Source organism: Coregonus lavaretus (assembly GCF_964263955.1).
Source record: "Coregonus lavaretus genome assembly, contig: HAP1_SCAFFOLD_1272, whole genome shotgun sequence".
Classification (NCBI taxonomy): Eukaryota; Metazoa; Chordata; class Actinopteri; order Salmoniformes; family Salmonidae; genus Coregonus; species Coregonus lavaretus.
This window is the reverse complement of record NW_028156610.1, coordinates 1-141,304: the sequence shown is the minus strand read 5'-3', so window position 1 is coordinate 141,304 and position 141,304 is coordinate 1. Positions and strand designations below refer to the sequence as shown.

Sequence of the window (141,304 nt, the reverse complement as noted above, 5' to 3'; positions counted from 1 at the left end):
ACACTGCTGGACTGCACACAAGACCCAAATGCAGTTTAGAGTTCTCATCAGAAACAAAAATTCGATCCCGGTCAGAAAAAAGCCCGGTGAGCTGAAGCCCGAGCCCAGGGCTGGTCCGACATTAAATGAGCCCGAACCTGAAAAAAAAAAGCCAGATTTCTAGAAAATACTAGCTGGCTATATTGATTTAAACTGGTGTCGAGGACAACTTGGCGGAGGCGGGCGGCAGCTGAGTGAGGAGACGAGGAAGCAGCCATTGGTCCCAGAAAAAGCACAGAGAAAGGAAAACTCACCTTAGTTATGTTCAACTGAATTATGGAAATATTGTAATAAAGTAGACTACTGCAATTGAAGGCATGTATCAAATTCTTACTTATACTGGAAGTCCCAAAGTCATATCCTACCGTTCTACTAATGTAAAGCAATAGTAGTCCGTTTTGATTGGGACAGCAGCATAGCGCTGCTTTGAGACAAGGGTCAGGGATTCGTCTAGATAAATCAATCCCACGTCAGATTTTTGTTTTCAGTGAATCTCCGTTTGGATATTTGGTAACAATTAGGCTGGGGAAATGTTACCTGCTGGAAAATCTGCTGATGTAAAAAGGGCTTTATAAATCAATTTGGTTGATTGATAGCTAAGTTGAGGTGAGGTGAGGTGAGTGCAAATTATATTTATTCTAGTTTGCTTTATACTGTTTATTTAAGTGGATGTTGCTCTTCAACCTGTCCTACTCCCGACCAAAAGCCTGTGACTTGTCTGATAATCAGTCGTGATTTAGTTTCACTGAATCTCTGTCAGTATATTTGGGTAATTGGTCTCTGGCTGGACAAGTGGAAGTGGTAACTCATCAATTAGTTTGCTCATCAATCACTGTTCAGAAACATTAAGCATGCAATCATGTAGCCTAAAGCAAGTGTATTATTTATTTATTGACTCGCGTAGTAGCCTTTATAGATCCTAGGCTATTTTCATATCGTCCCAACCCCACTGAAACCCTAAATCCTGACTCGCATGAACATTCCTGACTTTATTCTGTAATCCATAGGCTGCATTATCAAAGCACGTCTTGCCTATGCATTCTCAAAAGACCGCTATAACATTTCCCATGCTTCTCTGTGCTGTCTCCTATTGCTGGCCATATGAGCGCTTCGGTAGAGAACGTGTGATCAACAAACGGTATGAGAGTAGATATGGATTTTGTTGTTTTTAAACAGAGTTGGTCCCCGTTAAGATACCTTGATATTTAAACTATTTACTCTCTTCATCTCCCCGTTATTCATGAGCTGATCTGCTCTCTGTATAATCATCAACTCGTTTTGACCAAATAGGAGATATTCTGTTATTCGTAGGAGGTTATCTAGCAAGTTTAGCAACTTTAGTCATTTGACTTTTGTTTGACTGCCGTTACAAAGTGTGTATGATTCGACAACGCTATAGCCTACTCGGGGTGCACTCTGCTCTGTGTCGAGACAGCCAGGCCTACTGCTGAAACGCGCTGAATTAATTGAGGACCATGATAATGCTTGAAATTTATGAACGGCCTGTTTCGCAATTCACAACAATGGCATTGGCGATCAAAGTTACGCTATCATTACTAAATATCAGCTTCACTTGCTGTGAAATCTTTACATGGTGGCGCAGCAAAAATCTTATTTTGGGAGAACCCTGGCATAGTGACCACATCATGGTTTTCAACGCTTTAAATGGGCACGTCAGATTTTTGCGGTACTTGGTAGATTTTCAGAAAAATTTGAATCCCTAGTGGAGGCCAGTAGGAAGGAGGACTGGGCAGTGACTGGTTATAGTGGAGGCCAGTAGGAAGGAGGACTGGGCAGTGACTGGTTATAGTGGAGGCCAGTAGGAAGGAGGACTGGGCAGTGACTGGTTATAGTGGAGGCCAGTAGGAAGGAGGACTGGGCAGAGGAACAGCAGTAGACAGACAGACATGAGAGATGATTTCTCTCTAAATGAGATGAACACCAGGTCAGAACCAGGTCAGGACTCCTGAAAGACATACAGTAGCGCTAAGTCTTGTCCAGTCATTTACAAACTGAAAATCATGTGAAGTACTGTATATTTAGTTGGGCTAAATTGGGTCGCCTTTCATCTGTTTGAAGCGGGGTGCAGCAGCACTGTCGATCATATCCAGGGTATTGTAATACACTGCTCAAAAAAATAAAAGGGAACACTTAAACAACACAATGTAACTCCAAGTCAATCACACTTCTGTGAAATCAAACTGTCCACTTAGGAAGCAACACTGATTGACAATAAATGTAACATGCTGTTGTGCAAATGGAATAGACAACAGGTGGAAATTATAGGCAATTAGCAAGACACCCCCAATAAAGGACTGGCTCTGCAGGTGGTGACCACAGACCACTTCTCAGTTCCTATGCTTCCTGGCTGATGTTTTGGTCACTTTTGAATGCTGGCAGGGCTTTCACTCTAGTGGTAGCATGAAACGGAGTCTACAACCCACACAAGTGGCTCAGGTAGTGCAGCTCATCCAGGATGGCACATCAATGCGAGCTGTGGCAAGAAGGTTTGCTGTGTCTGTCAGCGTAGTGTCCAGAGCATGGAGGCGCTACCAGGAGACAGGCCAGTACATCAGGAGACGTGGAGGAGGCTGTAGGAGGGCAACAACCTAGCAGCAGGACTGCTACCTCCGCCTTTGTGCAAGGAGGAGCACTGCCAGAGCCCTGCAAAATGACCTCCAGCAGGCCAGAAATGTGCATGTGTCTGCTCAAACGGTCAGAAACAGACTCCATGAGGGTGGTATGAAGGCCCAACGTCCACAGTTGGGGGTTGTGCTTACAGCCCAACACCGTGCAGGACGTTTGGCATTTGCCAGAGAACACCAAGATTGGCAAATTCGCCACTGGCGCCCTGTGCTCTTCACAGATGAAAGCAGGTTCACACTCAGCACATGTGACAGACGTGACAGAGTCTGGAGACGCCGTGGAGAACGTTCTGCTGCCTGCAACATCCTCCAGCATGACCGGTTTGGCGGTGGGTCAGTCATGGTGTGGGGTGGCATTTCTTTGGGGGGCCGCACGTGTGCTCGCCAGAGGTAGCCTGACTGCCATTAGGTACCGAGATGAGATCCTCAGACCCCTTGTGAGACCATATGCTGGTGTGGTTGGCCCTGGGTTCCTCCTAATGCAAGACAATGCTAGACCTCATGTGGCTGGAGTGTGTCAGCAGTTCCTGCAAGAGGAAGGCATTGATGCTATGGACTGGCCCGCCCGTTCCCCAGACCTGAATCCAATTGAGCACATCTGGGACATCATGTCTCGCTCCATCCACCAACGCCACGTTGCACCACAGACTGTCCAGGAGTTGGCGGATGCTTTAGTCCAGGTCTGGGAGGAGATCCCTCAGGAGACCATCCGCCACCTCATCAGGAGCATGCCCAGGCGTTGTAGGGAGGTCATACAGGCACGTGGAGGCCACACACACTACTGAGCCTCATTTTGACTTGTTTTAAGGACATTACATCAAAGTTGGATCAGCCTGTAGTGTGGTTTTCCACTTTAATTTTGAGGGTGACTCCAAATCCAGACCTCCATGGGTTGATACATTTGATTTCCATTGATAATTTGTGTGTGATTTTGTTGTCAGCACATTCAACTATGTAAAGAAAAAAGTATTTAATAAGATTATTTCATTCATTCAGATCTAGGATGTGTTATTTTAGTGTTCCCTTTATTTTTTTGAGCAGTGTATTACTGCTCAAAAATAGACATCAGTGATCTGAAACTCATCAGAATAGGAAATAGGATAGCATTATTAACTATCAGATACACCATGACCAGTCACACCATACAGCACCAGCACCACCAGTCATACACCCACCGCAGTCAGACCATACACCACCAGTCAGACCATACACCACCAGTCAGACCATACACCACCAGTCAGACCATACACCACCAGTCAGACCATACAGCACCACCAGTCAGACCATACACCACCAGTCAGACCATACACCACCACCAGTCAGACCATACACCACCACCAGTCAGACCATACACCACCACCAGTCAGACCATACACCACCACCAGTCAGACCATACACCACCACCAGTCAGACCATACACCACCAGTCAGACCATACACCACCAGTCAGACCATACACCACCAGTCAGACCATACAGCACCACCAGTCAGACCATACACCACCACCAGTCAGACCATACACCACCAGTCAGACCATACACCACCACCAGTCAGACCATACACCACCACCAGTCAGACCATACACCACCACCAGTCAGACCATACACCACCACCAGTCAGACCATACACCACCACCAGTCAGACCATACACCACCAGTCAGACCATACACCACCAGTCAGACCATACACCACCACCAGTCAGACCATACACCACCACCAGTCAGACCATACACCACCACCAGTCAGACCATACACCACCACCAGTCAGACCATACACCACCAGTCAGACCATACACCACCACCAGTCAGACCATACACCACCACCAGTCAGACCATACACCACCAGTCAGACCATACACCACCACCAGTCAGACCATACACCACCACCAGTCAGACCATACACCACCAGTCAGACCATACACCACCACCAGTCAGACCATACACCACCACCAGTCAGACCATACACCACCAGTCAGACCATATACCACCACCAGTCAGACCATACACCACCACCAGTCAGACCATACACCACCACCAGTCAGACCATACACCACCAGTCAGACCATACACCACCACCAGTCAGACCATACACCACCACCAGTCAGACCATACACCACCACCAGTCAGACCATACACCACCACCAGTCAGACCATACACCACCACCAGTCAGACCATACACCACCACCAGTCAGACCATACACCACCACCAGTCAGACCATACACCACCACCAGTCAGACCATACACCACCACCAGTCAGACCATACACCACCACCAGTCAGACCATACACCACCACCAGTCAGACCATACACCACCACCAGTCAGACCATACACCACCACCAGTCAGACCATACACCACCACCAGTCAGACCATACACCACCACCAGTCAGACCATACACCACCACCAGTCAGACCATACACCACCACCAGTCAGACCATACACCACCACCAGTCAGACCATACACCACCACCAGTCAGACCATACACCACCACCAGTCAGACCATACACCACCAGTCAGACCATACACCACCACCAGTCAGACCATACACCACCACCAGTCAGACCATACACCACCACCAGTCAGACCATACACCACCACCAGTCAGACCATACACCACCACCAGTCAGACCATACACCACCACCAGTCAGACCATACACCACCACCAGTCAGACCATACACCACCAGTCAGACCATACACCACCACCAGTCAGACCATACACCACCAGTCAGACCATACACCACCACCAGTCAGACCATACACCACCAGTCAGACCATACACCACCACCAGTCAGACCATACACCACCACCAGTCAGACCATACACCACCACCAGTCAGACCATACACCACCACCAGTCAGACCATACACCACCACCAGTCAGACCATACACCACCACCAGTCAGACCATACACCACCACCAGTCAGACCATACACCACCACCAGTCAGACCATACACCACCACCAGTCAGACCATACACCACCACCAGTCAGACCATACACCACCACCAGTCAGACCATACACCACCACCAGTCAGACCATACACCACCACCAGTCAGACCATACACCACCACCAGTCAGACCATACACCACCACCAGTCAGACCATACACCACCACCAGTCAGACCATACACCACCACCAGTCAGACCATACACCACCACCAGTCAGACCATACACCACCACCAGTCAGACCATACACCACCACCAGTCAGACCATACACCACCACCAGTCAGACCATACACCACCACCAGTCAGACCATACACCACCACCAGTCAGACCATACACCACCACCAGTCAGACCATACACCACCACCAGTCAGACCATACACCACCACCAGTCAGACCATACACCACCACCAGTCAGACCATACACCACCACCAGTCAGACCATACACCACCACCAGTCAGACCATACACCACCACCAGTCAGACCATACACCACCACCAGTCAGACCATACACCACCACCAGTCAGACCATACACCACCACCAGTCAGACCATACACCACCACCAGTCAGACCATACACCACCACCAGTCAGACCATACACCACCACCAGTCAGACCATACACCACCACCAGTCAGACCATACACCACCACCAGTCAGACCATACACCACCACCAGTCAGACCATACACCACCACCAGTCAGACCATACACCACCACCAGTCAGACCATACACCACCACCAGTCAGACCATACACCACCACCAGTCAGACCATACACCACCACCAGTCAGACCATACACCACCACCAGTCAGACCATACACCACCACCAGTCAGACCATACACCACCACCAGTCAGACCATACCCACCACCAGTCAGACCATACACCACCACCAGTCAGACCATACACCACCACCAGTCAGACCATACACCACCACCAGTCAGACCATCACACCACCAGTCAGACCATACACCACCACCAGTCAGACCATACACCACCACCAGTCAGACCATACACCACCACCAGTCAGACCATACACACCACCAGTCAGACCATACACCACCAGTCAGACCATACACCACCACCAGTCAGACCATACACCACCACCAGTCAGACCATACACCACCAGTCAGACCATACACCACCACCAGTCAGACCATACACCACCAGTCAGACCATACACCACCACCAGTCAGACCATACACCACCAGTCAGACCATACACCACACCAGTCAGACCATACACCACCACCAGTCAGACCATACACCACCAGTCAGACCATACACCACCACCAGTCAGACCATACACCACCAGTCAGACCATACACCACCAGTCAGACCATACACCACCACCAGTCAGACCATACACCACCAGTCAGACCATACACCACCAGTCAGACCATACACCACCAGTCAGACCATACACCACCACCAGTCAGACCATACACCACCAGTCAGACCATACACCACCACCAGTCGGACCATACACCACCACCAGTCAGACCATACACCACCAACAGTCAGACCATACACCACCACCAGTCAGACCATACACCACCACCAGTCAGACCATACACCACCACCAGTCAGACCATACACCACCACCAGTCAGACCATACACCACCACCAGTCAGACCATACACCACCACCAGTCAGACCATACACCACCACCAGTCAGACCATACACCACCAGTCAGACCATACACCACCACCAGTCAGACCATACACCACCACCAGTCAGACCATACACCACCACCAGTCAGACCATACACCACCAGTCAGACCATACACCACCAGTCAGACCATACACCACCACCAGTCAGACCATACACCACCACCAGTCAGACCATACACCACCACCAGTCAGACCATACACCACCAGTCAGACCATACACCACCACCAGTCAGACCATACACCACCAGTCAGACCATACACCACCACCAGTCAGACCATACACCACCACCAGTCAGACCATACACCACCAGTCAGACCATACACCACCACCAGTCAGACCATACACCACCAGTCAGACCATACACCACCACCAGTCAGACCATACACCACCACCAGTCAGACCATACACCACCAGTCAGACCATACACCACCAGTCAGACCATACACCACCAGTCAGACCATACACCACCACCAGTCAGACCATACACCACCAGTCAGACCATACACCACCACCAGTCAGACCATACACCACCACCAGTCAGACCATACACCACCACCAGTCAGACCATACACCACCACCAGTCAGACCATACACCACCACCAGTCAGACCATACACCACCACCAGTCAGACCATACACCACCACCACTCAGACCATACACCACCACCAGTCAGACCATACACCACCAACAGTCGGACCATACACCACCACCAGTCAGACCATACACCACCAACAGTCAGACCATACACCACCAACAGTCAGACCATACACCACCAACAGTCAGACCATACACCACCAGTCAGACCATACACCACCACCAGTCAGACCATACACCACCACCAGTCAGACCATACACCACCACCAGTCAGACCATACACCACCAGTCAGACCATACACCACCACCAGTCAGACCATACACCACCACCAGTCAGACCATACACCACCAGTCAGACCATACACCACCAGTCAGACCATACACCACCACCAGTCAGACCATACACCACCACCAGTCAGACCATACACCACCAGTCAGACCATACACCACCAGCAGTCAGACCATACACCACCGTCAGACCATACACCACCACCAGTCAGACCATACACCACCACCAGTCAGACCATACACCACCACCAGTCAGACCATACACCACCACCAGTCAGACCATACACCACCACCAGTCAGACCATACACCACCACCAGTCAGACCATACACCACCACCAGTCAGACCATACACCACCAGTCAGACCATACACCACCAGTCAGACCATACACCACCAGTCAGACCATACACCACCACCAGTCAGACCATACACCACCACCAGTCAGACCATACACCACCAACAGTCAGACCATACACCACCAGTCAGACCATACACCACCACCAGTCAGACCATACACCACCACCAGTCAGACCATACACCACCACCAGTCAGACCATACACCACCACCAGTCAGACCATACACCACCACCAGTCAGACCATACACCACCACCAGTCAGACCATACACCACCACCAGTCAGACCATACACCACCACCAGTCAGACCATACACCACCACCAGTCAGACCATACACCACCACCAGTCAGACCATACACCACCACCAGTCAGACCATACACCACCAGTCAGACCATACACCACCACCAGTCAGACCATACACCACCACCAGTCAGACCATACACCACCACCAGTCAGACCATACACCACCACCAGTCAGACCATACACCACCAGTCAGACCATACACCACCACCAGTCAGACCATACACCACCAGTCAGACCATACACCACCACCAGTCAGACCATACACCACCAGTCAGACCATACACCACCAGTCAGACCATACACCACCAGTCAGACCATACACCACCAGTCAGACCATACACCACCACCAGTCAGACCATACACCACCAGTCAGACCATACACCACCACCAGTCAGACCATACACCACCAGTCAGACCATACACCACCACCAGTCAGACCATACACCACCAGTCAGACCATACACCACCACCAGTCAGACCATACACCACCAACAGTCAGACCATACACCACCAGTCAGACCATACACCAACAGTCAGACCATACACCACCAGTCAGACCATACACCACCAGTCAGACCATACACCACCAGTCAGACCATACACCACCACCAGTCAGACCATACACCACCAGTCAGACCATACACCACCAGTCAGACCATACACCACCAACAGTCAGACCATACACCACCAGTCAGACCATACACCACCAGTCAGACCATACACCACCAGTCAGACCATACACCACCACCAGTCAGACCATACACCACCAGTCAGACCATACACCACCAGTCAGACCATACACCACCAGTCAGACCATACACCACCAGTCAGACCATACACCACCACCAGTCAGACCATACACCACCACCAGTCAGACCATACACCACCAGTCAGACCAATACACCACCAGTCAGACCATACACCACCAGTCAGACCATACACCACCACCAGTCAGACTATACACCACCAGTCAGACCATACACCACCACCAGTCAGACCATACACCACCAACAGTCAGACCATACACCACCACCAGTCAGACCATACACCACCACCAGTCAGACCATACACCACCAGTCAGACCATACACCACCACCAGTCAGACCATACACCACCACCAGTCAGACCATACACCACCAGTCAGACCATACACCACCACCAGTCAGACCATACACCACCAACAGTCAGACCATACACCACCACCAGTCAGACCATACACCACCAGTCAGACCATACACCACCACCAGTCAGACCATACACCACCAGTCAGACCATACACCACCACCAGTCAGACCATACACCACCACCAGTCAGACCATACACCACCACCAGACCATACACCACCACCAGTCAGACCATACACCACCACCAGTCAGACCATACACCACCAACAGTCAGACCATACACCACCAACAGTCAGACCATACACCACCAAGTCAGACCATACACCACCACCAGTCAGACCATACACCACCACCAGTCAGACCATACACCACCACCAGTCAGACCATACACCACCAGTCAGACCATACACCACCACCAGTCAGACCATACACCACCACCAGTCAGACCATACACCACCAGTCAGACCATACACCACCAGTCAGACCATACACCACCACCAGTCAGACCATACACCACCACCAGTCAGACCATACACCACCAGTCAGACCATACACCACCAGCAGTCAGACCATACACCACCAGTCAGACCATACACCACCACCAGTCAGACCATACACCACCACCAGTCAGACCATACACCACCACCAGTCAGACCATACACCACCACCAGTCAGACCATACACCACCACCAGTCAGACCATACACCACCACCAGTCAGACCATACACCACCACCAGTCAGACCATACACCACCAGTCAGACCATACACCACCAGTCAGACCATACACCACCAGTCAGACCATACACCACCACCAGTCAGACCATACACCACCACCAGTCAGACCATACACCACCAACAGTCAGACCATACACCACCAGTCAGACCATACACCACCACCAGTCAGACCATACACCACCACCAGTCAGACCATACACCACCACCAGTCAGACCATACACCACCACCAGTCAGACCATACACCACCACCAGTCAGACCATACACCACCACCAGTCAGACCATACACCACCACCAGTCAGACCATACACCACCACCAGTCAGACCATACACCACCACCAGTCAGACCATACACCACCACCAGTCAGACCATACACCACCACCAGTCAGACCATACACCACCACCAGTCAGACCATACACCACCAGTCAGACCATACACCACCACCAGTCAGACCATACACCACCACCAGTCAGACCATACACCACCACCAGTCAGACCATACACCACCACCAGTCAGACCATACACCACCAGTCAGACCATACACCACCACCAGTCAGACCATACACCACCAGTCAGACCATACACCACCACCAGTCAGACCATACACCACCAGTCAGACCATACACCACCAGTCAGACCATACACCACCAGTCAGACCATACACCACCAGTCAGACCATACACCACCACCAGTCAGACCATACACCACCAGTCAGACCATACACCACCACCAGTCAGACCATACACCACCAGTCAGACCATACACCACCACCAGTCAGACCATACACCACCAGTCAGACCATACACCACCACCAGTCAGACCATACACCACCAACAGTCAGACCATACACCACCAGTCAGACCATACACCAACAGTCAGACCATACACCACCAGTCAGACCATACACCACCAGTCAGACCATACACCACCAGTCAGACCATACACCACCACCAGTCAGACCATACACCACCAGTCAGACCATACACCACCAGTCAGACCATACACCACCAACAGTCAGACCATACACCACCAGTCAGACCATACACCACCAGTCAGACCATACACCACCAGTCAGACCATACACCACCACCAGTCAGACCATACACCACCAGTCAGACCATACACCACCAGTCAGACCATACACCACCAGTCAGACCATACACCACCAGTCAGACCATACACCACCACCAGTCAGACCATACACCACCACCAGTCAGACCATACACCACCAGTCAGACCATACACCACCAGTCAGACCATACACCACCAGTCAGACCATACACCACCACCAGTCAGACTATACACCACCAGTCAGACCATACACCACCACCAGTCAGACCATACACCACCAACAGTCAGACCATACACCACCACCAGTCAGACCATACACCACCACCAGTCAGACCATACACCACCAGTCAGACCATACACCACCACCAGTCAGACCATACACCACCACCAGTCAGACCATACACCACCAGTCAGACCATACACCACCACCAGTCAGACCATACACCACCAACAGTCAGACCATACACCACCACCAGTCAGACCATACACCACCAGTCAGACCATACACCACCACCAGTCAGACCATACACCACCAGTCAGACCATACACCACCACCAGTCAGACCATACACCACCACCAGTCAGACCATACACCACCAGTCAGACCATACACCACCACCAGTCAGACCATACACCACCACCAGTCAGACCATACACCACCACCAGTCAGACCATACACCACCACCAGTCAGACCATACACCACCACCAGTCAGACCATACACCACCACCAGTCAGACCATACACCACCACCAGTCAGACCATACACCACCACCAGTCAGACCATACACCACCACCAGTCAGACCATACACCACCACCAGTCAGACCATACACCACCACCAGTCAGACCATACACCACCACCAGTCAGACCATACACCACCACCAGTCAGACCATACACCACCACCAGTCAGACCATACACCACCACCAGTCAGACCATACACCACCACCAGTCAGACCATACACCACCACCAGTCAGACCATACACCACCACCAGTCAGACCATACACCACCACCAGTCAGACCATACAGCACCACCAGTCAGACCATACACCACCACCAGTCAGACCATACACCACCACCAGTCAGACCATACACCACCACCAGTCAGACCATACACCACCAGTCAGACCATACACCACCACCAGTCAGACCATACACCACCACCAGTCAGACCATACACCACCAGTCAGACCATACACCACCACCAGTCAGACCATACACCACCAGTCAGACCATACACCACCACCAGTCAGACCATACACCACCACCAGTCAGACCATACACCACCACCAGTCAGACCATACACCACCACCAGTCAGACCATACACCACCAGTCAGACCATACACCACCACCAGTCAGACCATACACCACCAGTCAGACCATACACCACCACCAGTCAGACCATACACCACCACCAGTCAGACCATACACCACCAGTCAGACCATACACCACCACCAGTCAGACCATACACCACCACCAGTCAGACCATACACCACCACCAGTCAGACCATACACCACCACCAGTCAGACCATACACCACCACCAGTCAGACCATACACCACCAGTCAGACCATACACCACCACCAGTCAGACCATACACCACCAGTCAGACCATACACCACCACCAGTCAGACCATACACCACCAGTCAGACCATACACCACCAGTCAGACCATACACCACCACCAGTCAGACCATACACCACCACCAGTCAGACCATACACCACCACCAGTCAGACCATACACCACCACCAGTCAGACCATACACCACCACCAGTCAGACCATACACCACCACCAGTCAGACCATACACCACCACCAGTCAGACCATACACCACCACCAGTCAGACCATACACCACCACCAGTCAGACCATACACCACCACCAGTCAGACCATACACCACCAGTCAGACCATACACCACCACCAGTCAGACCATACACCACCACCAGTCAGACCATACACCACCAGTCAGACCATACACCACCAGTCAGACCATACACCACCAGTCAGACCATACACCACCAGTCAGACCATACACCACCACCAGTCAGACCATACACCACCAGTCAGACCATACACCACCACCAGTCAGACCATACACCACCAGTCAGACCATACACCACCAACAGTCAGACCATACACCACCAACAGTCATACACCATCGCATTTCAGGTTCCATAACCCTGCAGCTCTTCTGTTCCAGGGGTAAAGCATGTCACCAAATATCCATTTTGATTAAATATACTATTTATTACCTAGTAAAAAGGATACAAAATCCTAACAATACAGTCAGTGAATTTCATATTCCTACATATAAAAAACATTTGCGCTATTGAACACAATGATACTCTCAAAGAGATACTTGACAAACACTCCCTCTGTCCAACTCAGGAAATAGAGACTAATGGAAGAACTGGCTGTTCACCGACAGTTTCCTCATCTGAAATGATGTGAAAGCATAGGTAGCTAATGCTGGCAGTACAAGTGATGCTAATGCTGGCAGTACAAGAGATGCTAATGCTGGCAGTACAAGTGATGCTAATGCTGGCAGTACAAGTGATGCTAATGCTGGCAGTACAAGAGATGCTAATGCTGGCAGTACAAGTGATGCTAATGCTGGCAGTACAAGAGATGCTAATGCTGGCAGTACAAGTGATGCTAATGCTGGCAGTACAAGAGATGCTAATGCTGGCAGTACAAGTGATGCTAATGCTGGCAGTACAAGAGATGCTAATGCTGGCAGTACAAGAGATGCTAATGCTGGCAGTACAAGTGATGCTAATGCTGGCAGTACAAGTGATGCTAATGCTGACAGTACACGAGATGCTAATGCAGGCAGTACAAGAGATGCTAATGCTGGCAGTACAAGATATGCTAATGCTGGCAGTACAAGTGATGCTAATGCTGGCAGTACAAGTGATGCTAATGCTGACAGTACACGAGATGCTAATGCAGGCAGTACAAGAGATGCTAATGCTGGCAGTACAAGAGATGCTAATGCTGGCAGTACAAGAGATGCTAATGCTGGCAGTACAAGAGATGCTAATGCTGGCAGTACAAGAGATGCTAATTCTGTCAGTACAAGAGATGCTAATGCTGGCAGTACAAGAGATGCTAATGCTGGCAGTACAAGAGATGCTAATGCTGGCAGTACAAGAGATGCTAATGCTGGCAGTACAAGAGATGCTAATGCTGACAGTTCAAGAGATAGCAAAAGAGAGCGAGAGAAATGAGTGAAAGAGATCATGACAGAGAGAGCGAGAGAAGTGGGAAAGATATCAATGCTAGGTTTAATTGAGCCCTTTATAACTGTCACATTGTGGTTCTTCAGCCAAAAGAACGACATCTTCTGTGTGATGTCATCGATCAATATCAGTGTTTAACTCCACGTGTCATGACACTAATGACTATTTACAGCCAAATTAAAAAGTTTTTATTTTAATCAATATTTACAATACTTGTCTAAGGCCATGTTATCCTACATAGGGGGGTTGAGTAGATTCCCTTATTATGAAGACTACCACTTCGATGTGCAGAGAACAGAAAATAATTTATAGAGGCCGACCGATAGGATGAAAATCAACATTTGAAGCATATTTATTGGACAATTGCTATTTTGGATGGCAATTTGAGACTTCAGTGTGGAAAAATTACACTTTTTAATTTATCCGACGTAAAACACTAAATCGGCAAGTCTCGTCCCCCCAACAAAAAAAACATCAGTCAGGCTCTAATTATTTAATTATTTATAGCCTGAGCAGAGAAGACAGAAATAAACAGAGAAGTAATTTAATCAGAAGACAGTCCAAGGCCGTTCCGTTCATACCGAGCATGGAGAGGGAGAGAGAGCAAACATCCATTAGAGATGACGTGGCTTAGAGGATCTGGTCCAGGACTACTGTCATGAATTAGTCCTGTGCTCCTGTCCCAGTGTCCCTGTGTACAATACAGTGCCTTGCAAAAGTATTCATCCCCCTTGGCATTTTTCCTATTTTGTTGCATTACAACCTGTAATTTAAATGGATTTTTATTTGGATTTCATGTAATGGACATACACAAAATAGTCAAAATTGGTGAAGTGAAATGAAAAAAATAACTTGTTTCGAACAATTCTAAAAAATTAATAACGGAAAAGTGGTGCGTGCACATGTATTCACCCACTTTGCTATGAAGCCCCTAAATAAGATCTGGTGCAACCAATTACCTTCAGAAGTCACATAATTAGTTAGATTGCACACTGGTGGACTTTATTTAAGTGTCACATGATCTGTCACATGATCTCAGTATATATACACCTGTTCTGAAAGGCCCCAGAGTCTGCAACACCACTAAGCAAGGGGCACCACCAAGCAAGTGGCACCATGAAGACCAAGGAGCTCTCCAAACAGGTCAGGGACAAAGTTGTGGAGAAGTACAGATCAGGGTTGGGTTATTAAAAAAATATCAGAAACTTTGAACATCCCACGGAGCACCATTAAATCCATTATTAAAAAATTGAAAGAATATGGCACCACAACAAACCTGCCAAGAGAGAGCCGCCCACCAAAACTCACGGACCAGGCAAGGAGGGCATTAATCAGAGAGGCAACAAAGAGACCAAAGATAACCCTGAAGGAGCTGCAAAGCTCCACAACGGAGATTGGAGTATCTGTCCATAGGACCACTTTAAGCCGGACACTCCACAGAGCTGGGCTTTGCAGAAGAGTGGCCAGAAAAAAGCTGCTGCTTAAAGAAAAAAATAAGCAAACACGTTTGGTGATCGCCAAAAGGCATGTGGGAGACTCCCCAAACATATGGAAGAAGGTACTCTGGTCAGATTAGACTAAAATTGAGCTTTTTGGCCATCAAGGAAAACGCTATGTCTGGCACAAACCCAACACCTCTCATCACCCCGAGAACACCATCCCCACAGTGAAGCATGGTGGTGGCAGCATCATGCTGTGGGGATGTTTTTCATCAGCAGGGACTGGGAAACTGGTCAGAATTGACAGAATGATGGATGGCGCTAAATACAGGGAAATTCTTGAGGGAAACCTGTTTCAGTCTCCCAGAGATTTGAGACTGGGACGGAGGTTCACCTTCTAGCAGGACAATGACCCTAAGCATACTGCTAAAGCAACACTTGAGTGGTTCAAGGGGAAACATTTAAATGTCTTGGAATGGCCTAGTCAAAGCCCAGACCACAATCCAATTGAGAATCTGTGGTATGACTTAAAGATTGGTGTACACCAGCGGAACCCATCCAACTTGAAGGAGCTGGAGCAGTTTTGTCTTGAAGAATGGGCAAAAATCCCAGTGGCTAGATGTGCCAAGCTTATAGAGACATACCCCAAGAGACTTGCAGCTGTAATTGCTGCAAAAGGTGGCTCTACAAAGTATTGACTTTGGGGGGGGGTGAATAGTTATGCACGCTTAAGTTCTGTTTTTTTGTCTTATTTCCTGTTTAATTCACACACAAATATTTTGCATCTTCAAAGTGGTAGGCATGTTGTGTAAATCAAATGATACAAACCCCACAAAAATCCATTTTAATTCCAGGTTGTAAGGCAACAAAATTGGAAAAATGCTAAGGGAGGTTACTACTTTTGCAAGGCACTGTAGATAGATGGCCCAGCCAGTGCTCTGGCTCAGTGTAGGGGCTCTGGGTTCTGAAAGCTTGAATGTCCCACAGCCTGCCTGCCTGCTCTGACAGAGCTGGGGCGTGAGGTGAAGGGTCGTAGGTCATGTCAGGGCTGTCACCTCTGTACTGAGGTCCTACTGGACCCCCCCAGGTTCTGCTTCCCCTTGTGGTAGTCTCCCCCTGCCTGACCCCCCGGGGCCACCCTACCCTGCCTCGACCTCTGACCTTTAGCCTCTGGCTCTGAGTCACTGAGTTCCAGGTCCGGGCAGTATCCGTCCGTCTCCTGGTAGGGTGGTGATCTGGTACCACCGGGTCCCTGGGGGCCTCCAGGAGCTGGTTTGGCCCAGGGCCGGTCCTTGGCTGATCTGGAGCCTTTACCCCCCTGGGACAGCTTGTCCCCCCGCAGGTCCTCCGTGGTCCGCACCAAGCTGACCGTCGCCTCCTTGAACGACCGGCTGAAGTGCTCCATGGTGGAATCACTGAAGCTGACTGATTGGCTGGCCTTAACCCCTGAACCCTCGCTGGTTTCCTGTTCGCTGGGGGTCTGACAGGAGCTGTCCTTCTGGGTCACGCCCACCATCTTCTCCATCACGCCGTTGGATCTAGGGACGGGCCCCGCCCGCTCTTGGTCCAGTTTGCCATTTCCATTGGAAGAGTGGCCATGTAGGGCGGTGTGGAGCGCCAATGGTTTACCAGTCAGGGGCTTGCCAGTCAGGGGCTTGCCAGTCAGGGGCTTGCCAGTCAGGGGCTTGCCAGTCAGGGGCTTGCCAGTCGGTTTAATGGTCAGGGCTGAGCCTCTGGCCGTACTGTTGGTCAGTGCTGGTCCAGTGGCGGTACTGACCTCCCTACGTGACTGACCTGAGGTAGACAGTAGACTGCCATTGGAGCGCTCCTCTCTCCTGCCTCGCCCATGGAGCGGAGGCTTCCCCAGCCCCCCCCCTCCCTTCCCCAGCCCCCCTCCTCCCTTCCCCAGCCCCCCTCCTCCCCCACTGCGTTGGTGAACGTTCCCGCTGTTATCCGGACAGAGGGGGCCGTTGCCTGACTTGGAGCCAGTCTTCCCGTTACCCAGGGACACTTTGGGCATCTTCAGCTTCAGGGTGATTCTGGGAGGAGGCCGGAACAACATGCTCTCCACCGGGAACAAAACAGGCAGACCTGGAGAGAGACAAACACCAAGAAGGTCAATCAGAATTATGGGTTAGTCCACATCTCCTCCCATATAAACTATTAAAGGGGGCTAAAGTTCTGATTTGGCCTTGTTTTGCAGCTTGGTCATTAAGAAATGCAGTGGCGGCCATGACTGAAGCCAAACAAGAGTTGTCTTGGGGGGTGGGGTTAATGTCCGTTGAGTGTGTGTTCTCACATGATAAGCATTTGAACATAGACTCTGCCAAAACAGTGCACAGTCACTCACCCTTCTAGATAACATGAAACAGTCTAACCAGGTCTATGCTAGCTAGCCAACTTCTTTCGGCAATTAGCTTCAGCCGGCTGGTGTGCTACCGTGGCAAAGTTGGTTTGACATTGGATAGCCTATCTCTGGGGCTAGTTAGGGAAGGTCAATAAATTACACAATGTAAATGGGAAGATATTTTCATGTTGCACATCTTTTAGTTGTCTTATTAAATGCTTTCAATATTTGTAAACTAATTTCTACAATTAATAGTTGGTTTGAGGTTAAGTCATTGAAATTTGGAGCTACTGACAATTTATAATATTGTCCCATTTTGTACATTGTGTAATTTACTGATGGTCCCTAACTAGCCCCATAGGGATATCGAATGTCAAACCAACTTGACCATGGGCATTATGATCAGGTCGCATGCAGCTGTGCTTTGAAATGATGTTTACTTGGGAGCTGCCAGCTGTGGGCAGGATTTAAATAAACTCAACCCAAGGAAAACGGTTACGGTGCCCTTCATTCTGTGACCATTTTTTTCCTATCATCTTGCAAATCTCAGTTTTGGAATAAAAAGTATCCTATTTACACTTTTAACACTAGAATAAATGTTTGACTCATATCGATGCCACATAGGCCATTTTCAAAACGAGTTGTTGCTTTTTAGGGACAGTGTCTGAAATATGGCTTGTCTACTACCTACTTAAAGAGCTAACTAATCATCCTACTTAGAATGTACTGCTTTGTAAAACACAAATGCAGTAAACAACAAATATACTAGGCACCTCTATTCTCACAATTAGTCATCTAATGTGCGTTGAGTCCCACCACTCGTTAAGCGCGTCAATTTATCTGATTATCAGCTGTTGTCAAACACACGTCAGTCTGAAAATATGATTCTCTTCCTCAATAGTGTGCAGCGAATTCTAGTAGGTCAAATGCATAAATGAGTATGTCATCCTGGCATTTAAAGCATTGTAATTTCACATATAATTTATATTTTCACATATCCAAAATGCCTATTATTTAGAATGCAAGTACGGATATTCGGATATGGCCACACACACAGTCTCTTACCAGCGGAGACCTCCTGGTTGAGCAGTTTGACGTGGAGGTTGAAGATCTGCTCCTGGGCTTTGCTCTGAGACAGTTTCAGCTTTTCCCTCCGACTCACCATGTAACACAGGTTCCTCACCTGCAGGGGACACAACATGGCCGTCAGGTGAGCTAACAAATACTCACCCTAACCCTAACCCAGCCACCAGGTGAGCTAACAGATACTCACCAACTGATAGATTAATTATTCATGACTAATTATTACACCCTGAAACTGTGTATAATGTGTTAGAAATGTGTGAGTGTAGGACCAGTAAAGGCTATGGCATTGAGCCACTATTTAGCAATGTGAGTAAGAGTCAGGCCAGACAACAAAGACAACTGAGAAACTAAGATAAAGAGGCCTCCCAATTTAGGGAGGGGAGAAACTGTTATGAAAACATAATATTGTGAGAACGGCAATAACTGAGTAATGCAGGGAGTAGGATATGTGTGTGTGTGTGTGTGTGTGTGTGTATGTATGTGTGTGTGTGTGTGTGTGTGTGTGTGTGTGTGTGTGTGTGTGTGTGTATGCATGTGTGTGTGTGTGTGTGTGTGTGTGTGTATGCATGTGTGTATATGTGTATATGTGTGTGTGAACTGAAGGTCAGTAGAGCAGTTTTAGAGTGGAAAACTACAGCCCGCCTACAGAGGGGAGGGATTTCTTTTTGTATGACGTATGAGTATAAAAGATGGACTCTGAAATTGTGATGGCAGAATTCTCAATGAATAAATATCTCTGACTATGCAGACCGGGACTCTGGCCGTTACTTAAATCCCAAAAGACTTACAACCTTTTGGGAGACGCACAGAGACACTAAAATAGTTTGTTAAATAATTCACATAACACCAACACTCACCCTAACCTTAACCCAGCCATCAGGTGAGCTAACAAATACTCACTAACACTCACCCTAACACTAACAAATACTCACTAACACTCACCCTAACACTAACAAATACTCACTAAACACTCACCCTAACACTAACAAATACTCACTAAACACTCACCCTAACACTAACAAATACCTCACTAACACTCACCCTAACACTAACAAATACTCACTAACACCTAACATAACCCTAATACTCACCAAGCTCTAACAAATACTCACTAACTCTCACAAACACTCACCCTAACACTAACTCTCACCCTAACACCAACTCTCACCCTAACACTAACTCTCACCCTAGCACTATAACACTCACCCTAACACTATAACACTCACCCTAACACTAACTCTCACCCTAACACTAACCCTCACCCTAACACTAACTCTCACCCTAACACTAACCCTCACCCTAACACTAACTCTCACCCTAACACTAACTCTCACCCTAACACTAACTCTCACCCTAACACTAACCCTCACCCTAACACTAACTCTCACCCTAACACTAACTCTCACCCTAACACTAACACTATAACTCTCACCCTAACACTATAACACTCACCCTAACACTAACTCTCACCCTAACACTAACTCTCACCCTAGCACTATAACTCTCACCCTAACACCAACTCTCACCCTAACACCAACTCTCACCCTAACACCAACTCTCACACTAACACCAACTCTCACCCTAACACCAACTCTCACCCTAACACCAACTCTCACACTAACACCAACTCTCACCCTAACTCTCACTCTAACACTAACTCTCACCCTAACACTAACCCTCACCCTAACACCAACTCTCACCCTAACACCAACTCTCACCCTAACACCAACTCTCACCCCAAGACTCCCAGCAATTTGTCTCCATCTGGTGGCTGATTTAGATACTTTGCGTCTCCACGGGGATGTATGAATTGATTTAGAGGTCAAGCTACAGATTTATTCTATTGGATGGATCCTCTACATTTGACTACTTATGTGTGGATTTAGTAAAAATTGTGTGAAGGAAACAATTCTTTGCCTATTTTAGCTTAAATTTTAGTGAATATCTAAGATATATATATATATATATATATATATATATAAACTCAGCAAAAAAAGAAATGTCTTCTCACTGTCAACTGTGTTTATTTTCAGCAAATTTAACATGTGTAAATATTTGTATGAACATAACAAGATTCAACAACTGAGACATAAACTGAACAAGTTCCACAGACATGTGACTAACAGAAATGGAATAATGTGAACCTGAACAAAGGGGGGGTCAAAATCAAAAGTAACGGTCAGTATCTGGTGTGGCCATCAGCTGCATTACAGGGGCTTGCAAAAGTATTCACCCCCCTTGTTGCCCTACAACCTATATTAAAATGGATTTTTTGGGGTTTGTATCATTTGATTTACACAACATGCCTACCACTACGAAGATGCAAAATATTTGTGTGTGAATTAAACAAGAAATGAGACAAAAAAAACAGAACTTGAGCGTGCATAACTATTCACCCCCCCAAAGTCAATACTTTGTAGAGCCACCTTTTGCAATTACAGCTGCAAGTCTCTTGGGGTATGTCTCTATAAGCTTGGCACGTCTAGCCACTGGGATTTTTGCCCATTCTTCAAGGCAAAACTGCTCCAGTTCCTTCAAGTTGGATGGGTTCCGCTGGTGTACAGCAATCTTTAAGTCATACCACAGATTCTCAATTGGATTGAGGTCTGGGCTTTGACTAGGCCAGTCCAAGACATTTAAATGTTTCCTCTTGAACCACTCGAGTGTTGCTTTAGCAGTATGCTACGGGTCATTGTCCTGCTGGAAGGTGAACCTCCGTCCCAGTCTCAAATCTCTGGAAGACTGAAACAGGTTTCCCTCAAGAATTTCCCTGTATTTAGCGCCATCCATCATTCCTTCAATTCTGACCAGTTTCACAGTCCCTGCCGATGAAAAACATCCCCACAGCATGATGCTGCCACCACCATGCTTCACTGTGGGGATGTTTTTTTCGGGGTGATGAGAGGTGTTGGGTTTGTGCCAGACATAGCGTTTTCCTTGATGGCCAAAAAGCTCAATTTTAGTCTCATCTGACCAGATTACCTTCTTCCATATGTTTGCTTATTTTTTTCTTTAAGCAATTGCTTTTTTCTGGCCACTCTTCCGTAAAGCCCAGCTCTGTGGAGTGTACGGCTTAAAGTGGTCAAATGGACAGATACTACAATCTCCGCTGTGGAGCTTTGCAGCTCCTTCAGGGTTATCTTTGGTCTCTTTGTTGCCTCTCTGATTAATGCCCTCCTTGCCTGGTCTGTGAGTTTTGGAGAGCGGCCCTCTCTTTGCAGGTTTGTTGTGGTGCCATATTCTTTCCATTTTTTAAATAATGGATTTAATGGTGCTCCGTGGGATGTTCAAAGTTTCTGATATTTTTTTTTATAACCCAACCCGGATCTGTACTTCTCCACAACTTTGCCCCTGACCTGTTTGGAGAGCTCCTTGGTCTTCATGGTGCCGCTTGCTTGGTGGTGCCCCTTGCTTATTGGTGTTGCAGACTCTGGGGCCTTTCAGAACAGGTGTATATATACACTGAGATCATGTGAAAGATCATGTGACACTTAAATAAAGTCCACCAGTGTGCAATCTAACTAATTATGTGACTTCTTGAGGTAATTGGTTGCACCAGATCTTATTTAGGGGCTTCATAGCAAAGGGGGTGAATACATATGCATGCACCACTTTTCCGTTATTTATTGTCAAATATTTTGAAACAGGTTATTTTTTTCATTTCACTTCACCAATTTGGACTATTTTGTGTATGTCCATTACATGGAATCCAAATAAAAATCAATTTAAATTACAGGTTGTAATGCAACAAAATAGGAAAAATGCCAAGGGGGATGAATACTTTTGCAAGGCACTGTATCTATAGTAGTACTGTATAGGTCTAGTAGCCATCACCAGTGTATAGACTGTATAGGTCTAGTAGCCATCACCAGTGTATAGACTGTATAGGTCTAGTAGCCATCACCAGTGTATAGACTGTATAGGTCTAGTAGCCATCACCAGTGTATAGACTGTATAGGTCTAGTAGCCATCACCAGTGTATAGACTGTATAGGTCTAGTAGCCATCACCAGTGTATAGACTGTACGGTGACCTGTGAAGGATTGGATATGATATAATAATGATAATAATAATAATAATAATAATAATAATAATAATATGCCATTTAGCAGACTCTTTTATCCAAAGCAACTTAGTCATGTGCGCAAACATTTTTACGTATGGGGGTGGTCCCGGGGATCGAACCCACTACCCTGGCGTTACAAGCGCCGTGCTCTACCAATTGAGCTACAGAGGTGACCTGTGAAGGGTTGGATATGATCTGTACGGTGACCTGTGAAGGGTTGGATATGATCTGTACGGTGACCTGTGAAGGGTTGGATATGATATGTACGGTGACCTGTGAAGGGTTGGATATGATATGTACGGTGACCTGTGAAGGGTTGGATATGATCTGTACGGTGACCTGTGAAGGGTTGGATATGATCTGTACGGTGACCTGTGAAGGGATGGTTATGATATGTACGGTGACCTGTGAAGGGATGGATATGATATGTACGGTGACCTGTGAAGGGTTGGATATGATCTGTACGGTGACCTGTGAAGGGTTGGATATGATCTGTACGGTGACCTGTGAAGGGTTGGATATGATCTGTACGGTGACCTGTGAAGGGTTGGATATGATCTGTACGGTGACCTGTGAAGGGTTGGATATGATCTGTACGGTGACCTGTGAAGGGTTGGATATGATCTGTACGGTGACCTGTGAAGGGATGGTTATGATATGTACGGTGACCTGTGAAGGGATGGTTATGATATGTACGGTGACCTGTGAAGGGTTGGATATGATCTGTACGGTGACCTGTGAAGGGTTGGATATGATCTGTACGGTGACCTGTGAAGGGTTGGATATGATCTGTACGGTGACCTGTGAAGGGTTGGATATGATCTGTACGGTGACCTGTGAAGGGTTGGATATGATCTGTACGGTGACCTGTGAAGGGTTGGATATGATCTGTACGGTGACCTGTGAAGGGTTGGATATGATCTGTACGGTGACCTGTGAAGGGTTGGATATGATCTGTACGGTGACCTGTGAAGGGTTGGATATGATCTGTACGGTGACCTGTGAAGGGTTGGATATGATATGTACGGTGACCTGTGAAGGGTTGGATATGATCTGTACGGTGACCTGTGAAGGGTTGGATATGATCTGTACGGTGACCTGTGAAGGGATGGTTATGATATGTACGGTGACCTGTGAAGGGATGGATATGATATGTACGGTGACCTGTGAAGGGTTGGATATGATCTGTACGGTGACCTGTGAAGGGTTGGATATGATCTGTACGGTGACCTGTGAAGGGTTGGATATGATCTGTACGGTGACCTGTGAAGGGTTGGATATGATCTGTACGGTGACCTGTGAAGGGTTGGATATGATCTGTACGGTGACCTGTGAAGGGTTGGATATGATCTGTACGGTGACCTGTGAAGGGATGGTTATGATATGTACGGTGACCTGTGAAGGGATGGTTATGATATGTACGGTGACCTGTGAAGGGTTGGATATGATCTGTACGGTGACCTGTGAAGGGTTGGATATGATCTGTACGGTGACCTGTGAAGGGTTGGATATGATCTGTACGGTGACCTGTGAAGGGTTGGATATGATCTGTACGGTGACCTGTGAAGGGATGGATATGATCTGTACGGTGACCTGTGAAGGGTTGGATATGATCTGTACGGTGACCTGTGAAGGGTTGGATATGATCTGTACGGTGACCTGTGAAGGGTTGGATATGATCTGTACGGTGACCTGTGAAGGGTTGGATATGATCTGTACGGTGACCTGTGAAGGGATGGTTATGATATGTACGGTGACCTGTGAAGGGATGGTTATGATATGTACGGTGACCTGTGAAGGGTTGGATATGATCTGTACGGTGACCTGTGAAGGGTTGGATATGATCTGTACGGTGACCTGTGAAGGGATGGATATGATATGTACGGTGACCTGTGAAGGGTTGGATATGATCTGTACGGTGACCTGTGAAGGGTTGGATATGATCTGTACGGTGACCTGTGCCAGCTCAACACCTACGAATGTCGGGTGTGGAGTCCCCTAACCTAATTCCTCACCTGCAGGGGAAAACACGGCGGTCAAATTCTTCCTGTAAGACCCGGGATTCGAACTGGCAAACCCTGGCTACCTGCCACCCCATATAAGCACCCACCTCAGATCATAATATCACAGGGCTCAGAGAACTATACTGAACAAAAATAGAAATGCAACAAGCAACAATTTTACTGAGTTACAGTGCATTCGGAAAGTATTCAGACCCCTTCCATATTTTGTTACATTACAGCCTTATTCTGAAATTGATTAAATAAATGTTTTTCCTCATCAATCTACACACAATATCCTATAATGACAAAGCAAAACATGTTTTAGAAATATTTGCAAATGTCTTAAATATAAAAAACTGAAATATTTCATTTACATAAGTATTCAGACCCTTTACTCAGTACTTTGTTGAAGCACCTTTGGCAGCGATTACAGCCCCGAGTCTTCTTGGGTATGACGCTACAAGCCTGGCACACCTGTATTTGGGGAGTTTCTCCCATTCTTCTCTGCAGATCCTCCCAAGCTGTCAGGTTGGATGGGGAGCGTCGCTGCACAGCTATTTTCAGGTCTCTCCAGAGATGTTCGATCGGGTTCAAGTCCGGGCTCTGGCTGGGCCACTCAAGGACATTCAGAGACTTGTCCCGAAGCCACTCCTGCGTTGTCTTGGCTGTGTGCTTAGGGTCGTTGTCCTGTTGGAAGGTGAACCTTTGCCCCAGTCTGAGGTCCTGAGCGCTCTGGAGCAGGTTTTCATCAAGGATCTCGCTATACTTTCCTCTGTTCATCTTTCCCTCGAGCCTGACTAGTCTCCCAGTCCCTGCCGCTGAATAACATTCCCACAGCATGATGCTGCCACCACCATGCTTCACCGTAGAGATGGTGCCAGGTTTCCTCCTGACGTGACACTTGGCATTCAGGCCAAAGAGTTCAATCTTGGTTTCATCAGACCAGGGAATCTTGTTTCTCATGGTCAGAGTCCTTTAGGTGCCTTTTGGCAAACTCCAAGCGGGCTGTCATGTGCCTTTTACTGAGGAGTGGCTTCCGTCTGGCCACTCTACCATAAAGGCCTGATTGGTGGAGTGCTGCTGAGATGGTTGTCCTTCTGGAAGGTTCTCCCATCTCCACAGAGGAACTCTGGAACTCTGTCAGATAGACCATTGGGTTCTTGATCACCTCCCTGACTAAGGCCCTTCTCCCCCGATTGCTCAGTTTGGCCGGGCGGCCAGCTCTAGGAAGAGTCTTGGTGGTTCCAAACTTCTTCCATTTAAGAATAATGGAGGCCACTGTGTTCTTGGGGACCTTCAATGCTGATGACGTTTTTCGGTACTCTTCCCCAGATCTGTCCTCGACACAATCCTGTCTCGGAGCTCTACAGACAATTCCTTCAACCTCATGGCTTGGTTTTTGCTCTGACATGCACTGTCAACTGTGGGACCTTATATAGACAGGCGTATGCCTTACCAAATCCAATCAATAGAATTTAGTTGTAGAAACATCGAGGATGATCAATGGAAACAGGATGCCCCGGAGCTCAATTTCGAGTCTCATAGCAAAGGGTCTGAATACTTAAGTAAATATCATATTTCCTTTTTAATTTTTTTAATAAATTTGCACACATTTCTAAAAACCTTTTTTCGCTTAGTCATTATGGGGTATTGAGTGTAGATTGATGAGGACATTTAAAAAAAACAAAAAAACTATTTTAGAATAAGGCTGTAACGTAACAAAATGTGGAAAAAGGAAAGGTGTCTGAATACTTCAGAATGCACTGCATATGGAAATCAGTAAATTGAAATAAATTAATTAGGCCCTAATCTATGGATTTCACATGACTGGGCAGGGGTGCAGCCATGGGTGGGCTTGGGAGGGCATAGGCCCACCCACTTGCCAGCCAGGCCCACTCACTGGGGAGCCAGGTCCAGCCAATCAGAATGAGTTTTTCCCCCACAAAAGGGCATTATTACAGACTGAAATACTCCTCAGTTTCATCAGCTGTTCGGGTGGCTGGTCTCAGACGATCCCGCAGGTGAAAAAGCTGGATGTGGAGGTCCTGGGGTTGTGAGGCCGGTTGGACGTACTGCCAAATTCTCTAAAACAACGTTGGAGGCGGCTTATGGTAGAGAAATGAACATTCAATTCTCTGGCAACCGCTCTGGTGGACATTCCTGCAGTCAGCATGTTAATTGCACACTCCCTCAAAACTTGAGACCTCTGTGGCATTGTGTTGTGTGACAAAACGGCACATTTTAGAGTGGCCTTTTATTGTCCCCAGTACAAGGTGCACCTGTGTAATGATCATGCTGTTTAATCAGCTTCTTGATATGCCACACCTGTCAGGTGGATGGATTATCTTGGCAAAGGAGAAATGCTCACTATGAGGGATGTAAACTAATTCTTCCACAAAATTTGAGAGAAATCAGCTTTTTGTGCGTATGGAACATTTCTGGGATCTTTTTTTTCAGCTCACGAAACATGGGACCAACACTTTACATATTGCGTTCATATCTTTGTTCAGTGAAGTATAATTTAAAAGGTGACCATCCGTATGAGTGTGTGGATGCTGTCTTCTAAAAACACAGTACAGCTTTAACAGTGTTTGTAGAGAGAAAGTTGAAGCAACAGTCGATGTACAATGAGTGTACAAAACATTAGGAACACCTTCCTAATATTGAGTTGCACCCCATTTTGCCCTCAGAATAGCACAATTCGTCGGGGCATGGACTCTACAAGTTGTTGAAAGCGTTCCACAGGGACGCTGGCCCATGTTGACTCCAACGCTTCCCACAGTTCTGTCAAGTTGGCTGGATGTCCTTTGGGTGGTGGACCATTCTTGATACACACAGGAAACTGTTGAGTGTGAAGAACCCAGCAGCGTTGCAGTTCTTGAAACAAATCGTTGTGCTTGGCACCTACTACCATACCCCGTTCAAAGGCACTTAAATATTTTGTCTTGCCAATTCACCCTCTGAATAGCACACGTACACAATCCATGTCTCAAGGCTTAAAAAAAAAATCCTTCTTTAACCTTTCTCCTCACCTTCATTAACACTGATTGAAGTGGATTTAACAAGTGACATCAATAACGGATCACAGCTTTCACCTGGACTCACATGGTCAGTCTATGTCATGGAAAGAACAGGTGTTCCTAATGTTTTGTATACTCAGGGTATATCTATATTAAACATCTAATCAATATAATATAAGTAATACTAACCCTCTCTAAGTCCTGTCGGAGGTGCATGAACATCCTCATGCGTGTGTGGATGCTGTCTTCATGAGGCAACAGCAGCAGGTTCTCCTCCTCACTAGGGGGCAGCAGAGCACGGTTGAAGTTGCTCTTCCTCTTCAGTTTCCAGTACTGGTAGATGAAGTCCAGCAGGGTGCGAGGTAGGCCCAGGTTCAGGGCCAGCTCCTCGGGGTGGATCAGAGTATAAAACCCCTCCTCCAGTTCTAATAACCTCTGGGCCCTCAGGCCCCCCCTCTCTGGGTCTATGGGGGGTTTGGGCCGGGCCGGGCTGTGGGCTGGCTGAGAGGGGCTGAGACCGGGGGCCGGTGGGTCCGAGGAGGCCTGGTTCTTGGGCTTGCTGTGCTTCAGGCAGTAGGACTTGAACTTCACCTCGTCTCCTTCATCCAGGATGGTCTTCATCTCCAGGCTGTGCTCGAAGGCACACGTCACATGGAACGGGATGGTACAGTTCTTCACGGAGCACTGAGTGGGATGGAGGGAGAACAAGGTATGGGTTCATTAACTCAGGGGTACGGAGCACTGAGAGGGATGGAGGGAGAACAAGGTATGGGTTCATTAACTCAGGGGTACGGAGCACTGAGAGGGATGGAGGGAGAACAAGGTATGGGTTCATTAACTCAGGGGTACGGAGCACTGAGAGGGATGGAGGGAGAACAAGGTATGGGTTCATTAACTCAGGGGTACGGAGCACTGAGAGGGATGGAGGGAGAACAAGGTATGGGTTCATTAACTCAGGGGTACGGAGCACTGAGAGGGATGGAGGGAGAACAAGGTATGGGTTCATTAACTCAGGGGTACGGAGCACTGAGAGGGATGGAGGGAGAACAAGGTATGGGTTCATTAACTCAGGGGTTGTCAAAGTGGGGTCCACGGAGGTCCTGCAGATTTCAAAATATATATATATAAAACATTTTACATTTCATTTTTTAATGAATATTACTAACAAATTAAACTCATTTTGGCCAAGGTATCCATTTAGAGGTTGTAATAAAATTTCATTATTAATCAACAATTTCTGTTCTTAACTCTGGGCCTGAGAGGCTCCCAGGGATATTGGTATCCACAGTACCCCACCAATTATACATGTTTAAACTCAATACTTCTTGTAATACCCCCCAAAAATGTGTCAACATAAATGCACTGTAATTGAAGCTTGAAAACTGCAACGTTCTCTCTGCCTCTTGGCAAAATGTGTAGAATTGCAGGAAATTTGCTTGAAAACTGCTAAATGTTCTCTCCGATGCTAGGAGACGGGCCTTTAAAATGTTCCTTCCAAGGGCCCGAGACTAGGTTGGTATGGCCATGCACTGCCAGTCACAGTCAAACTCCTTACATGCTATTTCTATCTCACTGCAGTGGGGTCCCTGATTAATTTACTATCACAAAAAGGATCCCTAAAAGTTTGAGATCCCCTGACTTAACACACTTCACTAGCTAATACAAAAGATAAACCACACTACGAGTTACATTACTACGAACGTGAACAACAAACCAAGAATCTACGAATGTGAACAACAAACCAAGAGACTTGGTTCAGACACACAGTCCAACTACCATGCTCACCTGTATGCAGGCTCCAGTCTTCAGCTTACAGAGGCTGCAGACACACAGTCCAGCTACCATGCTCACCTGTATGCAGGCTCCAGTCTTCAGCTTACAGAGGCTGCAGACACACAGTCCAGCTACCATGCTCACCTGTATGCAGGCTCCAGTCTTCAGCTTACAGAGGCTGCAGACACACAGTCCAACTACCATGCTCACCTGTATGCAGGCTCCAGTCTTCAGCTTACAGAGGCTGCAGACACACAGTCCAGCTACCATGCTCACCTGTATGCAGGCTCCAGTCTTCAGTTTACAGAGGCTGCAGACACACAGTCCAGCTACCATGCTCACCTGTATGCAGGCTCCAGTCTTCAGCTTACAGAGGCTGCAGACACACAGTCCAACTACCATGCTCACCTGTATGCAGGCTCCAGTCTTCAGTTTACAGAGGCTGCAGACACACAGTCCAACTACCATGCTCACCTGTATGCAGGCTCCAGTCTTCAGCTTACAGAGGCTGCAGACACACAGTCCAACTACCATGCTCACCTGTATGCAGGCTCCAGTCTTCAGCTTACAGAGGCTGCAGACACACAGTCCAGCTACCATGCTCACCTGTATGCAGGCTCCAGTCTTCAGCTTACAGAGGCTGCAGACACACAGTCCAGCTACCATGCTCACCTGTATGCAGGCTCCAGTCTTCAGCTTACAGAGGCTGCAGACACACAGTCCAGCTACCATGCTCACCTGTATGCAGGCTCCAGTCTTCAGCTTACAGAGGCTGCAGACACACAGTCCAGCTACCATGCTCACCTGTATGCAGGCTCCAGTCTTCAGTTTACAGAGGCTGCAGACACACAGTCCAACTACCATGCTCACCTGTATGCAGGCTCCAGTCTTCAGTTCAGTTTACAGAGGCTGCAGACACACAGTCCAACTACCATGCTCACCTGTATGCAGGCTCCAGTCTTCAGCTTACAGAGGCTGCAGATGAGAGCCCAGCGGGAGGGGGGGATGTGAGACACCTTGGTGATGGGCTCCATCCTCTCTGGACACGCTATGCTCACCTGCAGATACACAGGACCCTACTGTTAGATATACAGGACCCTACTGTTAGATACACAGGACCCTCCTGTTAGATACACAGGACCATACTGTTAGATACACAGGACCCTACTGTTAGATATACAGGACCCTCCTGTTAGATATACAGGACCATACTGTTAGATATACAGGACCATACTGTTAGATATACAGGACCCTCCTGTTAGATATACAGGACCATACTGTTAGATATACAGGACCCTACTGTTAGATACACAGGACCCTACTGTTAGATACACAGGACCCTCCTGTTAGATACACAGGACCATACTGTTAGATACACAGGACCCTACTGTTAGATACACAGGACCCTCCTGTTAGATATACAGGACCCTCCTGTTAGATACACAGGACCCTCCTGTTAGATATACAGGACCCTACTGTTAGATACACAGGACCCTCCTGTTAGATATACAGGACCCTCCTGTTAGATACACAGGACCCTCCTGTTAGATATACAGGACCCTCCTGTTAGATACACAGGACCCTACTGTTAGATACACAGGACCCTACTGTTAGATATACAGGACCCTCCTGTTAGATACACAGGACCCTCCTGTTAGATACACAGGACCCTCCTGTTAGATACACAGGACCCTCCTGTTAGATATACAGGACCCTCCTGTTAGATACACAGGACCCTACTGTTAGATACACAGGACCCTACTGTTAGATATACAGGACCCTCCTGTTAGATACACAGGACCCTCCTGTTAGATACACAGGACCCTCCTGTTAGATACACAGGACCCTCCTGTTAGATACACAGGACCATACTGTTAGATATACAGGACCCTCCTGTTAGATACACGGGACCATACTGTTAGATACACAGGACCCTCCTGTTAGATACACAGGACCCTCCTGTTAGATACACAGGACCATACTGTTAGATATACAGGACCCTCCTGTTAGATACACGGGACCATACTGTTAGATACACAGGACCCTCCTGTTAGATACACAGGACCCTCCTGTTAGATACACAGGACCCTCCTGTTAGATATACAGGACCATACTGTTAGATATACAGGACCCTACTGTTAGATATACAGGACCATACTGTTAGATATACAGGACCCTACTGTTAGATATACAGGACCCTCCTGTTAGATATACAGGACCATACTGTTAGATATACAGGACCATACTGTTAGATACACAGGACCCTACTGTTAGATACACAGGACCCTACTGTTAGATATACAGGACCCTCCTGTTAGATACACAGGACCCTCCTGTTAGATACACAGGACCCTCCTGTTAGATATACAGGACCCTCCTGTTAGATACACAGGACCCTACTGTTAGATACACAGGACCCTACTGTTAGATATACAGGACCCTCCTGTTAGATACACAGGACCCTCCTGTTAGATACACAGGACCCTCCTGTTAGATACACAGGACCCTCCTGTTAGATACACAGGACCCTCCTGTTAGATATACAGGACCCTCCTGTTAGATACACGGGACCATACTGTTAGATACACAGGACCCTCCTGTTAGATACACAGGACCCTCCTGTTAGATACACAGGACCATACTGTTAGATATACAGGACCCTCCTGTTAGATACACGGGACCATACTGTTAGATACACAGGACCCTCCTGTTAGATACACAGGACCCTCCTGTTAGATACACAGGACCCTCCTGTTAGATATACAGGACCATACTGTTAGATATACAGGACCCTACTGTTAGATATACAGGACCATACTGTTAGATATACAGGACCCTACTGTTAGATATACAGGACCATACTGTTAGATACACAGGACCCTCCTGTTAGATATACAGGACCATACTGTTAGATATACAGGACCATACTGTTAGATACACAGGACCCTCCTGTTAGATATACAGGACCATACTGTTAGATATACAGGACCCTACTGTTAGATATACAGGACCATACTGTTAGATATACAGGACCATACTGTTAGATATACAGGACCCTCCTGTTAGATACACAGGACCCTCCTGTTAGATACACAGGACCCTCCTGTTAGATACACAGGACCATACTGTTAGATATACAGGACCCTCCTGTTAGATATACAGGACCATACTGTTAGATATACAGGACCATACTGTTAGATATACAGGACCCTCCTGTTAGATATACAGGACCATACTGTTAGATATACAGGACCATACTGTTAGATATACAGGACCATACTGTTAGATATACAGGACCCTCCTGTTAGATATACAGGACCATACTGTTAGATACACAGGACCCTCCTGTTAGATACACAGGACCCTCCTGTTAGATACACAGGACCATACTGTTAGATATACAGGACCCTCCTGTTAGATATACAGGACCCTCCCGTTAGATACACAGGACCCTACTGTTAGACAGCTTTACTGTTACCACCACATTCTGACAGACGGGTGAATGCGTAAAAAGGACAAGGGGTTGATTTTTACCTCAGGGATCCACAGGGCACAGCTGACGTGTGCCCACTTGGTGCCCGCCCTCGTAGCCTTCATCGCCCCTCCCTTGATGGGGCACAGCTGACACTGGGGGTCGATGCCCAGAGCACATGTCCTGCACAGCCAGTTACCCTCTGGCACCTTCACTATACCATAGCACGCCTGGGCAGGAGAAGAGAGGTAGACGGTGGGTTAACAGGCATGCAGGGAGAGGAGGAGGAGAGAGACAGTAATTGAGAAACCTAGCCAAACAAAAACAGAGACCCAGAAAACCTGAGCCTACGCCTTCACTATGGTGAATCACTAAAACAATACAGAAATACACTACGGAGAAAGAAGGAACAGCCTGTCAGAAATCAGCTCAATGTAATTGAAGAATCCATAGACTCCAAGCACTTCTGGGAAAATTGGAAAACACTAAACAAACAACAACATGAAGAGCTATCTATCCAAAACGGAGATGTATGGGTAAACCACTTCTCCAATCTTTTTGGCCCTATAACAAAGAACAAACAGCAAAAACATATACATGATCAAATACAAATCTTAGAATCATCTATTCAAGACTACCAGAACCCACTGGATTCTCCAATTACATTGAATGAACTACAGGATAAAATACAAACCCTCCAACCCAAAAAGGCCTGTGGTGTTGATGGTATCCTCAATGAAATGATAAAATATACAGACCACAAATTCCAATTGGCTATACTTAAACTCTTTAACATCATCCTTAGCTCAGGCATCTTCCCCAATATTTGGAACCAAGGACTGATCACTCCAATCCACAAAAGTGGAGACAAATTTGACCCCAATAACTACCGTGGGATATGCGTCAACAGCAACCTTGGGAAAATCCTCTGCATTATCATTAACAGCAGACTAGTTCATTTCCTCAGTGAAAACAATGTACTGAGCAAATGTCAAATTGGCTTTTTACCAAATTACCGTACGACAGACCACGTATTCACCCTGCACACCCTCATTGACAAACAAACAAAGCAAAGCCTTCTCATGTTTTGTTAATTTCAAAAAAGCTTGAGACTCAATTTGGCATGAGGGTCTGCTATACAAATTTATGGAAAGTGATGTTGGGGGAAAAACATAAAATCTATGTACACAAACAACAAGTGTGCGGTTAATATTGGCAAAAAACACATTTCTTTCCACAGGGCCGTGGGGTGAGACAGGGATGCAGCTTAAGCCCCACCCTCTTCAACATATATATCAACGAATTGACGAGGGCACTAGAACAGTCTGCAGCACCCGGCCTCACCCTACTAGAATCTGAAGTCAAATGTCTTCTGTTTGCTGATGATCTGGTGCTTCTGTCACCAACAAAGGAGGGCCAACAGCAGCACCTAGATCTTCTGCACAGATTCTGTCAGACCTGGGCCCTGAGAGTAAATCTCAGTAAAGGTTGTTGCCAGGACCACGAATACAAATTCCATCTAGACACCGTTGCCCTAGAGCACACAAAAAACTATACATACCTCGGCCTAAACATCAGCGCCACAGGTAACTTCCACAAAGCTGTGAACGATCTGAGAGACAAGGCAAGAAGGGCCTTCTATGCCATCAAAAGGCACATAAAATTCGACATACCGAGGATCTGGCAAAAAATACTTGAATCAGTTAAAAGGAAGCGATTCCCAAACCTTCCATAACAAAGCCATCACCTACAGAGAAATGTACCTGGAGAAGAGTCCCCTAAGCCAGCTGGTTCTGGGATTCTGTTCACAAACACAAAGACCCACAGAGCCCCAGGACAGCAACACAATTAGACCCAACCAAATCATGAGAAAACAAAAATTTAATTATTTCCAATGTGTCAAGTAATTAACAAAAAAAAACTGAGCAAACTAGAATGCTATTTGGCCCTAAACAGAGAGTACACAGTGGCAGAATACCTGACCACTATGACTGACCCAAAATTAAGGAAAGCTTTGACTATGTACAGACTCAGTGAGCATAACCTTGCTATTGAGAAAGGCCGCCGTAGGCAGACCTGGCTCTCAAGAGAAGACAGGCTATGTGCACACTGCCCACAAAATGAGGTGGAAACTGAGCTGCACTTCCTAACCTCCTGCCAAATGTATGACCATATTAGAGACACATATTTCCCTCAGGTTACACAGATCCACAAAGAATTAGAAAACAAACCCAATTTTGATAAACTCCCATATCTATTGGGTGAAATACCACAGTGTGCCATCACAGCAGCAAGATTTGTGACCTGTTGCCACAAGAAAAGGGCAACCAGTGAAGAACAAACACCTTTGTAAATACTATTTGCACATCATTACAACACTGTAGAGATTTGAAACAATCTATTATTATGGAACTTTTGTGAGTAATATTTACTGTTCATTTTATTGTTTATCTCACTTTTGTTTATTATCTATTTCACTTGCTTTGGCAATGTAGACATACGTTTCCAATGCCAATAAAGCCCTTAAATTGAATTGAATTGACAGTGGGTTAACAGGCACGGAGAGAGACAGCAGTGGGTTAACAGGCAGGGACAGACAGCAGTGGGTTAACAGGCAGGGAGAGACAGCAGTGGGTTAACAGGCACGGAGAGAGACAGCAGTGGGTTAACAGGCAGGGAGAGAGACAGCAGTGGGTTAACAGGCAGGGAGAGAGACAGCAGTGGGTTAACAGGCAGGAAGAGAGACAGCAGTGGGTTAACAGGCAGGAAGAGAGACAGCAGTGGGTTAACAGGCAGGGAGAGACAGCAGTGGGTTAACAGGCAGGGAGAGACAGCAGTGGGTTAACAGGCAGGGAGAGACAGCAGTGGGTTAACAGGCAGGGAGAGAGACAGCAGTGGGTTAACAGGCAGGGAGAGAGACAGCAGTGGGTTAACAGGCAGGGAGAGAGACAGCAGTGGGTTAACAGGCAGGGAGAGACAGCAGTGGGTTAACAGGCAGGGAGAGACAGCAGTGGGTTAACAGGCAGGGAGAGACAGCAGTGGGTTAACAGGCAGGGAGAGACAGCAGTGGGTTAACAGGCAGGGAGAGACAGCAGTGGGTTAACAGGCAGGGAGAGACAGCAGTGGGTTAACAGGCAGGGAGAGAGACAGCAGTGGGTTAACAGGCAGGGAGAGACAGCAGTGGGTTAACAGGCAGGGAGAGACAGCAGTGGGTTAACAGGCAGGGAGAGAGACAGCAGTGGGTTAACAGGCAGGGAGAGAGACAGCAGTGGGTTAACAGGCAGGGAGAGAGACAGCAGTGGGTTAACAGGCAGGAAGAGAGACAGCAGTGGGTTAACAGGCAGGGAGAGAGACAGCAGTGGGTTAACAGGCAGGGAGAGAGACAGCAGTGGGTTAACAGGCAGGAAGAGAGACAGCAGTGGGTTAACAGGCAGGGAGAGACAGCAGTGGGTTAACAGGCAGGGAGAGAGACAGCAGTGGGTTAACAGGCAGGGAGAGAGACAGCAGTGGGTTAACAGGCAGGGAGAGACAGCAGTGGGTTAACAGGCAGGGAGAGAGACAGCAGTGGGTTAACAGGCAGGGAGAGACAGCAGTGGGTTAACAGGCAGGGAGAGACAGCAGTGGGTTAACAGGCAGGGAGAGAGACAGCAGTGGGTTAACAGGCAGGGAGAGAGACAGCAGTGGGTTAACAGGCAGGAAGAGAGACAGCAGTGGGTTAACAGGCAGGGAGAGACAGCAGTGGGTTAACAGGCAGGGAGAGAGACAGCAGTGGGTTAACAGGCAGGGAGAGAGACAGCAGTGGGTTAACAGGCAGGGAGAGACAGCAGTGGGTTAACAGGCAGGGAGAGAGACAGCAGTGGGTTAACAGGCAGGGAGAGACAGCAGTGGGTTAACAGGCAGGGAGAGAGACAGCAGTGGGTTAACAGGCAGGGAGAGAGACAGCAGTGGGTTAACAGGCAGGAAGAGACAGCAGTGGGTTAACAGGCAGGGAGAGACAGCAGTGGGTTAACAGGCAGGGAGAGAGACAGCAGTGGGTTAACAGGCAGGGAGAGACAGCAGTGGGTTAACAGGCAGGGAGAGACAGCAGTGGGTTAACAGGCAGGGAGAGACAGCAGTGGGTTAACAGGCAGGGAGAGACAGCAGTGGGTTAACAGGCAGGGAGAGAGACAGCAGTGGGTTAACAGGCAGGGACAGACAGCAGTGGGTTAACAGGCAGGGAGAGACAGCAGTGGGTTAACAGGCAGGGAGAGACAGCAGTGGGTTAACAGGCAGGGAGAGAGACAGCAGTGGGTTAACAGGCAGGGAGAGAGACAGCAGTGGGTTAACAGGCAGGGAGAGAGACAGCAGTGGGTTAACAGGCAGGGAGAGAGACAGCAGTGGGTTAACAGGCAGGGAGAGACAGCAGTAGGTTAACAGGCAGGGAGAGAGACAGCAGTGGGTTAACAGGCAGGGAGAGAGACAGCAGTGGGTTAACAGGCAGGGAGAGAGACAGCAGTGGGTTAACAGGCAGGGAGAGACAGCAGTGGGTTAACAGGCAGGGAGAGAGACAGCAGTGGGTTAGATTAGATGTATTTATCATAAGGTGAATGCACCAATTTGTAAGTCGCTCTGGATAAGAGCGTCTGCTAAATGACGTAAATGTAAATGTAGGTTTTTAGTTATTTAGCACTCTTATCAAAAGCGACTTATAACCAGCGCATTTAACTAACGTAGATAAAACAACCACATCACACTAATTGTAAGTAAAACCCTTCTTCAAAATACCCACAATGCGCAAAATCAGTGCTTCTAGGTTTTTACCTGGTGAACACAGATGTTGCATTTGTCACAAAAGACCATGTCGTTGCCCTCCTCGCTGTCGGGGGACCGGCACACGTCACAGAGGACGTCCTCGTCGTACTCGATGCCAAGCCCTTCCACCGTGTCGATGGCGTGGTTCATGTTGTCATGACACTGGCGCTCCAACGCCTCCATGGTGCGCTCCAGCGTCAACTCGTCTACAGGCCCTTCCCCTGGGAGAGAGAGAATGATACACCAATCAGAACATGGCTTATCTACAGGTCCCTCCCTTGGGGAATGACAAGGAATAAACCACTGTTGCTACTGCTCCACGTCCCAGAGTAGAAACCGCCCTCTTTTCCCCAAGGCTATACAGTGCATTCGGAAAGTTGACCTTTTCCACATTTTGTTACGTTACAGCCTTATTCTAAAATGGATTAAATACATGTTTTTCCTCATCAATCTACACACAATACCCTATAATGACAGAGCGAAAGGTTTTTAGAAATATATACAAATCTATTAAAACCAGAAACACCTTATTTATATAAGTATTCAGACCTTTTGCTATGAGACTCGAAATTGAGCTCAGGTGCATCCTGTTTCCATTGATCATCCTTGAGATGTTTCTACAACTTGATTGGAGTCCACCTGTGGTAAATTCAATTGATTGGACATGATTTGGAAAGGCACACATCTGTCTATATAAGGTCCCACAGTTGACAGTGCATGTCAGAGCAAAAACCAAGCCATGAGGTCGAAGGAATTGTCCGTAGAGCTCCCAGACAGGACTGTGTCGAGGCACAGATCTGGGGAAGGGTACCAAAAAATGTCTGCAGCATTGAAGGTCCCCAAGAACACAGTGGCCTCCATCATTGTTAAATGGAAGAAGTTTGGAACCACCAAGACTCTTCCTAGAGCTGGCCGCCCGGCCAAACTGAGCAATCGGGGGAGAAGGGCCTTGGTCAGGGAGGTGACCAAGAACCCGATGGTCACTCTGATAGAGGTCTAGAGTTCCTCTGTGGAGATGGGAGAACCTTCCAGAAGGACAACCATCTCTGCAGCACTCCAACAATCAGGCCTTTATGGTAGAGTGGCCAGACGGAAGCCACTCCTCAGTAAAAGGCACATGACAGCCACCTTGGAAGGCACCTAAAGGACTCTCAGACCATGAGAAACAAGATTCTCTGGTCTTTGGTCTGAATGCCAAGCGTCACATCTGGAGGAAACCTGGCACCATCCCTACGGTGAAGCATGGTGGTGGCAGCATCATGCTGTGGGGATGTTTTTCAGCGGCAGGGACTGGGAGACTTGTCAGGATCGAGGGAAAGATGTACAGAGAGATCCTTGATGAAAACCTGCTCCAGAGCGCTCAGGACCTCAGACTGGGGCGAAGGTTCACCTTCCAACAGGACAACGACCCTAAGCACACAGCCAAGACAACGCAGGAGTGGCTTCGGGACAAGTCTCTGAAAGTCCTTTAGTTGCCCATCCAGAGCCCGGACTTGAACCCGATCGAACATCTCTGGAGAGACCTAAAGATAGCTGTGCAGCGACGCTCTCCATCCAACCTGACAGAGCTTGAGAGGATCTGCAGAGAAGAATGGGAGGAACTCCCCAAATACAGGTGTGCCAAGCTTGTAGCGTCATACCCAAGAAGACTCGAGGCTGTAATCACTGCTTTTTTGAAATTAACAAAACATGAGAAGGCTTTGTTTGCTTCAACAAAGTACATTTACATTTTAGTCATTTAGCAGACGCTCTTATCCAGAGCGACTTACAGTTAGTGAATACATATTTTTTTATACTGGCCCCCCGTGGGAATCGAACCCACAACCCTGGCGTTGCAAACGCCATGCTCTACCAACTGAGCTACATCCCTGCCGGCCATTCCCTCCCCTACCCTGGACGACGCTGGGCCAATTGTGCGCCGCCCCATGGGTCTCCCGGTCGCGGCCGGCTGCGACAGAGCCTGGATTCGAACCAGGATCTCTAGTGGCACAGTTAGCACTGTGATGCAGTGCCTTAGACCACTGCGCCACTCAGGAGACCAGGTAAAGGGTCTGAATACTTATGTAAATGTGATATTTCCGTTTTTTAAAACCTGTTTTTGCTTTGTCACTATGGGGTATTGTGTGTAGATTGATGAGTGGAAAAAACAATTGAATCAATTTTAGAATAAGGCTGAAATGTAACAATATGTGGAGAAAGTCAAGGGGTCTGAATACTTTCCGAATGCGCTGTATCTCAATAGTGTGAAATCTATCTTTGGTCGCCTCCTGTCTACTTGTCAACACATCAGAGAGACATGAGGAGAGAACTAGGAGAGGCTTTAGAGAAACAGCCTAATGTTCCTCTTCTCACCCACCCACACCCACAATTACCCACAATTACCCACAATTACCCATGTGTCCTAGCTCAGCGTTGAGTGCCTGCAGCCAGTAGAGGTCCATGTCATCCAGATCATAAGGACACATGGCCTCAGCCAGCTCCTTGATGTTAACATAACCCGTCTCTGTCGAGTCCTGACTCCAGCACTGGATATACCTCCTCTGGAGGGTGAACAACACCTCCTTAGGCTTCTCCGCTATGTTCCTAGACACAGAGAGACAGACCCACGCCCACCACAGACACAATGACAAATTGCTAGCAGTGTCTATTAATCAGACAAATCAGCATCAGTTCCTGAGGTCGAGAGACAAGTAGAGGTGTTGTATGGTTACCTGATGGAGGGCTGTGGGATGGTTTCGGGGAAGGCCGGCACCTGCACCCCCTTCTCCCACTCCTGTCTCCAGGTGTCCCCCAGCAGGTAGTAGTCTTCAGGGGAGACATGGTGAGAGTCAGGCAGCTTCATGGCACTGATCAGGTCTTTCCTGAACACCTGGGGAGGGAGGAGAGGAGGGGGTTGACACTTAAATACATATATTACATTGTCTGCATCCCAAATGACACCCTATTCCCTATATAGTGCACTACTTTAGACCAGAGAATGGCACCCTATTCCCTATATAGTGCACTACTTTAGACCAGAGAATGGCACCCTATTCCCTATATAGTGCACTACTTTAGACCAGAGAATGGCACCCTATTCCCTATGTAGTGCACTACTTTAGACCAGAGAATGGTACCCTATTCCCTATATAGTGCACTACTTTAGACCAGAGCCCTGTGGGGACTAGGGTGCTATTTGGGACACATGGTTGTGTGTGAAGAACACAGGAAGCGGATGTGAGCTGTTCAGGAAAGGAACATCAGCGTAGCGCTACCTCTGCTGGTTTCCTGGGCATGGAGGCGGGGGTTCCAGGTTTACTTCCATACTTGTTGGATGAGCAGAAGGAGGTGGAAGGACCTGAGGAGTACAAGGTAGAGGAGGATTAGAGAGAGGTAGAGGAGGATTAGAGAGAGGTAGAGGAGGGTTAGAGGAGGGTTAGAGGAGGGTTAGAGAGAGGTAGAGGAGGGTTAGAGAGAGGTAGAGGAGGGTTAGAGAGAGGTAGAGGAGGGTTAGAGAGGGGTAGAGGAGGGTTAGAGAGAGGTAGAGGAGGGTTAGAGAGAGGTAGAGGAGGGTTAGAGAGAGGTAGAGGAGGGTTAGAGAGAGGTAGAGGAGGGTTAGAGAGAGGTAGAGGAGGGTTAGAGAGAGGTAGAGGAGGGTTAGAGAGAGGTAGAGGAGGGTTAGAGAGAGGTAGAGGAGGGTTAGAGAGAGGTAGAGGAGGGTTAGAGAGGGGTAGAGGAGGGTTAGAGAGAGGTAGAGGAGGGTTAGAGAGAGGTAGAGGAGGGTTAGAGAGAGGTAGAGGAGGGTTAGAGAGAGGTAGAGGAGGGTTAGAGAGAGGTAGAGGAGGGTTAGAGAGGGGTAGAGGAGGGTTAGAGAGAGGTAGAGGAGGGTTAGAGAGAGGTAGAGGAGGGTTAGAGAGAGGTAGAGGAGGGTTAGAGGAGGTAGAGGAGGGTTAGAGAGAGGTAGAGGAGGGTTAGAGAGAGGTAGAGGAGGGTTAGAGAGAGGTAGAGGAGGGTTAGAGAGAGGTAGAGGAGGGTTAGAGAGGGGTAGAGGAGGGTTAGAGAGAGGTAGAGGAGGGTTAGAGAGAGGTAGAGGAGGGTTAGAGAGAGGTAGAGGAGGGTTAGAGAGAGGTAGAGGAGGGTTAGAGAGAGGTAGAGGAGGGTTAGAGAGAGGTAGAGGAGGGTTAGAGAGAGGTAGAGGAGGGTTAGAGAGAGGTAGAGGAGGGTTAGAGAGAGGTAGAGGAGGGTTAGAGAGAGGTAGAGGAGGGTTAGAGAGAGGTAGAGGAGGGTTAGAGAGAGGTAGAGGAGGGTTAGAGAGAGGTAGAGGAGGGTTAGAGAGAGGTAGAGGAGGGTTAGAGAGAGGTAGAGGAGGGTTAGAGAGGGGTTAGAGAGAGGTAGAGGGGGGTTAGAGAGAGGTAGAGGAGGGTTAGCGAGAGGTAGAGGAGGGTTAGAGAGAGGTAGAGGAGGGTTAGAGAGAGGTAGAGGAGGGTTAGAGAGAGGTAGAGGAGGGTTAGAGAGAGGTAGAGGAGGGTTAGAGAGGGGTTAGAGAGAGGTAGAGGGGGGTTAGAGAGAGGTAGAGGAGGGTTAGAGAGAGGTAGAGGAGGGTTAGAGAGAGGTAGAGGAGGGTTAGAGAGAGGTAGAGGGGGGTTAGAGAGAGGTAGAGGGGGGTTAGAGAGAGGTAGAGGAGGGTTAGAGAGAGGTAGAGGAGGGTTAGAGAGAGGTAGAGGAGGGTTAGAGAGGGGTTAGAGAGAGGTAGAGGGGGGTTAGAGAGAGGTAGAGGAGGGTTAGCGAGAGGTAGAGGAGGGTTAGAGAGAGGTAGAGGAGGGTTAGAGAGAGGTAGAGGAGGGTTAGAGAGAGGTAGAGGAGGGTTAGAGAGAGGTAGAGGAGGGTTAGAGAGGGGTTAGAGAGAGGTGGAGGGGGGTTAGAGAGAGGTAGAGGAGGGTTAGAGAGAGGTAGAGGAGGGTTAGAGAGAGGTAGAGGAGGGTTAGAGAGAGGTAGAGGAGGGTTAGAGAGAGGTAGAGGAGGGTTAGAGAGGTAGAGGAGGGTTAGCGAGAGGTAGAGGGGGGTTAGAGAGAGGTAGAGGAGGGTTAGAGGGGGGTAGAGGAGGGTTAGAGAGGGGTAGAAGAGGGTTAGAGGGAGGTAGAGGAGGGTTAGAGAGAGGTAGAGGAGGGTTAGAGAGGTAGAGGAGGGTTAGAGAGGTAGAGGAGGGTTAGAGAGAGGTAGAGGGGGGTTAGAGAGAGGTAGAGGAGGGTTAGAGAGGGGTAGAGGAGGGTTAGAGAGAGGTAGAGGAGGGTTAGAGGGGGGTTAGAGAGAGGTAGAGGAGGGTTAGAGAGAGGTAGAGGAGGGTTAGAGAGAGGTAGAGGAGGGTTAGAGGGGGGTTAGAGAGAGGTAGAGGAGGGTTAGAGAGAGGTAGAGGAGGGTTAGAGAGAGGTAGAAGAGGGTTAGAGAGAGGTAGAGGAGGGTTAGAGGGGGGTTAGAGAGAGGTAGAGGAGGGTTAGAGAGAGGTAGAGGAGGGTTAGAGAGAGGTAGAGGAGGGTTAGAGAGGGGTAGAGGAGGGTTAGAGAGAGGTAGAGGAGGGTTAGAGAGAGGTAGAGGAGGGTTAGAGAGGTAGAGGAGGGTTAGAGAGAGGTAGAGGAGGGTTAGAGAGAGGTAGAGGAGGGTTAGAGAGAGGTAGAGGAGGGTTAGAGAGAGGTAGAGGAGGGTTAGAGAGGGGTTAGAGAGAGGTAGAGGGGGGTTAGAGAGAGGTAGAGGAGGGTTAGCGAGAGGTAGAGGAGGGTTAGAGAGAGGTAGAGGAGGGTTAGAGAGAGGTAGAGGAGGGTTAGAGAGAGGTGGAGGAGGGTTAGAGAGAGGTGGAGGAGGGTTAGAGAGAGGTAGAGGAGGGTTAGAGAGAGGTAGAGGGGGGTTAGAGAGGTAGAGGAGGGTTAGAGAGGTAGAGGAGGGTTAGAGAGAGGTAGAGGAGGGTTAGAGAGAGGTAGAGGGGGGTTAGAGAGAGGTAGAGGAGGGTTAGAGAGAGGTAGAGGAGGGTTAGAGAGAGGTAGAGGAGGGTTAGAGAGAGGTAGAGGAGGGTTAGAGAGAGGTAGAGGAGGGTTAGAGAGAGGTAGAGGAGGGTTAGAGAGGGGTTAGAGAGAGGTAGAGGAGGGTTAGAGAGAGGTAGAGGAGGGTTAGAGAGAGGTAGAGGAGGGTTAGAGAGGGGTAGAGGAGGGTTAGAGAGGGGTAGAGGAGGGTTAGAGAGAGGTAGAGGAGGGTTAGAGAGAGGTAGAGGAGGGTTAGAGAGGTAGAGGAGGGTTAGAGAGAGGTAGAGGAGGGTTAGAGAGGGGTAGAGGAGGGTTAGAGAGAGGTAGAGGAGGGTTAGAGAGAGGTAGAGGAGGGTTAGAGAGAGGTAGAGGAGGGTTAGAGAGAGGTAGAGGAGGGTTAGAGAGAGGTAGAGGAGGGTTAAGGTGTCTGCATTCTTCCCATCCAAAACAGTGCGTACATACATATATTATGACATTGTGATGTTTTTGTTCGATTTGGTCTTTGGCAAGTTTTTTTTCTTCCAGCAGGCACGCCGAAGTCTGTAGCCAAAGTCTCCGCCACTTCGTGATTGGTCAACAGCAGGGATTCTTCAATTAAGTATGTGGTCATTCAACGAGAGACGATTGTTTTCAAGCACATTGTTTCATTGAGAAATACTGCACCAAACATCTTAGTTAGATGTAAAATTGATGACTAAGATCTCCTCGGCAACAACTTCAAAATGAATGACAGATTTCTTGCGTTATCTTAGATTAATTCTGATTATTTTGAGGAAGTGTATACCGGCTACAGCGTCTCAAGATGGACAAACAGTACTATTGCAGTTTTTTTGTAATCATTTTTCAGGCTAAAGTCTTTTAAGGGAGTATGCGAGCACACTGGTTCAGTTCACCAGCCGAAACACAGGGAGTATGGGAGCACACTGGTTCAGTTCACCAGCCGAAACACAGGGAGTATGGGAGCACACTGGTTCAGTTCACCAGCCGAAACACAGGGAGTATGGGAGCACACTGGTTCAGTTCACCAGCCGAAACACAGGGAGTATGCGAGCACACTGGTTCAGTTCGTTGAGAACTCTGCACCAGCCGAAACAAAGTATGCAGAAGGCTTTAGAGAGAGGAAGAGCGGTTAATGTTTAAAAAGACATTAAGTAAAAGCTTTTCTCTGTTTATAGACAGCATGTTATTCTCAATGACTGTCGTGGGTTTCATCATGTCATGACGTAAAGACAGTTGGAACTCACTCTCATTGTCAGAACTGTCACTGCTGCTTGAAGACCTGAGCCGTTTCATCCTGATGTATCCTACAGGGAGGAGGGGAGACAGAGGCAGAAGACATGAGACAGAGCTAAGAGACAGAATAGCTCGCAGAATGACGCCTCTGTACTAGCTAATTATAAACATTCAGGGGAGCATTACGCCTCGATCAGATCGACAGCGTCCTTCCAGCAATGCAGCGTCAAATTCTGCTGTCAAACTTTCTTCATTATGTAATCCAACATAATGGAAATGTGCAACAAAAGTTCAACATTCACCTTCTGCTACTATTTCTGTCAAGTCTAAGCATACAGTTTGATGCATACGTTGGATTTATCCAACCTATGCAACACACCGAATGCACTGCAACTGCCTCTGCAACGCAATGCTGCAAGGCTAACGCAGCGTTCCATTGGAAATTAATGTACTTCTGGTGTCCCAAAACACAGTGGCGCTGTCGGCGTCATCGAGGCGTTGCCTACATAATGTACGTCTGCCTTAGATACAGTGCCCTCAAAGTATTCACACCACTCAACTTTTTCCACATTTTGTTGTTACAAGGTGGAATTAAAATGGATTTAATTGTCATTTGTTGTCAACGATCTATACAAAATACTCCAATGTCGGAGTGGAGGAAAATTCTAAAATATGAAGAAAACATATACATATATATATATATATCTTGATTACATTTTAGTCATTTAGCAGATGCTCTTATCCAGAGCGACTTACAGTTAGTGAGTGCATACATTTTCATACTGGCCCCCTGTGGGATTAGATAAGTATTCAACCCCGAGTCAATACATTTGAATCACATTTGGCAGTGATTACAGCTGTTAGTCTTTCTGGGTAAGTCTAAGAGCTATGCACACCTGAATTGTACAATATTAGCACATTATTGGTTTTAAAATTCTTCAAGCTCTGTCAAGTTGGTTGTTGATCATTGTTAGAAAGTCATTTTCAAGTCTTGCCATAGATTTTCAAGCAGATTTTAGTCAACTGTAACTCGGCCACTCAGGAACATTCAAATGGTAAGCAACTCCAGTGTAGATTTGGCCTTGTGTTTTAGGTTATTGTCCTGCTGAAAGGTGAATGTCTACCAGCATCTGGTGGAAAGCAGACTGAACCAGGGTCTCCTCTAGGACTTTGCCTATGCTTAGCTCTATTCCGTTCCTTTCCCCCCCCCCCAAAAAAAAAAAACTATAGTCCTTGCTGATGACAAGCATACCCATAACATGATGCAGCCTCCACCATGTTTTAAAATATGAAGAGTGATGTGTTGTGTTGGATTTGCCCCAAACATAACGCTTTGTATTCAGGACATAAAGTTAATTTCTTTGCCACATGTTTTGCAGTTTTACTTTAGTGCCTTGTTGCAAACAGGATGCATGTTTTGGAATACTTATATTCTGTACAGACTTCCTTCTTTTCACTCTGTCATTTAGGTTAGTATTGTGGAGTAACTACAATGTTGTTGATCCATCCTCAGTTTTCTCCTATCACAGCCATTAAACTTTGTAACTGTTTTAAAGTCACCATTGGCCTCATGGTGAAATCCCTGAGTGGTTTCCTTCCTCTCCGGCAACTGGGTTAGGAAGGACGCCTGTATCTTTGTAGTGACTGGGTGTATTGATACACCATCCAAAGTGTAATTAATAACTTCACCATGCTCAAAGGGATATTCAATGTTTTGTTTTACCCATCTACCAATAGGTGCCCTTCTTTGCGAGGCGTTGGAAAACCTCCCTGGTCTTTGTGGTTGAATCTGTGTTTGAAATTCACTGCTCAACTGAGGGACCTTACAGATAATTGTATGTGTGGGGTACAGAGATGAGGTAGTCATTCAAAAATCATATTAAAACACTATTATTGCACAGAGTGAGTCCATGCAACTTGTGACTTAAGCAAATGTTTACTCCTGAACTTATTTAGGCTTGCCACAACAAAGGGGTTGAATACTTTTTGAATCAAGACATTTCAGCTTTTCATGTTTTATTAATTTGTAAAAATGTCTCAAAACATAATTCCACTTTGACATTATGAGATATTGTGTGTAGGCCAGTGACAAAAAAAATCTACATTTAAATCAATTTTAAATCCAGGCTGTAACTAAATGTGGATAAAGTCAAGAGGTGTGAATACTTCCTGAAGACACCGTAGGTATCTTACGGTTCTATACTGTACTTTAATCACATTCATAGAAGGCTCCAAAGATCGGCAAGTCTGTCACTCACCATAAATGTCAAGTCTAAAAGCATGCTAGAGTTTCCCTCTGGTGACCTCCAACCAACCTCTCCTCATCCATGCCTAGAACAGTAATAACAGAAACAGGGTTAGAACTGACTGGACCCGAGAACGGGACCTTATTCTCTATATACACGACTTCTGACCAGAGCCATCAATCAGACAATGTATCCTGATGATTCATGAGAACTTGTTCTCAACTGGCTTCCTGGTTAAATAAAGGTGAAATTTAAAAAAATCACTGTGCCAGACTTGTTGTCTGTCTGGCTGGCTGTTAGATTAATATTCCTGATGATTCACTGTGCCAGACTTGTTGTCTGTCTGGCTGGCTGTTAGATTAATATTCCTGATGATTCACTGTGCCAGACTTGTTGTCTGTCTGGCTGGCTGTTAGATTAATATTCCTGATGATTCACTGTGCCAGACTTGTTGTCTGTCTGGCTGGCTGTTAGATTAATATTCCTGATGATTCACTGTGCCAGACTTGTTGTCTGTCTGGCTGGCTGTTAGATTAATATTCCTGATGATTCACTGTGCCAGACTTGTTGTCTGTCTGGCTGGCTGTTAGATTAATATTCCTGATGATTCACTGTGCCAGACTTGTTGTCTGTCTGGCTGGCTGTTAGATTAATATTCCTGATGATTCACTGTGCCAGACTTGTTGTCTGTCTGGCTGGCTGTTAGATTAATATTCCTGATGATTCACTGTGCCAGACTTGTTGTCTGTCTGGCTGGCTGTTAGATTAATATTCCTGATGATTCACTGTGCCAGACTTGTTGTCTGTCTGGCTGGCTGTTAGATTAATATTCCTGATGATTCACTGTGCCAGACTTGTTGTCTGTCTGGCTGGCTGTTAGATTAATATTCCTGATGATTCACTGTGCCAGACTTGTTGTCTGTCTGGCTGGCTGTTAGATAAATATTCCTGATGATTCACTGTGCCAGACTTGTTGTCTGTCTGGCTGGCTGTTAGATTAATATTCCTGATGATTCACTGTGCCAGACTTGTTGTCTGTCTGGCTGGCTGTTAGATTAATATTCCTGATGATTCACTGTGCCAGACTTGTTGTCTGTCTGGCTGGCTGTTAGATTAATATTCCTGATGATTCACTGTGCCAGACTTGTTGTCTGTCTGGCTGGCTGTTATATAAATATTCCTGATGATTCACTGTGCCAGACTTGTTGTCTGTCTGGCTGGCTGTTAGATTAATATTCCTGATGATTCACTGTGCCAGACTTGTTGTCTGTCTGGCTGGCTGTTAGATTAATATTCCTGATGATTCACTGTGCCAGACTTGTTGTCTGTCTGGCTGGCTGTTAGATTAATATTCCTGATGATTCACTGTGCCAGACTTGTTGTCTGTCTGGCTGGCTGTTAGATAAATATTCCTGATGATTCACTGTGCCAGACTTGTGGTCTGTCTGGCTGGTTGCTAGATTAATATTTGCTCTGGCTGCTGGAAGCTCCCTGGGTGAAACAGCAGCAACAATACACACAGGCAGGCAGACTACGGTAGCTGTGGAGGAGAGATTCATTACTGATGATCAGTCAGGTCCACACACAGCATAGGTACTGCTTCTACTACTACTGCTGGTACTACTACTACTACTACTACTACTACTACTACTACTACTGCTGCTACTACTACTACTGCTGGTACTACTACTACTGCTGGTACTACTACTACTACTACTACTACTGCTGGTACTACTACTACTACTGCTGGTACTACTACTACTACTACTACTACTACTACTACTACTACTACTACTACTACTACTACTGTTGCTACTACTACTACTACTGCTACTACTACTACTACTACTGGTACTGCTGGTACTACTACTACTGCTGGTACTACTACTACTGCTGGTACTACTACTACTGCTGGTACTACTACTACTACTACTACTACTACTACTACTACTGCTGGTACTACTACTACTACTGCTGGTACTACTACTACTACTACTGCTACTACTACTACTACTACTACTGCTACTGCTACTGCTACTGTTGCTACTACTACTACTGCTACTGCAACTACTACTACTACTGCTGCTGCTGCTACTACCACCATTGCTACTACTGTTGCTACTACTACATTTACATTTACATTTTAGTCATTTAGCAGACGCTCTTATCCAGAGCGACTTACAGTTAGTGAATACATATTTTTTTATACTGGCCCCCCGTGGGAATCGAACCCACAACCCTGGCGTTGCAAACGCCATGCTCTATCAACTGAGCTACATCCCGGCCGGCCATTCCCTCCCCTACCCTGGACAACGCTGGGCCAATTGTGCGCCGCCCATGAGTCTCCCGGTCGCGGCCGGCTGCGACAGAGCCTGGATTCGAACCAGGATCTCTAGTGACACAGTTAGCACTGCGATGCAGTGCCTTAGACCACTGCGCCACTCAGGAGTACTACCGTTGCTACTACTACTACTGCTACTGATGCTACTACTACTACAGTTGCTACTACTACTACTGCTTCTACTACCACCATTGCTACTACTGCTACTACTACCATTGCTACTACTACTACTACTACTACTACTACTACTGCTACTACTGTTACTACTGTTGCTACTGTTGCTACTACTGCTACTACTACTACTACTGTTGCTACTACTACTACTACTGCTACTACTGTTGCTACTACTGCTACTACTACTGTTGCTACTACTACTACTACTACTACTACTACTACTACTGCTACTACTGTTACTACTGTTGCTACTACTGCTACTACTACTACTACTACTACTACTGTTGCTACTACTGCTACTACTACCATTGCTACTACTACTACTACTACTACTACTACTACTACTGCTACTACTGTTACTACTGTTGCTACTACTGCTACTACTACTACTACTGTTGCTACTACTACTACTACTGCTACTACTGTTGCTACTACTGCTACTACTACTACTACTACTGTTGCTACTACTACTACTACTACTACTACTGCTACTACTACTGTTGCTACTACTACTACTACTACTACTGCTTCTACTACCACCATTGCTACTACTGTTGCTACGACTACCATTGCTACTGTTGCTACTACTACTACTACTACTACTACTACTAGTCTTAATATTTTACACAGAGGATGAATGGAACATTTTGAAGGGCCATTTTCCATATCAACAACCTTAAAATTCCACAGTAAAAATGTCTGATGCTGTTATAAGTTATAGATGCAAGTGTATCGGCAGACACCCTGGACCCACTCCAATGGGTATACAGCTCCACAGATACAGAGGGATGTGTTCAGTGTACAAGGTCTGCAAACAGGGATTCATTATTACATTCAGCGCAAAAACGTTATACGGTTCAGTATATTTATTAGGCTACATTATTGGCAATTTATTACATTATACATGCGAAAGTTATTACGTTATTAGCTAGTATTACATTTAGTGATGGGGGGAATGGATAGTTACATATCGGGATATTAGTTGACGATATATCGAATGGCTTTGACAATCTGAATATTATTTTTGCTCTACATGTCCAATGTTGAACTACCCTAGCCGATTAAACTCAACGATTTACAATGGAGTTGAACAGTGACTAGTGTGGGTGAACTGGAGCTCCAACATCACATATTATGTTAGTTTTTATTTATTTATTTATAATAATAAAAAACTACTGGTTTCTTCAGCACCCAAAGAATAGCCCACAATCACACAGAATGTCGTGTGTAATTGTGGGTTATTCTTTGGGTGCTGAAATCTGTAGTTTATTGAAATAAAAAACGTCCATTTTATTTGAGATTGGAAGTCCTAGTCGCCGCCCAACTCCATCTTACATCGTGGTTGAATTTAATCGGCTATAACTACCCCAGCCTCTAACTCAATAAAATAGTAATGATGTAAAATCCTGCATATTGCCTCGTTTTGGTGGTGGTTCCTGTGTGCGACAACAGTCCACCATTATAAAACACACATCTTAGACCGGGATATAAAACACATCTAGACCGGGATATAAAACCCATCTAGACCGGGATATAAAACCCATCTAGACCGGGATATAAAACACATCTAGACCGGGATATAAAACCCATCTAGACCGGGATATAAAACACATCTAGACCGGGATATAAAACACATCTAGACCGGGATATAAAACCCATCTAGACCGGGATATAAAACCCATCTAGACCGGGATATAAAACCCATCTAGACCGGGATATAAAACCCATCTAGACCGGGACAAGACCCTGACGGCCTTGGCGCCAAACTCCAGCCTCGCTGCCTACAACACTGTGGCGTCTGAAATCAAACAACGGCGCCTCCACCATTCTGTCCGTTCGCTATGCTAAAATATCACTTCATTTTAGTGGTCTGCGCCAATTTTTCCAAGGACTAAATTTAATTGAGACGTGAACAGGTTAAAGTATGGATGTGACCGAGTACCACATTCGTCATTTTAGCGCCATAGGAGGCTGAAGTCCTTGTGTGAGAGAGGAAGAGGGAGGTAGCGGGCCCCACAGCCTGGCTGGTAGGCTACATCCCGGGCTAGCCTTGCCACACCGAGGTGGCGGGCCCCACAGCCTGGCTGGTAGGCTACATCCCGGGCTAGCCTTGCCACACCGAGGTGGCGGGCCCCACAGCCTGGCTGGTAGGCTACATCCCGGGCTAGCCTTGCCACACCGAGGTGGCGGGCCCCACAGCCTGGCTGGTAGGCTACATCCCGGGCTAGCCTTGCCACACCGAGGCTGCACACAACACACGACCACATTGTTCAGCGACCTTACCTTGGATCCGCGGTAAATTACGCAGCTTATTGCGATTCCTGAACGCTTTCACCAAATTCCTCACATATAAACACGGCACTCTTAGTAAAACTATTTTTCCTGTATTATATATATTTTTCCACACACTGAATATTTCCCGTAACTAGCTGTAACCTCTCCTCACCAACTGCCCTATTGAGTACCGCCAAAGACGGGATATAAGTCAACCAAGATAGACCACAGCCTGTCGTTTCAAACGGGAACAAATGAGTCATAGCGGGCGGAGCCAAGCACCAGCTAGCGAGATCCTATTGGCGCGTTATAGACAATATTTGCATATTTCCGTTAGGGAACGCCTATTATGTGGAGTGCGAGTGTGTAATAACTCAATTCGCATTTTCACTCCTAAACAACGCCATTAAAAAAAAAAAACTTTGGCAAAGGGTAAAGTCTACAAAAGTTAGTCCACTGTGTTCGTAACATATTTTAGTTTTGGGAACAGAATACTGTATTGAGATCAAATATTTAATCGATGAGAAAATTAGCAGAATGACGGCCAAAATCCATCTCGTTCCATCTTCTCCCACTGCCGGCCACTGGGCTTCCTCTCACTACCATATTTGGATATTCGGATGCTTCACATTTATACATCCAGTGAAATATCTGTCTCATTGTTCTATCTGTGGGACCACCCTGTCCAAGTATGGGTAGCTGCAGCCCAATATGGCGACCAGAGAATGGGCGAGTGGGTTTGTCGAAAGGAGTGGGTGTATGGAAAGTGAATCAGCTAATTGGACAGATGTTTTTCCACTCAAGAACGTTTTACGTGGCTGCGTTGTATCCGCCTGCCTGCCGACTTAAAGTGCTTCTTACTGGGTATCACAAAACATTTGTATAACTAAACCAAGATAGACCACAGCCCGTCGTTTCAAATTGGAACAAATGAGTCATAGTGGGCGGAGCCAAGTGCGAGCTAGCGAGATCCTATTGGCGCGTTATAGCCAATATTTGCATTTTTCTTAGGGAACGCCTACTGTGTTAAGCGCGTGTGTGCAATAACTCAATTCGCCTTTGCACGCCTGCTAAACAACGCCATTTTTAAAAGCTTTGGCAAAGGGTCAAGTAAAAATCCATGTTGTTCCACTGCCGGCCACTGGGCTTCCGCTCACTATTTGGTAGTGAGTGAAAACGCCAAGCGGATGCTTCACATTTATACATCCGGTGAAATATCGGTCTCGTTGTTCTATCCGTGGTATCACTGTCGTGTAGCCGGAGGTAGCTAACGTGGCAATTTTTTTCTCTCACACAATTTTATTTCAAGTAAGGCATACAAAGCATGAAGCAACAGTACACTCATCATCAATAACAATCGTCAGTTATATAAAGCAACATGTAAAATGTTGGTCCCATGTTTCATGAGCTGAAATAAAAGATCCCAGAAATTTTCCATACGCACAAAAAGCTTATTTCTCTCAAATTTGTTTACGTCCCTGTTAGTGAGCATTTCTCCTTTGCCAAGATAATCCATCCACGTGACAGGTGTGGCATATCAAGAAGCTGATTAAACAGAATGATCATTACACAGATGCACCTTGTACTGGGGACAATAAAAGGCCACTCTAAAATGTGCAGTTTTGTCCCACAACACAATGCCACAGATGTCTTTTAAGTATTGAGGTAGCATGCAATTGGCATTCTGACTGCAGGAATGTCCACCAGAGCTGTTGCCAGAGAATTGAATGTTAATTTCTATACCATAAGCCGCCTCCAACGTCGTTTTAGAGAATTTGTTAGTATGTCCAACCGGCCTCACAACCGCAGACCACGTGTATGGCTTTTTGTAGGCGAGCAGTTTGCTGATGTCAACGTTGTGAACAGAGTGCCCCATGGTGGCAGTGGGGTTATGGTATGGGCAGGCATAAGCTACAGACAACGAACACAATTGCATTTTATCGATGGCAATTTGAATGCACAAAAATACCATGACGAGATCCTGAGGCCCATTTTTTTAAAGGTACCTGTGACCAACAGATGCATATCTGTATTCCCAGTCGTGTGAAATCCATAGATTAGGGCCTAATGAATTTATTTCAACTGACTCAGTTTTATATGAACTGTAACTCAGTAAAATCTATGAAATTGTTGCATGTTGTGTTTATATTCGTGTTCAGTGTACAATTATTTGTGTAGAACTAACAGTGAAATATGTCTCAGACTAATACTCTGGCTGAAAAACAGAAGTTCAAACTCTCGCGGTACGGTAATTGGTAATTGGTAATAAACGGAAGAAAAAAAAACACTAAATCAAAACCATCTGACCTATAGCAGAGCGCATTCAACGCCCACTCCTAACCATCTGACCTATAGCAGAGCGCATTCAACACCCACTCCTAACCATCTGACCTATAGCAGAGCGCATTCAACGCCCACTCCTAACCATCTGACCTATAGCAGAGCGCATTCAACACCCACTCCTAACCATCTGACCTATAGCAGAGCGCATTCAACACCCACTCCTAACCATCTGACCTATAGCAGAGCGCATTCAACGCCCACTCCTAACCATCTGACCTATAGCAGAGCGCATTCAACACCCACTCCTAACCATCTGACCTATAGCAGAGCGCATTCAACACCCACTCCTAACCATCTGACCTATAGCAGAGCGCATTCAACACCCACTCCTAACCATCTGACCTATAGCAGAGCGCATTCAACGCCCACTCCTAACCATCTGACCTATAGCAGAGCGCATTCAACACCCACTCCTAACCATCTGACCTATAGCAGAGCGCATTCAACGCCCACTCCTAACCATCTGACCTATAGCAGAGCGCATTCAACACCCACTCCTAACCATCTGACCTATAGCAGAGCGCATTCAACGCCCACTCCTTTCGACACGCCCACGCTGGGTCCTAGACTCCGCCCGGTTTAGGGCTGCCACGCTGGGTCCTAGACTCCGCCCGGTTTAGTGCTGTGTTGATCAGGGTTTCCCAACTGGCGCCCGGTGGGTCCTAGACTCCGCCCGGTGGTGATTATTTGGCCCCCCCATGGGACTCTATGTATTTTACTAGTTCTGACCCACTGACACTGTTAGAGGGGAATAAAGCAGCCCAAGCATTAACACACAGGAACTATACTGAATATGAATATACTGTACATACGATATGACGAGCTGTATTAACAGTAATAAAGGACTATATAAATGACATATCATCCCTGAACATGTTTACAGGTTACAAGCTATACGGTGTAAGCATACATAATGCAACAACAACTAACTATTGAGAACAATATATACGTCACACAACTCACTTTGGCCACGCACACCATCCCACAAGTCCAGAGATATGAGTGAGTCTAGTTATTGATGGGCAGAGACATGTTGCTCTCTGCCACTGCTTGAGGAAGACGGACAGTACTGTGTGGCCTGTACAGTCAAGAGGATGGCCAGATGTCCGGACCCCTAGTAACCTCTCAGGGCACTGGCCAGCAGCATACCACCCTGCATCCCACTGCTGGCCAGCAGCGTACCACCCTGCATCCCACTGCTGGCCAGCAGCATACCACCCTGCATCCCACTGCTGGCCAGCAGCATACCACCCTGCATCCCACTGCTGGCCAGCAGCATACCACCCTGCATCCCACTGCTGGCCAGCAGCATACCACCCTGCATCCCACTGCTGGCCAGCAGCACACCACCCTGCATCCCACTGCTGGCCAGCAGCATACCACCCTGCATCCCACTGCTGGCCAGCAGCATACCACCCTGCATCCCACTGCTGGCTTGCCTCTGAAGCTAAGCAGGGTTGGTCCTGGATGGGCGACCAGATGCTGCTGGAAGTGGTGTTGGATGGCCAGTAGGATGCACACTTTCCTCTGGTCTAAAATAAAATATCCCAATGCCCCAGGGCAGTGATTGGGGACATTGCCCTGTGTAGGGTGCCGTCTTTCGGATGGGACATTAAATGGGTGTCCTGACTCTCTGTGACTAAAGATCCCATGGCACTTATCGTAAGTGTAGGGGTGTTAACCCCGGTGTCCTGGCTAAATTCCCAATATATACCATCATGGCCACCTAATCAACCCCAGCTTCCAATTGGCTCATTCATCCTCCCCTGTCACTATTCCCCAGGTCGTTGCTGTAAATGAGAACGTGTTCTCAATCAACTTACCTGGTAAAATAAAGAACCCTAAGTCCTCACTTACAAACATTCTACGGGCAGCAGGTGGCTTAGTGGTTAAGAGCGTTGGGCCAGTAACCGAAAGGTCGCAGGTTCGAATCCCCAAGCCAACTAGGTAAAATAATGTGCCCTTGAGCAAGGCACTTAACCCTAATTGCTCTGGATAAGATGTGCTGAATGACTATACTGTACTGAAGAAAAAAAACATTCACCGCCAGGGAATTCGTAGAATAAACCACATTTCCATCCACAGTTTTTATTACATTTACGTGATTTAGCAGACGCTCTTATCCAGAGCGACTTACAAATTGGTGCATTCGTCTTATAGCCAGTGGGATAACCACTTTACAATATGTTTTTTTTTGGGGGGGTGACACCATTTTGTTCCACCATTGGGGTGACAGAGCAGCGAACAGTTTTGACTGGGCTGAGCGGGAACTGTGCTTCCGCAGAGGTAGGGGAGCCATCAGGCCAGAGGTGGATGAACGCAATGCCCTCGTTTGGGTGTAGGGACTGATCAGAGCCTGAAGGTACGGAGGTGCCGTTCCCCTCACAGCTCCGTAGGCAAGCACCATGGTCTTGTAGCAGATGCGAGCTTCAACTGGAAGCCAGTGGAGTGTGCAGAGGAGCGGGGTGACGTGAGAGAACTTGGGAAGGTTGAACACCAGACGGGCTTCAGCGTTCTGGATAAGTTGTAGGGGTTTAATGGCACAGGCAGGGAGCCCAGCCAACAGCGAGTTGCAGTAATCCAGACGGGAGATGACAAGTGCCTGGATTAGGACCTGTGCCGCTTCCTGTGTAAGGCAGGGTCGTACTCTCCGAATGTTGTAGAGCATGAACCTACAGGATCGGGTCACCGCCTTGATGTTAGCGGAGAACGACAGGGTGTTGTCCAGGGTCACGCCAAGGCTCTTTGCACTCTGGGAGGAGGACACAACGGAGTTGTCAACCGTGATGGCGAGATCATGGAACGGGCAGTCCTTCCCCGGGAGGAAGAGCAGCTCCGTCTTCCCGAGGTTCAGCTTGAGGTGGTGATCCGTCATCCACACTGATATGTCTGCCAGACATGCAGAGATGCGATTCGCCACCTGGTTATCAGAAGGGGGAAAGGAGAAGATTAGTTGTGTGTCGTCTGCGTAGCAATGATAGGAGAGGCCATGTGAGGATATGACAGAGCCAAGTCATTTAGCAGACGCTCTTATCCAGAGTGACTTACATTTAGTGAGTGCATACATTTTCATACAGTGCGACTTTATGCGTGTAAAGTCATGCAAGGCAGCTATATTGGAAACAGGAAGTTTCGGTAAAATGTTATAAATGCCGACAGATAATTTTTTCTTTCGACATGGTGAGACCTTTTTGTGTCGGTGAAATGTATTATGCAAGAAATGGCAATGGAAACGTCTTTATGCGCAAATATTGATATAATCACCATCATATCAAAGCAAACTTGGAGTCACACGATGACATGGTGTGTGGTCCTCCCACTAGGACTCAGGAAACCATGCAGTTTATTAGGCTACAGATTAAATAAGTGATGAACTTCACAGGGTGGTGAAAGTACACGGTGATGCTCCTTTCCAATAAATCGAGGGTCTTATTCTGGTGACATGACGATCGATGCTTTACTGCTGTTTGACAAATAAAAATATTATCGATAATAATCTCATCATGTAGACTAGCCCTGTGGTTCCCAAACTGTGAGGGAGGGCGCGGGTTTAAAAAAGTTTTTAAAGGAACTCAGTCCGGCTTTAAACTTACTCCTGAAAGTTGTAATAGTAGAATGCGATAATCAGTTCCTCTTGTCAAGTTAGTCATTTCAGACCTTAGAGAGATATTTATAACTGGTCTGAAATGTCCAGATCAACAAGCCCATGTCAGCTAACGTTTTTTAATTTCGTTTTTTTTTTTTTGCCCATAGCATGGCAAAAATTTATAGACTTGCAAGCAAATTAGCTTTAAAGCAGCTACATTTTCTTTGCATCCAATGACAAAATGTGTAGAATTGCAGGTAATAAGCTTTAAACCTTCAAAATTCTCTCCACCAACCAGAGGGGTGTGAACAGTTTGATTCATGGACAGTGCTTGTGCCCACAGAAATAGACGTGGCGCGTGCGCGGGGGGGGGGGCTCCGAGTGAAAACGTTTGGGAACCCCTGGACTAGTCTAGCCCCACTGTATCTGCCAGCTGTTGGCTATTATATATATATATATATATATATACACACACCCCTGGACTAGTCTACCTGCCAGCTGTTGGCTATTGTGCACTTACCAGAACCAGAGTGGGCACATTTGCTATTTAACAACAGTTTTTATGATACAACTATCAGTAGAGTTGAAAATGCGATGAACTTTAGATGTCATCATCACACACTGATTTCGATCCGCAACAAGTCCATTTGGTGGAAACACACCACTGGTGGGAAAATGTAGATATTTTCATTATACGGATTCTAGAATATTCACATGAAAAATCGGTCGCTAATTGGAAGGAAACCTGAGAAAGTAGAAACAGAAACATCTCCCACACTAAAGTTTCAAACACACCACATACAAATGGATCTTTAATATATTAGTAATGACATGTTACATTTGATTCTACAGAAGCAGATACAATAGGAAACATTTAGCAATACAAAGTCCAATCATTCCTTCAACAAATACAAATGTTAAAGTATATTGTGCTTCCCAAATGGCACCCTAGTCCCTTTATAGTGTACTACTCCGGTCCAAATGGCACCCTAGTCCCTTTATAGTGTACTACTCCGGTCCAAATGGCACCCTAGTCCCTTTATAGTGTACTACTCCGGTCCAAATGGCACCCTAGTCCCTTTATAGTGTACTACTCCGGTCCAAATGGCACCCTAGTCCCTTTATAGTGTACTACTCCGGTCCAAATGGCACCCTAGTCCCTTTATAGTGTACTACTCCGGTCCAAATGGCACCCTAGTCCCTTTATAGTGTACTACTCCGGTCCAAATGGCACCCTAGTCCCTTTATAGTGTACTACTCCGGTCCAAATGGCACCCTAGTCCCTTTATAGTGTACTACTCTGGTCAAAAGTAGAGGCACAGGGTGCCATTTAAACATTACCACCTACATCTCCTCTTTGCAATACATTCAAAATATTTTCTAAGAAAATCTATTTAATTTTATTTCACCCCCCCCCCCCAAAAAAAAACTAAAATATGTGAAATTATTATTTACATAATGGGTGTAGTCTTGAAAGCTGATTGGTGCACATTCTGGCTGGCTTTCAATAAAAATATTCACAACTTGAGAGTAGAAAACAAAAATACATTAGAAAATAAAAATCAGAATCAAGCCTTGACACAAATAAAAAAGTCACAGCCCCCCCACCCCCCCACAAACACATTACAGTGGTGTCTCCCCCCAGTGGTGTCTCCCCCCCCAACACATTACAGTGGTGTCTCCCCCCAAACACATTACAGTGGTGTCCCCCCCCAAACACATTACAGTGGTATTTAGTCAGCCACCAATTGTGCAAGTTCTCCCACTTAAAAAGATGAGAGAGGCCTGTAATTTTCATCATAGGTACACGTCAACTATGATAGACAAAATGAGAAAACAAATTCCAGAAAATCACATTGTAGGATTTTTAATGAATTTATTTGCAAATTATGGTGGAAAATAAGTATTTGGTCAATAACAAAACATTCTCAATACTTTGTTATATACCCTTTGTTGCAATGACACAGGTCAAATGTTTTCTGTAAGTATTCACAAGGTTTTCACACACTGTTGCTGGTATTTTGGCCCATTCCTCCATGCAGATCTCCTCTAGAGCAGTGATGTTTTGGGGCTGTCGCTGGGCAACACAGACTTTCAACTCCCTCCAAAGATTTTCTATGGGGTTGAGATCTGGAGACTGGCTAGGCCACTCCAGGACCTTGAAATGCTTCTTACGAAGCCACTCCTTCGTTGCCCGGGCGGTGTGTTTGGGATCATTGTCATGCTGAAAGACCCAGCCACGTTTCATCTTCAATGCCCTTGCTGATGGAAAGAGGTTTTCACTCAAAATCTCACGATACATGGCCCCATTCATTCTTTCCTTTACACGGATCAGTCGTCCTGGTCCCTTTGCAGAAAAACAGCCCCAAAGCATGACGTTTCCACCCCCATGCTTCACAGTAGGTATGGTGTTCTTTGGATGCAACTCAGCATTCTTTGTCCTCCAAACACGACGAGTTGAGTTTTTACCAAAAAGTTATATTTTGGTTTCATCTGACCATATGACATTCTCCCAATCCTCTTCTGGATCATCCAAATGCACTCTAGCAAACTTCAGACGGGCCTGGACATGTACTGGCTTAAGCAGGGGGACATGTCTGGCACTGCAGGATTTGAGTCCCTGGTGGCGTAGTGTGTTACTGATGGTAGGCTTTGTTACTTTGGTCCCAGCTCTCTGCAGGTCATTCACTAGGTCCCCCTGTGTGGTTCTGGGATTTTTGCTCACCGTTCTTGTGATCATTTTGACCCCACGGGGTGAGATCTTGCGTGTAGCCTCAGATCGAGGGAGATTATCAGTGGTCTTGTATGTCTTCCATTTCCTAATAATTGCTCCCACAGTTGATTTCTTCAAACCAAGCTGCTTACCTATTGCAGATTCAGTCTTCCCAGCCTGGTGCAGGTCTACAATTTTGTTTCTGGTGTCCTTTGGCAGCTATTTGGTCTTGGCCATAGTGGAGTTTGGAGTGTGACTGTTTGAGGTTGTGGACAGGTGTCTTTTATACTGATAACAAGTTCAAACAGGTGCCATTAATACAGGTAACGAGTGGAGGACAGAGGAGCCTCTTAAAGAAGAAGTTACAGGTCTGTGAGAGCCAGAAATCTTGCTTGTTTGTAGGTGACCAAATACTTATTTTCCACCATAATTTGCAAATAAATTCATAAAAAATCCCACAATGTGATTTTCTGGAGAAAAAAAATCTCAATTTGTTTGTCATAGTTGACGTGTACCTATGATGAAAATTACAGGCCTCTCTCATCTTTTTAAGTGGGAGAACTTGCACAATTGGTGGCTGACTAAATACTTTTTTCCCCCACTGTATAACAAGATAGAATACATTCAAGAAATTCATATAACTAATAACTAATGCAGCATTTCCCAACTCGGTCTTTGGGACTCCCTGGCTGCACGTTTTGCTTTTTGCCCTAGAACTACAAATCTGCTTCCAATAATCAAAGCTTGATGATGAGTCAATTATTTGCACTAGGGCTGCTTTCAGTTCGATTGAACGTTTGCTACGTTGCATAACGGCCACAGAACATGTTTCACCCAAAACGTTCTTGAACAGATTTGAGGTACATTTGCTCCGTTTGGTGGGTGTGGTGGGGTGCGGCTTGAAGCAATGAGTGACATATTTTAAGGGTAGCGGTGCATTTTGAACCCACAACCCAACCCCTCCCTATTTTTCAACTGGTCGTTCAGAACTGCACCGTTCCCATTTAATTGAATGTTGCATTACGTTTTTTCATACAGAGCGCAGGCCAGCTGTGTAGTTTCAGGGCAAAAAACAAAATGTTCACCCCTTGGTGTCCCCCAGGATTATCTGCTATTATGTTGATTAAACTGTCCTCTCTGCTACCTACCATCACTATGCTGATTAACCTGTCCTCTCTGCTACCTACCATCACTATGCTGATTAACCTGTCCTCTCTGCTACCTACCATCACTATGCTGATTAACCTGTCCTCTCTGCTACCTACCATCACTATGCTGATTAACCTGTCCTCTCTGCTACCTACCATCACTATGCTGATTAACCTGTCCTCTCTGCTACCTACCATCACTATGCTGATTAACCTGTCCTCTCTGCTACCTACCATCACTATGCTGATTAACCTGTCCTCTCTGCTACCTACCATCACTATGCTGATTAACCTGTCCTCTCTGCTACCTACCATCACTATGCTGATTAACCTGTCCTCTCTGCTACCTACCATCACTATGCTGATTAACCTGTCCTCTCTGCTACCTACCATCACTATGCTGATTAACCTGTCCTCTCTGCTACCTACCATCACTATGCTGATTAACCTGTCCTCTCTGCTACCTACCATCACTATGCTGATTAACCTGTCCTCTCTGCTACCTACCATCACTATGCTGATTAACCTGTCCTCTCTGCTACCTACTAGTATATCAAGTCTCAATAATGCCAACAAAAAATAAAAAATCATCAGTTGTGTAGTTTGTTTTGATTATAATGCAGTGATTCAATCACAAGCCCATCTGCATGTCAGCGAAGTTGAAGAAGTTGTCCACGTCTCGAGAGGAAGTATTTCTGTTGTCTGAAACAAACACCTGCAGAGAACAGGACAGAAAACAAGACTTACTTCACATACAGGACAGAAAACAAGAGTTACTTCACATTCAGCTACTATTTTATTAGCTAGTACAGTTCTGACAAAAACTTTCAGTACAACTGATAAAATATTTTTTTAAATGTAATTTCACCAGGTTAGTCTCATTGACATTAAAACAATAAATGTTTTTGTCTGGAGCGCTGTTACCTTGGTTCCACTGAACATGTCCCTGGACATGGCCTTACAGGCCTCTACTACCCCGTCCCCATTCAACTCCAGAGCTGTCACTGGCCCTGTGGAAGAGAAGAGATGCTTGCCTAATCATCATAAGCACTAAATAAACTCTTTCACTAACGCAATTCTTTCCTTCAGCTATGACGATTTTTATTCCCCCCTTTCTCTTGATTCAAAGGTCATCATACATCACAGAGAACCAGAAACAGCCAACTCATGTCAGCCCTAGTCTAATTCCTACTATTGAACGATTAACCCAGATGATAATATGAGGATTGTCTACGTCCCAAATGGCACCCTATTCCCTATATAGTGCACTACTTTTGACTGGGGCCCTGGTGAAAAGTAGTGCACTATATAGGGAATAAGCTGCTATTTGGGACCCATTCTTTGTGTTCCTTACCCTTGGTGATCCACTCTAGGAGTCCCTCTGCATCGTTCTGGAACCCTCTGCTGACGTCCTCGGGACGCATGGACACTTCCTTGGTCTGGACCAGCACAAACCCTTTCCCCGAGGCCTGGAGTTAATACAACATTAAATCAAATCAAATGTTATTTGTCACGTGCGCCGAATACAACAGGTGTAGAACTTACCGTGAAATGCTTACTTACAAGCCCTTAACCAACAATGCAGTTCAAGAAAGAGTTAAGAAAATATTTACTAAATAAACTAAAGTAAAAAATAATATAAAAGTAACACAATAAAATAACAATAACGAGGCTATATACAGGGGGTACCGGTACCGGGTCAATGGGCTGGAGGCTATATACAGGGGGTACCGGTACCTAGTCAATGGGCTGGAGGCTATATACAGGGGGTACCGGTACCGGGTCAATGGGCTGGAGGCTATATACAGGGGGTACCGGTACCGAGTCAATGGGCTGGAGGCTATATACAGGGGGTACCGGTACCGGGTCAATGGGCTGGAGGCTATATACAGGGGGTACCGGTACCGAGTCAATGGGCTGGAGGCTATATACAGGGGGTACCGGTACCGAGTCAATGGGCTGGAGGCTATACACAGGGGGTACCGGTACAGAGTCAATGGGCTGGAGGCTATACACAGGGGGTACCGGTACAGAGTCAATGGGCTGGAGGCTATATACAGGGGGTACCGGTACCTAGTCAATGGGCTGGAGGCTATATACAGGGGGTACCGGTACCGGGTCAATGGGCTGGAGGCTATATACAGGGGGTACCGGTACCGAGTCAATGGGCTGGAGGCTATATACAGGGGGTACCGGTACCGAGTCAATGGGCTGGAGGCTATATACAGGGGGTACCGGTACCGAGTCAATGGGCTGGAGGCTATACACAGGGGGTACCGGTACCTAGTCAATGGGCTGGAGGCTATATACAGGGGGTACCGGTACCTAGTCAATGGGCTGGAGGCTATATACAGGGGGTACCGGTACCGAGTCAATGGGCTGGAGGCTATATACAGGGGGTACCGGTACCGAGTCAATGGGCTGGAGGCTATATACAGGGGGTACCGGTACCGAGTCAATATACAGGCTATATACAGGGGGTACCGGTACCGAGTCAATGGGCTGGAGGCTATATACAGGGGGTACCGGTACCGAGTCAATGGGCTGGAGGCTATATACAGGGGGTACCGGTACCGAGTCAATGTGCTCGGTACAGGTTAGTTGAGGTAATAACGAGGCTATATACAGGGGGTACCGGTACCGAGTCAATGTGCTGGGTACAGGTTAGTTGAGGTAATAACGAGGCTATATACAGAGGGTACCGGTACTGGGTCAATGTGCTGGGTACAGGTTAGTCCAGGTAATTTGTAAAGTGACTATGCATAGATAATAAACAGCGAGTAGCAGCAGTGTAAAAACCGTAGGGGGGGGGCAATGTAAATAGTCCAGGTGGCCATTTGAATAACTGTTCAGCAGTCTTATGGCTTGGGGGTAGAAGCTGTTAATGAGCCTGGTATAGAGGTCCTGGATGGCAGGAAGCTTGGCCCCAGTGATGTACTGGGCCAGACAGACAAGAGGCAATGACACCATTAATACAAATAATATGCGCCATTTAGCAGACGTTTTTCTTCCAAAGTGACTTCCAAAAGCACTCATATCAATCCTTAACTAACCTACATCTGGACAGGAATCTGTTCTTATCAAACCCCAGGTATCAGATTGGTGCTGACTGACTCACTGGCTGGCTGGCTGACTCGCTGGCTGGCTGGCTGACTCGCTGGCTGGCTGGCTGGCTGGCTGGCTGGCTGGCTGACTGGCTGACTCACTGGCTGACTCACTGGCTGGCTGGCTGACTCACTGACTCACTGACTGGCTGACTCACTGGCTGGCTGGCTGGCTGGCTGGCTGGCTGGCTGGCTGGCTGGCTGGCTCACTGGCTGACTGACTGACTCACTGGCTGGCTGGCTGGCTGGCTGGCTCACTGACCGGCTGGCTGGCTCACTGCACAACACTAAGGTTGGGGGACTTGGTGTCAAGTTCATTTCGATTCAGTCAATTTGGAAAGTAAACTGAAACTGAAATGTCAGACTACCTCACACGAAAGCAATATTACCTTGTTGTGAAAGACACAGTAGGTCTAGCGTATATTTAGGAAGTGACGAAAGCATTCAGTGGAATGTTTTAGAGTTTGAGACGCAGAGGGAATCCTGGGTGCATTAACCTTATACTTAAAAGTCAGTTCACCCAAAATGAACCATATTTCACTATTAACTGTTGCTTGCCTGCTCTTGTCCTTCTTTGACATGTACATTACAGCAAAGATCTTACAGCGTTTTATACAGGGATCTTACACCAACAGGCTAGTTAACAATGATGAAGCCCCAACAGGCTAGTTAACAATGAAGCCCCAACACCAACAGGCTAGTTAACAATGATGAAGCCCCAACAGGCTAGTTAACAATGAAGCCCCAACACCAACAGGCTAGTTAACAATGATGAAGCCCCAACAGGCTAGTTAACAATGATGATTCCCTAACACCAACAGGCTAGTTAACAATGATGATTCCCCAACAGGCTGGTTAACAATGATGATTCCCCAACAGGCTAGTTAACAATGATGATTCCCCAACAGGCTAGTTAACAATGATGATTCCTCAACAGGCTAGTTAACAATGATGATTCCCCAACAGGCTAGTTAACAATGATGATTCCCCAACAGGCTGGTTAACAATGATGATTCCTCAACAGGCTAGTTAACAATGATGATTCCCCAACACCAACAGGCTAGTTAACAATGATGATTCCCTAACACCAACAGGCTAGTTAACAATGATGATTCCCCAACACCAACAGGCTAGTTAACAATGATGAAGCCCCAACACCAACAGGCTAGTTAACAATGATGATTCCCCAACACCAACAGGCTAGTTAACAATGATGATTCCCCAACAGGCTAGTTAACAATGATGAAGCCCCAACAGGCTAGTTAACAATGATGATTCCCCAACACCAACAGGCTAGTTAACAATGATGATTCCCCAACACCAACAGGCTAGTTAACAATGATGATTCCCCAACACCAACAGGCTAGTTAACAATGATGATTCCCCAACACCAACAGGCTAGTTAACAATGATGATTCCCCAACAGGCTAGTTAATAATGATGATTCCCCAACACCAACAGGCTAGTTAATAATGATGATTCCCCAACAGGCTAGTTAACAATGATGATTCCCCAACAGGCTAGTTAACAATGATGATTCCCCAACACCAACAGGCTAGTTAATAATGATGATTCCCCAACAGGCTAGTTAATAATGATGATTCCCCAACACCAACAGGCTAGTTAACAATGATGATTCCCCAACAGGCTAGTTAACAATGATGATTCCCCAACAGGCTAGTTAACAATGATGATTCCCCAACAGGCTAGTTAACAATGATGATTCCCCAACACCAACAGGCTAGTTAACAATGATGATTCCCCAACAGGCTAGTTAACAATGATGATTCCCCAACAGGCTAGTTAACAATGATGATTCCCCAACAGGCTAGTTAACAATGATGATTCCCCAACACCAACAGGCTAGTTAACAATGATGATTCCCCAACACCAACAGGCTAGTTAACAATGATGATTCCCCAACACCAACAGGCTAGTTAACAATGATGATTCCCCAACACCAACAGGCTAGTTAACAATGATGATTCCCCAACAGGCTAGTTAACAATGATGATTCCTCAACAGGCTAGTTAACAATGATGATTCCCCAACAGGCTAGTTAACAATGATGATTCCCCAACACCAACAGGCTAGTTAACAATGATGAAGCCCCAACACCAACAGGCTAGTTAACAATGATGATTCCCCAACAGGCTAGTTAATAATGATGATTCCCCAACACCAACAGGCTAGTTAACAATGATGATTCCCCAACAGGCTAGTTAACAATGATGATTCCCTAACACCAACAGGCTAGTTAACAATGATGATTCCCTAACACCAACAGGCTAGTTAACAATGATGAAGCCCCAACACCAACAGGCTAGTTAACAATGATGATTCCCCAACACCAACAGGCTAGTTAACAATGATGAAGCCCCAACAGGCTAGTTAACAATGATGATTCCCCAACAGGCTAGTTAACAATGATGATTCCCCAACAGGCTAGTTAACAATGATGATTCCCCAACAGGCTAGTTAACAATGATGATTCCCCAACACCAACAGGCTAGTTAACAATGATGATTCCCCAACAGGCTAGTTAACAATGATGATTCCTCAACAGGCTAGTTAACAATGATGATTCCCCAACAGGCTAGTTAACAATGATGATTCCCCAACAGGCTAGTTAACAATGATGATTCCCCAACACCAACAGGCTAGTTAACAATGATGAAGCCCCAACACCAACAGGCTAGTTAACAATGATGATTCCCCAACACCAACAGGCTAGTTAACAATGATGATTCCCCAACAGGCTAGTTAACAATGATGATTCCCCAACACCAACAGGCTAGTTAACAATGATGATTCCCCAACAGGCTAGTTAACAATGATGATTCCCCAACAGGCTAGTTAACAATAATGATTCCCCAACAGGCTAGTTAACAATGATGATTCCCCAACACCAACAGGCTAGTTAACAATGATGATTCCCCAACACCAACAGGCTAGTTAACAATGATGATTCCCCAACACCAACAGGCTAGTTAACAATGATGATTCCCCAACACCAACAGGCTAGTTAACAATGTTGATTCCCCAACAGGCTAGTTAATAATGATGATTCCCCAACAGGCTAGTTAATAATGATGAAGCCCCAACAGGCTAGTTAACAATGATGAAGCCCCAACAGGCTAGTTAACAATGATGAAGCCCCAACAGGCTAGTTAACAATGATGATTCCCCAACAGGCTAGTTAACAATGATGATTCCCCAACACCAACAGGCTAGTTAACAATGATGATTCCCCAACACCAACAGGCTAGTTAACAATGATGATTCCCCAACACCAACAGGCTAGTTAACAATGATGATTCCCCAACACCAACAGGCTAGTTAACAATGATGAAGCCCCAACAGGCTAGTTAACAATGATGATTCCCCAACAGGCTAGTTAACAATGATGATTCCCCAACACCAACAGGCTAGTTAACAATGATGATTCCCCAACACCAACAGGCTAGTTAACAATGATGATTCCCCAACACCAACAGGCTAGTTAACAATGATGAAGCCCCAACAGGCTAGTTAACAATGATGATTCCCCAACAGGCTAGTTAACAATGATGATTCCCCAACAGGCTAGTTAACAATGATGATTCCCCAACACCAACAGGCTAGTTAACAATGATGATTCCCCAACACCAACAGGCTAGTTAACAATGATGATTCCCCAACAGGCTAGTTAACAATGTTGATTCCCCAACAGGCTAGTTAACAATGATGATTCCCCAACATGCTAGTTAACAATGATGATTCCCCAACACCAACAGGCTAGTTAATAATGATGATTCCCCAACACCAACAGGCTAGTTAATAATGATGATTCCCCAACAGGCTAGTTAACAATGATGATTCCCCAACAGGCTAGTTAACAATGATGATTCCCCAACAGGCTAGTTAACAATGATGATTCCCCAACACCAACAGGCTAGTTAATAATGATGATTCCCCAACAGGCTAGTTAACAATGATGAAGCCCCAACAGGCTAGTTAACAATGATGATTCCCCAACAGGCTAGTTAACAATGATGATTCCCCAACACCAACAGGCTAGTTAACAATGATGATTCCCCAACACCAACAGGCTAGTTAACAATGATGATTCCCCAACACCAACAGGCTAGTTAACAATGATGAAGCCCCAACAGGCTAGTTAACAATGATGATTCCCCAACACCAACAGGCTAGTTAACAATGATGATTCCCAACAGGCTAGTTAACAATGATGAAGCCCCAACAGGCTAGTTAACAATGATGATTCCCCAACAGGCTAGTTAACAATGTTGATTCCCCAACAGGCTAGTTAATAATGATGATTCCCCAAAAGGCTAGTTAACAATGATGATTCCCCAACAGGCTAGTTAACAATGATGATTCCCCAACAGGCTAGTTAACAATGATGATTCCCCAACACCAACAGGCTAGTTAATAATGATGATTCCCCAACAGGCTAGTTAACAATGATGATTCCCCAACAGGCTAGTTAACAATGATGATTTCCCAACAGGCTAGTTAACAATGATGATTCCCCAACACCAACAGGCTAGTTAATAATGATGATTCCCCAACAGGCTAGTTAACAATGATGATTCCCCAACAGGCTAGTTAACAATGATGATTCCCCAACAGGCTAGTTAACAATGATGATTCCCCAACAGGCTAGTTAACAATGATGATTCCCCAACAGGCTAGTTAACAATGATGATTCCCCAACAGGCTAGTTAACAATGATGATTCCCCAACAGGCTAGTTAACAATGATGATTCCCCAACACCAACAGGCTAGTTAACAATGATGATTCCCCAACAGGCTAGTTAATAATGATGATTCCCCAACAGGCTAGTTAACAATGATGATTCCCCAACAGGCTAGTTAACAATGATGATTCCCCAACAGGCTAGTTAACAATGATGATTCCCCAACAGGCTAGTTAACAATGATGATTCCCCAACAGGCTAGTTAATAATGATGATTCCCCAACAGGCTAGTTAATAATGATGATTCCCCAACAGGCTAGTTAACAATGATGATTCCCCAACAGGCTAGTTAACAATGATGATTCCCCAACACCAACAGGCTAGTTAACAACACCAACAGTTTTTAGTATTTTCTGTAATAAAGCTTTACAAACATATTTTTTTAAACATTACAACAGACTCTCTGGTACGCTCATAATTGATTTAGTGTTGTTTACATTGTTCCAAACGGTCAGAGAAATGATATAGTAATCTAACAGCACCTGTTTGGCCCACATAATATACAGGCAGCGCTGCTCCATACCGTCTGTTTCTTGATCCCCAGTATTTTCCACAACTAGTCAAATTTAACACAGTGCAGCATGTCTGAGCTCAGCCCGGCACAATCAATTGGTTGGACTCCCTCTAGTCGTTTATGTGTCTTAATTATTTAATCAAACTGTGTTTTTAAAGCATCAGACAGTCTCAGTGCATATAGTTGATTTGATTAAAACACATAGGATGGGTCTAGATATCGAAAAATACACTTTTTTTTAAAATTTAGACCAATCGATTGGTCAAATGAACAGATGATTCTTGGTCGACCAAGATTATTTTTTTCGGCGGGGACAGCCCTAGTGTCTACTCTCTAATAATTATAATTCAACATTTGGCAACAATATCTCTCCGTTTCAATATTGCTCAATCAAGGAGTGTCATTGATCGCTTGGCCAAAACACTCATAAGAACGTAACAACTTGAATTGTTCTGCATTTCTAAATGACTGTCTGTGTGGAGGAGGAAGGAAGTGAACAAATCTGGAGGATAGTCATTTAGCAGACGCTCTTATCCAGAGCCACTTACAGTTAGTGGGTGCATACATTGTAATAATAATAATAATAATAATAATAATAATAATAATAATATGCCATTTAGCAGACGCTTTTATCCAAAGCGACTTACAGTCATGCGTGCATACATTTGTTTGTGTATTGGTGGTCCCGGGGATCGAACCCACTACCTTGGCGTTACAAGCGCCGTGCTCTACCAGCTGAGCTACAGAGGACCATTGTCATACTGGCCCCCCGTGGGAAACGAACCCACAACCCTGGCGTTGCAAGCGCCATGCTCTACCAACTGAGCTACAGGGGACTCAGTAGTTTAGATCATAAGGACCATGAGACACTTCCTCATCTGGAGGATGACCAGTAGTTTAGATCATAAGGACCATGAGACACTTCCTAATCTGGAGGATGACCAGTAGTTTAGATCATAAGGACCATGAGACACTTCCTCATCTGGAGGATGACCAGTAGTTTAGATCATAAGGACCATGGGACACTTCCTCATCTGGAGGATGACCAGTAGTTTAGATCATAAGGACCATGGGACACTTCCTCATCTGGAGGATGACCAGTAGTTTAGATCATAAGGACCATGGGACACTTCCTCATCTGGAGGATGACCAGTAGTTTAGATCAGACGGACCATGGGACACTTCCTAATCTGGAGGATGACCAGTAGTTTAGATCAGACGGACCATGGGACACTTCCTCATCTGGAGGATGACCAGTAGTTTAGATCATAAGGACCATGAGACACTTCCTCATCTGGAGGATGACCAGTAGTTTAGATCAGACGGACCATGGGACACTTCCTCATCTGGAGGATGACCAGTAGTTTAGATCAGACGGACCATGGGACACTGCCTCATCTGGAGGATGACCAGTAGTTTAGATCATAAGGACCATGAGACACTTCCTCATCTGGAGGATGACCAGTAGTTTAGATCAGACGGACCATGAGACACTTCCTCATCTGGAGGATGACCAGTAGTTTAGATCAGAAGGACCTTATCGGAAAGGACCAAAATAGAACCATTGCAGCAAGCGAAGGAGACCTTTAACTGTGTCTGACCTTCCCTCCTCCTCATTTAGTTATTTTTTAAACATTTAAGTCATTTAGCAGACGCTCTTATCCTCCTCACCTCATCAATGAGTTTCCGGGCATTAGCAGTGGTGTAGTCCCCAGCGAAGAACACAAACAGACAGGACTCGTCACTGTCCTTGCGTCTGCCTCCTTTGGTCATGGGCACGATGCTGCGGGATGCCTCAGCTGAGACCCGGACTGATTTAAACTCAGACTCCGGATCAGGGGCTGGGACATGGTCCAGCACCACAGTGTCCTCAGCCAGCAGGCTCCAGTTGGTCTCCCCTGAGACAGGCGTGAAGTCATGGACGTTGCTCCAGTTGTTGTTGAAGATGCTGAGGCCTGCGTCCTTGAAGTGGAAGGCCAGCTCGGGGTAGTAGTACTGGAAGCAGCCGAACTTCATCCCCGTGGACGCCTCGATGATGGGCTGGGTGGCGCAACACAGGAACACCTCCATCTTCTTACAGTCCCTGGTCCTGAACTGCTGGCAGGCCACCACACACCTGATATCCTTACAGTCCCTGAAGAACACACTGCCCTTCACTGGCCCCATAACGATGCAGCAGTTGGTGCAGTCGTCGATGGTGATGGTGGCGGAGTGGTCAAACACGAAGATGTTGCAGTTCTCACAGTCCTGGATGACAAACTGCTGTCCGTTCAGCTTGCCTGGCAGACGGCCCACCGTGGCATCCTTCAGCCCTGTTAGCATGAAGTCCTTAGGGTCAACCTGCAAAGAGACAGACAATAGTTCAGACGATACAAATACAGTGGGGGAAAAAAGTATTTAGTCAGCCACCAATTGTGCAAGTTCTCCCATTTAAAAAGATGAGAGAGGCCTGTAATTTTCATCATAGGTACACGTCAACTATGACAGACAAAATGAGGAAAAAAATATCCAGAAAATCACATTGTAGGATTTTTTATGAATTTATTTGCAAATTATGGTGGAAAATAAGTATTTGTTCAATAACAAAAGTTTCTCAATACTTTGTTATATACCCTTTGTTGGCAATGACACAGGTCAAACGTTTTCTGTAAGTCTTCACAAGGTTTTCACACACTGTTGCTGGTATTTTGGCCCATTCCTCCATGCAAATCTCCTCTAGAGCAGTGATGTTTTGGGGCTGTCGCTGGGCAACACGGACTTTCAACTCCATCCAAAGATGTTCTATGGGGTTGAGATCTGGAGACTGGCTAGGCCACTCCAGGACCTTGAAATGCTTCTTACGAAGCCACTCCTTCGTTGCCCGGGCGGTGTGTTTGGGATCATTGTCATGCTGAAAGACCCAGCCACGTTTCATCTTCAATGCCCTTGCTGATGGAAGGAGGTTTTCACTCAAAATCTCACGATACATGGCCCCATTCATTCTTTCCTTTACACGGATCAGTCGTCCTGGTCCCTTTGCAGAAAAACAGCCCCAAAGCATGATGTTTCCACCCCCATGCTTCACAGTAGGTATGGTGTTCTTTGGATGCAACTCAGCATTCTTTGTCCTCCAAACATGACAAGTTGAGTTTTTACCAAAAAGTTATATTTTGGTTTCATCTGACCATATGACATTCTCCCAATCCTCTTCTTGATCATCCAAATGCACTCTAGCAAACTTCAGACGGGCCTGGACATGTACTGGCTTAAGCAGGGGGACACGTCTTGCACTGCAGGATTTGAGTCCCTGGCGGCGTAGTGTGTTACTGATGGTAGGCTTTGTTACTTTGGTCCAGCTCTCTGCAGGTCATTCACTAGGTCCCCCCGTGTGGTTCTGGGATTTTTGCTCACCGTTCTTGTAATCATTTTGACCCCGCGGGGTGAGATCTTGCGTGGAGCCCCAGATCGAGGGAGATTATCAGTGGTCTTGTATGTCTTCCATTTCCTAATAATTGCTCCCACAGTTGATTTCTTCAAACCAAGCTGCTTACCTATTGCAGATTCAGTCTTCCCAGCCTGGTGCAGGTCTACAATTTTGTTTCTGGTGTCCTTTGACAGCTCTTTGGTCTTGGCCATAGTGGAGTTTGGAGTGTGACTGTTTGAGGTTGTGGACAGGTGTCTTTTATACTGATAACAAGTTCAAACAGGTGCCATTAATACAGGTAACGAGTGGAGGACAGAGGAGCCTCTTAAAGAAGAAGTTACAGGTCTGTGAGAGCCAGAATTCTTGCTTGTTTGTAGGTGACCAAATACTTATTTTCCACCATAATTTGCAAATAAATTCATTAAAAATCCTACAATGTGATTTTCTGGATTTTTTCCCCTCAATTTGTCTGTCAAAGTTGACGTGTACCTATGATGAAAATTACAGGCCTCTCTCATCTTCTTAAGTGGGAGAACTTGCACAATTGGTGGCTGACTAAATACTTTTCCCCCCACTGTAGGTAGGGGTAAAGTGACTATGCATAGATAATAAACAGAGAGTAGCAGCCGCGTAAAAGAGGGGGTGGGGTGGGGTTGGGGGGACAATGCAAATAGTCCAGGTAGCCTGGAATTGGTGGCTGACTAAATACTTTTTTTCCCCACTGTATGTCCATAATAAAAGCGCTGCTCTACCTTCTTAACAGCACTATCAACAAGGCAGGTCCTACAGGCCCTAGTTTTGTCGCACCTGGACTACTGGTCAGTCGTGTGGTCAGGTGCCACAAAAACGGACTTAGGAAAATTGCAATTGCCTCAGAACAGGGCAGCACGGCTGGCCCTTAGATGTACACAGAGAGCTAATATTAATAATTTGCATGTCAATCTCTCCTGGCTCAAAGTGGAGGAGAGATTGACTTCATCACTACTTGTATTTGTGAGAGGTATTGACATGTTGAAAGCACTGAGCTGTCTGTTTGAACTACTGGCACACAGTTCGGACACCCATGCATACCCCACAAGACATGCCACCAGAGGTCTCTTCACAGTCCCCAAGTCCAGAACAGACTATGGGAGGCGCACAGTACTACATAGAGCCATGACTACATGGAACTCTATTCCACATCAGGTAACTGATGCAAGCAGTAAAATTTGATTTAAAAAAAAAAAACAGATAAAAAAAACACCTTATGGAACAGCGGGGACTGTGAAGCAACACAAACATAGACACATGCACACACACACGATAACATACGCACTATACACACACACGTACACATGGATTTTGTGTTGTAAATATGTGGTAGTGGTGGAGTAGGGGCCTGAGGGCACACAGTGTGTTGTGAAATCTGTTATGAATGTATTGTAATGTTACAAAAATTATATGAACTGCCTTAATTTTGCTGGACCCCAGGAAGAGGGGTATATATATATATATATATATATATATATCGTATTAGGCCTGTGTTGCTTTTGGGTGAGCAAAAAAATAGTGACTATATCAGTTATTGAACCCCGGCCAATTAAATCACTAGTCAGATGCGCTAACCTCAACCCTAGTAGACATACGTTTTAATAAACCCTCTTAACGTATCATATTGGGTGTAAACAGCCTCGGAATAGAAAAGACAAGGGTAAATCTTCCTGCCCGCCAATAAATTACATCATGCAATCCGCGGTTAACACATTTACGAGGAAGGCAGAGTGCTCGCTGCCGCGGGGCTTGTTGAGTTGGCAGAGCGGGTCGATGCTGCTTGATGAATTTGACAATGAATGTACTTGGGAAATACGTTTTTGTCGATCAGATGTGACTGAATTAATGTTTAGGCTTATGATAATCGTTATTGTAATGAAGTATAATTTCAAAACATGAGCATAAAAACAGGTAATAATAAACATGAATCATCATTATATTACTTCACAGTAATGTGTTAAATGCTTTTTCAGTCGTTCCTCTTGCGTTAGCAGTGTGGAAAGGGACAGTAAAAAGCGTGTGCAGGAGTTTTCCTGTGAGGGGGAGTGGTGGTGTATCCAGGGAAAAAACTAAACTAAGCTTCTGAAATGTCATTCGTGGTCTTATGCTGCCATCTATTGGAATTATTTAGCAACTGCAGTAGTACTGAATAAAGTGTATATCCTTCCTAAAGTAGTAATTGCTCAGAATTGCTAAATATACAATTTTCTAGTACATTTTATCACTTACAACTATAAAATAACAATTTATAGCATAACAAACAATGAAATTGACAAACACCTTACATTTAGTTAATTCATTTAAAAAAAAGTAGATCTGTGAATAATGAAAAGTTAATAAGTTATTGCCACACTTTCCCATAGAGGCCTTGTTTACATTTACGTCATTTAACAGACGCTCTTATCCAGAGCGACTACGGCAAGTGCCTTGCTCAAGGGGCTCCCGAGTGGCGCAGTGGTCTAAGGCACTGCATCACAGTGCTAGCTGTGCCACTAGAGATCCATGGGGCGGCGCCCACAACCCCGGCCGCGACCGGGAGACCCATGGGGCGGCGCACAATTGGCCCAGCGTCGTCCAGGGTAGGGGAGGGAATGGCCGGCAGGGATGTAGCTCAGTTGGTAGAGCATGGTGTTTGCAACGCCAGGGTTGTGGGTTCGATTCCCATGGGGGGCCAGTATGAAAAATATAAAAATAATGTATGCACTAACTGTAAGTCGCTCTGGACAAGAGCGTCTGCTAAATGACTAAAATGTAATGTAAATGTACATAACAGATATTTCACCTAGTTGGTTCGGGGATTCGAACCAGCCAACTTTCGGTTACTGCCCAATGCGCTTAACTGCTAGATTAGAAACCACAAAATGTTCAACACATAAAGGCAAATGGTCGTAGATAAATGGTCAGCTGGTTAAATAAAAAGACTGCTCTTATAACTTTCAGACTGCCATTGTTTTGGGGAAATAGGGACGTCTGTCTATTTCGCCAAATATCTCAAAATGTATGCATTTTAATGGTTTGAAGTTCTACACCATTTTAAAATCAGGATAACCTATTATTTCTAATGATGTAAGTGTGGGCAGCGTACAATGCTGTGACCAATTACTGGTAGTTAAAACGTCAACAAATAAAATGATACTCCTGGAAGTCTGAGGTCGTCCCGTTGTTTCCTACAGGGGAAATATAGGTGTCTGTTTATTTCACAACATATCTCGCAATGTGTATACTTTGATTACTTCAAGTCAAACACAATTTTAAATCAGGATAATCTCCTCTTTCTAATGATGTAAGGCTGGGCAGTGTACTCAGTTGTCATCAAAAGCTAGCATTTAAAATGTAAAAAAAAGTACACATTATTGTCGGAACTCTGAGGCTGCCCCATTGTTTCCCGATGGGAAAATTCTACACGGACATGTATGTCTATTTTGCCAAATATTTCACGATGTGTGTATTTTGATTTTTTCAAATCGGACACCATTTTAATCATGAGAATCTCCTCTTTCTAATTATGTAAGGCTGGGCAGCATACTCTGCTGTCATCGATCACTAGACCCGAAATAGTCAGAAGTTGCAATTTTTTCCCCTACTTCCTCGTTATGCAGACAAAAGCACACTTGAGGCGCGGATGTTTACTTTCTACACGAGTTGTTCTTTTTCAGTTTCGTCCTAAGAACAGATTGTAGTGGTAAAATAAAAAGGTATACATTTGTTGGTGCCATTTAGGGAACATGGACTTCTAAGGATCATTCCAGTCAGAAGAGGTTCAGCGAAGATTCGTTTCAATTCATTTGCTATGGCCTCCCGCTAGTGTTCCAGCTCAACCAACGTTCTTTGACCGTTTTTCAGCAGCTAGTCTCATTTACATTTACAGGCCATGCATCCTCACCGCTGGTCTCCCTGGCCATGCATGCATCCTCACCGCTAGTCTCCCTGGCCATGCATGCATCCTCACCGCTAGTCTCCCTGGCCATGCATGCATCCTCACCGCTAGTCTCCCTGGCCATGCATACATCCTCACCGCTAGTCTCCCTGGCCATGCATGCATCCTCACCGCTAGTCTCCCTGGCCATGCATGCATCCTCACCGCTAGTCTCCCTGGCCATGCATGCATCCTCACCGCTGGTCTCCCTGGCCATGCATGCATCCTCACCGCTAGTCTCCCTGGCCATGCATGCATCCTCTCCATACCTTTTCACGTTTGTCCCAGCTGTATTGTTTAGGTGGATCCTCCGTTGCCTTGCTGCTGAGGGAAATGTTGTTGGCGTTGCTACTGCTGTTCCTCTTCTCTTCCACCGTCGTCGGAGTAGGCTCCTTTTCGGGTGATTTTCTCTTTGATTTTTTGGAGAACCAGCAACCCATTTTGTCCTATTAACAATAAACAAATCAAAAGTGTATAGTAAAATATGATAAGAGTCTGTCCCCAGAAGATATCTCGCCTACTTTGTATAAAATGTACAGGTATTTCGGTCTTCTTTCCTCCTCGTTTTCGGGCTTCCTATCACACACTCGTAAACCTGTCTTTAGGTTGAGCTTTCCTTTTCCTTATACAGTTCAACAGCCAATCAATACTTTGCAATCCGTTACTTAGTAACAGCGAATCACAGGACAACAACAGTCTGTGAGGGGACAACGTGGACAATATCAGCCAATCAAACAGTGTTCTGCATTTTGGGAGCTGGGCGTTGTCGTAGCGGCGCTCAGTGTGCAGGGTGGTAAACAGTGAGGGGTTTCGATTATCTGGCCCGGATTACCCCCGGTGAGAGGGGTTTAAATCGGTGAAAAGTGATTGCATTCGTTTTGGAACCGGCTGCCTCCCTTCAAAGCCCACGACGAAATCAGATCAAAACTAAAGTGACGTGGCGTAGGACAGATTAGCACGTGGAGGAATGACTACAATCCTGTGTTTTCACATGCAACAGTGATTGCGTTTGATAATTACGCTTTATCTGCCTTCCCAATGAAAACTAGTTGAACAATTTGAACATATGTTTTATGGAAAATATTAATTGTATGTTTCTGAACTATGCACCATGCTGCCTTGTTGACAACATGACTGAGTGGCGCAGATTATTGTTTGATATTTTCTTTTATTTTTATTTCACCTTTATTTAACCAGGTAAACCAGTTGAGAACAAGTTCTCATTTACAACTGCGACCTGGCCAAGATAAAGCAAAGCAGTGTGATAAAAACAACAACACAGAGAGATATGAGAAGAACGCTCTTCCCTCACCGTTTCTTTCTGTCACGTCACGGGCCATAGACCGGTGCACCGCGGCTCAGGTTAATAGAACTCCGTCAATGTTGCGGCGGCAGGTAGTTTAGTGGTTAAGAGCGTTGTGCCAGTCACCGAAAGGTCGCTGGTTCTAATCCCTGAGCCGACAAGGTGAAAAATCTGTCGATGTGCCCTTGAGCAAGACACTTAACCCTAAATTCTGGATAAAAGCGTCTGCTAAAATGTATGTAAATCACTGGTGATAAAACATTCGTCCAAATATGGTTCATGCTATAAAGTAAAACTTTATTGTTATGTCGGATTTTGACACTTGATGATGCAGATGATGCATCAGGCATGCAGTCAATTGACGGTACTGCAGCCTAACGTGGAACCCGTATTATCTTCAACAGTGTTGTGATTACCGCAGCCTAACGTGGAACCCCGTATTATCTTCAACAGTGTTGTGATTACCGCAGCCTAACGTGGAACCCCGTATTATCTTCAACAGTGTTGTGATTACCGCAGCCTAACGTGGAACCCGTATTATCTTCAACAGTGTTGTGATTACCGCAGCCTAACGTGGAACCCCGTATTATATATTATCTTCAACAGTGTTGTGATTACCGCAGCCTAGCGTGGAACCCCGTATTATCTTCAACAGTGTTGTGATTACTGCGGCCTAGCGTGGAACCCCGTATTATCTTCAACAGTGTTGTGATTACCGCAGCCTAACGTGGAACCCCGTATTATCTTCAACAGTGTTGTGATTACCGCAGCCTAACGTGGAACCCGTATTATCTTCAACAGTGTTGTGATTACCGCAGCCTAACGTGGAACCCCGTATTATCTTCAACAGTGTTGTGATTACCGCAGCCTAACGTGGAACCCGTATTATATATTATCTTCAACAGTGTTGTGATTACCGCAGCCTAACGTGGAACCCGTATTATATATTATCTTCAACAGTGTTGTGATTACCGCAGCCTAACGTGGAACCCCGTATTATATATTTACCTTCAACAGTGTTATCTTGTTTTGTGATTACTGTAGCCTGCTATCACACAAGGGATGTTCTTTCTTGACGTACTGTACCTGGGTGAGACTGAAAATTATCTGGTGGATCATTTATAGAATAACTTTATTTGTGTGTCAAACAAAACAACATGCTTGTTAGCTAACAATTTAAGCTACTAGTCCAATCTAATTATAGTCTGCTGCCGTTATCTATTTCTACAGACCCACTGTAACATGACATGATTGGCCATGCGGCTGCTTCTGAACAAAGGTGTATAACCACATAGCTTTTGGACCTCTTATCATCACGATAAAACAAACGTTTATTCATGCTCCTGTCACAGGCAACTAGCCCATTCTGTCTATCTGAACATTTCACATTATCATTTGGTATGGAGGCCTATTTGAGATTCACAAGAGAACAAACAGGCTTGCAGCATGTCTCTGACACCTGCTGCATTGTGTCTGCTACCACGTGTTCTGGATACGACCACACTTACAGTTATTTTTATCACTTTGGTACTACTTTCACAAGTATGTGGTAAAATTTCACAACTCAAAACTCAAAACAGATCATCTAAATGGCTGTTTTTTCAAAACTTTAAGCACATTTTCAATTGACTAAGTACAACAACAAAAATCACACAACTTTTTCACCAAATCTAATCAGTGTTTCATCTAGAAATACCTTTCATATAAAGTAATTGCCTTTCATAATGCAATGTTCACAATACTTTTCATATGATTCTGTTCTCATTTGTTTAAATACATTTGACCATCACTTAATCCAACTGCGCTTAATGGTAAATCACTTAACCGTTTGGTAAACCTATAGATTTTTAACTGGTTTGTCTACTATATAAGGATTTTGAGAACTACAGAAATAAAATGTGTGTTTGTAAAGTATAAACATCTAAATTGCATGTATGATACATGATAACCATACGCCTCCCGAGTGGCGCAGTGGTCTAAGGCACTGCATCGCAGTGCTAGCTGTGCCACTAGAGATTCTGGTACGAATCCAGGCTCTGCTTTAGCCGGCTGCAACCGGGAGACCAATGGGGCGGCGCACAATTGGCCCAGCGTCGTCCAGGGTAGGGTAGGGGAGGGAATGGCAGGCAGGGAGGTAGCTCAGTTGATAGAGCATGGCGTTTGCAACGCCAGGGTTGTGGGTTCAATTCCCACGGGGGGCCAGTATGAAAATAATAATGTATGCACTAACTGTAAGTCGCTCTGGATAAGAGCGTCTGCTAAATGACGTAAATGTAATAATGTCTACTTGTTATTGCTAATTGATTTCACATTGTGATAACCACAATTGGTCACCATTAATTCAATCTCTCCCTATCCCAGTCTGCTGTCCCCACTTGCTTCAAGATGTTCACCATTGTTCCTGTACCCAAGAAAGAAAAGGTAACTGAACTAAATGACTATCGCCCCGTAGCACTCACCTCTGTCATCATGAAGTGCTTTGAGAGGCTAGTCAAGGATCATATCACCTCTACCTTACCTGTCACCCTAGACCCACTTCAATTTGCTTACCACCCCAATAGATCCACAGACGACGCAATCGCCATCACACTGCACACTGCCCTATCCCATCTGGACAAGAGGAATACCTATGTAAGAATGCTGTTCATTGACTATAGCTCAGCATCACCATGACTGCGTGACCAAGCACGCCTCCAACTCATCCTGTCAGGCTGTATCACCGCCTGGTACGGCAACTGCACCGCCCGCAACCGCAGGGCTCTCCAGAGGGTGGTGCAGTCTGCCCAACGCATCACCGGGGGAAACTAACTACCCGTCCTCCAAGACACCTACAGCACCCGATGTCACAGGAAGGCCAAAAAGATCATGAAGGACATCAACCACCCGAGCCACTGTCTGTTCACCCCGCTACCATCCAGAAGGCGAGGTCAGTACAGGTGCATCAAAGCTGTGACCGAGAGACTGAAAAACAGCTTCTATCTCAAGGCCATCAGACTGTTAAATAGCCATCACTAGCCGGCTACCACCCGGTTACTCAACCCTGCACCTTAGAGGCTGCTGCCCTATGTACATAGACATGGAATCACTGGTCACTTTAATAATGGAACACTAGTCACTTTAATAATGTTTACATACTGCTTTACTCATCTCATATGTATATACTGTATTCTATTCTACTGTATTTTAGTCAGCCACTCCGACATTGCTCGTCTTAATATTGATATATTTCTTAATTCCATTATTTTACTTTTAGATTTGTGTATTGTAGTGAATTGTTAGAGACTACTGCACTGTTGGAGCTAGGAACACCAGCATTTCGCTATACCCGCAATAACATCTGCTAAATATGTGAATGTGACCAATACAATTTGATTTGATTTGATAAAAGGGTGTGTGTGAACATTTGCAATTTCTTTCAACATGGAGCAGGGGAAAGGAAGAAATCAAAGAGCTTGTGGTCATGGGCCCCGTCAAGGAGGTGGACAAGGGCCCCGTCAAGGAGGTGGACAAGGGCCCCGTCAAGGAGGTGGTCATGGGCCCCGTCAAGGAGGTGGACATGGGCCCCGTCAAGGAGGTGGTCATGGGCCCCGTCAAGGAGGTGGACATGGGCCCCGTCAAGGAGGTGGTCATGGGCCCCGTCAAGGAGGTGGACATGGGCCCCGTCAAGGAGGTGGACAAGGGCCCCGTCAAGGAGGTGGTCATGGGCCCCGTCAAGGAGGTGGACATGGGCCCCGTCAAGGAGGTGGACATCTGTCACGATCGTCAGAGAGAGTTTACCAAGGCGCAGCGTGATGAACGAACATACTTCTTTATTTAATGAATGCACGAACAACAAAACAATAAACGATACCGTGACGTCCTATGTTAAACACAACAACACGGAATAACCCAAAAGGAACAAGATCCCACAAACACTAAGGGAAAACAGACTGTTTAAATATGGCTCCCAATCAGAGACAACCAGCAACAGCTGACACTCGTTGCCTCTGATTGGGAACCACTCAGGCCAACATAGAAATACAAGAACTAGACTGTGAACATAGACCAAAACACATAGAAACTACACACCCTGGCTCAACATATAGAGCCAGGGTGTGACAACATCAGAGAGAGGGAGACAGATGTCAGGGAACTGTTGTGTCTAATGAAGTCCGGGCCATCGTCGTTGACCATGTGGTAAACAGAGGCCTTACCATGGCAGAAGCTGACAGATTAGTTCACCCCAATCTGAAAAGATCAACTGTCAATTCGATCATGACAACATTTCGCCAAGAAAACCGGTAAGGCTGCAGGACATGCACTATGCTTTACCATTACATTTACAGTAAATGACATATTGTAAAGGATGTATATTCACAAAATATGTTAAAGTATTCTTACAGTATGATCTATTGACAGTATACTCTGTTCTACCCTCAGAATTGACAGAAGACCCCATGGTGGTGGCTGTGTACAAACATACTTTGGTTAGTTCAACCAACTTCTCACACACCACAATGGTGGTCCTCTGTAGCTCAGCTGGTAGAGCATGGCGCTAAATGCATCTGCTGAATGGCATATTATATGTTATATTATATTTTAATGCTAATCAAATTTTATTTGTCACTGTCGTAGAAAATTGTACTTATTCTTAATAAAAAACCTAAGTGTTTCCAGAGTTTTTGTAGAATTAAGATAGACTTTATTGCAATTTAGATAAAGCCGAGGTGGTCTGCAGAGCATCTGATTTTCCAGCTCTCAGTTTATAGAGTCATTTTACATACATTTTAGCTTAATCCCTCCCTCGTTGGTTCCCCCGCCACTGTCTCCAAATCTCCATCTTTTGACCAGGCTCCGCCCACTCTCTTAATTTATGATAGTGGTGAATTCTGACTCCTCCTATGTATGCAGATTTGAAAAGAATAGTGGCAGGACCAAGCTTTCTCATGCAATAAATAACAGTCAGGAGAAGCCTTGAGGTTAGGGAGGCACACTCCTGCAGTCTGTCCCAGTTCACCAGTTTCAGAGATAGGCCCCCTCTCTGCACACACAGTCTCCAGACACGAATACATTTGCACATAAAACATCCCATCTAACCCATAACACATTATAAAACATATCAATCAATACTTAAATATGGTTTAAACATGCCATGTCCATAACCCATTCTCAACCATATACATTAAAGACATTCCTAACAGCCATCCTCCCTGGACCTTGAGCCACTATGGTTTCTTCTTGTGACTGTGTGTATGTGGCTATGTGTCTCAGGTCAGACTATGTGTCTCAGGTCAGGCTATGTGTCTCAGGTCAGACTATGTGTCTCAGGTCAGACTATGTGTCTCAGGTCAGACTATGTGTCTCAGGTCAGACTATGTGTCTCAGGTCAGACTATGTGTCTCAGGTCAGACTATGTGTCTCAGGTCAGACTATGTGTCTCAGGTCATAGCGCACAAACAAGTGATATCGTTAGTTCCGTTGCTACTCCCATCTCCACACAGCGGAGCCCTTGGATGATAGCAAAAGACAGGATGAACTGAAAACCTGTGGTCATTCTGAGGCTCTTTGTCCTGACCGTGTGACCAGGTTACTCAGAAGCAAACTAGAAATAATACAGACCTATACAGGTCTATCTGTTCCTGAAGTTTATCTCCATCCCATGTCCTTGACTACACACCCAGACCAGCTGCAGGGAGCTAAAGGGAACCATCCTTTCTCAGAAGCACAGCATTTTCTCTAAATAAATGTCTCTACTATTGCTAATCATATTATAATATATGTAATGGAAAAATACCTATAGAGCCATTTCATCATGGCTCTGTTTTAACCCTTTAATTGGTTCTTAATCCAAGGCATAAAAAGCATATAGGAGTTTCATTCTACAACATGCATAAATCATATAGTCGGTTTGTTATGTTGAGTAGTTAACCAAAAATTCCCCAAATCACATGCGCCGAATACAGCAGGTGTAGGTAGATCTTACCGTGAAATGCTTACTTACAAGCCCTTAACCAACAATGCAGTTTTAAGAAAAATAAGAGTTAAGAAAATATTTACTAAATAAACTAAAGTTTTTTACAAAATACAATAACGAGGCTATATACAGGGGGTACCGGTACTGAGGCAATGTGCGGGGGTACAGGTTAGTCCAGGTAATTGAGGTAATATGTACATGTAGGTAGGGGTAAAGTGACTATGCATAGATAATAAACAGAGAGTAGCAGCAGCGTAAAAGAGGGGGTGGGGGGGGGGTGGACAATGCAAATAGTCTGGGTAGCCATTTGATTAGCTGTTCAGCAGTCTTATGGCTTGGGGGTAGAAGCTGTTAAGGAGCCTTTTGGATCTAGACTTGGCACTCCGGTACCGCTTGCCATGCGGTAGCAGAGAAAACAGTCTATGACTTGGGTGGCTGGAGTCATTGACAATTTCTAGGACCTTCCTCTGACACCTCCTAGTATATACGTACTGGATGGCAGGGAGCTTTGCCCCAGTGATGTACTGGGCCGTACGCACTACCCTCTGTAGTGCCTTGCGGTCAGAGGCCAAGCAGTTGCCATACCAGGCGGTGATGCAACCAGTCAGGATGCTCTCGATGGTGCAGCTGTAGAATTCTTTGAGGATCTGAGGACCCATGCCAAATCTTTTTAGTCTCCTGAGGGGGAATCGTGCCCTCTTCACGACTGTCTTGGTGTGTTTGGACCATGATAGTTCGTTGGTGATGTGGACACCAAGGAACTTGAAGCTCTCAACCTGTTCCACTACAGCCCCGTCGATGAGAATGGGGGCGTGCTCAGTCCTCTTTTTTTTCCTGTAGTCCACAATCATCTCCTTTGTCTTGGTCACGTTGAGGGAGAGGTTGTTGTCCTGGCACCACACGGCCAGATCTCTGACCTCCTCCCTATAGGCTGTCTCATCGTTGTCGGTGATCAGGCCTACCACTGTTGTGTCGTCGGCAAACTTAATGATGGTGTTGGAGTCGTGCCTGGCCATGCAGTCATGGGTGAACAGAGAGTACAGGAGGGGACTGAGCACGCACCCCTGAGGGGCCCCCGTGTTGAGGATCAGTGTGGCAGATGTGTTGTTACCTACCCTTACCACCTGGGGGCGGCCCGTCAGGAAGTCCAGGATCCAGTTGCAGAGGGAGGTGTTTAGTCCCAGGATCCTTAGCTTAGTGATGAGCTTAGAGGGCACTATGGTGTTGAATGCTGAGCTGTAGTCAATGAATAGCATTCTCACGTAGGTGTTCCTCTTGTCCAGGTGGGAAAGGGCAGTGTGGAGTGCGATAGAGATTGCATCATCTGTGGATCTGTTGGGGCGGTATGCAAATTGGAGTGGGTCTAGGGTTTCTGGGATTATGCTGTTGATGTGAGCCATGACCAGTCTTTCAAAGCACTTCATGGCTACAGACGTCAGTGCTACGGGTCGGTAGTCATTTAGGCAGGTTATCTTAGAGTTCTTGGGCACGGGGACTATGGTGGTCTGCTTGAAACATGTTGGTATTACAGACTCAGTCAGGGACATGTTGAAAATGTCAGTGAAGACACTTGCCAGTTGGTCAGCACATGCTCGGAGTACACGTCCTGGTAATCCGTCTGGCCCTGCGGCCTTGTGAATGTTGACCTGCTTAAAAGTCTTACTCACATCGGCTACGGAGAGCGTGATCACATAGTCATCCGGAACAGCTGGTGCTCTCATGCATGCTTCAGTGTTGCTTGCCTCGAAGCGAGCATAGAAGTGGTTTAGCTCGTCTGGTAGGCTTGTGTCACTGGGCAGCTCGCGGCTGTGCTTCCCTTTGTAGTCTGTAATAGTTTTCAAGCCCTGCCACATCCGACGAGCGTCAGAGCCAGTGTAGTATGAGCCAATAGAGTTTCCCTTGCCTGACAGGTTTCCTGACAACTCATCCTGAATGTAATTCTGCTGCTCTATCGATTGCGCCACACATCAGTCTGGACCTACCATCCTAGAAGTAGTTTTTGCTGACGTCAAAATTATGTGATTCATGATTGGTGTAGACCAGCTCTGGTCCAACCCATCGGTTTCTGGAACCAATCAGAACGGTTTGAATGTGTTTGCATTTGAGAAGTTGTCATGGAGGAAGCAAAAATGTGGATGGGTTGCCAGGCAAGAGTTTCCCACTAGTACTAGGGCATTCAAGTGTTTTTTTCCAGTCATATGCTGGTATTTATGAAATTACGAGATGTTGTGAATGCAGCACAATTTGTTTTGCTAGTCATCAACCATGTTTTGCTAGTCATCTACATTTTACATTTTAGTCATTTAGCAGACACTCTTATCCAGAGCGACTTACAGTTAGTGAGTGCATACATTTTTTATTTATTTTCATACTGGCCCCCCGTGGGAATTGAACCCACAACCATGGCGTTGCAAACGCCATGCTCTACCAACTGAGCTACACGGCATCTAGTCATCAACCATGTTTTGCAAGGTATTTTGCTGTTGTTCTGGGATTGATTTGCACTTTTCGCCCCAAAGTACGTTCATCTCTAGGAGACAGAACGCGTCTCCTTCCTGAGCGGTATGATGGCTGCGTGGTCCCATGGTGTTTATACTTGCGTACTATTGTTTGTACAGATGAACGTGGTACCTTCAGGCATTTGGAAATTGCTCCCAAGGATGAACTAGACTTGTGGAGGTCTACAATTTTTATTCGGAGGTCTTGGCTGATTTCTTTTGATTTTCCCATGATGTCAAGCAAAGAGGCACAGAGTTTGAAGGTAGGCCTTGAAATACATCCACAGGTACACCTCCAATTTACTCAAATGATGTCAATTAGCCTATCAGAAGCTTCTAAAGCCATGACATCATTTTCTGGAATTTTCCAAGTTGTTTAAAGGCACAGTCAACTTAGTGTATGTAAACTTCTGACCCACTGGAATTGTGATACAGTGAATTATAAGTGAAATAATCTGTCTGTAAACAATTGTTGGAAAAATTACTTGTGTCATGCATAAAGTAGATGTCCTAACTGACTTGCCAAAACTATAGTTTGTTAACAAGACATGTGTGGAGTGGTTGAAAAACGAGTTTTAATGACTCCAACCTAAGTGTATGTAAATGTTAGTGCCCGGAGAAGACACGTTTCCGAAGTGAGCAGGACGATTATGAGATGGAGTTCTGTCAGGATGCCACCAGGCCGCAAGCAAAGTCGGGAGAAGAGGAACATTGGGACACAGAAAGGTTTCTGAGAAGGAATGGAGGGAAAAGAAGAGAAAGAAGAGGTGGAAGAGAAAAGAGGAAAGCAGAGGTTGGATTAGAATCTGAGGAAGATGGTGCTAAAAATCGAGATGGGGTGGTGAAGAAGATTGGTGTCAAGTGCGCAGACTGAGTTCTGGATGTGAAACGGAAGTGAATGAGGATGAAGGTGTGGTGAAGAGCTTGGAACCCGAGCCTGGCCTCAACGGACATGATAAAGAAGAATCTGGTCCAGTAGGAGTGACATTTTTGGAGAAAGCGGATCCTTGCCTTTTAGCGTATCCATTTGTGGTTTCAGGGTGGGTGGAAAAGGTGTTGGGTGCAGTTGAATCAGTGAAGGTAACCTGTAGTGGACTTGTGATATTTGTTTGTTTCTTCTGACCAGAGGGAGCGGGCGCTCCTTGGGTCAAGGTCTGTTTCTTGCTTTGCTCTTAGGAAAATTGAAATGAGTGAATTCTGCGGTAGCGTTAAGTGTGGAGGTGGAGCAATTGAAGTTAAAGATTCCTGGTGTTTGTGACGCCCGCCGTTTGGTGCGACACAGATCCAGTGGTGAGCGTGGTGAAACAGAGGAGTCACTGTCAGTCCTTTTGAGTTCAGAGTCTTTATCCGACAAGGTCATGTTGGGATACAGTGAGGGAAAAAAGTATTTGATCCCCTGCTGATTTTGTACGTTTGCCCACTGACAAAGAAATGATCAGTCTATAATTTTAATGGTAGGTTTATTTGAACAGACTAACAACAAAAAAATCCAGAAAAAAACGCATGTCAAAAATGTTATAAATTGATTTGCATTTTAACGAGGGAAATAAGTATTTGACCCCCTCTCAATCAGAAAGATTTCTAGCTCCCAGGTGTCTTTTATACAGGTAACGAGCTGAGATTAGGAGCACACTCTTAAAGGGACTATAACTTAACTATGTTGCTGGGGATCGGAGGTGTCTGGTGCGAGAGAGGCAGGTTGAGGTGGCCAGAGTCTGAGTAGTGCAGAAGATGTCGTATGCTGAGTGAAGAGAGTAGAGGAGGATGGGTCAAGGCTGATGGACCCTGATAGGCCAATGAGTGATATTTGCTTCATTAAGGTTGGCTTCTTAGCAATGGTTATCTGTACGTAAATCACAGAAAATAGATGTTGTGGTGGCAGCTGCAGAGAAGTATTTGGGTGTATGAGATTTGACTTCAGAAGAGTTCCAGGGTGTGTTGGGTGGTGGGGGGCCGTCCTCCCAGGCCGTTGGCATGGTGCAGGAGCAGATAGTCAGAAGAGTTACAGGGTGTGTTGGGTGGTGGGGGGCCGTCCTCCCAGGCCGTTGGCATGGTGCAGGAGCAGATAGTCAGAAGAGTTACAGGGTGTGTTGGGTGGTGGGGGGCCGTCCTCCCAGGCCGTTGGCATGGTGCAGGAGCAGATAGTCAGAGTAGTGGAATGGGATGTGGTTCGTTGGAAGGGTGTTTTTTATTTAATTATTATTATTATTTTATTTTATTTATTTTTCCTTTTCCCATTTTTGTATGACAAAGTATAATGGATATATATTATAGTCCAATTGGGGGCGCTAATGCAAGACATTGGATGCCAACCGCCGTTAAACTCAGAAGAAGAAGAAGAAGAAGAAGAAGAAGAAGGGAAGATGGCAGAAAAGGAAATAAGGAAGAAAGTGGAGCATATTGTGAATAAACATGGTGGGGGATTACACAGTTACATTACCTTCTGGAAGATCTGCTGAAGGACAAGAGACAAGAAAAAAAGGAGAACAGTGGAAATGGAATGAGGGATTATGGAATGAGGGAATATGGAATGAGGGAATATGGAATGAGGGAATATGGAATGAGGGAATATGGAATGAGGGATTATGGAATGAGGGATTATGGAATGAGGGAATATGGAATGAGGGAATATGGAATGAGGGAATATGGAATGAGGGAATATGGAATGAGGGAATATGGAATGAGGGAATATGTAATGAGGGAATATGTAATGAGGGAATATGGAATGAGGGAATATGGAATGAGGGAATATGGAATGAGGGATTATGGAATGAGGGAATATGGAATGAGGGAATATGGAATGAGGGAATATGTAATGAGGGAATATGGAATGAGGGAATATGGAATGAGGGATTATGTAATGAGGGATTATGGAATGAGGGAATATGGAATGAGGGAATATGTAATGAGGGAATATGGAATGAGGGAATATGGAATGAGGGAATATGTAATGAGGGATTATGTAATGAGGGATTATGGAATGAGGGAATATGGAATGAGGGAATATGTAATGAGGGAATATGGAATGAGGGAATATGGAATGAGGGAATATGGAATGAGGGATTATGTAATGAGGGATTATGGAATGAGGGAATATGGAATGAGGGAATATGGAATGAGGGAATATGTAATGAGGGAATATGTAATGAGGGATTTCACAGAACTTTTGGAAGAACTTGAGGAAATTGAGAGTGAATAGAGTGAAGATGAATTAGATGTGGTGGCAGGTGCAGTAATGACTGTTGAGAAGAAGTTGAGTGTAGAGGGAAGCAGTGTGGCGAGGAAGGTTGGCGTCAAGTGCAAAAAGCGAGATACGTGTTCAAGTAGCTCAGAGATGGAACTTTACGAGAGTGTGGATTAAATTCCTGCAGTGAGGACTGCCGAGTTCAGGCCTCGTCCGAGGATGTAAAGGATGATTCTGGCCCAACACAGAAAGTGTGGTATGCTGAAGCAGTGTAGAGAGTGTTAGAGGAAGATGGGTTACAGGGTGAGGGATCCTGAGAGGATTCCTGTGAGTAGCTAGAGACTAAGAGAGAGTGATGGTTAGAATATGTGCTTCAGTAAGCTGGGTTTTTTAGCATTCATAGCCATGGTTGTCAATTGCACTGCAGAAATGGATGGAAAGTCACAGAACATAGAGGTTGTGGTGGCAGCGGCAGAGAAGTACTTGGTATTGTGAGGTTTTACTGCAGAACTTTTGAAGGGGGTGTTGAGTGTTCTGTCCTTGTAGGAAATAGATAGGATGGGGTGGTGGTTTTTGTGTTTTTTTACTGAGGGCTAATACTTGGCAGGGTCATTTTTATTTTTAAATAAAGTTAGTAACGGTAGTTGTATAGTACCGTATCACAAATACATTTCTGTGGTATGCCGTGAATGGCCTCACACTCCAGTACAGTAGGTGACGGTGTATGCACATTAAATTGGATGCGATCCGCCAACACAATCCCAAAGAAGAAGAAGAAAACGAATACCAGAGGCTGTCCAGTAGGTGACGGCATGCCCTTAAACGTTTGTTTGCGGACCGCAATGATATCATAGAAGAAGAAGCAAAGGCGGTGCGCTAGGCGGATCTGACTGCATCATGGATGCTGCTTTTGCCAGAAAACCAAAACTATGCAGATTATTCTTTCCGTTGGAAAAGCAAATTATGTTATTCCCCATTTTAATTCTACTGATAAACCAGGCCTCTAAAATGAACGCCGAGGACGGCGTTATGGAGGAACTGGAAACTGAGAAAGAGGCAGAAGAAAGTCATCGACAGGACAGCGTGAATTTATTGACATTCATTTTACTGCTGACATTAACAATTCTGACCATTTGGCTGTTCAAACACAGAAGAGTTCGTTTTCTCCACGAGACCGGGTTGGCAATGATATACGGTAAGAGTCGACACATGAATTAGTCAGACGTTTGCAACGCATGTAACTTCGCCAACCCAACCCCCTAATCCCCGTATGAATGACGCTAGCGCACGTCGTGCGGCTCTATGGCACTGCTACATTCAACCATGCATGACGAGTTAGTTACAATTGATCAATATTGTAGATACATTGCAGACAGTTACAATGTTACGCTATTACATGATGCGCCATTCAGCGCTCATTCCCGGTCCTAATTGGTTCAGGGGGGGGGAGACAATCTCTCTGCAATGTGCTACACAGTATTTAGATTGGGCATCACATTCCTGCATAGATACCCACAGAACCATGTTCATATGCCACCAATAAATAAGAATATATTATAGGCTTTGACTTATTGGTATAGGCTGAGTCACATCGAGCTACAGGCTACTAGGCCTAATCATGACATTCTCTTTACATATTAGCAGATTCATTATATAGTGTCGTGGCCTGGGTTTATTACATATTAGCAGATTCATTATATAGTGTCGTGGCCTGGGTTTATTACATATTAGCAGATTCATTATATAGTGTCGTGGCCTGGGTTTATTACATATTGGCAGATTCATTATATAGTGTCGTGGCCTGGGTTTATTACATATTGGCAGATTCATTATATAGTGTCGTGGCCTGGGTTTACAACTACTGTGTTGAGTCATTCATTACCCGCAGCAGCTTGTGGGAACCGCTCCATATCATGGATGGATGTATTTATCCTACCTGCCATGGGATGCAGTCAGTGGGAACCGCTCCATATCATGGATGGATGTATTTATCCTACCGCTCCATATCATGGATGGATGTATTTATCCTACCGCTCCATATCATGGATGGATATGTATTTATCCTACCGCTCCATATCATGGATGGAATATGTATTTATCCTACCGCTCCATATCATGGATGGATGTATTTATCCTACCTGCCATGGGATGCAGTCAGTGGGAACCGCTCCATATCATGGATGGATGTATTTATCCTACCGCTCCATATCATGGATGGATGTATTTATCCTACCTGCCATGGGATGCAGTCAGTGTGGCGCAACTACGATACAAACAGATGCACCTGAAAATGTGATGTGAATCAAGAGCCAATCCCGTTGAGAGGATTTCAATTTCCCAAACCCTGTTACTGGAGGGTATAGGAGCCATTTTACTGGCTTCTGACCAATCGTGCTATTTTTTTATTTTTTTGCGCTGATCGTAACTTTTCTTTTACATAATGTAAACTATGAAATAACACATATGGAATCATGTAGTAACCAAAAAAGTGTTAAACAAATTGAGATTCTTCAAATAGCCACCTTTTGCCTTGATGACAGCTTTGCACACGCTTGGCATTCTCTCAACCAGCTTCATGAGGTAGTCACCTGGAATGAATTCCAATTAACAGGTGTACCTTCTTAAACGTTAATTTGTGGAAATTCTTTCCTTAATGCATTTGAGCCAATCAGTTGTGCTGTGACAAGGTAGGGGGGTATACAGAAGATGGCCCTATTTGGTAAAAGACCAAGTCCATATTATGGCAAGAACAGCTCAAATAAGCAAAGAGAAACGACAGTCCATCATTACTTTAAGACATGAAGGTCAGTCAATACGGAACATTTCAAAAACGTTGAAAGTTTCTTCAAGTGCATTCGCAAAAACCATCAAGCGCTATGATGAAACTGGCTCTCATGAGGACCGCCACAGGAATGGAAGACCCAGAGTTACCTCTGCTGCAGAGGATAAGTTCATTAGAGTTACCAGCCTCAGAAATTGCAGCCCAAATAAATGCTTGACAGAGTTCAAGTAACAGACACATCTCAACATCAACTGATATCTGAGTGAGAGTGACTGACCAAGGGAAAGGGGATACCTAGTCAGTTTCTCTCGCCTCTGATCCGAAACCAGTAGTAACCAACAACTTCAATGCCAGGTAATACACATTTAAAAAAATGAGTCTAACATTCCCCAATAATGTTGCCGTGGAGGACTTGATAACTAGCTACTGTGTTTGAGTGATCTCAGCCGTTTTCTTGTAAATTAGCTCAGGTTGCTAGCAAAATGCTAATTAACGACGCTAGCTAGCTAACGCGTTAGGGCAAAATGTAGATTTCCGCCTTACATTTTTATATTTTTGTTCAGTATATATTAATTGAGTGTTTTCCGGTAACGGTTTGCTCTGATATGGTTGAGGTCTGAACGTTTCTGCATGACTAAACCCTACAGCACTAAGAGCCACAGGAATGTTCAAGGTAACTCTGTCTGGACATGTGACCTTTTCAAATAAAATGTTATTTGTCACCTGCGCCGAATACAACAGGTGTAGACTTTACAGGGAAACGCTTACTGACAAGCCCTTAACCAACAATGCAGTTAAAAAGTATGAAATGTTGTTATTATTTTACAACGCAGTTAGGATGGCAGTCCCTAATCTACTACTACAGCTTTGGTTGATCCATTTCTCTATAGTTTATGTGGGGTGTGTAGTGGGGTGGGTGTAGTGGGGTGGGTGGAGTGGGGTGGGTGTAGTGGGGTGGGTGTAGTGGGGTGGGTGTAGTGGGGTGGGTGTAGTGGGGTGGGTGGAGTGGGGTGGGTGGAGTGGGGTGGGTGTAGTGGGGTGGGTGGAGTGGGGTGTGTAGTGGGGTGGGTGGAGTGTAAAGATATTCTATCCTCAGTATCTCTCTCTCTCTCGCCGTCTCTTTCTCTCTCTCCCCCCCCCCCCCCCCTCACGCTCCCTCGCCGTCTCTCTCTCTCTCTCTCGCCCCCTCCTCTCGCTCTCGCCCCCCCCCTCTCTCTCTCTCCCCCCCCCCTCACGCTCCCTCGCCGTCTCTCTCTCTCTCTCCCCCCTCTCTCTCTCTCCCCCTCTCTCTCTCACGCTCCCTCGCCGTCTCTCCCCCCCCCACCCCCCCTCACGCTCCCTCTCCGTCTCTCTCTCTCCCCCTCTCTCTCTCCCCCTCTCTCTCTCCCCCTCTCTCTCTCTCGCCCCCTCCTCTCGTCCCTCCCTCTCGCTCTCTGTCTGTCTGTCCTTCCCAGGACTGTTGGTAGGTGTGATCCTGCGTTATGGAATCCCAGCCACCAGCTACCACAACAGAACTCCTCCCAGCTGTTCTCTGGAGGAGGGGCCGGTCAGTACGCTGCTACTGAACGTCAGTGGGAAGTTCTTTGAGTACATGCTGAAAGGAGAGATCAACTCCAGGGAGATACACAACGTGGAACAGAATGATATGCTGCGCAAGGTGACAATCACACACACACACTGTTGGAACAGTATGATATGCTGTCCCCCCCCCCCCCCAACTACTGACTAAACACAACTGAACTGTATAACCCCCCCCCCCCCCAACTACTGACTAAACACAACTGAACTGTATAACCCCCCCCCCCCCAACTACTGACTAAACACAACTGAACTGTATAACCCCCCCCCAACTACTGACTAAACACAACTGAACTGTATAACCCCCCCCCCAACTACTGACTAAACACAACTGAACTGTATAACCCCCCCCCCCCCCAACTACTGACTAAACACAACTGAACTGTATAACCCCCCCCCCCCCCAACTACTGACTAAACACAACTGAACTGTATAACCCCCCCCCCCAACTACTGACTAAACACAACTGAACTGTATAACCCCCCCCCCCCCAACTACTGACTAAACACAACTGAACTGTATAACCCCCCCCCCCCCCAACTACTGACTAAACACAACTGAACTGTATAACCCCCCCCCCCCCCAACTACTGACTAAACACAACTGAACTGTATAACCCCCCCCCCCCCCAACTACTGACTAAACACAACTGAACTGTATAACCCCCCCCCCCCAACTACTGACTAAACACAACTGAACTGTATAACCCCCCCCCCCCCCCAACTACTGACTAAACACAACTGAACTGTATAACCCCCCCCCCCCCAACTACTGACTAAACACAACTGAACTGTATAACCCCCCCCCCCCCAACTACTGACTAAACACAACTGAACTGTATAACCCCCCCCCCCCCCAACTACTGACTAAACACAACTGAACTGTATAACCCCCCCCCCAACTACTGACTAAACACAACTGAACTGTATAACCCCCCCCCCCCCCCCCAACTACTGACTAAACACAACTGAACTGTATAACCCCCCCCCCCAACTACTGACTAAACACAACTGAACTGTATAACCCCCCCCCCCCAACTACTGACTAAACACAACTGAACTGTATAACCCCCCCCCCCCCAACTACTGACTAAACACAACTGAACTGTATAACCCCCCCCCCCCCAACTACTGACTAAACACAACTGAACTGTATAACCCCCCCCCCCCCAACTACTGACTAAACACAACTGAACTGTATAACCCCCCCCCCCCCCCAACTACTGACTAAACACAACTGAACTGTATAACCCCCCCCCCCCCCCAACTACTGACTAAACACAACTGAACTGTATAACCCCCCCCCAACTACTGACTAAACACAACTGAACTGTATAACCCCCCCCCCCCCAACTACTGACTAAACACAACTGAATTGTATAACCCCCCCCCCCCCCAACTACTGACTAAACACAACTGAACTGTATAACCCCCCCCCAACTACTGACTAAACACAACTGAACTGTATAACCCCCCCCCCCCCCCAACTACTGACTAAACACAACTGAACTGTATAACCCCCCCCCCCCCAACTACTGACTAAACACAACTGAACTGTATAACCCCCCCCCCCCCCCAACTACTGACTAAACACAACTGAACTGTATAACCCCCCCCCCCCCCCAACTACTGACTAAACACAACTGAACTGTATAACCCCCCCCCCCCCCAACTACTGACTAAACACAACTGAACTGTATAACCCCCCCCCCCCCCCCAACTACTGACTAAACACAACTGAACTGTATAACCCCCCCCCAACTACTGACTAAACACAACTGAACTGTATAACCCCCCCCCCCCCCAACTACTGACTAAACACAACTGAACTGTATAACCCCCCCCCCCAACTACTGACTAAACACAACTGAACTGTATAACCCCCCCCCCCCCCAACTACTGACTAAACACAACTGAACTGTATAACCCCCCCCCCCCCCAACTACTGACTAAACACAACTGAACTGTATAACCCCCCCCCCCCCAACTACTGACTAAACACAACTGAACTGTATAACCCCCCCCCCCAACTACTGACTAAACACAACTGAACTGTATAACCCCCCCCCCCCCCAACTACTGACTAAACACAACTGAACTGTATAACCCCCCCCCCCCAACTACTGACTAAACACAACTGAACTGTATAACCCCCCCCCCCAACTACTGACTAAACACAACTGAACTGTATAACCCCCCCCCCCCCCAACTACTGACTAAACACAACTGAACTGTATAACCCCCCCCCCCCAACTACTGACTAAACACAACTGAACTGTATAACCCCCCCCCAACTACTGACTAAACACAACTGAACTGTATAACCCCCCCCCCCCCCAACTACTGACTAAACACAACTGAACTGTATAACCCCCCCCCCCCCCAACTACTGACTAAACACAACTGAACTGTATAACCCCCCCCCCCCCCCAACTACTGACTAAACACAACTGAACTGTATAACCCCCCCCCCCCCAACTACTGACTAAACACAACTGAACTGTATAACCCCCCCCCAACTACTGACTAAACACAACTGAACTGTATAACCCCCCCCCCCCCCAACTACTGACTAAACACAACTGAACTGTATAACCCCCCCCCCCCAACTACTGACTAAACACAACTGAACTGTATAACCCCCCCCCCCCCCCAACTACTGACTAAACACAACTGAACTGTATAACCCCCCCCCCCCCCAACTACTGACTAAACACAACTGAACTGTATAACCCCCCCCCCAACTACTGACTAAACACAACTGAACTGTATAACCCCCCCCCCCCAACTACTGACTAAACACAACTGAACTGTATAACCCCCCCCCAACTACTGACTAAACACAACTGAACTGTATAACCCCCCCCCCCCCCCAACTACTGACTAAACACAACTGAACTGTATAACCCCCCCCCAACTACTGACTAAACACAACTGAACTGTATAACCCCCCCCCCCCCCCCAACTACTGACTAAACACAACTGAACTGTATAACCCCCCCCCAACTACTGACTAAACACAACTGAACTGTATAACCCCCCCCCCCCCCCCAACTACTGACTAAACACAACTGAACTGTATAACCCCCCCCCCCCCCCAACTACTGACTAAACACAACTGAACTGTATAACCCCCCCCCCCCCCAACTACTGACTAAACACAACTGAACTGTATAACCCCCCCCCCCCCAACTACTGACTAAACACAACTGAACTGTATAACCCCCCCCCCCCCCCCAACTACTGACTAAACACAACTGAACTGTATAACCCCCCCCCCCCCCCCAACTACTGACTAAACACAACTGAACTGTATAACCCCCCCCCCCCCCAACTACTGACTAAACACAACTGAACTGTATAACCCCCCCCCCCCCCCAACTACTGACTAAACACAACTGAACTGTATAACCCCCCCCCCCCAACTACTGACTAAACACAACTGAACTGTATAACCCCCCCCCAACTACTGACTAAACACAACTGAACTGTATAACCCCCCCCCCCCCCCAACTACTGACTAAACACAACTGAACTGTATAACCCCCCCCCCCCCCAACTACTGACTAAACACAACTGAACTGTATAACCCCCCCCCCCCCCAACTACTGACTAAACACAACTGAACTGTATAACCCCCCCCCCCCCCCAACTACTGACTAAACACAACTGAACTGTATAACCCCCCCCCCCCCAACTACTGACTAAACACAACTGAACTGTATAACCCCCCCCCCCCCCCAACTACTGACTAAACACAACTGAACTGTATAACCCCCCCCCCAACTACTGACTAAACACAACTGAACTGTATAACCCCCCCCCCCCAACTACTGACTAAACACAACTGAACTGTATAACCCCCCCCCCAACTACTGACTAAACACAACTGAACTGTATAACCCCCCCCCCCCCAACTACTGACTAAACACAACTGAACTGTATAACCCCCCCCCAACTACTGACTAAACACAACTGAACTGTATAACCCCCCCCCCCCCAACTACTGACTAAACACAACTGAACTGTATAACCCCCCCAACTACTGACTAAACACAACTGAACTGTATAACCCCCCCCCAACTACTGACTAAACACAACTGAACTGTATAACCCCCCCCCCCCCCCAACTACTGACTAAACACAACTGAACTGTATAACCCCCCCCCCCCCCCAACTACTGACTAAACACAACTGAACTGTATAACCCCCCCCCCAACTACTGACTAAACACAACTGAACTGTATAACCCCCCCCCCCCCCCAACTACTGACTAAACACAACTGAACTGTATAACCCCCCCCCCCCCAACTACTGACTAAACACAACTGAACTGTATAACCCCCCCCCCCCCCAACTACTGACTAAACACAACTGAACTGTATAACCCCCCCCCCCCCAACTACTGACTAAACACAACTGAACTGTATAACCCCCCCCCCCCCCAACTACTGACTAAACACAACTGAACTGTATAACCCCCCCCCCAACTACTGACTAAACACAACTGAACTGTATAACCCCCCCCCAACTACTGACTAAACACAACTGAACTGTATAACCCCCCCCCCCAACTACTGACTAAACACAACTGAACTGTATAACCCCCCCCCCCCCAACTACTGACTAAACACAACTGAACTGTATAACCCCCCCCCCCCAACTACTGACTAAACACAACTGAACTGTATAACCCCCCCCCCCCCCCAACTACTGACTAAACACAACTGAACTGTATAACCCCCCCCCCCCCCAACTACTGACTAAACACAACTGAACTGTATAACCCCCCCCCCCCCCAACTACTGACTAAACACAACTGAACTGTATAACCCCCCCCCCCCCCAACTACTGACTAAACACAACTGAACTGTATAACCCCCCCCCCCAACTACTGACTAAACACAACTGAACTGTATAACCCCCCCCCCCCCAACTACTGACTAAACACAACTGAACTGTATAACCCCCCCCCCCCCCAACTACTGACTAAACACAACTGAACTGTATAACCCCCCCCCCCCCCAACTACTGACTAAACACAACTGAACTGTATAACCCCCCCCCCCCCAACTACTGACTAAACACAACTGAACTGTATAACCCCCCCCCCCCCCCAACTACTGACTAAACACAACTGAACTGTATAACCCCCCCCCCCCCCAACTACTGACTAAACACAACTGAACTGTATAACCCCCCCCCCCCCAACTACTGACTAAACACAACTGAACTGTATAACCCCCCCCCCCCCCAACTACTGACTAAACACAACTGAACTGTATAACCCCCCCCCCCCCAACTACTGACTAAACACAACTGAACTGTATAACCCCCCCCCCCAACTACTGACTAAACACAACTGAACTGTATAACCCCCCCCCCCAACTACTGACTAAACACAACTGAACTGTATAACCCCCCCCCAACTACTGACTAAACACAACTGAACTGTATAACCCCCCCCCCCCCCAACTACTGACTAAACACAACTGAACTGTATAACCCCCCCCCCCCCCCCAACTACTGACTAAACACAACTGAACTGTATAACCCCCCCCCCCCCCAACTACTGACTAAACACAACTGAACTGTATAACCCCCCCCCCCAACTACTGACTAAACACAACTGAACTGTATAACCCCCCCCCAACTACTGACTAAACACAACTGAACTGTATAACCCCCCCCCCCCCAACTACTGACTAAACACAACTGAACTGTATAACCCCCCCCCCAACTACTGACTAAACACAACTGAACTGTATAACCCCCCCCCCCCCCCAACTACTGACTAAACACAACTGAACTGTATAACCCCCCCCCCCCCCAACTACTGACTAAACACAACTGAACTGTATAACCCCCCCCCCCCCCCCCAACTACTGACTAAACACAACTGAACTGTATAACCCCCCCCCCCCCCCCAACTACTGACTAAACACCACTGAACTGTATAACCCCCCCCCCCAACTACTGACTAAACACAACTGAACTGTATAACCCCCCCCCCCCCAACTACTGACTAAACACAACTGAACTGTATAACCCCCCCCCCCCCCCCCCAACTACTGACTAAACACAACTGAACTGTATAACCCCCCCCCCCCCCCAACTACTGACTAAACACAACTGAACTGTATAACCCCCCCCCCCCCCAACTACTGACTAAACACAACTGAACTGTATAACCCCCCCCCCCCCCAACTACTGACTAAACACAACTGAACTGTATAACCCCCCCCCCCAACTACTGACTAAACACAACTGAACTGTATAACCCCCCCCCAACTACTGACTAAACACAACTGAACTGTATAACCCCCCCCCCCCCCAACTACTGACTAAACACAACTGAACTGTATAACCCCCCCCCCCCCCCCAACTACTGACTAAACACAACTGAACTGTATAACCCCCCCCCCCCCCCCAACTACTGACTAAACACAACTGAACTGTATAACCCCCCCCCCCCCCAACTACTGACTAAACACAACTGAACTGTATAACCCCCCCCCCCCCCCAACTACTGACTAAACACAACTGAACTGTATAACCCCCCCCCCCCCCAACTACTGACTAAACACAACTGAACTGTATAACCCCCCCCCCCCCCAACTACTGACTAAACACAACTGAACTGTATAACCCCCCCCCCCCCCAACTACTGACTAAACACAACTGAACTGTATAACCCCCCCCCCCCAACTACTGACTAAACACAACTGAACTGTATAACCCCCCCCCCCCCAACTACTGACTAAACACAACTGAACTGTATAACCCCCCCCCCCAACTACTGACTAAACACAACTGAACTGTATAACCCCCCCCCCCCCCAACTACTGACTAAACACAACTGAACTGTATAACCCCCCCCCCCCCAACTACTGACTAAACACAACTGAACTGTATAACCCCCCCCCCCCCAACTACTGACTAAACACAACTGAACTGTATAACCCCCCCCCCCCCCAACTACTGACTAAACACAACTGAACTGTATAACCCCCCCCCCCCAACTACTGACTAAACACAACTGAACTGTATAACCCCCCCCCCCCCAACTACTGACTAAACACAACTGAACTGTATAACCCCCCCCCCCCCCCAACTACTGACTAAACACAACTGAACTGTATAACCCCCCCCCCCCAACTACTGACTAAACACAACTGAACTGTATAACCCCCCCCCCCCCCAACTACTGACTAAACACAACTGAACTTGTCTAAAGTCATCCTGAAAACATTTGACAGGATACAGTCAGATCATGTCTGTCTCTGCATCCTAAATCACACCCTTATTTACTGAACCTGCCCTATGGGTCCGGTCTAAAGTAGTGCCCTATGGGTCCGGTCTAAAGTAGTGCCCTATGGGTCCGGTCTAAAGTAGTGCCCTATGGGTCCGGTCTAAAGTAGTGCCCTATGGGTCCGGTCTAAAGTAGTGCCCTATGGGTCTAAAGTAGTGCCCTATGGGTCCGGTCTAAAGTAGTGCCCTATGGGTCCGGTCTAAAGTAGTGCCCTATGGGTCCGGTCTAAAGTAGTGCCCTATGGGTCCGGTCTAAAGTAGTGCCCTATGGGTCCGGTCTAAAGTAGTGCCCTATGGGTCCGGTCTAAAGTAGTGCCCTATGGGTCCGGTCTAAAGTAGTGCCCTATGGGTCCGGTCTAAAGTAGTGCCCTATGGGTCCGGTCTAAAGTAGTGCCCTATGGGTCCGGTCTAAAGTAGTGCCCTATGGGTCCGGTCTAAAGTAGTGCCCTATGGGTCCGGTCTAAAGTAGTGCCCTATGGGTCCGGTCTAAAGTAGTGCCCTATGGGTCCGGTCTAAAGTAGTGCCCTATGGGTCCGGTCTAAAGTAGTGCCCTATGGGTCCAGTCTAAAGTAGTGCCCTATGGGTCCGGTCTAAAGTAGTGCCCTATGGGTCCAGTCTAAAGTAGTGCCCTATGGGTCCAGTCTAAAGTAGTGCCCTATGGGTCCTTATTTACTGAACATTCCTGGCTGGCTAAGGCAAGCAGCCCTTGTTCATCAGTCTGCATCTCAGCAGTGTATTGTCTGGCATGTTTAGGACTGATCGGTTTACATACATGTTTTTCTCCTAAATGTACAGGTTACCTTTGACCCTGAAGTATTCTTCAATATACTGCTACCTCCAATCATTTTCCATGCTGGATATAGTCTCAAAAAGGTAAGTGACACCTTTTAACATGTGACATGTTATTCTGGTGTAATATTTGGCTTTAGATTGACAGGTATTGTCTGTAAGAACTGTCCAGGTAGTGTTCAGTTCACTCAGGACAGTGTTACTGATATTAAAGGGTTAACTACTGCAGCAAGGCGCTCAACCTGATCTGGTCATCTACGGTGATCTGCTGCAACAACGAGCTCTCTGATTGGACAGACGGGGGAGCCCTCTCATTGGTCAGCCTGTTAGTGTATCGCCCCTCTGGGAGGAAGTCTAGACCAGATGTCTTTTACTGTGTCCCAAACGGCATTCTATTCCATATATAGTGCCCTATGGGTCCGGTCTAAAGTAGTGCACTACATAGGGAATTGGGTGCCACAGGGCTCTGGTCTAAAGTAGTGCACTACATAGGGAATAGGGTACCATTCTCTGGTCTAAAGTAGTGCACTACATAGGGAATAGGGTACCATTCTCTGGTCTAAAGTAGTGCACTACATAGGGAATAGGGTGCCATTTGGGACGTAGCCTTCCAGTTTCTGTCTTAGGTTACCCTGCTAGACTCAGACTTTCTGGTACTGGCCTGTGGGACGGCTGTGAAGGACACATATCAGACTGGTACTCTCTGATACTGGCCTGTGGGACGGCTGTGAAGGACACATATCAGACTGGTACTCTCTGATACTGGCCTGTGGGACGGCTGTGAAGGACACATATCAGACTGGTACTCTCTGATACTGGCCTGTGGGACGGCTGTTAAGGACATATCAGACTGGTACTCTCTGATACTGGCCTGTGGGACGGCTGTTAAGGACATATCAGACTGGTACTCTCTGATACTGGCCTGTGGGACGGCTGTGAAGGACACATATATATACTCTACTATTGTACAAAGTCATTGCTGTAGAACATAATTTAAAACGCAACTTAAAATGTTGGTACGTGAGCTGAAATAAAAGATTCGAGAAACATTCCATATGCACAAAAAGCTTATTTTGCTCAGATTTTGTGCACAAATGTGTTTACATCCCTGTTAGTGAGCATTTCTCCTTTGCCAAGATAATCCATCCACCTGACAGGTGTGGCATATCAAGAAGCTGATTAAACAGCATGATCATTACACATCTGCACCTTGTGCTGGGGACAATAAAAGGCCACTCTAAAATGTGCAGTTTTGTCACACAACACAATGCCACAGATGTCTCAAGGCCTGGCTCCCCAGTGGGTGGGCCTATGCCCTCCCAGGCCCACCCATGGCTGCGCCCCTGCCCAGTCATGTGAAATCCATAACTTAGGACCTAATTTATTTATTTCAATTGACTGATTTCCTGATATGAACTGTATCTCAGTAAAATCTTAGAAATTGTTGCATGTTGCGTTTATTTTTGTTCAGTATATTTTCTTCAGGATATCCGTTGATGAATCCTACTATGCGTTTCAATTTGCTTTTATATTTTGAATATAATATATATCCTGAATGCACTCCCAGCTCTCTAAGTAACTGTATGACACTCTTAAAACCAGAACACACATGACCTCACACCCCCTACCTAGCTCTGACTGGAGGTGTGGATTGTTTTTCGATTGGCTCCAGACTAGTGAAAGTAATAAATAAGGCAGTAAAGTATAGCTGTATAAAACAGTGACCTGTGATTAGTTGGATTAGAGAGTATTATTCTAATACTGTACAGCACTACAACACCATGCTGAGGAAAGCAGGTTACGTCACTGAGCAAGGCCAGATGAATAACAGGGTCAGTGTACATTAAGTACTGCATCCCAGTGGCACCCTATTCCCTATGTAGTGCACTACTTTTGACCAGGGCCCATTGGGAATAGGGTGCCATTTGGGTCAGAGCCATGCATAGCTAAGAGGGCATGAACAGCAGGCAGGCATATTCACGGTGCTGTTCATTGACTACAGCTCAGCGTTCAACACCAAGCTTAGGACTCTGGGTCTAAACACCTCCCTCTGCAACTGGATCCTGGACTTCCTGACGTGCCGACCCCAGGTGGTGAGGGTAGGCAAGATCACCTCCACCATACTGACCCTCACCCTCAACACAGGCGCCCCTCAGGGGTGTGTGCTTAGTCCCCTCCTGCGTGGCCTCGCACGACTCCAACACCATTAGTTGGCTGACGACACGACCTGGTAGCCTGATCACCAACGATGATGAATCAGCCTACAGGGAGGAGGTCAGTGACCTGGCAGCGTGGTGCCGGAGCAACAACCTCTCCCTCAACGTCAGGAAGAACAAGGAGCTGATCGTGGACAACAGGAAACTGGGGGGCGAGCACGCCCCCGTCCACATCGACAGGGCGGCAGTGGAGCAGGTTGAGAGCTTCAAGTTCCTCTGTGTCCAAATCACTAAAGACTTAAAATGGTCCAAACACACAGTCGTGAAGAAGGCACGACAGTGCCTCTTCCCCCTCAGGAAGTTGAAAAGGTGTGGCATGGGCCCTCAAATCCTGAAAATATTGACTGGCTATTGACAGGCTGCATCACTGCTGGGTATGGCAACAGCACCGCCCTGGATCGCATGGTGCTACAGAGGGTTGTGGGGACAGCCCAGCACATCACTGGGGCCGAGCTCCCTGCCATCCAGGACCTCTATACCAGGACAGCCCAGTACATCACTGGGGCCGAGCTCCCTGCCATCCAGGACCTCTATATCAGAGCTCCCTGCCATCCAGGACCTCTATACCAGGACAGCCCAGTACATCACTGGGGCCGAGCTCCCTGCCATCCAGGACCTCTATATCAGAGCCCCCTGCCATCCAGGACCTCTATACCAGGACAGCCCAGCACGTCACTGGGGCCGAGCTCCCTGCCATCCAGGACCTCTATATCAGAGCTCCCTGCCATCCAGGACCTCTATATCAGAGCTCCCTGCCATCCAGGACCTCTATATCAGAGCTCCCTGCCATCCAGGACATCTATACCAGGACAGCCCAGTACATCACTGGGGCCGAGCTCCCTGCCATCCAGGACATCTATATCAGGACAGCCCAGTACATCACTGGGGCCGAGCTCCCTGCCATCCAGGACCTCTATACCAGAGCTCCCTGCCATCCAGGACCTCTATACCAGAGCTCCCTGCCATCCAGGACCTCTATACCAGGACAGCCCAGTACGTCACTGGGGCCGAGCTCCCTGCCATCCAGGACCTCTATATCAGAGCTCCCTGTCATCCAGGACCTCTATATCAGAGCTCCCTGCCATTCAGGACCTCTATATCAGAGCTCCCTGCCATCCAGGACCTCTATATCAGAGCTCCCTGCCATCCAGTACATCTATATCAGGACAGCCCAGTACATCACTGGGGCCGAGCTCCCTGCCATCCAGGACCTCTATATCAGAGCTCCCTGCCATCCAGTACATCTATATCAGGACAGCCCAGTACATCACTGGGGCCGAGCTCCCTGCCATCCAGGACCTCTATATCAGAGCTCCCTGCCATCCAGTACATCTATATCAGGACAGCCCAGTACATCACTGGGGCCATCCAGGACCTCTATCCCAGAGCTCCCTGCCATCCAGGACCTCTATACCAGAGCTCCCTGCCATCCAGGACCTCTATACCAGGACAGCCCAGTACGTCACTGGGGCCGAGCTCCCTGCCATCCAGGACCTCTATATCAGAGCTCCCTGTCATCCAGGACCTCTATATCAGAGCTCCCTGCCATTCAGGACCTCTATATCAGAGCTCCCTGCCATCCAGGACCTCTATATCAGAGCTCCCTGCCATCCAGTACATCTATATCAGGACAGCCCAGTACATCACTGGGGCCGAGCTCCCTGCCATCCAGGACCTCTATATCAGAGCTCCCTGCCATCCAGTACATCTATATCAGGACAGCCCAGTACATCACTGGGGCCGAGCTCCCTGCCATCCAGGACCTCTATATCAGAGCTCCCTGCCATCCAGTACATCTATATCAGGACAGCCCAGTACATCACTGGGGCCATCCAGGACCTCTATCCCAGAGCTCCCTGCCATCCAGGACCTCTATACCAGAGCTCCCTGCCATCCAGGACCTCTATACCAGAGCTCCCTGCCATCCAGGACCCCTCTACCAGAGCTCCCTGCCATCCAGGACCCCTCTACCAGAGCTCCCTGCCATCCAGGACCTCTATACCAGGACAGCCCAGTACATCACTGGGGCCGAGCTCCCTGCCATCCAGGACCTCTATACCAGGACAGCCCAGTACGTCACTGGGGCCGAGCTCCCTGCCATTCAGGACCTCTATACCAGGACAGCCCAGTACGTCACTGGGGCCGAGCTCCCTGCCATCCAGGGACCTCTATATCAGAGCTCCCTGCCATCCAGGACCTCTATACCAGGACAGCCCAGTACATCACTGGGGCCGAGCTCCCTGCCATCCAGGACCTCTATACCAGGACAGCCCAGTACGTCACTGGGGCCGAGCTCCCTGCCATTCAGGACCTCTATACCAGGACAGCCCAGTACGTCACTGGGGCCGAGCTCCCTGCCATCCAGGACCTCTATATCAGAGCTCCCTGCCATCCAGGACCTCTATACCAGGACAGCCCAGTACATCACTGGGGCCGAGCTCCCTGCCATCCAGGACCTCTATATCAGAGCTCCCTGCCATCCAGGACCTCTATACCAGGACAGCCCAGTACGTCACTGGGGCCGAGCTCCCTCCAGGACCTCTATATCAGAGCTCCCTGCCATCCAGGACCTCTATATCAGAGCTCCCTGCCATCCAGGACCTCTATACCAGGACAGCCCAGTACATCACTGGGGCCGAGCTCCCTGCCATCCAGGACCTCTATATCAGAGCTCCCTGCCATCCAGGACCTCTATACCAGAGCTCCCTGTCATCCAGGACCTCTATATCAGAGCTCCCTGCCATCCAGGACCTCTATATCAGAGCTCCCTGCCATCCAGGACCTCTATACCAGGACAGCCCAGTACGTCACTGGGGCAGAGCTCCCTGCCATCCAGGACCTCTATATCAGAGCTCCCTGCCATCCAGGACCTCTATACCAGGACAGCCCAGTACATCACTGGGGCCGAGCTCCCTGCCATCCAGGACCTCTATATCAGAGCTCCCTGCCATCCAGGACCTCTATACCAGGACAGCCCAGTACGTCACTGGGGCAGAGCTCCCTGCCATCCAGGACCTCTATATCAGAGCTCCCTGCCATCCAGGACCTCTATATCAGGTGGTGTGAAAAAGAAGGCCCGGAAAATCGTCAAAGACCCCAACCACCCAAGCCATAGACTATTCTCTCTGCTGCCGCACGGCAAGAGATACCAGAGCATCAAGTCTGACACCAACAGGCTCCTGAACAGCTTCTATCCCCAAGCAATACAACTGATAAATAGCTAACAGAATGGCTACACGGACCGAGTTCACCTTGTGTCTTTATTGACCTTTTATTTCACTATTTTCACACTCACAGGACACTCACACATACTGTCACTCCAACACACACACACAAACTCACTCCATCATCTGATCACTCACACATAATATGTACATACATTTATACTGACTCTACACACCCACTCACATACAAGCTGCTGCTACTCTGTTTATCTTATATCCTGTTGCCTAGACACTTTACCCCTATACATATCTACCTCCATCACTCCAGTATCCCTGTCCCCTTACCCCTACACATATCTACCTCCATCACTCCAGTATCCCTGTCCCCTTACCCCTATACATATCTACCTCCATCACCCCTGTCCCCTTACCCCTATACATATCTACCTCCATCACTCCAGTATCCCTGTCCCCTTACCCCTACACATATCTACCTCCATCACTCCAGTATCCCTGTCCCCTTATCCCTATACATATCTACCTCCATCACTCCAGTATCCCTGTCCCCTTACCCCTATACATATCTACCTCCATCACTCCAGTATCCCTGTCCCCTTACCCCTATACATATCTACCTCCATCACTCCAGTATCCCTGTCCCCTTACCCCTATACATATCTACCTCCATCACTCCAGTATCCCTGTCCCCTTACCCCTATACATATCTACCTCCATCACTCCAGTATCCCTGTCCCCTTACATTTACATTTACATTTTAGTCATTTAGCAGACGCTCTTATCCAGAGCGACTTACAGTTAGTGAATACATTTTTTTTTTTTTTATACTGGCCCCCCGTGGGATACTGGCCTTACCCCTATACATATCTACCTCCATCACTCCAGTATCCCTGCATGTAAATATGGTATTGGAACTGACTTTTAAATATTCCCTGTATATAGTATGCTTGCTTACTTACTTTAATGTGTATTTCATATTTCTTATTTCTCGTGTTCTTTTTTCTAGTAATACATTGTTATTGATTGTTGGGTTTTGAGTTTTGAGTTTGCAAGAAAGGCATTTCACTGTACTTGTGCATGTGACATTAACTTGAATAAACTCCTGTTTACGTTTTATAGTTGGGAACAATCACACTAATTGTGTTTGGACCCTTGAGATTCTGACTTCCTTTTGTTTCAAGTTATCTCTGACTGTCAGCAGAAGTTACTGTAGGCTATAGATATGGTTCAGCTGGCAGGGTTTATATGGAGTTGAAGTAGTGCTCTTTAACATGTATTTCTGTCTACATTCTTCTACAAATCTGTTTTATGTCCCTTTTCTCTATCTGAAGAAGCGAAGGGGACAGTGCTTGATGAATTCCAGACATTTCATGTTTGCGGACTGTCGAGGGGCCTCAGGAAATGGGGTGTTGAAGGGAGGGGAGGGTCAAGAATAATTTATTACAGAAGTCAGAGTTTGTCTAAACAGTTTAGTAACAGGAAGTGTTGTGTTCTGCACTATGCTGCTGTGTTCTAGGGTTTCAGTCTAAAAGCAGCAGGATAAGCAGGTGTATGGGTCACAACACTTTAATAGCATGCTGAGGTGTAGGAAAATAAGCTGTCAGGCTCTTTTGGGGGGGGTTTACCTCAATGCTCACTATTTACAACAGGGCTAGGTTGTCTATTTCCAGTTAGCCTGTCTGTCTCCTGTTAGACAGGCCACCAGGAGATAGACAGGCCACCAGGAGATAGCCTGTCTATCTATATCCAGTTAGCATATCTATCTATCTATCTATCTATCGATTTTTATTTCGGGTAAAACAAGTTGTACAGTTTAAAACCGTTATTAAGAGCACAACAAACCCAGAGGATGTGTAAGCATAAACAGGAAATACATGGAGAGACACATAACAAGAAATACAAACAATTCAAGACTAAAAGTCCCACTATTTCTGATGTTCTCCTATGTAGGCCTGCACACATTTTCCCGCAGATGGGTTCTAACCGGCCCTGTTAGCCTGTCTCTCTCGATCTCCAGCTAGCCTGTCTCTCTCGATCTCCAGCTAGCCTGTCTCTCTCGATCTCCAGCTAGCCTGTCTCTCTCGATCTCCAGCTAGCCTGTCTCTCTCGATCTCCAGCTAGCCTGTCTCTCTCGATCTCCAGCTAGCCTGTCTCTCTCGATCTCCAGCTAGCCTGTCTCTCTCGATCTCCAGCTAGCCTGTCTCTCTCGATCTCCAGCTAGCCTGTCTCTATCGATCTCCAGCTAGCCTGTCTCTATCGATCTCCAGCTAGCCTGTCTCTCTCGATCTCCAGCTAGCCTGTCTCTATCGATCTCCAGCTAGCCTGTCTCTATCGATCTCCAGCTAGCCTGTCTCTCTCGATCTCCAGCTAGCCTGTCTCTCTCGATCTCCAGCTAGCCTGTCTCTCTCGATCTCCAGCTAGCCTGTCTCTCTCGATCTCCAGCTAGCTTGTCTATCGATCTCCAGCTAGCTTGTCTATATCGATCTCCAGCTAGCCTGTCTCTCTCGATCTCCAGCTAGCCTGTCTCTCTCGATCTCCAGCTAGCCTGTCTCTCTCGATCTCCAGCTAGCCTGTCTCTCTCGATCTCCAGCTAGCCTGTCTCTCTCGATCTCCAGCTAGCCTGTCTCTCTCGATCTCCAGCTAGCCTGTCTCTCTCCAGCTACACTGGGGATAGATAGATTTTGGTTTAGTTAGTCCTTTCTGGGAGCTGTAGTGCTATCTCAAGCCCCAAATAAAAGGACATCTTGTAGAGTTCAGAGGGATATAGGATCAAGCATAGAGAGACCAGAGTGGTATACCACAAAGCAAGCTAGATCTACTCAGGCTTTTATAAAGCTAGCCAGCTTCAGTTAGCTTCACATTCAGTTAGCTTCACATTCAGTTAGCTTCACATTCCAGGTCAGGCTTAATTCATACTATGATGTTGGATATTGCTCGTCCACCTGCCGCCAACTCTAGTAGGCTAGTAGCTGCATGCGTGTATTATTTCTTATTGTTGAGAAGGAACCTGCAAGTAAGCATTTTGTTGGACGATGTATCCCATGCATATCCCGTACATACAGTGCATTTGGAAAGTATTTAGACCCCTTGGCTTTTTCCAAATGTTGTTACGTTACAGCCTTATTCTAAAGTTGATTAAATGATTTATTTATTCTCATCAATCTACACACAATAACCCAATAATGACAAGCGAAAACAGAAACAAATGTATTAAAAATAAAAAAACAGAAATACCTTATTTGCATAAGTATTCAGACCTTTTGCTATGAGACTCGAAATTGAGCTCCGGTGCATCCTGTTTCCATTGATCATCCTTGATGTTTCTACAACTTGATTGGAGTCCACCTGTGGTAAATTAAATTGATTTGACATGATTTGGAAAGACACACTGTTTTTCTATAAAGTCCAACATTTGACAGTGCATGTCAGCGCAAAAACCAAGCCACGAGATCGAAGGAATTGTCCGAAGAGCTCCGAGACAGGATTGTCTCGAGGCACAGATCTGGGGAAGGGTACAAAAAGATGTCTGGCAGCATTGATGGTCCCCAAGAACACAGTGGCCTCAATCATTCTTAAATAGAAGAAGTTTGGAACCACCAAGACTCTTCCAAGAGCTGGCTGCCCGGCCAAACTGAGTAATCAGGGGAAAAGGGTCTTGGTCAGGGTGGTGACCAAGAACCCGATGGTCACTCTGACAGAGCTCCAGAGTTCCTCAGTGGAGATGGGGGAACCTTCCAGAAGGACAACCATCTCTGCAGCACTCCACCAATCAGGCCTTTATGGTAGTGGCCAGACGGAAGCCACTCCTCAGTAAAAGGCACATGACAGCCCGCTTGGAGTTTGCCAAAAGGCACCTAAAGGACACTGACCATGAGAAACACGATTCTCTGGTCTAATGAAACCAAGATTGAACTCTTTGGCCTGAATGCCAAGTGTCAAGTCTGGAGGAAACCTGGCACCATCCCTACGGTGAAGCATGGTGGTGGCAGCATCATGCTGTGGGGATGTTTTTCAGCTGCAGGGACTGGGAGACTAGTCAGGATCAAGGGAAAGATGAACGGAGCAAAGTACAGAGAGATCCTTGACGAAAACCTGCTCCAGAGAGCTCAGGACCTCAAACTGGAGTGAAGGTTCACCTTCCAACAGGACAACGACCCTAAGCACACAGCCAAGACAAAGCAGGAGTGGCTTTAGAACAAGTCTCTGAATGTCAGGCTATATACAGGGAGTACCGGTACAGAGTCAATATACAGGCTACAGTGAGGAGAAAAAAGTATTTGATCCCTTGCTGATTTTGTACGTTTGCCCACTGACAAAGACATGATCAGTCTATAATTTTAATGGTAGGTTTATTTGAACAGTGAGAGACAGAATAACAACAAACAAATCCAGAAAAACGCATGTCAAAAATGTTATAAATTGATTTGCGTTTTAATGAGGGAAATAAGTATTTGACCCCTCTGCAAAACATGACTTAGTACTTGGTGGCAAAACCCTTGTTGGCAATCACAGAGGTCCAACGTTTCTTGTAGTTGGCCACCAGGTTTGCACACATCTCAGGAGGGATTTTGTCCCACTCCTCTTTGCAGATCTTCTCCAAGTCATTAAGGTTTCGAGCCTAACATTTGGCAACTCGAACCTTCAGCTCCCTCCACAGATTTTCTATGGGATTGAAGTCTGGAGACTGGCTAGGCCACTCCAGGACCTTAATGTGCTTATTCTTGAGCCACTCCTTTGTTGCCTTGGCCGTGTGTTTTGGGTCATTGTCATGCTGGAATACCCATCCACGACCCATTTTCAATGCCCTGGCTGAGGGAAGGAGGTTCTCACCCAAGATTTGACGGTACATGGCCCCGTCCATCGTCCCTTTGATGCGGTGAATTGTCCTGTCCCCTTAGCAGAAAAACACCCCCAAAGCATGATGTTTCCACCTCCATGTTTGACGGTGGGGATGGTGTTCTTGGGGTCATAGGCAGCATTCCTCCTCCTCCAAACACGGCGAGTTGAGTTGATGCCAAAGAGCTCGATTTTGGTCTCATCTGACCACAACACTTTCACCCAGTTCTCCTCTGAATCATTCAGATGTTAATTGGCAAACTTCAGATGGGCCTGTATATGTGCTTTCTTGAGCAGGTGGACCTTGCACGGCGTAGTGTGTTACCAATTATTTTCTTGGTTACTATGGTACCAGCTGCCTTGAGATCATTGACAAGATCCTCCCGTGTAGTTCTGGGCTGATTCCTCACTGTTCTAATGATCATTGCAACTCCACGAGGTGAGATCTTGCATGGAGCCCCAGGCCGAGGGAGATTGACAGGTCTTTTGTGTTTCTCCCATTTGCGAATAATCGCACCAACTGTTGTCACCTTCTCACCAAGCTGCTTGGCGATGGTCTTGTAGCCCATTCCAGCCTTGTGTAGGTCTACAATCTTGTCCCTGACATCCTTGGAGAGCTCTTTGGTCTTGGCCATGGTGGAGAGTTTGGAATCTGATTGATTGATTGCTTCTGTGAACAGGTGTCTTTTATACAGGTAACAAGCTGGGAGTGTGCTCCTAATCTCAGCTCGTTACCTGTATAAAAGACACCTGGGAGCCAGAAATCTTTCCGATTGAGAGGGGGTCAAATACTTATTTCCCTCATTAAAATGCAAATCAATGTATAACATTTTTGACATCCATTTTTGTTGTTGTTATTCTGTCTCTCACTGTTCAAATAAACCTACCATTAAAATTACAGACTGATCATTTCTTTGTCTGTGGCAAAACTTACAAAATCAGCAGGGGATCAAATACTTTTTTCCCTCACTGTATATACAGGGAGTACAGGTGCAGAGTCAATGTGCGGGGGTACAGGTTAGTCCAGGTAATATGTACATGTGGGTAGAGTTAAAGTGACTATGCATAAATAATTAACAGAGTAGCAGCAGCTTAAAAAGAGGGGGTGGGGGGGGGACAATGCAAATAGTCCGGGTAGCCATGTGATTAGCTGTTCAGGAGGAGTCTTATGGCTTGGGGGTAGAAGCTGTTAAGGAGCCTTTTGGACCTAGACTTGGCGCTCTGGTATCGGATGCCGTGCGGGAGCAGAGAGAACAGTCCATGACTAGGGTGGCTGGAGTCTTTGGCAATTGTTAGGGCCTTCCTCTGACACCGCCTGGTATAGAGGTCCTGGATGGCAGGAAGCTTGGCGGTATGCACTACCCTCTGTAGTGCCTTGTGGTCGGAGGTCGAGCAGTTGCCATACCAGGCGGTGATGCAACCAGTCAGGATGCTCTCGATGGTGCAGCTGTAGAAGTTTTGGAAGATCTGGGGACCCATGCCAAATCTTTTCAGTCTCCTGAGGGGGAATAGGCTTTGTCGTGCACTCTTCACGACTGTCTTGGTGTGTTTGGACCTGATAGTTCGTTGGTGATGTGGACACCAAGGAACTTGAAGCTCTCAACCTGTTCCACTACAGCCCCGTCGATGAGAATGGGGGCGTGCTCGGTCCTCCTTTTCCTGCAGTCCACAATCATTTCCTTTGTCTTGATCACGTTGAGGGAGAGGTTGTTATCCTGGCACCACACGGCCAGGTCTCTGACCTTCCTATAGGCTGTCTCATCATTGTTGTGTCATTGGAAAACGTAATGATGGTGTCGGAGTCGTGCCTGGCCATGCAGTCATGGGTGAACAGGGAGTACAGGAGGGGACTGAGCACGCACCCCTGAGGGCCCCCATGTTGAGGATCAGCATGGCAGATGTGTTGTTACCTACCCTTACCACCTGGGGGCGGCCCGTCAGGAAATCCAGGATCCAGTTGTAGAGGGAGGTGTTTAGTCCCAGGGTCCTTAGCTTAGTGATGACCTTTGAGGGCACCATGGTGTTGAATGCTGAGCTGTAGTCAATGAATCTGGAGTGATGGAGGTAGATATGTATAGGGGTAAGGGGTGATGGAGGTAGATATGTATAGGGGTAAGGGGTGATGGAGGTAGATATGTATAGGGGTAAGGGGTGATGGAGGTAGATATGTATAGGGGTAAGGGGTGATGGAGGTAGATATGTATAGGGGGAAGGGGTGATGGAGGTAGATATGTATAGGGGTAAGGGGTGATGGAGGTAGATATGTATAGGGTTAAGGGGTGATGGAGGTAGATATGTGTAGGGGTAAGGGGTGATGGAGGTAGATATGTATAGGGGTAAGGGGTGATGGAGGTAGATATGTATAGGGTTAAGGGGTGATGGAGGTAGATATGTATAGGGGTAAGGGGTGATGGAGGTAGATATGTGTAGGGGTAAGGGGTGATGGAGGTAGATATGTATAGGGGTAAGGGGTGATGGAGGTAGATATGTATAGGGGTAAGGGGTGATGGAGGTAGATATGTATAGGGTTAAGGGGTGATGGAGGTAGATATGTGTAGGGGTAAGGGGTGATGGAGGTAGATATGTGTAGGGGTAAGGGGTGATGGAGGTAGATATGTGTAGGGGTAAGGTGTTGTGGACATAGACATATATTCCATAGAAGGGTTTTGGAACCTCTAACCCTGTTAAACTCAATAGCTGCCAGTCTTTACTTGAATGGGAACTGCTATCTATGGATTATATGTTTATGACGTTTTTTTTTTTTAGGGGGTAGATCAGCTTTAATATTTCAGATAGATTGTAACTTCCATCAATGTAATTGTCTGCATCACTTCCAATCCCCCGTATTTTTTTTTTTCTCTCAAAAAAATTAATAAATATATATATTGGAGTAAACTAGTGAACAACAATGCTTAGGCCTCTACTTCCAGCTTATACATACTATATACATTTTATGGACAAATTCTACAATAATTATATTTTATTTGTTTTTACTCCTGAACTTCCTCCGATCATTTTCATGATGTCCATCTGGTTTGCTTCTATATGCCATATCTTTCTAACTGTGCTCCTTCACAAAAGCTCTCAACCTATAACCTATATACTTATTATTTTTACATTTTACATTTGTCATTTACCAGACGCTCTTATCCAGAGCGACTTACAGTTAGTGAGTACATTTTTCATATTATGGACACAGTATGCTCTCAGACATTTCATTCAGGGTAAATGGAGTTAGCCCTTAGTTAGCCTGCCCCGGAGCAGGTTAGTTCTGAAGGATTCATAGAACTGTACCTAGCTAAAAGGTTAGCCGCTGTCAGACCGTGCTCTGTGTTCCCCTGCCAGTCCACTCCCATGGTGTTGTAGAGGGAGTGACCAGGGCACCAATGGCTGGAAGGGTCCCAGAAGAGACTTCATAGGCTTACTGCAAGTTGCTCTCTTGTGAGGGGAGATGACAGGCAACACACTCCCTGCACACCAAGGCCTGACATATCCTGTATTATGACAATGGCACAGAAATACATGTTTATTTAATGACCATATACAGTGGGGGAAAAAAAGTATTTAGTCAGCCACTAATTGTGCAAGTTCTCCCACTTAAAAAGATGAGAGAGGCCTGTCATTTTCATCATAGGTACACGTCAACTATGACAGACAAATTGAGAAAAAAAATTCCAGAAAATCACATTGTATGATTTTTTATGAATTTATTTGCAAAGTATGGTGGAAAATAAGTATTTGGTCACCTACAAACAAGCAAGATTTCTGGCTCTCACAGACCTGTAACTTCTTCTTTAAGAGGCTCCTCTGTCCTCCACTCGTTACCTGTATTAATGGCACCTGTTTGAACTTGTTATCTCACGTCACCCCCCTCCTCCGCACACTCCACTGGCTTCCAGTTGAAGCTCGCATCCGTTACAAGACCATGGTGCTTGCCTATGGAGCAGTGAGGGGAACGGCACCTCTGTACCTTCGGGCTCTGATCAGTCCCTACACCCAAACGAGGGCATTGCGTTCATCCACCTCTGGCCTGCTGGCTCCCCTTCCTCTGCGGAAGCATAGTTCCCGCTCAGCCCAGTCAAAACTGTTCGCTGCTCTGGCACCCCAATGGTGGAACAAGCTCCCTCACGACGCCAGGACAGCGGAGTCACTCACCACCTTCCGGAGACATTTGAAACCCCACCTCTTTAAGGAATACCTGGGATAGGATAAAGTAATCCTTCTACCCCCCCCCCAAAAAAAAAAATTGTAAAGTGGTTATCCCACTGGCTATAGGGTGAATGCACCAATTTGTGAGTCGCTGTAAATGTGCCCTTGAGCAAGGCACTTAACCCTAATTGCTCCTGTAAGTCGCTCTGGATAAGAGCGTCTGCTAAATGACTAAAATGTAATGTAAATGTAATAAAAGACACCTGTCCACAACCTCAAACAGTCACACTCCAAACTCTACTATGGCCAAGACCAAAGAGCTGCCAAAGGACACCAGAAACAAAATTGTAGACCTGCACCAGGCTGGGAAGACTGAATCTGCAATAGGTAAGCAGCTTGGTTTGAAGAAATCAACTGTGGGAGCAATTATTAGGAAATGGAAGACATACAAGACCACTGATAATCTCCCTCGATCTGGGGCTCCACGCAAGATCTCACCCTGTGGGGTCAAAAGGATCACAAGAACGGTGAGCAAAAATCCCAGAACCACACGGGGGGACCTAGTGAATGACCTGCAGAGAGCTGGGACCAAAGTAACAAAGCCTACCATCAGTAACACACTACGCCGCCAGGGACTCAAATCCTGCAGTGCCACACGTGTCCAGGCCCGTCTGAAGTTTGCTAGAGTGCATTTGGATGATCCAGAAGAGGATTGGGAGAATGTCATATGGTCAGATGAAACCAAAATATAACTTTTTGGTAAAAACTCAACTCGTTGTGTTTGGAGGACAAAGAATGCTGAGATGCATCCAAAGAACACCATACCTACTGTGAAGAATGGGGGTGGAAACATCATGCTTTGGGGCTGTTTTTCTGCAAAGGGACCAGGACGACTGATCCGTGTAAAGGAAAGAATGAATGGGGCCATGTATCGTGAGATTTTGAGTGAAAACCTCCTTCCATCAGCAAGGGTATTGAAGATGAAACGTGGCTGGTTCTTTCAGCATGACAATGATCCCAAACACACCGCCCGGGCAATGAAGGAGTGGCTTCGTAAGAAGCATTTCAAGGTCCTGGAGTGGTCTAGCCAGTCTCCAGATCTCAACCCCATAGAAAATCTTTGGAGGGAGTTGAAAGTCTGTGTTGCCCAGCGACAGCCCCAAAACATCACTGCTCTAGAGGAGATCTGCATGGAGGAATGGGCCAAAATACCAGCAACAGTGTGTGAAAACCTTGTGAAGACTTACAGAAAACATTTGACCTGTGTCATTGCCAACAAAGGGTATATAACAAAGTATTGAGAAACTTTTGTTATTGACCAAATACTTATTTTCCACCATAATCTGCAAATAAATTCATTAAAAATCCTACAATGTGATTTTCTGGAATTTTTTTCCTCATTTTGTCTGTCATAGTTGACGTGTACCTATGATGAAAATTACAGGCCTCTCTCATCTTTTTAAGTGGGAGAACTTGTACAATTGGTGGCTGACTAAATACTTTTTTTCCCCACTGTAGATCACACACTGACCTCTATACATTCTATGATATAGCCTAGCGATTATAATATTCCTTCTGTCTTTCCAGAGACATTTCTTCAGGAACCTGGGCTCCATAATAACCTACGCCTTCCTGGGAACAGCCATCTCCTGCTTCGTCATCGGGTGAGTCAGTGTATTGGTGGGATCGATTAGATCACGTCTGGTATGGAACTCTTGTAATCCTCTCCTCTCCTCTCCTCAGAAACCTGATGTATGGAGTGGTGAAGCTGATGCAGTTCGTTGGGCAGCTGACTAACAAGTTCTACTACACAGACTGTCTTTTCTTCGGGGCCATCGTCTCTGCCACTGACCCAGGTAGGTACTGCCATTCAGCAACATCATCGCCACCTCAGCCCAGTGGAGGGCTCTCTCTACAGGCCTTATGAGCAGTAGCAAACCCATTTCAAATATCATCCCTCCTAATTCACTACAAGGATGGTCATGGTACATACATTCTAGCAAGCAACACGTTGTGTGTGTGTATTTCAGTGACGGTGCTGGCCATCTTCAATGAGCTCCATGCAGATGTGGATCTTCATGCCCTGCTGTTTGGAGAGAGTGTCATGAACGACGCGGTGGCCATCGTCCTCTCCTCGTAAGTTACTGTTCTCCTCCTCTCTCCTCCCAACGCTCTCTCTCTGTGTGTCAGAGGGTTTCTCTGTTTCTGGTTTATTGCTGTTCTCTCCTCTTTCTCCTCCTCTTTCCCCTCCTCCTCTTTCCCCTCCTCCTCTTTCCCCCCCTCCTCTTTCCCCCCCTCCTCTTTCCCCCCCTCCTCTTTCCCTCCTCCTCTTTCCCTCCTCCTCTTTCCCCTCCTCCTCTTTCTCCTCCTCTATCCCCTCCTCCTCCTCTTTCCCCACCTCCTTTTTCCCCACCTCCTCTTTCTCCTCCCCCTCCCCCTCCTCTTCCCCCCCCTCCTCTTTCCCCCCCTCCTCTTTCCCTCCTCCTCTTTCCCCTCCTCCTCTTTCTCCTCCTCTATCCCCTCCTCCTCTTTCTCCTCCTCCTCTTTCCCCCTCCTCTTTCCCCACCTCCTTTTTCCCCACCTCCTCTTTCTCCTCCCCCTCCCCCTCCTCTTTCTCCCCTCCTCTTTCCCCTCCTCCTTTTTCCCCCCCTCCTCCTCTTTCCCCCCCTCCTCTTTCCCTTCCTCCTCTTTCCCCTCCTCCTCTTTCTGGAGCGGAGACAGACCTGGTGCTCTATTGACCCATACTGACAACTGCTATCAGTTACTGGAGAGGCCCAGTGTGGTGTAGCTGAAGAGGCCCAGTGTGGTGTAGCTGGATGTGGTGTAGCTGGATGTGGTGTAGCTGGAGAGGCCCAGTGTGGTGTAGCTGGAGAGGCCCAGTGTGGTGTAGCTGGATGTGGTGTAGCTGGAGAGGCCCAGTGTGGTGTAGCTGGAGAGGCCCAGTGTGGTGTAGCTGGATGTGGTGTAGCTGGAGAGGCCCAGTGTGGTGTAGCTGGAGAGGCCCAGTGTGGTGTAGCTGGATGTGGTGTAGCTGGAGAGGCCCAGTGTGGTGTAGCTGGAGTTGCCCAGTGTGGTGTAGCTGGATGTGGTGTAGCTGGAGAGGCCCAGTGTGGTGTAGCTGGATGTGGTGTAGCTGGAGAGGCCGAGTGTGGTGTAGCTGGATGTGGTGTAGCTGGATGTGGTGTAGCTGGATATGCTCAGTGTGGTGTAGCTGGATGTGGTGTAGCTGGATGTGGTGTAGCTGGAGATGCCCAGTGTGGTGTAGCTGGATGTGGTGTAGCTGGATGTGGTGTAGCTGGAGTGGCCCAGTGTGGTGTAGCTGGATGTGGTGTAGCTGGAGAGGCCCAGTGTGGTGTAGACTGGGCAGAGGCCCACCCACTGGGCAGAGGCCCACCCACTGGGCAGCCAGTCAGAATACGTTTTTCCCCACAAAAGGGCTTTATTACATCTGTGGCATTGTGTTGTGACAAAACTGCACATTTTAAAGTGGCCTTTTATTGTCCCCAGCACAAGGTGCACCTGTGTAATGATCATGCTGTTTAATCAGCTTCTTGATATGCCACACCTGTCAGATGGATGGATTATCTTGGCAAAGGAGAAATGTTCACTAACAGGGATGTAAACAAACTTGTGCACAAAACTTGAGAGAAATAAGCTTTTTGTGTGCATGGATTTTTAAAAATTTATTTCAGCTCATGAAACATGGGACCAACACTTTACATGTTACATTTATGTTTTTGTTCAGTGTAGTATGCCGCCTCTGGAGCAAATTAGGGTTAAGTGCCTTGCTCAAGGGCATATCGACAGATCTTTCACCTTGCCGGCGACATTTCGCTTACTGCCCCAACACTCTAACCGCTAGGCTACCTGCCGCCTGTGAAACATATTGCTCCTGTGAAACGTATTGCTCCTGTGAAACGTATTGCTCCTGTGAAACTTATTGCTCCTGTGAAACATATTGCTCCTGTGAAACATATTGCTCCTGTGAAACGTATTGCTCCTGTGAAACGTATTGTTCCTGTGAAACGTATTGCTCCTGTGAAACATATTGCTCCTGTGAAACGTATTGCTCCTGTGAAACATATTGCTCCTGTGAAACGTATTGCTCCTGTGAAACGTATTGCTCCTGTGAAACATATTGCTCCTGTGAAACATATTGCTCCTGTGAAACGTATTGCTCCTGTGAAACGTATTGCTCCTGTGAAACGTATTGCTCCTGTGAAACGTATTGCTCCTGTGAAACGTATTGCTCCTGTGAAACGTATTGCTCCTGTGAAACGTATTGCTCCTGTGAAACGTATTGCTCCTGTGAAACTAAGGATATTTGTATGATGGATGAAAGTGTTAATGTTTGCTTCAAGTTCTGTGTCCTGTGTTTTTGTTCCAGGTCTATTGTAGCTTACCAGCCTGCTGGATCCAACACGCACACCTTCGATGCCACGGCCTTCTTCAAGTCAGTGGGTGTTTTCCTGGGCATCTTCAGTGGATCCTTCGCCATGGGAGCCATCACTGGAGTGTTCACTGCACTCATATCCTTTTACTGAAACATCACTACAGAACATAGCTGTCAAGAAATATCAAATATTTGGTTCTTTACTAGATCTAGTAACTAAAATCACTTAAAAAGGGTAGTCAAAATGCGCTGCCATCTTGTTTATTATGTTGGGAGGAAAGAGTCATGTTTTAAGTTATAGCTAGTCTGAAGAGGTCACTGCCCTCATATCCTGAAAGATTACCACCGCTTGTTTTTCTTTACATTTCTGAAAGATGATGGCTTTATTAACAGCGTGTTTAGTACACTGGCAACACTGTACTGGCAGTGTTCACTGTTCTGCTTCTCTAACTCCTCTGCCTCTACGTGACTAAGTTCACCAAGCTGCACTGCTTCCCCCTGCTGGAGACAGCCCTCTTCTTCCTCATGTCCTGGAGCACCTTCCTATTGGCCGAGGCCTGCGGGTTCACAGGTCGGGACCGGAGTGGAGGGGTCAAGAGGGGCTAGCTGCTCTGTATGCGTCCCAAATGGCACCCCATTCCCTATAAAGTGCATAAGGCTCTGGTCTAAAGTAGTGCACTATGTAGGGAATAGGGTGCCATTCTCTGGTCTAAAGTAGTGCACTATATAGGGAATAGGGTGCCATTCTCTGGTCTAAAGTAGTGCACTATATAGGGAATAGGGTGCCATTCTCTGGTCTAAAGTAGTGCACTATGTAGGGAATAGGGTGCCATTCTCTGGTCTAAAGTAGTGCACTATATAGGGAATAGGGTGCCATTCTCTGGTCTAAAGTAGTGCACTATATAGGGAATAGGGTGCCATTCTCTGGTCTAAAGTAGTGCACTATATAGGGAATAGGGTGCCATTCTCTGGTCTAAAGTAGTGCACTATGTAGGGAATAGGGTGCCATTCTCTGGTCTAAAGTAGTGCACTATGTAGGGAATAGGGTGCCATTCTCTGGTCTAAAGTAGTGCACTATATAGGGAATAGGGTGCCATTCTCTGGTCTAAAGTAGTGCACTATATAGGGAATAGGGTGCCATTCTCTGGTCTAAAGTAGTGCACTATATAGGGAATAGGGTGCCATTCTCTGGTCTAAAGTAGTGCACTATATAGGGAATAGGGTGCCATTCTCTGGTCTAAAGTAGTGCACTATATAGGGAATAGGGTGCCATTCTCTGGTCTAAAGTAGTGCACTATATAGGGAATAGGGTGCCATTCTCTGGTCTAAAGTAGTGCACTATGTAGGGAATAGGGTGCCATTCTCTGGTCTAAAGTAGTGCACTATATAGGGAATAGGGTGCCATTCTCTGGTCTAAAGTAGTGCACTATATAGGGAATAGGGTGCCATTCTCTGGTCTAAAGTAGTGCACTATATAGGGAATAGGGTGCCATTCTCTGGTCTAAAGTAGTGCACTATATAGGGAATAGGGTGTCATTCTCTGGTCTAAAGTAGTGCACTATATAGGGAATAGGGTGCCATTCTCTGGTCTAAAGTAGTGCACTATATAGGGAATAGGGTGCCATTCTCTGGTCTAAAGTAGTGCACTATATAGGGAATAGGGTGCCATTCTCTGGTCTAAAGTAGTGCACTATATAGGGAATAGGGTGCCATTCTCTGGTCTAAAGTAGTGCACTATATAGGGAATAGGGTGCCATTCTCTGGTCTAAAGTAGTGCACTATATAGGGAATAGGGTGCCATTCTCTGGTCTAAAGTAGTGCACTATATAGGGAATAGGGTGCCATTCTCTGGTCTAAAGTAGTGCACTATATAGGGAATAGGGTGTCATTCTCTGGTCTAAAGTAGTGCACTATATAGGGAATAGGGTGCCATTCTCTGGTCTAAAGTAGTGCACTATATAGGGAATAGGGTGCCATTCTCTGGTCTAAAGTAGTGCACTATATAGGGAATAGGGTGCCATTCTCTGGTCTAAAGTAGTGCACTATATAGGGAATAGGGTGCCATTCTCTGGTCTAAAGTAGTGCACTATATAGGGAATAGGGTGCCATTCTCTGGTCTAAAGTAGTGCACTATATAGGGAATAGGGTGCCATTCTCTGGTCTAAAGTAGTGCACTATATAGGGAATAGGGTGCCATTCTCTGGTCTAAAGTAGTGCACTATATAGGGAATAGGGTGCCATTCTCTGGTCTAAAGTAGTGCACTATATAGGGAATAGGGTGTCATTCTCTGGTCTAAAGTAGTGCACTATATAGGGAATAGGGTGCCATTCTCTGGTCTAAAGTAGTGCACTATATAGGGAATAGGGTGCCATTCTCTGGTCTAAAGTAGTGCACTATATAGGGAATAGGGTGCCATTCTCTGGTCTAAAGTAGTGCACTATATAGGGAATAGGGTGCCATTCTCTGGTCTAAAGTAGTGCACTATATAGGGAATAGGGTGCCATTCTCTGGTCTAAAGTAGTGCACTATATAGGGAATAGGGTGCCATTCTCTGGTCTAAAGTAGTGCACTATATAGGGAATAGGGTGCCATTCTCTGGTCTAAAGTAGTGCACTATATAGGGAATAGGGTGCCATTCTCTGGTCTAAAGTAGTGCACTATATAGGGAATAGGGTGCCATTCTCTGGTCTAAAGTAGTGCACTATATAGGGAATAGGGTGCCATTCTCTGGTCTAAAGTAGTGCACTATATAGGGAATAGGGTGCCATTCTCTGGTCTAAAGTAGTGCACTATATAGGGAATAGGGTGCCATTCTCTGGTCTAAAGTAGTGCACTATATAGGGAATAGGGTGCCATTCTCTGGTCTAAAGTAGTGCACTATATAGGGAATAGGGTGCCATTCTCTGGTCTAAAGTAGTGCACTATGTAGGGAATAGGGTGCCATTCTCTGGTCTAAAGTAGTGCACTATATAGGGAATAGGGTGCCATTCTCTGGTCTAAAGTAGTGCACTATATAGGGAATAGGGTGCCATTCTCTGGTCTAAAGTAGTGCACTATATAGGGAATAGGGTGCCATTCTCTGGTCTAAAGTAGTGCACTATATAGGGAATAGGGTGCCATTCTCTGGTCTAAAGTAGTGCACTATGTAGGGAATAGGGTGCCATTCTCTGGTCTAAAGTAGTGCACTATATAGGGAATAGGGTGCCATTCTCTGGTCTAAAGTAGTGCACTATATAGGGAATAGGGTGCCATTCTCTGGTCTAAAGTAGTGCACTATATAGGGAGTCATTAAAACTCGTTTTTCAAACACTCCACACATTGCTTGTTAACAACCATTAACAACTATAGTTTTGGCAAGTCAGTTAGGACATCTACTTGACACAAGTAATCTTTCCAACAATTGTTTACAGACAGATTATTTCACTTATAACTCACTGAATCACAATTCCAGTGGGTCAGAAGTTTACATACACGAAGTTGACTGTGCCTTTAAACAGCTTGGAAAATTCCAGGAAATGATGGCTTTAGAAGCTTCTGATAGGCTAATTGACATAATTTGAGTCAATTGGAGGTGTACCTGTGGATTTATTTCAAGGCCTACCTTCAACCTCATTGCCTCTTTACTTGACATCATGGGAAAATCAAAAGAAATCAGCCAAGACCTCAGAAAAAAGTCTGGTTCATCCTTGGGAGCAATTTCCAAACGCCTGAAGGTACCGCGTTCATCTGTACAAACAATAGTACGCAAGTATAAACACCATGGGACCACACAGCCGTCATACCGCTCAGGAAGGAGACGCGTTCTGTCTACTAGAGATGATCGTACTTTGGTGCGAAAAGTGCAAATCAATCCCAGAACAACAGCAAAGGACCTTGTGAAGATGCTGGAGGAAACAGGTACAAAAGTATCTATATCCACAGTAAAACGAGACCTATATCGACATAACCTGAAAGGCCGCTCAGCAAGGAAGAAGCCACTGCTCCAAAACCACCATAAAAAAGCCAGACTACGATTTGCAACTGCACATGGGGACAAAGATCGTACTTTTTGGAGAAATGTCCTCTGGTCTGATGAAACAAAAATTTAACTGTTTGGCCATAATGACCATCGTTATGTTTGGAGGAAAAAGGGGTTGCTTGCAAGCCGAAGAACACCATCCCAACCGTGAAGCACGGGGGTGGCAGCATCATGCTGTGGGGGTGCTTTGCTGCAGGTGGGACTGGTGCACTTCACAAAATTGATGGCATCATGAGGAAGGAAAATTATGTGGATATATTGAAGCAACATCTCAAGACATCAGTCAGGAAGTTAAAGCTTGGTCGCATATGGGTCTTCCAAATGGACAATGACCCCAAGCATACTTTCAATGTTGTGGCAAAATGGCTTAAGGACAACAAAGTCAAGGTATTGGAGTGGCCATCACAAAGCCCTGACCTCAATCCTATAGAAAATGTGTGGGCAGAACTGAAAAAGCGTGTGCGAGCAAGGAGGCCTACAAACCTGACTCGGTTACACCAGCTCTGTCAGGAGGAATGGGCCAAAATTCACGCAACTTATTGTGGGAAGCTTGTGGAAGGCTACCCGAAACGTTTGACCCAAGTTAAACAATTTTAAAGGCAATGCTACCAAATACTAATTGAGTGTATGTAAACTTCTGAGCCACTGGGAATGTGATGAAAGAAATAAAAAGCTTAAATAAATCATTCTCTCTACTATTATTCTGACATTTCACATTCTTAAAATAAAGTGGTGATCCTAACTGACCTAAGACAGGGAAGTTTTACAAGGATTAAATGTCAGGAATTGTGAAGAACTGAGTTTAAATGTATTTGGCTAAGGTGTATGTAAACTTCCGACTTCAACTGTAGCAAAACAATAAGAGGATTATAGATGCAGCATAGGGAGGCAGGTAGCCTAGCAGTTGAGAGCGTTGGCCCAGTAACTGAAAAGTCGCTGGTTCAAATCCCGAGCAGACTAGGTGAAAAATCTGCGATATGCCCTTGAGCAAGGCACTTAACCGTAATTGCTCCTGTAAATTACTCTGGATAAGAGTGTCTGCTAAGTGACTAAAATGTCAAATGAATATGCATACATTTTTTATTTTATTTTATTTAACTAGGCGAGTCAGTTAAGAACACATTCTTATTTACATTGACGGCCTACCAAAAGACAAAAGGCCTCCTGCGGGGACAGGGGCTGGGATTAAAAATAAAATACAAATCTAGGACAAAACACACATCACGACAATAGAGACACCCGAACACTACATAAAGAGAGACCTAAGACAACAACATAGCATGGTAGCAACACCACATGGCAGCAGCACAACATGGTAGCAGCACAAGACATGGTAAAAACATTATTGGGCAACAGACAACAGCACAAAGGGCAAGAAGGTAGAGACAACAATACATCACGCGAAGCAGCCATAACTGTCAGTAAGAGTGTCCATGATGGAGTCTTTGAATGAAGAGATGGAGATAAAACTGGCAGCAGCTACTCTTCCTGGGGTTTATTATGGATCCCCATTAGTTCCTGCCAAGGCAGCAGCTACTCTTCCTGGGGTTTATTATGGATCCCCATTAGTTCCTGCCAAGGCAGCAGCTACTCTTCCTGGGGTTTATTATGGATCCCCATTAGTTCCTGCCAAGGCAGCAGCTACTCTTCCTGGGGTTTATTATGGATCCCCATTAGTTCCTGCCAAGGCAGCAGCTACTCTTCCTGTGGTTTATTATGGATCCCCATTAGTTCCTGCCAAGGCAGCAGCTACTCTTCCTGGGGTTTATTATGGATCCCCATTAGTTCCTGCCAAGGCAGCAGCTACTCTTCCTGAGGTTTATTATGGATCCCCATTAGTTCCTGCCAAGGCAGCAGCTACTCTTCCTGGGGTTTATTATGGATCCCCATTACTTCCTGCCAAGGCAGCAGCTACTCTTCCTGGGGTTTATTATGGATCCCCATTAGTTCCTGCCAAGGCAGCAGCTACTCTTCCTGGGGTTTATTATGGATCCCCATTAGTTCCTGCCAAGGCAGCAGCTACTCTTCCTGGGGTTTATTATGGATCCCCATTAGTTCCTGCCAAGGCAGCAGCTACTCTTCCTGGGGTTTATTATGGCTCCCCATTAGTTCCTGCCAAGGCAGCAGCTACTCTTCCTGGGGTTTATTATGGCTCCCCATTAGTTCCTGCCAAGGCAGCAGCTACTCTTCCTGGGGTTTATTATGGATCCCCATTAGTTCCTGCCAAGGCAGCAGCTACTCTTCCTGGGGTTTATTATGGATCCCCATTAGTTCCTGCCAAGGCAGCAGCTACTCTTCCTGGGGTTTATTATGGATCCCCATTAGTTCCTGCCAAGGCAGCAGCTACTCTTCCTGGGGTTTATTATGGATCCCCATTAGTTCCTGTCAAGGCAGCGGCTACTCTTCCTGGGGTTTATTATGGCTCCCCATTAGTTCCTGCCAAGGCAGCAGCTACTCTTCCTGGGGTCCAGAAAAATTCAGGCAGTTATTCAATTTTAAAAACAATACAACACATTCATAACAGATTTCACAAGACATTAAGTGTGTGCCCTGAGGCCTCTACTCCACTACCACATATCTACAACACAAAATCCATGTGTACGTGTGTATAGTAAGTTGTATGCATGTGTCTATGTTTGTGTTGCTTCACAGTCTCCTCTGTTCCATAATGTGTATTTTTATCTGTTTTTTAAATCTAATTTTACTGCTGACATGACTTACTTGATGTGGAATAGAGTTCCATGTAGTCATGGCTCTATGTAGTACTGTGCGCCTCCCATAGTCTGTTCTGGACTTGGGGACTGTGAAGAGACCTCTGGTGGCATGTCATTTGACATTTGACATTTTAGTCATTTAGCAGACGCTCTTATCCAGAGCGACTTACAGGAGCAATTAGGGTTAAGTGCCTTGCTCAAGGGCACAACGACAGATTTTTCACCTAGTCGGCTCGGGGATTAGAACCAGCGACCTTTCGGTTACTGGCACAACGCTCTTAACCAACTAAGCTACCTGTCTGAGCTGTGTGCCAGTAGTTCAAACAGACAGCTCGGTGCATTCAACATGTCAATACCTCTCACAAATACTAGTAGTGATGAAGTCAATCTCTCATCCACTTTGAGCCAGGAGAGATTGACATGCATATTATTAATGTTAGTGCTCTGTGTACATCTAAAGGCCAGCAGTGCTGCCCTGTTCTGAGCCAATTGCAATTTTCCTAAATTCCTCTTTGTGGCACCTGACCACATGACTGAACAGTAGTCCAGGTGCGACAAAACTAGAGCCTGTAGGACCTGCCTTGTTGATAATGTTGTTAAGAAGGTAGAGCAGCGCTTTATTATAGACTGACTTCTCCCCATCTAAGCTACTGTTGTATCAATATGTTTTGACCATGACAGTTTACAATCCAGGGTTACTCCAAGCAGTTTAGTCAATTCAACTTGCTCAATTTCCACATTACTCATTACAATATTTAGTTGATGTTTAGGGTTTAGTGAATGATTTATCCCCAAAACAATGTTTTTAGTTTTTTAAATATTTAGGACTGGCCACCCATTCTGAAACTAACTGCAGCTCATTCAAATTATGGAAGACAAGCATTGTAATTTTGAATTCCGTAAAGTTAGTGTGGAAGAGGTGATACAATTATTGTTGTCTATCAACAATGACAAGCCACCGGGGTCTGACAACTTGGATGGAAAATTACTGAGGATGATACCGGTCGATATTGCCACTACTATTTGCCATATTTTCAATCTATGCCTACTAGAAAGTGTGTGCCCTCAGGCCTGGAGGGAAGCAAAAGTCATTCCGCTACCTAAGAATAGTAAAGCCCCCTTTACTGGCTCAAATAGCCGACCAATCAGTCTGTTACCAACCCTTAGTAAACTTTTGGAAAAAATTGTGCATCATTAAAGTAATTGCCATTATCAGTGGTGAATGAGCCATCTGATTCAATGAATGATGGAGCTGAGTTTGCCTTTTTGCCCAAAATTTCATTTAAGGTGCTTCAAAGCTTTTTACTATCATTCTTTGTCATTTATCTTTGTTTCATAGTGTAGTTTCTTCTTCTTTTTGTTTAGTTTAGTTTAGTCACATGATTTCTCAATTTGCAGTACATTTGCCAATCAGTTGTGCAGCCAGACGATTTGGCAATTCCTTTTGCCTCATCCCTCTCAACCACACAATTGTTCAATTCCTCATCAATCCATGGAGATTTAAATTGTTAGTCATTTTCTTAATGGGGTGCTTATTAGTAACTGGAATAAGCAATTTGTGTCCCAAATGGCACCCAATTCCCTTTATAGTGCACTACTTTTGACCAGAGGGGACAATTTGGGAAGCAGACTGTGTATCCTCAGGTGTGCTATGCTTAGACCTTTCTATCTCTGTGTGTTCTGTCCCAGGTGTCGTGGCGGTGCTATTCTGTGGGATAACTCAGGCCCACTACACCTACAGCAACCTGTCTGAGGAGTCCACCAAGCGCACCAAGCAGGTAACACCCTACATACTACACCCTAACACTCCAGCCCTAACCCTTACAACTAATCCTACATACTACACCCTAACTCTCCATCCTCTCCTGGTTGTTATGCTAGCTGTAAAGGGCCACCTACACTGGGGCCAGATGGTTCAATTGTGAGAAATGTCTCAGTCCCTGGAGCAAAAACGTTGTGCTATCCGGGAGCACGAGTACAGGACATCAATAAGCTGCTCCCAAACATTTTAAACCAGCATCAGGAAATTGAGTCTATCATAGTGGGATTCAATGACATTATGAAGGGCAGCTCAGAACAGGAACTGATTAGGTCACTACTTGACACCATCAAACGGACAATCATATCTGGCCCTCTGCCCTCCCTAAATCGTGGCATTGAACGGTCCAGCAGACTTTTAGCCCTCCATAACTGGCTACGAGACTATTGCAGCTCTGTGGGTGTAACATTTATTGACAATTTTGATATCTTCTGGAAACAAAGCTCGCATTATAAGGAGGATGGGATCCACCCAAATAATTTGGGTTCCTGGTTCCTTTCACAGCATTATAAGGCTGCGTTGAGACAATGACTTATAAATGACCCAAGTCCAGCTCATTTAATCCCTACCTTTGTGTCGCTGAGTTGTCATAATGCTTCAGCAAATACACATTATCCCAGGGGCGTTGGAAGACACAATGTAAGTAACCTAATTTATGTCCCTCTTACTGCCCTGAATGCCTCTGCTGATCCTGCAGCTATTGTATGCAGTAATCATGTGCCTATGAACCAGAGATATACTGTTAGGAAGTCCACTGTGTGCAGCTCACCCTGCACTAACATAAATAACCTGAGCATGTCTACCTCTGCTAAACTTCCCAGGAAAGCAATAAAAAACAATCAAGCATCTCAGAAAAGTGCTAAAAATAGCCCACGTTAACATATGTAGCTTAAGAAACAAGGTTCATGAAATCAATAATTTCCTAGTAACAGATGACATTCATATTCTGACAATCTCTGAAACTCACTTAGATAATACCTTTGATGATAAAGTGGTAGCAATACATGGTTATAAGATCTACAGAAAATACTGAAATGCCAAAGGTGGAGGTGTGGCTGTTTTTATATTCAGAACCACATTCCTTTAAAGCTAAGAGAGGATCTCATGTTAAATACTGTTGAAGTAATATGGCTACAGGTTCATCTGCCTCACCTAAAGCCCATTCTGGTGGGAAGCTTCTATAGACCACCAAGTGCTAACAGTCAGTATCTGGATAATGTGTGAAATGCTTGATAATGTATGTGATATCAATAGAGATTTATATTTTCCGGGTGATTTAAATATTTTTACATGCGTGATTCAGAAATTAGGGAAAGGTATTTTTTATTCAAGAAGAAGGGATTAACTTTTTCAATGCTAGTTAAGGATACTATAGTTATCACGTTTCACATTGGATTTATTAACTACAAAAAAGTAAGATGTGTTTTTCTTTTAATTCTGTTGCCACTGCGCACACACAAGCTTGTTAGCTAGTTAGCTAGCTCTGGTCTAGATCTCAAACTCTAGGCGGCATTGTGTGTAATGTAATGGAACTGAGAGTCATGACCAAGGGCTAGCTCTGGTCCAATGTTAGTTAAGCCAACTCTTTGAAGTTCAAAGACATTCAAAGTTCCTTCATAGAAGCTCTTCTGTGGGCCCTAATACGCCCCAGTGGCAGAGGGGGACTGCCAACCTAGGGGTACGCCCCAGAGGGGGACTGCCAACCTAGGGGTACGCCCCAGTGGCAGAGGGGGACTGCCAACCTAGGGGTACGCCCCAGTGGCAGAGGGGGACTGCCAGCCTAGGGGTACGCCCCAGTGGCAGAGGGGGACTGCCAACCTAGGGGTACGCCCCAGTGGCAGAGGGGGACTGCCAACCTAGGGGTACGCCCCAGTGGCAGAGGGGGACTGCCAACCTAGGGGTACGCCCCAGTGGCAGAGGGGGACTGCCAACCTAGGGGTACGCCCCAGTGGCAGAGGGGGACTGCCAACCTAGGGGTACGCCCCAGTGGCAGAGGGGGACTGCCAACCTAGGGGTACGCCCCAGCGGCAGAGAGGGACTGCCAACCTAGGGGTACGCCCCAGAGGGGGACTGCCAACCTAGGGGTACGCCCCAGTGGCAGAGGGGGACTGCCAACCTAGGGGTACGCCCCAGTGGCAGAGGGGGACTGCCAACCTAGGGGTACGCCCCAGTGGCAGAGGGGGACTGCCAACCTAGGGGTACGCCCCAGTGGCAGAGGGGGACTGCCAACCTAGGGGTACGCCCCAGTGGCAGAGAGGGACTGCCAACCTAGGGGTACGCGGCAGAGAGGGACTGCCAACCTAGGGGTACGCCCCAGTGGCAGAGGGGGACTGCCAACCTAGGGGTACGCCCCAGTGGCAGAGGGGGACTGCCAACCTAGGGGTACGCCCCAGTGGCAGAGGGGGACTGCCAACCTAGGGGTACGCCCCAGTGGCAGAGGGGGACTGCCAACCTAGGGGTACGCCCCAGTGGCAGAGGGGGACTGCCAACCTAGGGGTACGCCCCAGTGGCAGAGGGGGACTGCCAACCTAGGGGTACGCCCCAGTGGCAGAGGGGGACTGCCAACCTAGGGGTACGCCCCAGTGGCAGAGGGGGACTGCCAACCTAGGGGTACGCCCCAGTGGCAGAGAGGGACTGCCAACCTAGGGGTACGCCCCAGAGGGGGACTGCCTACCTAGGGGTACGCCCCAGTGGCAGAGAGGGACTGCCAACCTAGGGGTACGCCCCAGTGGCAGAGGGGGACTGCCAACCTAGGGGTACGCCCCAGTGGCAGAGGGGGACTGCCAACCTAGGGGTACTTTTGGACAGAGGGAAGGCTTTCTCCACTGTTAAGGTCTATCTAGTCGCTATTTCTGCTTGTCATATAGGCTTTGACGATAACACGGTGGGAAAACACGCCTCCTTATGTTGTTTCATGAAGGGGGCGCGTCGCTTACCTCCAGTTCCCAAGCCTTAAGGTCCCATCATGGGATTTGTCTATTGTGCTTCAGGCTATTTCATTGCTTGTGAATTTCCACCCGCCGCCTTTCTCTTCTATGGAAGCGGAGCATCTCCACCGTTTGTGCGTTGAGCATATACTTGGATAGGATGAGAGCTTTGCACAAGAGCGACCAACTCTTTGTGTTCTGGGCGCCTCCCTACAAGGCCTCAGGCCCCTTTTCTCATCAACGGTTATCATATTGGATTGTGGAAGCTATCATACTGGCCTATAACAGCAAGGGGTTACAGCCAGGGCTCACTCCCCCAGAGGTATGGCTACATCTTAGGCTCTGTTTAAGGGCTTCTCCTTGCAGGAGATTTGCGATGCGGCTTGTTGGGCGTCCCGTCATACCTTGATGAGGTTCTACGGACCAGACGTCACTGCGCCTTCATTGGTGCATACTGTCCTCTGTGTCAGGGCCTCTGAGGGTGGGACTAGCTGGCTTCGAAGGGCATTTTTTTAACGGGAGTTGGCCATATCCCACAGTGAGATGTCGAAACAAATAATTGAAAGAGAATTTAAGGTTATTTGCTTAACCCCGGTTCTCTGATATTATGAGTGAGCCATCTTACCACATTCCCCTACTCGCAAGAGTGTGAGGAAGTTCTACATTTCTGTTTCCTAGGCCCGGTTTTGACTGACTGGCATCCTTTAAAGCTACCTGGTTGAGGAGAGAGCTCAGTATTTAAAAGGGATTCAACATGAAGCCTTCTCAGCTTTGTGGACTAGGATGTGGGTATGTAATGAATTCATCTCTCTGTGTTTCAGCTGTTTGAGGTCCTTCACTTCCTAGCAGAGAACTTCATCTTCTCCTACATGGGCCTGGCTCTGTTCACCTTCCAGAACCACGTCTTCAGCCCCATCTTCATCGTCGGGGCCTTTGTATCCTTCAACAGTGACTACACTATTACTCCAGCTTCTCCATGTTTCCCTGCTACTTCCTCAAGGTAACAGAGAGCTGGTTTACACACAGCGCTGAAGCAGATAATGCAATAGCCAGATATTGTGGAAGTATCAGGGAAGGATTGAGGAGCAGTTGGTTGTGATGTCCAATACCTTTTACACTGATACACCTCTGACACAACCAGTGCAACTGCTCCTCAAGCCTTCCCTGATACTTCCACAATATCTGGCTATTGCATTATTTGCTTCATGTGTTGATAAATTGCCGTTGTTACTGTTTGGATCAGAGTGGTTCTAATCTGCCTGGTTAGCCAGTGTTCAGTCCCCTCCTCCTGACTAGGCTCCAGCTGTATTTAGCCATTCAGCCTGACCTCCTCCTGACTAGGCTCCAGCTGTATTTAGCCATTCAGCCTGACCTCCTGACTAGGCTCCAGCTGTATTTAGCCATTCAGCCTGACCTCCTCCTGACTAGGCTCCAGCTGTATTTAGCCATTCAGCCTGACCTCCTGACTAGGCTCCAGCTGTATTTAGCCATTCAGCCTGACCTCCTCCTGACTAGGCTCCAGCTGTATTTAGCCATTCAGCCTGACCTCCTCCTGACTAGGCTCCAGCTGTATTTAGCCATTCAGCCTGACCTCCTCCTGATTAGGCTTCAGCTGTATTTAGCCATTCAGCCTGACCTCCTCCTGACTAGGCTCCAGCTGTATTTAGCCATTCAGCCTGACCTCCTCCTGACTAGGCTCCAGCTGTATTTAGCCATTCAGCCTGACCTCCTCCTGACTAGGCTCCAGCTGTATTTAGCCATTCAGCCTGACCTCCTCCTGACTAGGCTCCAGCTGTATTTAGCCATTCAGCCTGACCTCCTCCTGACTAGGCTTCAGCTGTATTTAGCCATTCAGCCTGACCTCCTCCTGACTAGGCTCCAGCTGTATTTAGCCATTCAGCCTGACCTCCTCCTGACTAGGCTCCAGCTGTATTTAGACATTCAGCCTGACCTCCTCCTGACTAGGCTCCAGCTGTATTTAGCCATTCAGCCTGACCTCCTCCTGACTAGGCTCCAGCTGTATTTAGCCATTCAGCCTGACCTCCTCCTGACTAGGCTTCAGCTGTATTTAGCCATTCAGCCTGACCTCCTCCTGACTAGGCTCCAGCTGTATTTAGCCATTCAGCCTGACCTCCTCCTGACTAGGCTCCAGCTGTATTTAGCCATTCAGCCTGACCTCCTCCTGATTAGGCTTCAGCTGTATTTAGCCATTCAGCCTGACCTCCTCCTGACTAGGCTCCAGCTGTATTTAGCCATTCAGCCTGACCTCCTCCTGACTAGGCTCCAGCTGTATTTAGCCATTCAGCCTGACCTCCTCCTGACTAGGCTCCAGCTGTATTTAGCCATTCAGCCTGACCTCCTGACTAGGCTCCAGCTGTATTTAGCCATTCAGCCTGACCTCCTCCTGACTAGGCTCCAGCTGTATTTAGCCATTCAGCCTGACCTCCTGACTAGGCTCCAGCTGTATTTAGCCATTCAGCCTGACCTCCTCCTGACTAGGCTCCAGCTGTATTTAGCCATTCAGCCTGACCTCCTCCTGACTAGGCTCCAGCTGTATTTAGCCATTCAGCCTGACCTCCTCCTGATTAGGCTTCAGCTGTATTTAGCCATTCAGCCTGACCTCCTCCTGACTAGGCTCCAGCTGTATTTAGCCATTCAGCCTGACCTCCTCCTGACTAGGCTCCAGCTGTATTTAGCCATTCAGCCTGACCTCCTCCTGACTAGGCTCCAGCTGTATTTAGCCATTCAGCCTGACCTCCTCCTGACTAGGCTCCAGCTGTATTTAGCCATTCAGCCTGACCTCCTCCTGACTAGGCTTCAGCTGTATTTAGCCATTCAGCCTGACCTCCTCCTGACTAGGCTCCAGCTGTATTTAGCCATTCAGCCTGACCTCCTCCTGACTAGGCTCCAGCTGTATTTAGCCATTCAGCCTGACCTCCTCCTGACTAGGCTCCAGCTGTATTTAGCCATTCAGCCTGACCTCCTCCTGACTAGGCTCCAGCTGTATTTAGCCATTCAGCCTGACCTCCTCCTGACTAGGCTCCAGCTGTATTTAGCCATTCAGCCTGACCTCCTCCTGACTAGGCTTCAGCTGTATTTAGCCATTCAGCCTGACCTCCTCCTGACTAGGCTCCAGCTGTATTTAGCCATTCAGCCTGACCTCCTCCTGACTAGGCTCCAGCTGTATTTAGCCATTCAGCCTGACCTCCTCCTGATTAGGCTTCAGCTGTATTTAGCCATTCAGCCTGACCTCCTCCTGACTAGGCTCCAGCTGTATTTAGCCATTCAGCCTGACCTCCTCCTGACTAGGCTCCAGCTGTATTTAGCCATTCAGCCTGACCTCCTCCTGACTAGGCTCCAGCTGTATTTAGCCATTCAGCCTGACCTCCTGACTAGGCTCCAGCTGTATTTAGCCATTCAGCCTGACCTCCTCCTGACTAGGCTCCAGCTGTATTTAGCCATTCAGCCTGACCTCCTGACTAGGCTCCAGCTGTATTTAGCCATTCAGCCTGACCTCCTCCTGACTAGGCTCCAGCTGTATTTAGCCAATTCAGCCTGACCTCCTCCTGACTAGGCTCCAGCTGTATTTAGCCATTCAGCCTGACCTCCTCCTGACTAGGCTCCAGCTGTATTTAGCCATTCAGCCTGACTCCTCCTGACTAGGCTCCAGCTGTATTTAGCCATTCAGCCTGACCTCCTCCTGACTAGGCTCCAGCTGTATTTAGCCATTCAGCCTGACCTCTCCTGACTAGGCTCCAGCTGTATTTAGCCATTCAGCCTGACCTCCTCCTGACTAGGCTCAGCTGTATTTAGCCATTCAGCCTGACCTCCTCTGACTAGGCTCCAGCTGTATTTAGCCATTCAGCCTGACCTCCTCTGACTAGGCTCCAGCTGTATTTAGCCATTCAGCCTGACCTCCTCCTGACTAGGCTTCAGCTGTATTTAGCCATTCAGCCTGACCTCCTCCTGACTAGGCTCCAGCTGTATTTAGCCATTCAGCCTGACCTCCTCCTGACTAGGCTCCAGCTGTATTTAGCCATTCAGCCTGACCTCCTCCTGACTAGGCTCCAGCTGTATTTAGCCATTCAGCCTGACCTCCTCCTGACTAGGCTCCAGCTGTATTTAGCCATTCAGCCTGACCTCCTCCTGACTAGGCTCAGCTGTATTTAGCCATTCAGCCTGACCTCCTCCTGACTAGGCTCCAGCTGTATTTAGCCATTCAGCCTGACCTCCTCTGACTAGGCTCCAGCTGTATTTAGCCATTCAGCCTGACCTCCTCCTGACTAGGCTCAGCTGTATTTAGCCATTCAGCCTGACCTCCTCCTGACTAGGCTCCAGCTGTATTTAGCCATTCAGCCTGACCTCCTCCTGACTAGCCTCCAGCTGTATTTAGCCATTCAGCCTGACCTCCTCCTGACTAGGCTCCAGCTGTATTTAGCCATTCAGCCTGACCTCTCCTGACTAGGCTCCAGCTGTATTTAGCCATTCCAGCCCTGACCTCCTCCTGACTAGGCTCCAGCTGTATTTAGCCATTCAGCCTGACCTCCTCCTGACTAGGCTCCAGCTGTATTTAGCCATTCAGCCTGACCTCCTCCTGACTAGGCTCCAGCTGTATTTAGCCATTCAGCCTGACCTCCTCCTGACTAGGCTTCCAGCTGTATTTAGCCATTCAGCTGACCTCTCCTGACTAGGCTCCAGCTGTATTTAGCCATTCAGCCTGACCTCCTCCTGACTAGGCTCCAGCTGTATTTAGCCATTCAGCCTGACCTCCTCCTGACTAGGCTCCAGCTGTATTTAGCCATTCAGCCTGACCTCCTCCTGACTAGGCTTCAGCTGTATTTAGCCATTCAGCCTGACCTCCTCCTGACTAGGCTCCAGCTGTATTTAGCCATTCAGCCTGACCTCCTCCTGACTAGGCTCCAGCTGTATTTAGCCATTCAGCCTGACCTCCTCCTGACTAGGCTCCAGCTGTATTTAGCCATTCAGCCTGACCTCCTCCTGACTAGGCTCAGCTGTATTTAGCCATTCAGCCTGACCTCCTCCTGACTAGGCTCCAGCTGTATTTAGCCATTCAGCCTGACCTCCTCCTGACTAGGCTTCCAGCTGTATTTAGCCATTCAGCCTGACCTCCTCCTGACTAGGCTCCAGCTGTATTTAGCCATTCAGCCTGACCTCCTCCTGACTAGGCTCCAGCTGTATTTAGCCATTCAGCCTGACCTCCTCCTGACTAGGCTCCAGCTGTATTTAGCCATTCAGCCTGACCTCCTCCTGACTAGGCTCCAGCTGTATTTAGCCATTCAGCCTGACCTCCTCCTGACTAGGCTCCAGCTGTATTTAGCCATTCAGCCTGACCTCCTCCTGACTAGGCTCCAGCTGTATTTAGCCATTCAGCCTGACCTCCTCCTGACTAGGCTCCAGCTGTATTTAGCCATTCAGCCTGACCTCCTCCTGACTAGGCTTCAGCTGTATTTAGCCATTCAGCCTGACTCCTCCTGACTAGGCTCCAGCTGTATTTAGCCATTCAGCCTGACCTCCTCCTGACTAGGCTCCAGCTGTATTTAGCCATTCAGCCTGACCCTCCTCCTGACTAGGCTCCAGCTGTATTTAGCCATTCAGCCTGACCTCCTGACTAGGCTCCAGCTGTATTTAGCCATTCAGCCTGACCTCCTCCTGACTAGGCTCCAGCTGTATTTAGCCATTCAGCCTGACCTCCTCCTGACTAGGCTTCCAGCTGTATTTAGCCATTCAGCCTGACCTCCTCCTGACTAGGCTCCAGCTGTATTTAGCCATTCAGCCTGACCTCCTCCTGACTAGGCTCCAGCTGTATTTAGCCATTCAGCCTGACCTCCTCCTGACTAGGCTCCAGCTGTATTTAGCCATTCAGCCTGACCTCCTCCTGACTAGGCTCCAGCTGTATTTAGCCATTCAGCCTGACCTCCTCCTGACTAGGCTCCAGCTGTATTTAGCCATTCAGCCTGACTCTCCTGACTAGGCTCAGCTGTATTTAGCCATTCAGCCTGACCTCCTCCTGACTAGGCTCCAGCTGTATTTAGCCATTCAGCCTGACCTCCTCCTGACTAGGCTCCAGCTGTATTTAGCCATTCAGCCTGACTCCTCCTGACTAGGCTCCAGCTGTATTTAGCCATTCAGCCTGACCTCCTCCTGACTAGGCTCAGCTGTATTAGCCATCAGCCTGACCTCCTGACTAGGCTTCAGCTGTATTTAGCCATTCAGTGCCTCTCTGACGCGTAGCCTCGCTGACTAGGCTCCAGCTGTATTTAGCCATTCAGCCTGACCTCCTCCTGACTAGGCTCCAGCTGTATTTAGCCATTCAGCCTGACCTCCTCCTGACTAGGCTTCAGCTGTATTTAGCCATTCAGCCTGACCTCCTCCTGACTAGGCTTCAGCTGTATTTAGCCATTCAGCCTGACCTCCTCCTGACTAGGCTCCAGCTGTATTTAGCCATTCAGCCTGACCTCCTCCTGACTAGGGCTCTCAGCTGTATTTAGCCATTCAGCCTGACCTCCTCCTGACTAGGCTTCCAGCTGTTAGTTTTAGCCATTCAGCCTGACCTCCTGACTAGGCTCCAGCTGTATTTAGCCATTCAGCCTGACCTCCTCCTGACTAGGCTCCAGCTGTATTTAGCCCATTCAGCCTGACCCTCCTGACTAGGCTTCAGCTGTATTTAGCCATTCAGCCTGACCTCCTCCTGACTAGGCTCCAGCTGTATTTAGCCATTCAGCCTGACCTCCTGACTAGGCTCCAGCTGTATTTAGCCATTCAGCCTGACCTCCTCCTGACTAGGCTCCAGCTGTATTTAGCCATTCAGCCTGACCTCGCTCCT

At 46.9% G+C, this 141,304-nt stretch overlaps 3 protein-coding genes across 5 annotated transcripts; 1 reads left to right on the top strand and 2 right to left on the bottom strand.

Moving 5' to 3' along the window:
- Nucleotides 1-14,014: 14,014 nt before the first annotated feature.
- LOC311126157 (protein Jade-3-like) lies at nucleotides 14,015-53,470 on the bottom strand. 3 transcript variants are annotated; one of them, XM_084200176.1, is made up of 12 exons: nucleotides 53,298-53,470; nucleotides 48,512-48,584; nucleotides 46,265-46,324; nucleotides 42,285-42,367; nucleotides 41,742-41,899; nucleotides 41,423-41,613; nucleotides 39,040-39,251; nucleotides 34,302-34,469; nucleotides 31,709-31,825; nucleotides 29,184-29,678; nucleotides 19,886-20,003; nucleotides 14,015-18,564 (listed from the first exon to the last, which is right to left on the bottom strand). In XM_084200176.1, the coding sequence occupies exons 3-12, from the start codon at nucleotides 46,311-46,313 to the stop codon at nucleotides 17,525-17,527; spliced, it is 2,631 nt and encodes an 876-aa protein (XP_084056302.1). In that variant the 5' UTR covers nucleotides 46,314-46,324; nucleotides 48,512-48,584; nucleotides 53,298-53,470; the 3' UTR covers nucleotides 14,015-17,524. The 3 variants fall into 3 exon arrangements, with proteins under 3 accessions (XP_084056302.1, XP_084056304.1, XP_084056303.1); XM_084200178.1 differs by lacking the exon at nucleotides 31,709-31,825; XM_084200177.1 differs by lacking the exon at nucleotides 48,512-48,584.
- A 9,490-nt stretch (nucleotides 53,471-62,960) lies between these two features.
- Nucleotides 62,961-79,248, bottom strand: LOC311126158 (protein XRP2-like; the record flags this gene model as incomplete). Its single annotated transcript, XM_084200179.1, has 5 exons — nucleotides 62,961-63,793; nucleotides 64,003-64,088; nucleotides 64,433-64,547; nucleotides 73,131-73,799; nucleotides 79,078-79,248. The coding sequence occupies 5 exons, from the start codon at nucleotides 79,246-79,248 to the stop codon at nucleotides 63,710-63,712; spliced, it is 1,125 nt and encodes a 374-aa protein (XP_084056305.1). The 3' UTR covers nucleotides 62,961-63,709.
- Nucleotides 79,249-92,643: 13,395 nt separating this feature from the next.
- Nucleotides 92,644-135,460, top strand: slc9a7 (solute carrier family 9 member 7; the record flags this gene model as incomplete). Its single annotated transcript, XM_084200175.1, has 10 exons — nucleotides 92,644-92,941; nucleotides 95,983-96,185; nucleotides 104,212-104,289; nucleotides 120,176-120,252; nucleotides 120,332-120,444; nucleotides 120,619-120,724; nucleotides 122,976-123,117; nucleotides 123,447-123,552; nucleotides 131,404-131,492; nucleotides 135,282-135,460. Coding segments are annotated over 10 exons (1,391 nt in total), but the record flags the coding sequence as incomplete, so codon positions are not given.
- Nucleotides 135,461-141,304: the final 5,844 nt, after the last annotated feature.

Coding starts and splice junctions, on each gene's coding strand:
- LOC311126157 (XM_084200176.1), bottom strand. CDS start 46,313: ATGAAACGGCTCAGGTCTTCAAGCAGCAGTGACAGTTCTGACAATGAG. Junction 29,679..31,708: donor AGACTGGAGCCTGCATACAG/GTGAGCATGGTA, acceptor CATCCCACTCAG/TGCTCCGTGAAGAACTGTAC. Junction 20,004..29,183: donor TCCGACAGGACTTAGAGAGG/GTTAGTATTACT, acceptor TGTCCCCTGCAG/GTGAGGAACCTGTGTTACAT.